The sequence below is a fragment of the Leptosomus discolor genome, chromosome 4 (genome assembly GCF_034619465.1).
Source record: "Leptosomus discolor isolate bLepDis1 chromosome 4, bLepDis1.hap2, whole genome shotgun sequence".
In the NCBI taxonomy this organism is placed as follows: domain Eukaryota; kingdom Metazoa; phylum Chordata; class Aves; order Leptosomiformes; family Leptosomidae; genus Leptosomus; species Leptosomus discolor.
The window spans coordinates 68,940,994-69,085,172 of NC_141394.1; the positions used below are offsets into that span (position 1 = coordinate 68,940,994).

Here is a 144,179-nt window from a genome sequence, read left to right on the forward strand (position 1 = left end):
GAAAATCACTGTCAAAGCTTAGTTCAGCTGCTGTTACGGTAAAGTAGATTATGCCGTGTTGACTGCAGAGAAGTTATTTTGCAGCCTGGAACGGAGAACACAATCATGGAGCCTGATAAATTATTTGTCTTGTAATCATGACTTTCAGAGCTACCAGGAAAAGGACGTTGACCAAAAAGGTTTTGATCTTAAAAGCTTTTCTGCTTTTCTCATCTCTCCTTCGGCAGAAGGATGCCTGCTGGGGCCTTAGGGCACCAAGAATCTTCACTACGTGCCCAGAAGGCCTTTGGAATCATCCAGTAACAAGTCAAACAGGAAGAAAAGTGCTTTTTGTTCTTCTGCCACTGGCTAGTAAGTGACTCTTCTGGTAATTCTAACATTTGTCAGGAACACAAGATTTTGAGCTCCGGATCCAAACGATTACATTGGCACAAGGGGAAAACAGGAATCCTGATTGTGCCTGGCTGGAAAGAACTTTCTCTTTCCACATAAAATGTGGCTTTTAAATGAAGTTAGTTATGATTTTTCCAAAGGCTAGAAATTATAACCCTAAAGGATGCTTTTGACTGAAGTCCTGACGCAAGTGTTACACAAACTGTATTTACAAGCCACATACTTCCACTTTGGGTTTGCATCTGGAATTTCTGCTTTTCTTTCTTGTTGCTTTGATGTCATATCCCTTTGTATTTTTTAAGTGCTTGGAAGACCCTTACTGTGACGAAATACTAAATAATAATCAAAGTCAAGGAGATAAAATGATATTGTGTAATGTATTTCTGATAAGGGGTGCTCTCACCTGTGGACTGCAATATGGATGAGCAGCTTGAGCGCTCTGACCATCCTGCATAGACCATTTGTCTTTGCCGGTAACCTGGCCGCAGTGGAATGATCAGAGTCAGCAATTCTGAAAGTTTTGTTTTGAACAGGGAAGCTTTGTCAACCGCCATTAGCATCGCCACTATCCAGCAGCTTAATGACAAGGTTTGTGCTATTTGCTGTTCTCAGAAGTTCTTCCCTCTGAAGACGCGATGAGGTAAAACCTACCCTCCAAAGGGGTTAGCCCTCGGTATTGCGAGAAAACCCTGGCAGAATATTCCAAGAGCCTAGAAATGAGAAGACAAAAAAACCTTCGCAGCCGTGATCTGTAAGTCACATTCCCGACGCTTTAGGCTGTACCCAGGTGATTTTTGAATGCGCGGTGTGGATGAAGCAGTAGGTTGCTTGACCTCTCCCTTACACACACACACACACACCCCCCCCCCCCCCCAGGGGTTTAGGACGGGTTACTATGGATTCCCCCCGCCCGGCTCGGGCGCGGGCGGTGGCGGCGCGGTGCCGTTCGCCCGCGGGGCGGCAGTGCCAGCCCGCCCTGCGCCGCGGCCGGGGCCGGGGCCGGGGCCGCTCGGCCGGCAGCGCCTGCCCCCGCCCAGGCCGGGCCGGCGGGCTGCGGCGTTCCCGGCGGCCATGAACCCCTCTCCTTTCTGCCGGGAGGCGGTGAGGGGCGCAGCGGGGCGCTGCCTGCGCCCCTCACGGACGGCAGGAGGCGGCTCCTCACCGCAGGCTCAGCTCCCGAGCGGCGCCGGGGGGGGGGGCGGGGAGCGCTGCCCCCGACGGCCGGCACACGCCTGGGCTCGGCCTGGGGGGGGGGGGGGGGGCTGCGGCGGCGGTCGGAGCATCAGTGGGCTTAGCACGGGCTGTACCGCCCGCTCCTGCCTGATGCCTGAACACAACCGCTCCTCTTGCTGCAGGCTGCCCCACGAAGCCGGCCAGCCCCCTGGCACCCACGGAGCGGTCCTTCGGGAAATGCTCCCACCCCACGGCAGAGCTGTGGGGACCTCTGACCGTTTCCTGACGCTGCTCTCTACAGAAACACTGCTTTCACTTAACCTGAAAGGATGCTCAGCGCACTAAGTGGTTTTAACACTATTTTGAACTTACTGGTAACCACCGTGTGCCAGCCTTCGACTGCCTGGTGCTCACCTGCTAACTCACCTACTGACTTGGGAAGCCATTCCCCACTAATTCTCCCTGCAAAGCACAAGTCTTGGCTTCTGCTTCTGGCGAGGACCTGAAAGTATTGCACAGCTGCAGGCATTCAAACGGAAAGGGCAGGGATCCGAGAAACCGGTCAAAGCATCAACAGTGAGAGGTTGTCTGTGTTCAGAATAATTACAGTGTGAGTGTTCGGAAATGGCAAGATTGAAGCTGCTTAGTTGTACCCTCCCCAGAATGGGAGGAAAATAGGTCAAAAATCAAGAAAAAAAAAAGAATCTGAAAGTGGTTCCTTTAAGAGTAAGCATAAAAAAATGTACAAAACCTAAAATCTAATATTAAAAAAAAATGGATTTTGGTCCTTGCATGTGATTTCCAAGGATGTCTTGATATGGAGTTGTAATATTTGGCTTTGTGATTTTGCCTGTACAGGTAGATGCAGATCAAACACTACAATTAGTTTTAAACCTCCTTCCAGGTCTGACAGCAATAAAGGCACCCGTGTTACGAGTCAAACAGTATGACTTTGTCAGTACTTTAGCTTTACTACCCAACCACATTTCATTGCGTTACCATTTGTGGAAAGGGCTGTTATTGCTGTAACTGGCACCACCACGTTGTTACTACCTGTGCCACTGCAGGAAAACCATCAGATTGCCTAAACCAGAACACCATGTGCACCTTCCTCTTGCTTCAACAGGAATTTTACTGCTACGGCATTTTCACCTCTGTTCCGTAGTATTTTTCCAAGTGAACCTTAACTAAATGTAAATGTGTTTATTTACTCCTCGAAAGCATATTGCTCTCTGTGCTTCCCAAGTGCGCAGCAGCTGATAACCACAACTACTACACTCAGTTATCATCAGTATTTCAAGCACACAGCTCTACCAGAACTGTCAATTGCTTTACTAAATAGGCCGTTTTGTAATAGAGATCTGTTACAATACTGCTCCCCAAAAACATTCTAAACCAACTTGAATCAGTTATTTTGTAGGAAAAAAAAATTACTTTCCAAATAGTTTTAAAATTTTGGTATGTCTTGGTAACTGGGTTTTCTTTAAGTAAGCTAAATGAGTTACGTGCATTGGACAAGGATATTCAGGCTCTTTGCTAGATTTCTAAAAGGACCTAAGTGTCCCAAAAAGACACCCTCCTGTACCTGCCTATATACAGGTGTCCATTGACATATGTAAAAATGTCTTTAAAAGTTGGCCTGTGGTTTCCAGCAGAGCTGGACATTGGTGTTCATTATAGTTCGTGTATACAATGTACGGTAGGTTGGTCACACTACTGAAGGAACACCTGAACCATATTTGCTATCCATTTGTAGTCAATATCATTATTTATCCTTGATATAAGCATAGTTTTTCCCAAATGAGAGGAAGAATAAGCTTGAAGAGGAAGAGATGTCTTTACACAAATGGAACTGCCACTGCACTATGATGTTCTGTGGGCATGATGATACTGGTTTTTAAAAGAACAACCATGTCCCAAACTGACATAGTTGCAGCCTGAGCAAAAATCGTGTTTCAAACAGGCTTAATCTTTCTCTGAAATTCCATGAGTTAGTGTGCTGATCCTCTAGAAAAATGCCTTGAGTAAGAAACTAATTAAAAGCCTCTAGAAATCAAGACAACTTTTCCCCAAAAGCAAGTATTAGAGACTTAGACTTGCAGAAGCTCAGTATGATCTAGTTTAAGAAAAAATGTCTACACAGATTAAAACTTACTCCCCTGCAGTAGGGAGAAGGCAACCAGTCCCTCCTGCTGCTACTTCTAGAATGTTTTATAATACCCATAGCTGCACAGCAGGACTAGATTGGCAGAACGGACAGGATAGCTCTTGAATGGCTGATGTCTTCCTTTAGTAGAAGTGATAGATACTTGTTTTCCCGAGTATTTCCTTACGCAGCACTCATTTTTGACATTCTAGAAGTCGACATCTATGTATGGTAACTGGAGATAGATGAAAACAAGAACAGACTTCTGGGAAATGACAAAAATATCCATCTCCTCCTTTCTGTGTCCAGTGAGCTGTTGCTTTATGATCTCATGACTATCTGCAAATTTTTTTTTTTGTTAAGAGCCAGTTGGATTGAGTTCAGCTGAGCAAAATGCAGTTAGGCCGTTGGGAAGGTATTAAAATACATCACTTTGGACTCTGTAGGGCTTGTAACCTGGAGATTGTCACTAAACCACTACTGTGAATTAGCTTGGCCATCCCAACACTCTTGAAAAATTGTTCTCTTCTGTCTCTCAAGCCTCAGGCCTGATTCGCTTTTCTTTTGGAATTCAGCTTTGTCTATAATGGGAAATGGAGTAGGGAATTGTTAGTTCATCTTTGTCCAGTGCTTTGAAGATGTAAAGTATTTTTGGAAGCCGCTTGGTACAGTTGCCCATATTCTCAGGCAAAGGAATCTAACATTTGTGCTCCACAGCCTGCCCTCAGCTGAGTATTCAAGGAGCTCTCACTCCCCTTCTGTTCCCACGAGGCAACTGGATGTCTTTACTGCCAGTTCTGATTGAAGACATTTATTCAAGAACCCAATTTATGGAGAATTCTGAATGTGTCTGGCAGATTTCCTCAGCTGCTGTACTTCAATGCTCAGTGGGAACTTTCTGGAATTGTTCCTTGCTTGTCATTTTTATTTTCTATTTTCACTGCAGTTTCATTTTGACTAATTCTTTGTCAAATGTGTACCACATTTAGACGTTTGATTGATTTAAAATTCCTAAGTACTGGGTTTAGATTTCTTAGCATCTAGAGTGCTTAATGCCCTCGGTTGCACTTTCCTGAAGTAATATAAAATAAGTAATTCAAATATAGTGATGTCTGTGCTGCATATTTTACAGAATACAAATAGGGCTTTTTAAGTTCTTAGATCTCTTGCTGTGAAGTACCAGTAATCCTGTGCTAGTCAACATCTGTGCTGTCTGGATGTAGCTGGTCTTGGTTTTCATTTTTTTTCAGCTAGCAGAGAAGGAATTATTCCTGTGGCACCCAGATCCTATAAGGTTAATACTATTTCTTTGAAATTACTACTGATATTGCTTGCTACATCTTTTTGTCATTGTTTTTCAAAGTATCTTCTCTTGTATGGATTGTCAGTTTAAAGGAATGCAAAATGGGTTACTAGGCTAGGAAAAACTCTGCTGTTTTAAAGCCATGATAAAGCTCTGATCTTACAAATGAGTATGATACGCAGTGCGCATAAGCTGTGAATGAGGTTTTGCTTTTATGGTTCTTAATAACAGGCAAGACTTGTGCATGTAAAACCTTTTCTATCCAGAATATAAAACTAATAACTTAATATGTTAATAGCAATACATTTTTAAGTCAAGAGTACTCTTCTGATATTAGTTAATTAGTTACACAGTTTTACTTCATTCACTGAGTTACTCTATTTTGTGTGGGAACGGTTCAAAGCTGCACCAGGGAAGGTTTAGACTAGACCTTAGGAAGCATTTCTTTATCGAGAGGGTGGTCGAACACTGGAACAGACTTCCCAGAGAGGTGGTCAATGCCCCAGGCCTGTCAGTGTTTAAGAGGCATTTGGATAATTCCCTTAACAACATGCTTTAGCTTTTGGTCAGCCCCAAATTGGTCAGGCAGCTGGACTACACGGTTGTCGTAGGTCCCTTCCAACCAAAATATCCTATCCTATCCTATCCTACGCTACCCTACCCTATCCTATCCTGTCCACTTCATTGCCCTGCTCCACCAACCCTGAAAAATATGAATATAATAGTAAGCACAGTACCCTGCTGTTTAGTAACATTTCTGTTTGCAGTTCTGTTTTTCAGTGTACCATATTTAAAGCTTTATTAAAACAAACAAAAAAAATTACTTACACTGGAGAACTGCTGCAGTCCTGGCACCTAATTCTAATAAATCATTACTTCCTAAAAGGAGTAAGTCATCCTTTCAGTAAAGGTGGCTGGCTCATTCATGACTTGTTTTGCAGACTCCCTCTTATTTTTCACTTGTTAGTCATGTGGTGTGAGATGTTTTGTACATCTCCCTCTGTCTTTCAGCATTTAGACATTTTTGTAAATAAGAAGTATATTTAAGAGACACGAAACTACATGTATGAAAACTGCCATAGTCAATAAATGAAACCCCTACAGATTCAGGCTCGTCTGTCCACTTCACTGTTTTGGAAAACTTTTCCCATTATGCTGCATCCGCTTCCATTCATTTCAGCATTTCTTCTCATCGTATATTTGGATATTGAACAACTTTTTAAAGTGCTGACTTACATTATCAAAAGTGGTCATTAATTTCCTATGCCTCAGATTTTAAGTGCTCAAATCAAAAGTGGATCTTGACTAGCTGGCTCCCTTCACTTTGCTTTCTTGAAGCCTTTCAGTTTCCCTGCTAAGGACTGAGAGAACCCAAAATCTCTTGGTGCTTTTGGCAATTTCAGTCAGTGGATATTGAAGAGAAAGTGAAATCTTAAAATTCTATCACAAGTACAAATTGAATGAAAAAGCACAGACACAAAGATACAGAGCTTTGAATTTACATGTGCATTAGAAAATGCCTGATTGCTTTTTTTTTTTTTCCCTCTGGACAAGTTCTATTTGCAAACTGAAATACAGCAAGATCAATGCTATGTGCAAAAATCTTAAATGGCAGCTTTTGAAAAATTGCCCCATTAACCTGATGAGTTTCTAATTACAATAAGATGTAAAAGCTTTTTTTCTCTATGCTATGTAGGCTTTTGTCCTAACGGTTATTTTAAAGCTACCCTGCTGTTAAAATAATTTAACTGCAGTGTTTGAGTATAATTTGTCCTACATTTCTTTTGCTTTCTCTGAGGAGTTACATAACTTTTTCATTTCTAATGAGTTTTCCTAAATATAAATTGTGATGTTATGTTACGCACCTCCTTTGGCTCCAAACCAATTAATCTGAAGTGGTTCAAGGCCAAAGAGAAGTCTAGGATCGCATCCCACCTTTCCCGGTGAAAGATTTGTTTATGCACTTTTTGGTTTAAATAAATGGTTCAGTGGTTAAGTCAATCGTCTGTTGAAATTGATCTTATCCTTTAAATTCATGTAATACTGTAATTAATAGAGGATCGTTGGGATATCTGCATGACCTTGTGTTACTTGGATGCTGTTTAAAATCCATTTGTATAATAGCCAAAACATTATTGTGCTTTCCTAAATCAGATAACTTCAGCCATTTAAATGACTGTTTAAATCATAAGCAGGATTAACCTGGGAAGAGATCAGTAAAAGATCAACCTCACTTTACCCCTAAAGCAGTGCATCCTTGCCTTTACGTATATCCCATCACTGCTGTCTCCCCAAATCCCTCTGCCACAGCTCTGCCTCCTCTTCGTCAGGACTGTCGCCTCTCTGCCCCAGCTTAGCAAAGCGGGGCTCTGGTAGCCAGGAACAGCAAGAGGCCTGGAGAACAACTCAGCTGTCAGGGCCGCCTCGCCCTTTCACCCCCACACCCAGAGCACTCATCTCCCCTGCTGTATTCCGGCTCCTTCTCTTCACTAGGAGATGAATCTGCCGGTCTACAGACAGTGTGAGGAGGTACGGTACATAATCTGCCTTGAAGCACAATTTCTCCCTCCTGCTGCATCTGCAAGCTCAGAGTACTGACTCTCAGAGCAATCCTGGCCTTTACTGCACTGTATTTTATGTGGGTGTATCACTGGTGTTTGCTTCACCGTCAGAGAAATGCTGCTCTTGAGGATCTGACTGCTTAGAACTTCCTGTGTCTCAGTGTTGTTCCAATGTGTGGACCATTTTCCTTCTGAAAAATCTTATTTACATGTCTACATAAGAATTCAGGATGATCAACATCAGGAAGCCAGGCTTGAAGAATTGATGTTGTAAAGAATTTCACAGCTTTCCAGAGACCATTTCTCAATTTTCCCCGAAGAATTCAATCTCTTCCTTTTCAGTGATTTTGTAAAGAACAGATATGCATTCTTCAATATCAATACCTATACTTCTATTCAGCAGTTCTGCAAATCTGACAGTACCTGGCAGTAACTGAAAATCACGATTTTTTCATATTGCTCATCAACAAAGTATTACTTTTGCTCACGCACGGGTTCGCTATTCATTTCTCCATTATCCCTATCAGCATGAATGTAACAATTCTAGATTTGTTCACACATAAGCCTATCACATATACAAATCAGAGAAAAAAATCCTAAAGGGGAAGTTCAGTTTTAGCTTTGGTGCTGTCCCAGTATGGACTTACTGGGGACTAAAGGGGCTTTATAAACCTTAGCACTGTCTGGTGAGGTGAACTCCTGTTGTACCATGTCCTAGCAGCCGTGCAACTGGCTCTACCTGTCAGGCTTTGCCATGCATTTCTTGCATCTCCTTTGGTACATCACTTAATCTGTTTCCCTATTGCTGACTCAGAGTTTAATACAATTTCTGAGGATTATTGGCTTGTTAAAACGACTAGTCATTCATGAGCATTTATATGAGAACAGCCTTTTTCCTTTGGTATTTGTAAGTAACCTCAGATACCGCAGGGATGGACCACTTGATGCTTTAGGGTAAATAAACTGCTGGGACACCTGACAAACAATAGGTAGTGCTGCTTTACTTCAGCAGAGTTTGTCCCTTTTCATGAATGCTTATGTTGCACAAGCAATTGCTGCATTGCACTGCATCAGCACTGTTCCTAATCCTGATTTGGAAACATCAACTGTTAACTTGACAAAGCGTGACACATGGTATGTTGAAGTGTTTTCAGCTGCACTAACACAACAAATTGTAATGGCTCCAGAAGAGCCATTTCAGTTGATTGTGTCAATAAACTACAACCCACAAAGAAAAAGACACGTGGCCAACCTGAATAAAGCATCATCAAATCGCAAATAATCAGTTAATGGTCACCATTTTTGTCCTCATTTTTAGACAAAGTATTTTGCGGCAAAAAAACCTGTAATTTCTAGAGTTTTTGTCTGTGATGAATCAGAAGTCCAGCCCTATGGCACTTACCCATTTACAGTATTTCCTTCATTTCCATATGTAAGGAGTGTGTGACTTTATTCTTCACACTTCTACAAAATGAGGACTTGGCACGTGTTCTTGGTTTAGGTCAAAACTCAGGCTTGTCCCATGCAACTGGACTTTCTCCAGCTTTTGTGCGACATAGGCCTACTGTTATTTAAGGAAGACTCCTGTATCATTTCCTGGACCAAGTGCCAGCAGACACAAGCTTGGCATTACTTCCTATTTTTTTTCTCCATTAGTTAGTTCATTAGGAAGAACTACATCTGCTTGATGGTAGTGCAGATTTTCTGCTTTCATAGTTAGGCTGATGGTACACACAGTGAATTCTAACCTCACTGAGACCATTAAGGTTCGAGAGTAAGTAAATCAGGGTACAAGCTGACTTAATGAGACTAGCCGCTAGGCCATCAATTCTCTGCATTGGCTGCTTTTTCTGTTGCCTACGTACCAGTCAAAACCCACGAGGAGCTATCATGTCTCCTCAGAGATCACTAACATTAGATAAAGATTGCCAGCTATGACACTTAAGTGCCTCAGCAAGGATGTGCATTATTTGTTAAGCACCTGGAACTTGCTGAGTTACTCTGTAGAAGGTACAGAGGAGGCCAGTCCTTTCCCAAGATTTACAACCCCTTGAATAACCACAGCAAAATGACCTACAGCAGGAGCTCTGGAGGAAAGAGGTGTGCTAGTTTTGAAGACACATTTCTTTTCAAATATTCCTTATGTTAATATATACCTTTTTGCATCCTTAAGGCAGCAACTTCTGACTAGGAAGCATGCCAGTTTTCTTAGTTACCTCATTCTTTCTTCTACAGCCATCAGGAGCAAACTGTGGTTGCTTATTTGATCTCAGAAATTAAATCCTCTTAGCTGCTCATTTCACATACCTGGCAAATAAAGACACTTTACTAGTCACAGATATTTGTGTGTGTGTGTATGTAGATGCACATGCACACATGAACACCTATCCTTTTTCTGTTACATCACAGCATATGGGGTGAAATGCACTTAAAATGGGGAACGGTAAGCCAAGTATTTGTAGGAGTACCAGGTGGCAACAGTGCAGTATCTAGTAGCTTAACAAAATGCTATGGAAGGATTTTTCTGTAAAACTAGAGAACTGAGTAAGACGATGCCTACTTAGCCTAAATCCATAAAAGGCAGATTACCATTGAAGAAATGCACAGTGCCAAAAGTAACAATAACTGACGCTGCAGACAGGCTATCCAAAAGTCTGCTTTTCTCTGCCAGGGACACTAAGCAGAATACCCAGTGAGTATGCTCAAATAACTGAAAAAAAAAAAAAATGCCCCACCAGTCAACTGGGGATTTTGCATCCATTTATCTTAACCTGCTATATCCTCAGGCACACACCTCGTACGCAATTGCCCATCGCTTTTGACCACCTTCAGCCCACAGAAGGGCTCACACATAAAATCACAGAGGCTGGAGATGAAAGGACCTAGTCAGTCATTTCATTAAACCACTTGCTGTGTTATTTTGGCTCCCCATAGTACACTGTCAGATATACTTCTGATCATCACTCGGACTTTTGAAGTCATTTGGATTCTGAATGACTTTGGCTTCTCACACAAATGAATGGATTACACTCATCCTTCCAGGGGTTATTCATCTGTTCTGTTCAAGAACACTTGCTTGTAAGACAAGGGTATTGCCAAAATTAAATAATTAAAGTGCTTCCCATTTTTTGAGAATCCCCTTCATTCCCACTTACATGTCCCATTTTCTCTATGAAATGAATAACATTTTTTTTCTACTTAACACATTCAAGTATGATTTATGAAATGCTACTCAAGTAAGACAAGCTTATTTTACACTTTATTTACTAAGAACAAAACACTGATGGGAGAAATAAATGAGACAGACAAGATGATCCATAGTCGGAGGCATGACTTGCGTTACGCCACAGCCAGGAAAGGAATCTGGGCCTCTGGCATTATAGACTGTCGACCTCGGAAAAGAGAGAGATCGAATGCATTTTGGACTGGACAACTGGAACAAACCACGTAAGAAATCGGTATGTATTGAGAGCTAACGACCGAATGCCAGCTGTACAGGTCAAGACACATGGGTCCAGATGCTCTGAACACGTAAGGCTGCAAAAACAAGGCATAGAGAGGTATATAAATGCTGCTGCCTTTATAATGCTCAGAGGTAAATTCACTATTTCAGAGTCCTCCTCTTCTCCATTTGGTACGAGCTTCAACAACAACAACAACAACATCAGAACTGCTTGCTTAGTAATTTAGAGGCACAACAATCAATTTCTACCTTGACAATGTTTTGTGTTGGTTTGGGCGTATTCTGTTCTATATTTGAAGTAACCTATTCCATTGACAATGTTTTAAAAATAAGCATTAGCCCACTGATCATTCTCACCTTCCAGTGTGTTTATTTGGCTGCTGCAAAGGTAGTTACCCAGACAGCAGTTTAACTAACTAAGCTGTACTTCCCAGAACTGTGCTGACGACAGTAGCATTATCAGTGATGTTTATGACAAAAAAAAACAAAGCCAATGAAGGAAAATCCATTGTTCTGTGCTCTCTGAGAAAGAACGGAGGAAAAAAATAAATCAATTATTTGCCAAAGAGAAAAAAAGGAAAAGAGATGACAGGAACCAGAGCATCTTTCTTTATCAGACCACCACCAACAACAAAATCATATTATCATTTTAAGCTGTGAGATTGAGATTTACTTTTGTAGCAGTAGGATGTTAAACAGTCTTGAGCACATTTTTTTCATTAACTCTGCACCGGATGCGCCGAGATTCTCCTATGTGAAGTGAGTGAAATCACGATGCCAATGAAGTCAACGAGACTTTCTTCAGTGACTGTAACTGGACCCAGGTTTTGTTTGCACTCTTAACACCCCCTTAAGAGCTTGCACAAGAGCGAAAAGAGGATATAGGTGGTTAATGTAATTTTCAGAAAACATATAATTCTTAAAAACAATACTCACAAAAATAAGTTTTTTTTTAAAGATTTGAAAATAAACCAAACCAACCCTTAGCTTTGCTATGCTCTGCACAGAAAAGCCTAAATTCCCATTAAAGACATGAAATTCTGACTTGTGGGTGGAAGGTCTCACTGCTGACATATCTCTGGTATTCTCTGTCCACACACACTACAACCTTGCCCATTTTAGAATTAGCCCAAATTCAGCCACCAACAACCAGCGCCTGGTGGTTTTGAACGCAAAGCAGGAAAGCCATCAGCTCCTAGGGTAAGAGCAGCTGCCATCAGCATGGTTTGACTTTTATCTGCAGTTCACATCTGCATCAGCACTGTTAAATATTTCTGGGGGCTGACAGCTGAATCTCAAGCCCAAGCAAACATTTAGTCCCTGCCCCTTGTGGTACCAAGAAAAATCTTGTCCAAATGGTAGAATAAACTAACACAGCAATGCTCTGAGAGCAAGAAAACTTGAACCGCAGTCGCTTTCAAGTTCTACAGTCTCATTTTTAATATTTTACAATGTTTTGCCTACAACTTGTGCTCGCTCAAAGCACAGAAGGGAAGAGAGGCTGCTCACGCTGCCATCCGCGGAAAGAGGCTGGCTGGTTTTGAAGCGTAAAACTGGCTCTAGGCTGAGAAGCCGTCCCTGCCTCTTCTCTCTCAAGAGCTGCCTGCCATCCAAGTCACTTGTTGCACGTTTGCCCAGGGGTTTTCCCTCCACACACTGGAAAGCAAGGCACCTGCAAGGCTACAAAAGGAGCACGCCGCTCGCCTTGGGTTAGAGGGGACAGCACAGTGCCTATGAATCGGCTTTTGTCTTTTCTTCCCCCTCAAGACAGACCAGATCATAAGATGTCCTCTCTCGCTCGGGCTGCACAGCTCTGCAGTACGCATTTACCTTCAAGGGACGCGAGCGCCGGTTCCCGTATTCGCATTTCCCCCCTTTGCAGGGAGGGAACTCGGTCTCGCCGTCCTGACCAGCACACCCGGCCTTTCCCGGCAGGAACGGCTGGAGGGAGAAGGCGGACGCGCCAGGGCGCAGCGAACCGACCGGTGATACACCCTTCCCGCCTCACCCGGCCGGCGGGGAAGGCGAGCCCGGGGCCCCCTCTCCGCCGCCGCCGCCGCCTTATTTAGCGCAGTTTCCCCGCCCGAGGTACCGAGGCTGCCGCCGCCGCGGCTCCCCTGGGGCGGGGGCAGGGCGGCCGGGAGGCCCCCACCTCAGGGACAAGGGGCTGCCGTGAGGGAGGGGCAGGGCGGCGGCCCCCAGGCACCGTTAGCGCAGGGCACGGGCAGCCGCCGCCGCCCCCCGTGCCGGGCCGGGACGTACGGCTCCGCCAGGGGAGGGGCGCGGAGGGCGGCGCGTCCCGTCCCGGCCCCCCGCCGCCGCCGCCGCCGCCTCCTCCTCCACCTGCTGCCGCTGCGCCAGTAGCCGGCTGGGGGGAGCCGCCCGCCTCATCCCCGCGGGGCCCCTTTGTGCTGCTGCTCCAGAGCTGCCCTCAGCCAGGCGGCGGCTGCGTCACGGCCCAGGCGCTGCGGCCGCCCAGAGTCACCCCGCGGAGGGAGAGCCGCCGCCTCGCCCCCCGCTCCGCCATTGCTGCGCGGGCCGCGGCGGAACGACGCCTCGCCGCCCCCCGAGGAAGGGCCGGGAGCCGCGGCGGTGAGTGGCGGGGCCGCTGCCTCACATCTCGCCGTCCCTTGCGGAAGGGCTGGAAGCCGCGGGGTGGCCCTTGCCTCTGCCCCTGTGAGGAGAGGCCGGGGAGCGCCATGGCGGGGCGCGGGGTGCCCGCCGGGCGCGGCCCCGGGGCGGGGGGCAGGCGGCGAGGGGAGCCGGGGCCGGGGCGGGGGCCAGCGCCGGAGCCCTCCCGACCCCGCGGGCAGAGGGGCGATGCCGCAGCGGGGCCGTGCCGGAGCTTATCGCTCGGATCAGGTTAACGTGTCGGGGATTTTGGGGTGCTTTTGGGATTTTCAGTGGGTTTTTTTGTTTGGTTTGTTTTTTTTTTTTTTTTTTTTTTTTTTACTTTGACAATGAAAATGGTGATCATCTTTCTTTGTTCCCAAAACGCCAAAATGTAACCGAGTCAGAGCCACCAATGTGTAATTTTTTTTTTTTTTTTTTTTTTTTTTTTTTTTTCCGTAGGATATTTCGGGTTCCCCGGGGGTTGGGGAAAGGTCTGCTGCATCCCGAGTATCTGACATTTTGCATTTCTGTGCGTGTGTGCCTGTGTGTACCAGCAGAAAATCCCTCTATCCTGGAAGAATGGTGAAACTGGGGAATAATTTCAGCGAGAAGAGCACAAAGCAACCCCTTTTGGAGGATGGATTTGACACCATCCCCCTGATCACACCCCTGGATGTCAATCAGCTCCAGTTCCCACCTCCTGATAAGGTACAGTAGGCTTTAGTTTCCACCCTGGAGAATCACACCCAGATCTCCAGCAAACAACAAAAGAAGAGGTTACGTGTAATGAGTGGCTTGGAAATGTCAAGAAATACGGGGTGTTCTAAGGCATGCTGGTTCCCTCTGGGGAAAAAACCTAATGGTTAAGCTGATGAAAATCAGTAGTAGTGATTTGCATTAAAAAGCAGTGGGAAATGTTAGCCATAAGCATATATAGATTTCAGTGCTGCCGTATGACATATATAAACAGATAAATGCAAGCTTCTCTATGCTGTATTGTCATAGCCCTTCCTGTTCTGTATCTTTCTTTTTTATATCTGGAAGGTACCATGTGAACACTATGAATTTTCTCTGTCCAGAAAAAGCCCCCCTAATGGGGGGATAAAGCACTGCTTTATTACTCTGCAAGATGTGCATGGGCAGACTGGCCACAGAGAGAAAGAATTTCCATGTTCTTTCTGTGCTTCAGTAGGAAATTAATGCCAGCCCCAGACAAGCTGAAATAACAAGATGAGAGTAGGCTGCTGAGTTTTTCTCTTGGCAACTTACTTGGTTCAGAACCCTCTGAATAGGTGATTCAGAAGCTTTGTAGCTGGAAGGGAGCAGTCCGACGTGCTGCTCACAGGTTGGAAGGGAAATGTGCCTCCTGGATTCCTCATTACATGGTTTGATTACAAAGGATTTAATTCTAAGGATTTAGGAAGGTGATGTGATAGCATGTAGATATGTTTATTCTCATCAAAATAAAGAGTTCAGTTAAGTGTTACTACAGGTAAGGCTTTTTTATCCTGAAAAGGATACTTTTTCAGATATTTTAGTATTCTCTTTTTCAGTACCCTGTTCTAGTAGGATACTTACTTGCACATTTCTCACATATGCCTATGGCAAAAAAGCTTTGTGGTCTTTGAAAAATACAAAATTTAACTAGGAAATGGTCAGTAATATCTTCGTGCTGATGTTTATTTTTGGCATTGTGTTTTCCACGAGCTTGATTCTACTTCTAGATAAACTGATAGCTACGCGTTCCTTATAGCTCAAAAAAATTGACATAATCTTACCTTGGGGTAAAGAATTTTAGCTTGCAAAACTTGCCTTGGTAGAGTGTTGCTTGTAGGCAATACAAATAAATTTGTGACCTCCATTTTAATTGCTATCAACATCATTCTGTGTCGTGTGTGGTGACCAGTTGGCAGGCATAAATGCAATAAGCCGTAGCAGCTGTTAGAGAGCCTGAGGGTCCATTTCCTGCCCTCGGTTATGTGGGTGTAAATCTTGTAACCGAGGACAAAATTGCACCCTCAGGCTTTAAAACAAGTTAAGTCTTACTGTGTCTGATACGCCTGCCAACTGGTGACTGGATATAGCGGATTACCAGGGACCAATGTCCAAAGGAATTTGTTATGTTACTGTGCTGCTAAGCAGAAGTCTGAACTGGGGACCTGTATGTTAATAGGTTTAACCTGAGCAAAGCCTCGGTCATGAACCCAGGAGGTTCTATACCAGCCTGATTGCTCCTACTAGAATGGGGCAGAACTCCTCCCACCTTCACGGCATTTGCCTTGAGCAAAGGCAAATGTACAGCTAGCCTGGAAGCTTAAATAAAGGAATATAGGGTTGGCTCTTCTACTCTTTCCACTGTATTATCTGTATGTTAGCTTTCCTTTCCTTTTGCAAGCACAGAGGGGAAAAAAATAAAGCCATGTATTTATTGGTCCTACTGGTTTCCTCCTGTAACTGCCTGGTTAGTCACGTCAGTGTGTCTTTACTGGTTGCTACAAGGCTCAAAGGCAATAGTAGAGCAAGTGATGTGAAAAAAAGAAGCTATTAAGATTGACACACAGATACTTCTGAAGTATGAAGACACTCATATATAATGAACAGGAGGACATACTTCATATATCTATGCTTATTACCCATTTACAAGGCTCCAGTATGGCAGTGAAGCATAACTTCTTGAACAGTAGTGACTACAGTGCTAAGAATTCAATGATTTTGACAGCTTCTAAATTAAAGGGATGAACTGATTTAAATTCATATTTAGGTATGTTAAACAAAAGACAGCATTACATAACCAAGCAGATAGACCCGTACGTTCAGTGTCAGCTGAATGTGATTTGAGTGGCCTGAGATTATGCAACATAAAGGAGGGAGGAAGGGAAGTACAATATTAAAAAGCATTCCAAAAATCTTCAGTTTACTTTCATTATGCTGTTGGACAGTTGTAAAGTGAAATAGTTAATAATTATTATCTTATTAATTATAGCTGAAAATAGGTAAAGGAATTTCTAAACCTGTGTCCTGTGCATATATGTGTAATGCTGTAAAAGTCTAATAAGCTTTGTGGTGCTGAGTCTAGGTACAGTTACACGTTCCAGATACCGTTTCAGGGAACTGAGGAGAGGGGAACCCAAGGCTTTAATTTCAGTGCCTGGCTACCTGTAAGTGTCACAAACTTAATTTCAGAATAGTGTAGCTGCTATTGATATACCATGGGCTGCTCTAAATAAAGAATCTGGTTCCAAAAATCTGAAAGAGTCTCGATATTTATTCTTTGGAACAACAGGGAAAATTGAGCAAACCTTAGTAGCACTGTCAGTATGATAAACTGCACCCTGTCTTGAGAGTGATACTTTAAAAAAGATCCTGAAAAACTGTAGAAGACAAAAATGAGGCAAATAGGTTAGGTATGTGAAAATTTTGTACAATTAGAATGCCTGGGAGAGCACTAGACATATGAGTGACGTAATGAGTATTTTAGGAATACAGGTGAGGTGCTAAATTGTGTAGCTTGGGGCAATAGCTCCTAGCAAGGAATAAGCTGAAGTTAAAGAGCCTTGGATTTCGAGAAATCTCATTAACACAAAAGTTTGTGTGCATCTTGCTGCTTGCAGATGATAATTTAAATGTTAAAAATAAGAGTGCTGAGAGCTATAGTCTAGCACATAGTGAATAGCAACTAGATGGGTCATTTCACTTCTTTTAAACTCAAAATCCTGCTGTCGGAGAACATGGCTACTGGCAGTATCACCATCCACTAGATTTCTATGGGCACTCTTCAGTAATTGTCTCATCCTACTTGTCTCCAGTTTGAAATCCCGGTAGTGGGATCTCCTGAAGCAAATGGAGGGGTCTATTTTCAAACTATAGAAAGCAGGAAGCCTCATGAGTTGGATTTGAACTAAGTAGATGCTTGCCTAGTATGGCAGCACAGTACCACCACACCTGAAAAAAATGAATGTTTGTGAAACTGTTGCATAACAAGTCTTCCTGTACGTTCGTCAAAACCACTTTGAGAGATAATTGTTGATAATTTGTTGATTGCTATGATGGGAAAAATAACTAACAACTTGGAGCTTCCAAAGACTTACACAAAGTGGAGGAAAAAAATTACTGTGCTAGATGCAGTTGTAAGCGGGTAAAAGAATAGTTAATGAATAAATAAGATTCCTGTGGCTAGTTTCATCTGACAACTTCTTTATTTATTTATTTATGTTAAAGGTTGTGGTCAAAACGAAAACAGAATATGAACCTGATCGCAAGAAGGGAAAGTTCCGTACTCCTAAAATAGCTGAATTCACAATCAGCATCACTGAAGGTGTTTCAGAAAGATTTAAGGTAAGCAGTGCTGTCTGGAGATGTTAATGACTTGGTTGTGCTCACAGAAGTGCTTAAAATCGGTTGCTGATCATAGTCAGAACTGGCTACAACAGAGCGGCTGCTGTGCGTGTAGCTGGACGCGAGAAAAAGAAATGTTACAATAGTTCAGTATTTAGTGATTAGAAGCAAAAGTGGATCTTGCAGCGTTGTCGCTTGTCGTCCCTCCCTGGCAGATGAATTGGGAAGGCACTTCTGTCAGCGTGTGTGTGAGAGCATGGCTGGCCAGGGTGTGGGAGGGCTGCACGCAGGTAGCTCTCATGGCATGGGTAAAGCTCCTGCTAGTGTTGAAGGACAAGAACCACAAGGAGATTTGGCTTGTTTTTCACTGTGGCCAAACCATTCTCTTAAATGCACTGTCATAGCCCATTATGTATTTATTTATAGTTAAATGTATGACTTGGCAGCTCAGGGAGGTATACCAGAGCTCTTCGCTATCCATTTTCCTGGTCCAGTTGTATCTTACAGCTTGGTGACAACTGTTACTGGCAGATGGCAGTTCAACAAGAATCTGACTCAGATTTGCCCTTTTGTGTCCACATCCTCATTACTCCTTCCAGTAGTCCCAGAGGAAAGGTGAGAGCTTAACTGGTGCAAGGATTGAATTACCATTACCCCTTCTCACTGGAGGATAGGTTTTCTTGCTCTATGTAAGTAAAGCAAAGCAGGAAAGTTGGCACTTCAGCTCGTGCTTTCCTACCCATTCTCTTAACAAAGGAAGACCACATCTTTTCAGTGCTGTTAATTTGGCATCTTACCCAAGGATGCTAAAGCCTTTTTAAACAGTAGGCAGCCACACTGTTCAATGTGCAAGTACAAATACATTTGGAAAGCCTGATGTTTAGTATGAGGGGAAAAATGCAGTTTCACTAAAGGTGTGGATTCTTTTTATGTTGCACACTTCTAACCTCTGTTTGCATGATAGGAGTTTTAGGGCACACCCAAAGATTCTAGTTCTGTTGTGCCTGACCAGTGGCTCTAAAAGCTGAACAGCCCAAGCCTACCTTCAGAAGGTACCTGCCGCGCTCTGCTGGAATTGGGGTGTGCCAGACAAACAAAGGGAAGGCTCAAGGAGGCGTTAGGCACTTCAGGCTACATTTGCAAAGGAATTTTGCAGTGTTACCAGGACAAGTGTTTTAAGTGCAGGTCACCTGGTGGAGTCTTCAGCCACACAGCGAAGCCTGTAGGTTCCCAGTAAGCTGTGTGGAGAACCCCCCCAGATAGCTAATGAGAGATGTTATGGGGTGTGGCAGGGATTTACTAGGGAGGTGAGAAACCTAGTTCCAGTTTTTCTACTCCCTGATTTGAAGCAAGGACATCCCATCCCTCAGGGAAGACACAACATTCTGACTAACATTCCCTCTTTCTCCTCCTGTACCAGTCCTTGAGAGTAATCCCCTTCCTCTCAGGTGCACACTGTGTTGTTAGGTAAGATGCAGGCAGCTCAGAAGGACAACTTGTGTCTGGCTGTCTTTGGTGCGTGTCCTCGTCACACTATGGTGATCTGAAACTGCTTACTGCATTGTAGGAGAGAAGCGGGAGAAAGTGTTTAGTTTGAGTGCCCTGCTAGGACTTCAGTTCCAAGCAACTGAGCAGAACCTGGACCTGAGGGATTTTGCACTTACCCACCAGCTGTAGGGACTAAGGGCTCTCATCGCTCGAACATGAAATTGTAGATGAGGAAGGGTTTTTAATATCTTAGTCGCATCTAAATGTTTTGTGCATCCCTCTGTAGATCTGGGTTCTTTCTGTCTTTGCTGGGAGAAGCTGAGTGAACGAGACCTCTCTGAACGACAAATAAATAGCTTGTCGTGCTGCTGGGTGGTCTTTTCAGATTTGTATAGCTGAACAGTTAGAAGCCTCAGCATTTCTGTGTTGCGTTTTTATATACCTTTGGATGGCATACTTAATAAAATATCTTTTAGATATCACTTTATGATGATCACTCTGGGATTAATCTCATACTACAGGGTTGCTAGGTTTTGCTGCTAGGTAACTACTGCATCAGAGAGGTTTCAGTAAGATTTAGTATCTCTTGGGAATTGCAGGGTGATTCACGCTGTGGCTGTGAGTCTGGGCTTCTAAAGAAGAGTGTGGGGGTTGATCAATTAGGAAAATTGTGGTTCAGTTAATTGAAAACAATAGTTTAATGCAGAACATTCGGGTCCTAAAAATGTCCCTTAATCTCTGTATGATGGTTTTAGCATTGAATTATGCTGCTTGCAACATTTTAAAGAGAACTGACTAGTTCTCCAGGAGGGATGAGTGTCATCTTCACCACTCCCAGTAGTAAATATTACATGAATAATTGATGAAATTTCATAAATATGTAGATGAAAAGTACTGATTGTGTGAGGTTTTCTCCTGGGTCCTTATTAATTGTGAACCATCATGTTAACTGCTGCTGTTGATTCTGAGAGAGCAAAAGGATATTTGTTGGAAAATTAAATATTTGCTATAATTATGAAATGCATTATTTAACTAGTGGGATATTGACTTTGGCTTGTGTTCATGAAAGAAGCTTCAGATGCCATTTTAGTGACTTAAAGGCTGTACATCACCGATGCATATGCTTGCCACAAGACAGAGCCTAAATGTGCTAAAAATAAATGTCAGTCAGTCATATTTACAAATAATTCGCATGTGAATTCTAGGATATACCTCTTAAATAAGAACAAAGCAGATTGCATTTTTGGGATTCAGCAGTGCAGATCATCTAAAGCTGTTCTTGAGAAATAACACGTTACAACAAATGAAGCAGCTCCAGCATGTGCATATGTCGGGTAGATCATTTGGTGTTTTAGCAGCTGGGTGAGTAAGAAATTATAAAACGTACTTTCTGCATTCAGTCCACATTACCACAGTTATTACAACAGAGCTGAGAATGTTTACAAAGAAAACTGCAACTATAATTTTCCTGTATGAAGCCACATTTTGAATTCAAATCAGAATTGTCACAAGAATGTGAAGACTTCCTGATTCTGAGAACCCTGTTGTCTTAATTCAGTTTTATGGCACTAATCATACCAAGGAAGACGGGATTTTTCACTGAAGGTTATTTTCCATTGAGAAATAGAAGTCTTGCTTTTGTTCTTTGAACAGTGTAGGCTGATGGAGGGGGTTGGCCCTTCACATCTGGAAAGCAACTTTGAATGAGGCAGATTCTTCTCTCCTGTAAACTGTCTGCTGTACAGAGTAACACAACAAGGCTGGAAATACCATTTCAAAGGAGTCTTATGAATCAGGACTTAGGGGGAAGCTATTGCAGGAGAAATTTTATGGTATCGGTTACCCAAGGCCAAACCTTTTCCTCCCCCATTGACAGAGCAACGTTTTCACAAACTCCAGTTGGGTTTTGTAGTGGGATGTCTGTTTTGACACCCGTTGAACTGGGCTGCAATTGACAGCTGTGCACAAACTCACCAATTTAAAAAAAATCTGTTGTATCAAAGCATGAGGTTTTTTTTTTTCTGTCTTTGGGGAAACCTCAATAAAGAACATTCAGAAGTATTTTGAAAGCAAACACTTATGTTTCCCAGTAAATTTCAAGCCCTTAAATAAACCCAAGCTGTGGTATGCCTTCAACCATTTGGTTCTATTCAAAGGCAATTCAATTCTTCAGCCTTTATCCTCGACATCTCTATGTACATCTAACTGCAGAGCCAAAGCCTCGAGCTTCTTTGGTAAGACCATATGGTGCAAGCCATGTACTGTCAAGTAGCAAGCAGTTGTTGAAATGTCTGTGTGAGGTTGTGGAAGAGGAATCAAGACTTCCTTTCAAAATCAGTTCTCACAGTCTTACCTGGTCACTTTAAGGCTGAAAAAATGTACGCAGCATATATTTAAATATTCAATTTTTGATTTGCATTAAAGGGGCAACCTTTAAAACATCTTTCTGCCTCAAGACTTTCTTACCTGTTCTTAGTAATACCAATGATTATTATTGCTGTAAAAATAATCAGAGACAAGGAAAACACTTCTCTCTTTGTTTCTGTGTGATTACTTGGTGTGTTGAGTAGCTCTTTGCTCCCACTTAAAAAGTCTGTTAGGTGCATGAGATGTCAGCTGGTTCCTGTACAGGATATCACTTCCTTAAGTATATGTGTCTGTCACTTAGTGTTGGAAGAGTGACAGGTACTTACTGCCATGAGTAGTTCTGTTTTCTTCAGTAGAACTACTCACAGGATTAAAGTTGCTCACAAGTACAAGCATTTGGCAGGTTTTGAATTTTTCCGTTATTACATCCAGCAAGAAAAATAAAGGAGCTTCTTCTTTCAATGTAACTGCTATTTTAGAACAATTGATGTAGTAAAAGCACTGCATGGCAACTGTCGGTCTTCCTTTCCCTTTTTTTTTTTTTTTTTTAGATGTTTGATAATTCTCTGATCTGACATTGACAATCCTCCTGCTCAGTTTGTGGCCAAAAGGAATTTTTTTTTACAGTCAGAGCTGGAAGATTTGAGTAAAGTGGATGCCTAACAGCAGCTCCCCTGCTCTAAGTCAGGTGTCCTCTGCCATTGTATCCATTAGAAATCCTTTTCTTGGAGCCGAACCAGTGACACTGGTGACGCAGAAGATGTTTTGGGTTTCTACAGATGTAACACGTAACATGTATTTCCTCTTCTGTAGTAACCTTTTCCAGCCTTTCTTCTGGCCTCAGGAGATATCTTCTGGGTTTGTATGGGAAGGTAACACAGTTCTTGCCTTGGGGCCATAGAGTTTCTGGAACTGCTTCCTCAGATCTCTGTAGTTATGAAAATAACGTGGTGCCATGTGATGGAAGATGATGGGAGCACTGCAGCTGTGTTAAGCCACAGTGCTGGACTCTCCAGGCCACTGCCTTGTTAACCTGTTTTTGTCTAAGAGTATCTCCCTTAGGTTTCATTAATCGACTCCCTTGCAGGCTGGTTCTCTTGTCTTGCAGTGTTGCTGTTAATAAGCACTGGGTCTGTAGCTTCTGTTCGTGAGTCTATCTGCCTTTCTTGCAGCTACTCCCAGTCATCTCCAGGTAAGCATCCCAGCCAGTCATCTCTGTTTGAGAAGGAAAGTCTTGGTTTCTCCTGCTTCTTCTGTACCGTCTACCCCAAAACTATAATCCTCTTTGAGCACAAAGGTTTGATGGGAATGTTCTGAAGTTGAGTTTAATAGATAGATGCTGGTCATGTAGCTAACATCATGACATGTGATGTTAGAAATACTTCTCTGAAATGAGGCACCTGGTTCTCTTTTGAGTCACTGGTCATCTTGTATATGTGTATATGGGAAGTTGTACCAAGTTGTTCTGTTAATGTAGACTGCTCTGTAAATGAATATGGGTCAAATGTTGCACGTATAGATGTGATGTTCCTTTTTCTCTTTCATGGTGCCAATTAAACATTCCTTAATCTTTAAGTGCATTGTTTAAGATGCATTTTTCACTTCTAGGGACAGGCCCAGGTAATAGCAAACAAGAATACAATTTTGGAAAAGCAGGAATGTTAGGGGAAGCAGAGAGCCGATTTCAGTGTTCTCTAACATGCTGGTAGAGGGCATTGTGCAGCTGGAGATGCAGGATTTCAGGGGGGAGAGGTGAAATGGAGGTCATGGCCATTTGCAGGGAAGTCAGCGTGGTGTGTTAGGAATTTTAGTCTGTGCAATGTAGCCAGACGCCATCTATTGTAATTACAGCCTGCCTGCCTAAAATTCTCTTGTAGTTTAAATTGGATAGCGATAATCCTAATTTCCTGTCCTAAATGGTTGTACAGAGTTGCTGTATTTCATCCCAGAGGACATTGCATTTTACTGGTGAGCAAAGCATAAATTGGTTGTAAATCACTTCATATGAAAGGTGCTCTATAAATATATGTCTTCATTCTTTTTGTTTGGTGCTAGCACCAAGTCTGTGCCTAGCACTTCACAGACAAATCAGAAATGAAAGTTGTGTTCCCAAGAGGATGCAGTTGAAATGGTTGATGCATTGATGTAGAGCAGAGATGAGATGTGACCAAGTGCCAGTGATTGAGCAGTGAAAATTACTGCATGTCTTGTTAGTTCCACTTTAGTTCCACTTCTCCTAGGTGGGATTGCGTGCTGAAAGGTGCACGACGGAAGGAAAAGCTCGAAGGAAGGCGATGCAAAGCAGCACAGTAAGAGTGGGTTAATGAAGGAATTTCAGGCAAGATGAGGAGGCATGGTGAGAAAGGTGGAGGCGAAGGCAGAGGAGAAACGGCACCGAGGCTTTAGTGGGGCAGTGGGATACAGGCAGAATGGAAGGAGGTAGAGCTAAGAGGAGCAAAAGGGGCAGACTTGTGCATGCCTTGAAACGTGACTTGTAATTTGTTCAGAAAGGGACAGGAGCCGGGAAAGGGTGTGAAGAGAAGCAGGCACAGTTGGTGCAATTGATTAATTTTGCTGTAATACTCCAGCTTGATGAAAAAGGGAGCATGAGAAATGTTAGCAGAGTGAGGAAGGAGGAGACTGCAGCAGCCAGGCAGAGAAAATACAGCTTCCAGTGCTTTGCAGCTGTAGCAAAGTTGGATGGACTGACTGGGAAGATCTGGCAGATCTTGCTGGTAAGGCCTTATCACGAGCTGTGTATGCATTAGTGTTGTTGTCAGATCTGGCGAGTTTCATCTGTTTGGCTAAATGCTTACAGAGCCTGAACACAGGTTTTTTTGCTATGGGTACACTTGGTTCATTCATTAGTCATCTCTCATTTTGATTACTGTAATGGCTTCTGGCTAGACGTTGTCCTTCTTCTGCTCTTACGATCTGTTCAAAAATCTGCTACATACATAATATCTTGTCATCTTTTCTGTTCGCTTAGTTGTGCTGCCAGATCCCCTTAAAACCAACTTTAAAGGACACTCTCAAGATGAAAACAAAACCACACTTTGAGTGCCTAGTTAAAAGAAATGGCTGTGTTTGCTGTCTTGTACTTATTTCATGAAAAGTATTTTAAAAGCCCATCTCTTGTGTGCTGTGACAGTCACCTTGGAGTTCTGCAGGATGTACATGGCAGGAAGTGATCATAGTAATTCAGAAGACTTCTGCTCCCACTGTGTGGGGTCCTGCACTTGACCAGCTGGCTGCCACAAGAAGAAATTCAGGATTTCCTTCCAGAGGAGAGGGAGTGGTGCTTGTGCATGCTTTGCATCCCCTCCTACCTTGAACAGGGGAGGAGGGCAAGTTGCTGCTAGTGCCTCGGTAGGAAGAAGAGAATAACTTTCCTTTAGTTTATAGTGAGTGTGCAAAGCTGCTGTTGAAGAAAGCAATAAAATGACAGCTTTGGTAGCACTTTTGGTCTTAAGAGCAGCTTGTCGCCTTCCCTCTTCCCATGCTTTTATTTCTGAAAGGCATCTGGGAGGAGAGGGTCAGGTGGTGAGGCAGAGAGGTAGGGTCACGCTGCGTTACTGGCAGAGAGAAGCTGACTGTTCAGACGTGAACCTGGGGATCTCACAGTTGTGGACCATCGGTGGGCGGTTATGAGTGAAGGAAAATGGCTATTAGAAGGAAGGGAAGGATTTTCAGCTTGTAAGGGAGAAGGGGATTGGTTTACAGGTGACTGCAGTCACCGTGGAATCCAGTGGTGGATTTCTTCCCATCTGTATCAGTTGCATGTGTGACTGTCCTTCACTGAAACAGAAGTTACTTCTATCCTGAAGAATGGTAAGAGAAGGGAGCTTCTGTTCTAACAGAAGGGAGACAGGAGCTTACTTGATTAGGGGTTTGCAAATGGAGTGTGATTGCAAATTATTGGAGATAATGAGAGTAAAAATTTACATATTAATACCAAAATTAATAACATTAGGAAATACAGTAAGAGAGAGGGAAAGATTCCATGAGAATTATGAACCAGGAGCCCCGAGAGCTCTTCCCAATGGCTTACTGTGTGGCAATGGAAGAACCATGCTGGACATGACTTGTACGGGCAGTGAGAACTCACAGCTCCACGTGGGTTGCTGAAACAGGGAAGTGCTCCACGTCTTGGCAATCGACACTGAGGTTGTGGCTCTGCAACTTGCCAGGCTCCAGTGATCTGCTTTGACCTCTTTGAAATAATATAATTACTTTCCAAAATGGTTTTAGAGCCTTGGAAAGAGTGATCCTGCAGCGATTGTGGAAATCCAAATATTTTGCTACTGTCTAATATTTAGTCTCAACTAGAAAACAGCTTGTTAGCTTTACAGTATGTTCCTGCAGCCACATCTGTGTCAGAGTGGTTACAACTGGGAAATAATGCTATAATTCTACTCTTCTGTGCTAGGATGTCTAGGGAATATGGTTAAAATGCTTTGAGATTTGAGAATATTTTTCAAAGCATTTTAAACTGTTTATTCCTATCTGCAGAGGAGACTGAGGGCTGAATCCATCTGTACCAGAGCAATTGTTCTGCTTGGTGTCCATGTCCCGTGTCCCAGGCCTGCGAATTTCTTGGATTCATGCAGGACATACTGAGATACGGGACATGCGAGCAGAAAATACGAGGTTGGCAAGACAGAGTGATCTGTCCATGTTAACCTTTGTGTATGCAAATGAGTAATAAACTTGGGGAAAGACTAATTGGATTTGAAAATTGATGTCAGTGTGAGGTTTTCAGAGGGTGATTAAGAATATGATTTTATTTTTTATTTTGTAATCCAGTGACTATTCTGAGAAACTGAAGATGTTGCTATTAACCAGAAAGGTCCTTTGCTCCACGTCTCATTTCGATTGGCATTGTTACATTAATATCTACATTTCTTCTGCAAAATTACTTTCTGATCTGCAGTTCTCCCTGTTGCCCCTCCGACCCTTCTTTTTTTGTGTACTTCTGCCAACAAAAACCCTTGTCAAGTCCTTGGCTTCAGCAGCACACGACACTCCCCAGCCTTGTTTTGGCCAGGAAATTTAGCACTCGCTGTTGTCTGCCCGTGGCGAAGTTTGCTTCCCCAGCAGGAGAAGTCCCTGAAAGTTCACTCCGTCCTTCAGCGTACTAGTCCCACCGCCACACACAGTTTGCAGTGTGGCAAATCCTGTTAGTTCTGGGGTTTATCATACAGGGAGTGTGTGGTGGTGGTTGTTTTTGTTGGTTTTTTTTTTTTTTTTTTTTTTTTTTTTTTTTTTACCAAGGGGCAAAGCTACGTTGTGGGTTTGTTTTTTTTTTTTTCCTCAGATACGAGAGTATTCTTGTTTGCATAAATTGATGTGCCTAAGTTATCTTTTTTTAGGTGTGTATAGCTGTCTTACTTGTCTTCCTTTAAAATTTAATCATATTATACTTTGTTCTAATTAATTAATCATATAATCTTGATTGTTTCTGTTCATTACCGTTTCTTACGCTGTAGCACATGCTGGCTTCTTTCTAACTTGCCAAAAAAAAAAAGCTCAACCACTCTTACTTCATAATCTCGTTTGAGTTACTTGTTTGTCTATCAGTAGAAGCTTTAGAATAATAAAACCACACATCTGGGACACTCGGTCTGATCTGCTCAGTTCACATGTTCCACAAACCCGGGTCTGAATTAGGGAGCTTTGCAGTGTCACTGCTAGGCCGAAATCCTGTGCTTCCTCTGGCCAATAGGTGAGGCAATTCTAGAGGTAGTTCTGTCTCCCGGGTCACCTAAAAGACTGCCGGTCTCCGGCTTCTTGGAATTTATGCCTGGGAAAGGTTAGCTTGGTACTGGCATTGATTTCAGATTCAGCTGAAGGTGTGTCTTGGATTTTCCTCCAGCTGAAATTCAGGACCAGAGAGGTACTTAAGGACATGGTGAAGAGTCAGTGCCATGTAATGCAGGCTGTAAAGGCGTCGCTGTGGCAGGAGCTGCAGCAGAACGTGTCGAGGCTAGCCCTGTGCTGAACAGGGTGCCTTCCCTTACGGATCTGGCAGTGAACTACTCCTGTGCAGTCTCTGTGTGATGAAGCAGCACTGTTTCAGCCTATAAATTAGGGAGCATTGAGCAACCAGCCGTGCAGACTACTGGTGTAACTATCCCTGCATTCACAGCAGGCACCCAAATTCTCATCCTGACGAGAGAGGGCAGGCATCACTTTCTCCTTGCCCTCCTAGAGTCACCTTTGTATTACCTGGATGATGCCTGTGCTAACTTACTGCCACCCGACTCCACTCCTGGACAGGCGTGGGGAGAACAAACACGCTTACCAGCTGGCAGGCACTAGACTTACATCATCCAAACACTGAAAAAGCCGCAGCCCCAAGCTGCCTCGACGTGTCCTTCTGGCCTCGTGCGTGCACTGAGCAGCAAGGCAGCCGAGAAAGCCTTGCAGTGCAGAGGCAATGGGCTGCTGACCAGAGCAGCCGCTTCCTTCTCTGGGAGGGGCGAGGTAGAAGCACTTAGATGCTGCTTCCCTGTTCTCCCTCAATAATTAAGAAGCTGTTTTTATCCTTTCCTAGATTTTACTGTGAAGCGCGTTCGTAGCTGACTGCTGCTGCCGACCGCAGCAAACAGCGATGTAACGGCAGTGCTTTACTAACATAAGCCTGTTTTATTTTTCTTCACAGGTGACCGTGCTGGTCCTTTTTGCCCTTGCGTTCTTAACGTGTGTTGTATTTCTGGTAGTCTACAAGGTTTACAAGTATGATCATACCTGTCCAGAAGGATTTGTTTTCAAGGTAAATTGTGTGCACGTTCTAGAAAAACAGGAGTGTGTTAATATTCTCTGTGTTGTTTTCTGCATAACCTTGATTAAGTCATACTGTATTGCATAGAAATTTGTGTTTGTTTTCATAGGTTAGTGTGCTTCCTGCTATGTTTCTTTCTGCTTAATTTATAATTGAAGTTGTACTATTGCACAATTTTCATGTTGTTATTTTGCTAATGCTTTAAACGTTGAAAATACAGCCAAAGGCCCAACACCTGTGTCCTTCAAACCTACTTGCATCTGCAATTGTCTGGACGAAGCCCTCATTTATTGGGTCATGCAGTTTAACGTTGCATGTTCCTCCAAATTCATGTGTCTTAGGAAAGAAGAGAATGGTAAAACTTGGAGAAAAAAAAATTACTGTGGAATATATGTCAAAGAAACAGTAGAGTGATGTTCTCATTAAGAGCAGCAGAGTTACTTTAGGGTTATTTTTGGAGAAAGAACTCCTTGTGCTAGAACAGTGACCTCTGAGCCCTACTGCTACAGGCCGAAAGCGATGCCAAAAAAAGGGAAAACACATTTATTGGAAAAAATATTGGCGCTAACTGAAAGGGAGGCTGGGGCCCACTTCATTTGTGCAAGATGCTAGTTCTGGCTCCTCAGCTGTGACCTGGGCTGGAAGTCAGAGAGGCAGCATTGCTTTCTCAGTTGTAAATTTAGCAGCATTGAACTGGGCTGTAATTAGGTGAGAAAAGTCGCAGTGATGATGGCGTGCTTCCCTCTTAGTTTTTAAAGAATATTTAGTCATGTAAGGAATCAAATGGGTACCTAGTATGATCTTCAAAAGGATTTAAGAAGGAATGGCTGCCTCAGCACTCCTTGATGATCCTGTTCAGGACTTTTGATTCTGTCACTTCAGGCACATAAATATCTTAGAAGAATCTAGTCCAAAGTTACAATCAGTGACGCCTTGCTGATTTAACTTGGCTCCAGGCGTGCCGTTTTAGGTTACTGCTTTCCCTTGGTTCAAGGGCAAAAGCTACCGTGGTTAGAATATGTGGCTCTAACTCGGGAGATCCAGCTTTTCCTTCTACTGTTGGTTTTTTGTGTTGCCTCAGACAAGCACTGAAACCCACTGTGCTCATGTCTCATGGGGCACTAGCCTTTTTCCCTAAGCTTTCTCTTGGCTATGGATATGGACTCCCTATTCCTACTGAGTCTATCCTGATGTCATCCTGACTTGTCAGGAAGGGCCGGTTACGTGCTCCTGTTGTAAGTCTAGTGAGTTGGCTGCAGGAGACACATTAGCAAATGACACAAGGCCTGAAAGTAGCAGCGTTGACCTGAATTTGTATGTGTTGCCTTTGCATCTTTTTTTTGGGAGAGTCCATGGCATGGCATGGCACGGCACAGATGACCTGAGGGAGATGAAGAAGTCTGTCATCTTGTGACCAAGGTCTCTGGACTGGCTTCGTGCTTCAGGTGGACTCAGCAACATTCTCTGGCCTGGATGTCCCCAGGCTTTGGGTGCTGATGGGATTTCCTGGATAAGGGTGAAGGTGTCCCCTGCCTCAGGAAGCCTGGTACCATGGGAATCTCTGCATAACGGCTGAGCTACCGCAGCTGTGAGTCAGACTCACTCTTCCCTGCTTTGATGCTCTCATACATGGAGCAGTGCCAAAGGTTTCAGTGTTTTCGGCCTTCCTGCTGTCCTACACATCCAGGGCTTGAAGGAGTGCTTCAAAAGGTGCTTATTTTCCTTTGTAGAGCAACCTTAAAACTGCTCGAGCCTCAGTTTTGTGTGAGCTCAAGCTTTCTGATGCAGCCCTAGTGCTGCTGTTGTGTGGGTCACTCCTCTGAAGCACTCTTTACTGGCTATTGGTGACACTCACCAGAGTTTTCCTCAACAATCTGAGTGCACTTACATCCTGGAGTGATTTCTCCAGGGCTTCACTACGCTCCATACCGCATCTGTTACCCTTTAGCTTTCACTGTCGGACTGGCAGACAGTACCACGGAGCAACTGCAGTGCATTAGAGACAACACCATCATCTGTGACGTTTGGAATCGCTGACCCCGTAAAGTCGACGTGACAGAAGATACTCTTTATAAGTGAATACCACTGGGGTCTTTATGTCAAGGGAACAAAAAGAGTCATCTTAATACAGCCAGATACAGACTGGCAACTGGGATTTTCTCTGGCATCACAGGCCTTAACCCATAAGTAATCTCTGAAGTAGAAGGGCTGTGAAAGAAACAGTAGACTGGCAACTCACTCTGGAGCATCCCAGTTTCTCCCCACATCTCTCCTTATTACTTCTCTCACCTGGGAACCACAGAAAATAAAAATATGGAGAGAAATGTTCTGCATAAGCTGAAGGTCGTGGGCAAGGAGCAGGATGAGAACTGGCACCAGTTCCCATTGCTCCGTCGCTGCTGAGCGCTGCATGGCTTGCCTTGGTTCGGAGCCAAGCGAGGGGGCTGTCCTTGGGCAGTACGCAGGGAGCGAGCAGTAACAGGGCAGGTTTTTCCTGACTTTTCTAGAAGCAAGAAATCCCAGGAGCAAAAATGCAGTTGAGATGGAAACTACTGTGTGTTTCTTTAGGCTTTTCTATCGGATCTTGTGCATGTTTGTGACTACAAAAAATAACATTACTGAGTCATTTTGCCCGTTACAAAGCAAATTACTTCTAAAAGCAACACAAGATTCTGTGGCATTTTTTTTTAGACTGGCAGTAATCCTGGCTTGTCTTCAGCGCTAATAATTGTATTTGCTTGAATTTCCTTGGCAGATTGCATTAGATCAATGGATTGTGTTCCTTCCCCCATTTTAAATATTTAGAATTGTGACTACCTTCCATGACTGTGTGAAAGCATCGCTACAAAGTTGTCTTTGTCTACATACTTCTTAGTCATTTTATCACATCAGAAGAAGTGTCAGTTATCTCAGATAAAGCATGGATAATACTTCCAGAAGATGGTACGGTTGATGTAGGTGAACATGCATATCAAAGAGCTGTAGTCCAGATTCCTGGATTACTGTATTTTTAAATTTACATCGCAGTCTTGCAGCTGACATACGATTACAGCCGTGGGGAAACCTCCGTTGACTTAAACAGTGTTGAACAGGCACAGGTGTCTGCTTAGCCGGGGTTAAATCCCGTCTGCTTTGTAGTGCTACTTCAGACAAAACCCGGAGGGAAGGTTTGCCCGGGCTGCCACTGAACAGACGATGCAGAGTAAAGTGAGCTGCCGGGGTGGATGCGGTAGCTGTGAGCAGTGCTGCGAGCCTGACACACACCGAGGCTTCTCTCGAGAGCAGGGGCAGGTTAGAATCGATGAGGTGTTAACGCCAGGGAGGGCTGTTGGTCGCCTGACAGCGAGTCTTCCTTCAGCAGCCAAATCTGCCACACGGTCGTGTTCGCCAGCGGCAGGCAGGTTTGTAGGACTGCCTGGAGGCTTGTTGTTCTGGCAAGTCTTCCTTTTTTCTTTGATATCTTCTGATGCTTTTTTTCTCCACTCTAACGTTATTAGGATGCAAAATTTATATTAAGCCAAGACTGTCTGCTGGATCTTCCCCTAGTCATTTTGGGCTTTATGATTCAGACCATCTGAAACTGTTGTTACTGGTGCTTATTTGTGACACTTCTCTTTCCTTTTTTCTGACAAGGACAAGAGTCAACTCAAAAGTAAACGTGGACACATCTGAGGTAGCACCTGGTCCTAAAACCCACGACACTTTTACATGTGGTTTTTGTGCTCAGAAGTTTCCAGTACTTGGTTTCATTTGCCAAATTCTGTGAGAACAGTAGCAGTTCAAAGTTGCCATGCTGCAGTATCATGAATTTTAGTCTTCTGGTGCTGGGAGCAGGAAAACCAAACGGCCTTTTTCTTTTTAAAACAGTCAGAGTAGAAATTAAACTTAATTTTCCTCAAGCTGCAGCTACTCATAGTTACTATTTCAGAGGGTCAGTTCAGTTGCCCAGATGGCTGCCCCAACACTCGGGTACCAGGCAACGCTGCCTGGACTGGTAGATGTGGTAGAGGACCTGCAGAGAGACCCAGGACCTTCTGGAGCAAAACCTGGGGGTCACAGGGCATCTCCAAGTCATTTTTTCCTTCAGCACAACTAGCTGCTTCGTAGGCTGTCGCTGCATCAGCACTGGAACGGTTGGTACCTGCTGACTAATGCACATTCACGTTGGTTTTTAAGATGACAGCAGAGTTTGGAGCCTACTTAGTATTTAACTCTCCAAGTCAGGTATTTCACTTTCAAAAGCTCTGAGCACCCAGCAGTTTCTATGTAGTGCTCTTACACATCTGGGGAAATTCAGTCATGCAGTCCTGCGGCTAAAGACAGGCTCTTTAAAAGCCCACTCTTGGCTATATCTTTCTGACAGTCAAGAGTGAAGTATTTTGTAGGCGGGTACACCCTTGCACATACACTTAGCCACCCACAGTGTCTTCCCTCTATGTCTTATTTACTGGGCTATAAAATGTTCATACCTTGGCACCAAGAGATCTGTGTTGATTTCTGCCCCTAGACTGAAAACACTGCGTTGAAGTGCCCGAAGCTGCTCTAAGGGGGGTGGGATACAGGCAGCTGTAGTTTAGACCAAACAGGTGGCACTAGGTGGGGAGGAAAAAGCAGCAAATGTGGCTGGAACTAGAGATTGAGTACTTTTAAAAATAATTTTAGGCAAGCATAAGCCCAGACTGGTCTTCCTGGCAGATGCAGGAGTAGTCTGAGGGTTGCTGGGAAGAACCTTCTGAGCACAGTAGGAGAACCCTGCAGCTCATTGCTGAATGTTGCGTCTTCACTCACAGAAAGTAGGCGTTGGCTTAGACTGGGAGGAAGAGGAAAAAAAAACCCCTAACCTACTTTTGGTGTGTGGGGCTGTATCTGTAATCTAAGTGATGGATTTTCTTTTCAGAATAATCAATGCATTCCCGCTGGGTTGGAAAACTACTACTCTGAACAAGACTCCAGTGCTCGAGGGAAATTTTACACAGTCATAAACCACTACAACCTGGCCAAACAAACCATCACGCGCTCAGTGTCCCCGTGGATGACGGTACTGTCAGAAGAGAAACTGTCTGAACAGGAGACTGAAGCCGCTGAGAAATCAGCTTAGTACGATACGCTAATCATTAACACTATGTCATTCGAAGGTAACTAAGGGACTTCCAGGAACTTTTCATGAAATATAATTATGGATAATTTAGAGGTTACTCATGTTTATGGTGCAATTGCTTCTGTTTGCTGATACTGCTTTGCAAAAAAAAAAAAAAAACCCAAACAAAAAAACTTGCTGCAGAACATTCATGGGCATAAACTGAGGTGAATATCACCGTTGCTTTAGAGCTTTGACACCATTTTCAATGTTAATACAAAATCCAACGTTAGAGATGTTCTTGCAGTTTATTGGATATACTGACAGATTTCTTCACTGGATTTTCGGGGCTTGGACCTTAGAGAAATCACATGTTCTGCTGTCTGAACTGATCCTTTATTTATTTCTTTTTGTTAATGTTTGTCATTTTGCAAACTGAAACACCCCAGCCATAACTAGAGTGATCTCTTGTTTCACTGAAAGCTATACTCCATATTCAGTTTTGGCTCAAGCAAGAATGGTAGTCAGCATCGATGTCAAGGGCGTAATGTAATGACTTGTGTGGAGAAAGAAACTGTCAGGTAGCATTATTTCTTACATTTTCTTTACTGTTGTTTATTTGTAAGTGATACTGAAGTTCTCTGCAACAAGGCATGCTCGATGTTTTATTATTGCTGTCAACAGGATTTAACTGCATTTCCACTGTGGCTTTAGCATCTTGGTAAGGATGTGCACTGAAACACAAACTAGGTAGACGTTATGGGAAAACACAGAGAGTTTTAGTGATGGATAAGTGTAAAAAATATGCAGTTCAGGATGTTCTAATGAGAAACGACATCTTTTGATCATACTTAGAGGCAGAAAGCCTGTTCACCGTAGATGTAATCCACTATGTAATTTGTTGGATACAAGGAGGGAGTAATATGTCTGAATTTTCTCTTACTACATTAACATTTTGCCTTTTTATTAATTAGAAAGAGCTTTCAGTTTATGTATGGTTTGCAGTTTGATACTTTTTAAAACACTGAGCCTCACAAGTGAATCAATAGTGTGTTAGATAACACAGCTGGCTGGTTTCAAGCTACATGTGAAAGAGTGAAGAGTAGAACTGTTCATGTACGGCTTGGGAGGGGAAAAGATGTAGAAGAACATAGTATTGTGGATGCACGTTAAAGTTCCATTGTAATTACAAACTTATCTCTTCTTTGTGTGAAACCATGTTTTCATTTTTATTATAAATCTTAAATATATGGTACAAAAAAGACATCTTACTAATTTAACAGACAAAGCGAGTGTGTGAAGCATCTGGGCGAGCAAGTCCCCTTTTTGTCCCTGTAACGGGAATGGGACAAGGCGCAGTGGACATGTCAAAAGTTCCTTTTTATTTTTTTTTCCTTTTAGTAGAGACTATACAAAAATGAAAGGAAAACATCACTATGGGCTGTTCCTCAAGACTGGTAGTAGAATAAACATGGTCAGCTCTACTTTTATTTTTCTCCAGAATTGCTTTATCAACAACCTTTCTTACCGATACAGTGGAATTAACCATTACTACTTAATTCTCTAGGTTTGATACAAAACGTGTATTACACAGTAGAGCTGTAAAAGGCTTTTTGTTAAGTCATTATGGTATGTGGAGTGCATCAAAAGCAATAAATTATGTGCCAAATTTTTCTTCGCAGTTAAAAATTTCAAACTTATATTAAGATAGTCAAAACATACCATGTTTGCGTTTTCTAGCAGGCGTGTGCTTTATTTGATGTAATTAATCCACACGTAACTTTTGACATTTTCACTCTGTGCAGAGTAGAGAACAAGGCTGCTGCTGCTCGGTGCGTGTGATGTATAGAAATGTACATTTCAGAGGACAGAGCAAACCACATTTCCTATCAACGTATTTACAGAGGACGCTCAGATTTTATGAGATGGAAAGGTCTGTTCCCCAGGACTTAGAAATGATTTGCGATACATCCCCTCCCCTTAAATTTAGGACAATAAAAACTTTAATGCACAAGTAAATACAGATGGGAAACAACTTATTTCTCTCTCTCGTACCAATACACATTAAAACCCCCTACGCCTTACCATCGAGGAGAAACACATTGCTTATGCTTCCTGAAGTCAAACCACCATTTTTCCCTCTGATGGAACAGGAGGGAGCGTATCTGTCCTTACATACAGTTGGTTTGGAGACTTTTTTTAGTTTACAAATTGCTCCCAATTTCAGTACTTTGAAGAGTTTGTCTTTGATGCTGCCTGAACTTTGGCTTTGTTCTGACATCCAGAACTTCTGTTTTACTGCACAATCTGTTGGTGGTGTATCCTCTCTTTTCACCTGGAAGTAAAGCTCTTCGGTTGGCTTCTGACCGTTATTATTACCGTTAAAGCAACCTGATCTCTGACTTGAGTAGTTTCAGAGGATTAGAAGTAGAGGTCATACGTGTGCAAACTGATCACTGTGTACTGAAGTGGTGTGATGAAATAAAAGCCTGAGACAGTGTAGATGCTTTTGCACAGGAACGGTTTTCTCTTGATCTGGTCTGCGCTTTGGGAGCTGGACGTTAAACATCACAGATCTGTGGGAGACTGGTAAAACCAGCATCGGGTTTTTCTTCTGTTGGCTGTGCTCCAGCTTGTAGCTGTCTTACCAGCTCTTTCAAAGGTTTCTATGTTCTTTGCAGGATTAAGTGTGGCTTTATGTTTGATAAAGGGATTTAAAACGAACGCTATCAGCTCCCCCTGCGCTAACGGATATGTACATGTGCTTATTTATTGGAAAATATTTCCATCAGAGCAGTATGAAAAATGCTTAAAATACGCAGGTATGCCCTGTACCCTGCTCCACTGAAAAACCTGTCAGAGGTTTTACAAACGACGCCTGTAGTCAGGATTGTATTTTGAATTAATTATCATACCAGTCCAGGAAAAGCAAGGAAAATGAACACATCACGAGGAAGAACAGGATCCATACTCTAAATCCAGCATTGTTTTTGATGGCCTGTGAGGAAAAGGTTATCTCTGTTACCATCCCCAGTAAGCAAACACCCAGCAGGATTCACCAAGTGCCAACCCAGGATGACTGTTAGTGGCTTCGCTCTTCCCTCCCCACAAGAGAAAGAAGAAAGCTTGCCATTAATTTCAGGTGACTAGAAGCCAGGTTGGCTATACCTCTTCAGATTTATCACACTAAAGCTTCTCTCAAAAATCTTAACAATTGGTCCTCTCAAAAAAACCAAACAACCCCACAAAAACAACCCCAAGATCCTCCACAGTGGAAATCTTCGCAAAACATTATGAACTACGTACGTACATGCTTAAAGGTTAGTTTTAAGTTCCAAAAGTGAATTTCTGTGATTAGAAATAAACAGGCCTCTATCATCCTAATAAACATCTGACTAAAAAAAGCCCCAAACCCGACAGTTCCTTTGAGAGGTTGTTTTAGCCCTGGCAGTTGTGTGTTTCGGCCTTGAAGCAAGGAGCAAGTATAGCAAGTATTTTTCTTGGATTCTCCTTCCCAAAATTGATACTGACATATAGCAGGGGATCTGTTTTTCTCTCTCCTTTTCCAGATTTAGCTGTGGAATAACTTTTTTTAATTAATGTGAGTGATGAAGTTTTGTGTATGTCACCTTTCTTTACTGGTTCTCAGTGTGGTTTAGAAAACTCTGTGTTCTACCTACAAATGTGGAAAAGGAAGCAAAAATAACTCTGTTCATGCCGTGTTTGCTGCCCTTTCCAGGAGAGCTGAGCAGTTGATAACTCATCGTTGAGTTACATATTCTGTGCGCTTTCAGGAAAAAAAAAAAACAACAACTGAGCCATTTACTCAGTTCCTAATTTAGGAACCTTGTGTTTACTGAAATCTCGGTTCCCAAAAGAAAACATCATTTCAGTCTAATTAGCAGGACAATGGGATAGATTTGTTTACTAGGAGCTGCGCTCAGCACGGTAAAGAGCCTCTTCTGCTAACGCTCAGCGTTTAACTCCAGCCTCAACAATTTCAGCGCTGTCTTCTATTCCTGGTCTGCAATTTCTCCCCACCCCCCGCCCTTTTTTTTTTTTTTAAACATACTTCATGGGTGCTGAACCTGCACGCCGGGTGGCCTGCATGTTTACGCCACAGGGGGGAGGTTAGTGGGGTTCTGCAGGCCCGAACAGCTACTCGGAGGGCGGTCAGCGAGCCGGGCAGCACCAGCCACCGAGAGCCTCGGCCACCTTGTGCCATTTCTCCAAAATCACGTCCTGACACCCTGACACACGCTGCGCCTGTGCCGTGGGGCAGCTCGTGCGTGCTGCTTCGAGCGACGCTTGGGCAAAACTGAAAAGTTAAGAGAAAGGAGTTTAAAACACAACGTGGAGACGTTACCTCTCTTATGTCTTCGTTGCCTTCTTTGATATTCTCTGTTGCACCCACAACTAATTGGTGGATGTTGTCAATATCTGTTTCCTGTTAAAAAAAAAAAATAAATAAATGGAGAAACAGTGATGAATGCTAAGAGAAAACCCCTTCCAAGGACTTGGGGAATAAGCAGAACTGAAAAATAAAATAAGATCTGGTACTGTTAACATCTTTGTTTCAATGATGCAAAGGTATAGAGGCAACTAAGTTGTGATTTCTTTACATGTGATTTTATGAGCTTGAATGGAGACCACCAGGATCGGTCAGAAGTCTCCCATTTATCTGGAATCCAATCTAACCGGTCTAATTTTTGCTATCCCTTTTGGAAGAGGTGCCCCCATTTCCAGAGGAGCTGCTAGCGCAGTTAACAGAATGCCAGTTCTGAGGCAGAGGGATTGTTCTAACACATGTTCCAGTTTCCATTCCCAGTACGCACTGAGCAGTAACAACTAAATGGCTTGATTTTGCATTTGAAAAACAAACAAAAACCTTTTCCTTCACATTTGCATCAAAGCTTCATTAATCTTAGGTTTACATCTTGCATGCAACCGAGGCCAACACACCCCCAGGAAAATCTTCAAGCTGTATTTGCTGCTGTAGTATTAAATTGTACTAACCTGCTGCAGGACTTTTTCCGTGAATATCTCTTGTAATCTGGAGATTTCCACCACTTTTCCTTCGATTTGTCTTGGCAAAGAACAGAAACACTCCATTAGAAAGCAGTGCAAACAGCTCTTGCTCCTGCAGGTTCAGATTCCCCAGCCCAGCAGGCTGTTGGAACGGCACGGCCGCTCAGCTGCCCGCCTGTCAGGCGGCAGCAGCCTGGGATCGGCGCTCTGACAGCTCGTGGCTGCACAATGCCCACAGTGAAGCTCCGGGAAAGGCTCCACCCGCGGAGCGCGGCCGTCGCTGCCAGAGCTTCACCTCATCTAATGCAGCAAAATCCACGGCGGGCCCTACCTAAGTAGTTAGTTTTCACATACCCTCTTTATATGCCCCCATGAGGCGTGGCGTCCACCTTGCCGAGTACGAGTAACCCCGAAGCTCAGCTCGAGTTGGCCATTGGGGTTTTCTGCACAGCCAGCGGCAGCGCCGCTCTGCCATAACGGCAAGTCTCTGCGCGGGGGTCTGGCGCTGCCCCCCCCCGCTGCCGTCTGCGCGCTCAGTGGACAGCGGGCTGGGAATGGAGAACTTGGCCTTCTACAACGTAGGCAGGTGGGGCACAACAAATCTAACTAGTACTGTTTTGGATAGTTTGAGTGTCGCTCAGAACCCTTCCATACACTGTGGGGCTGCGCAATGTGTAAACTCGTAGAGTTTGTTTCGTGGGTGCTCCTATGTCCTCCCTCCTGCTCCCACAGCTCCTGCAGCCGGGTGTCCTGCGGCACCTGCACCCTGGGAGGGTGTTGTCCGGGTTGTGGGACCAGTACGCACAGCAACCCATGTGGTAACAGACCACTGTACCTGACTTCATCGAAGAGATTATTCATTTCACCAACCAGTCTCTGGTTCTCCTGTTCAAACTGGAAGGGAAGAAGGAAATAACACACATGAGTTCACATGCTTGGACTCAGGGATCTTTCTTCAACCCCCCCACCCCTGATGAACCACCCCCCCCCCCCCCCCCTTCCCTGCAATCTATTTACAGTTTGTCTCAGCTAAATCAAGACTTACTAATATTGGTCTAAACAAACAATATGAACCAGCTTGTTTGTAACAGTCACTGTAACACTTGTCATTCTCGTCCTGTTAATGAAACAAACCCCAAAAGAACTGGAAGCTTTTGCTCAACTTACTTTGCAGTAAGGAAAAATAGCGTAGATGAGATCTGTCCCTTTTTAATTATGTTAGAAATTTGATTGGGGAAAGCTTGCACGCTTGTGAAAGGATGTGATTCTCTGCATGACATCTCTGCGCTGTCCTTCACATTGGTCATGTACTGCTCGTGGCATGAAGTTAAAGGCTTTTAGCTTTTAGCTACACTATGAAGTAGTTTGACATCTCTTACCTCATACTTCACAAATGCATTGGCGTTTGTTATTCCAGTAGACCACTTCCATTTAAAACTCATGAGTAATCAATGAAACATTTAAATACACTTTAGCACTACATTTTTCACATGCAAGCATAAATAGAAGACTTTTTATACAGGAAAATAAGCTTTGACTTTTCACAGGTACTTGACTGTCAGATCATTTGGGATTCATTACAGAACAAGTGATCATGCAGCAAGTATGATGACATGATTTGCTGAAACAAAATCCGCACAGCCGAAGTACAGCCGAGAGAGCCATCTATTCCACGTCGTAGTGGAGCTTGTTGGAAGCTGCACCGTAAGGATTGTGTTTTCAAAAGAGCCCCGTAGGACATACTGAGCTGGGATCTTCACAGAGCCTGAATGAGTTGGATGCTGCAGGCTGGCAGCTGGCTACCGCGGGCTAAAAGCCCGAGGGGGGCCTGCAGCGTGCTGCTCCCTGCCCCACAGCCACTCGCTCGGGCAGCACGCTCTGGGGCCTGCCCCAGCCGAAAGGCTCCTGCCATTTGGGCCAGCAGAGCACCTCGTATCAGAAGGGTCATGAGTCCCATTTTGGGGGGGGAAGGAGGGGAAGTGTATTCAAGGTGTTCTGCCAATTCTACATGGCCAAAGCCGTGGTAACAGCTGGACCTTTGTGGTAGGGACACAACTGAGTGGGTCTTGGCACTCTTCTCCCACAGCTGGGGAACGCCCGGTCTACACAGTTATACAGGAACAGCCGCGCCGGACACAGGTTTCTACTGCAAACATCACGTGCTGCGTGCCTCTGACAGAGCCGAGTGGCACAGGCAGCGGCACGAATGCCAGGAAACGGGATCCAGAATGCACAGAATTTGACGCCGGAGCTGCACAAGGCAGCAAGGCCTGTTCTAGCTCAGTTAATCGTGTTTTGAACTAGCCTACGTAACACACTGGAATTTTGGCGTAACTCAGTCGCATTACGATGTCATTAGTAAAAGTGCAGCAGTCGTCTCAGCCGCCTTGAAGGCAGGGCACCACGCTGTCAAAGACGAAAACGCCAACAGAGCGGCACTGCTCACAGGTCAGACTCGGTTTTCAGTCGGTGCAGTAGGAATTGCTCGCTGTCTGAGCACACGGCGAGAACAGGAGGTGCTGCCCAGAGCAGAAGGCAAGTATTTGAAAACATGTATCACCTTGTGCAAAAGGCAAAAGAAGGAAGGAGGGGGGAAAGGTCTGAATCACAGAGAATTTTAACAGCCAGGGTTGTGTTACATCAGTGAAAGGCAAATGGGTGTTTTGCTTTCCGAGCAGCGCTACTGAAATAGCTGAAAATGAAGCACTTGGTATTTCAAAGTAGTTTAACCAGCAATGCAGTTCATCGTTAAGATGCGACATGAAAATTAGTGGCTGTAATACGACATACAGTTCATCTGACCCATAGCTTCTTTCACAGACCAGTCTGGAGCAGTACGTAAATTTAACGTCGTTATTCTGCTGCATTTGGTGACGATCTTTGGCTCAGCACTGTGACCCCCACCCTGCCCCAGTCATGCCACCAGCGTCTCCAACCCAGGTCGTTCGAGTTCTTCCCCACACAGCTTGTGCAACTCCTCGCGCGCATTGCTTCAGACGCTGATGTGTGCATCCCTTGAAATGATCCAGAATGTTCCAGTGGAAACTTCTGCCATGCCAAGTACTTCCATAATACTGACACAGAGAAGAAATAACGTGTGTATACCACTTGGGGTGAAGTGAAAAAGATCTAGTGCAGCTGCTGAGGAATTGTCCTGCTCCTCTCGCCCCACATACATGGTCCTAACCAAGGACTGCTGCTCATCTGATTTCAGGGTATGACATTTTAGCTCACTGACCACTTGTTCCTCCTGAGTTTTCCAGCAGGTTAGTAAACTGAATCCCACCCTGGGACCAGATGCTAGGGCTGGATTAAGGGAGAGTGGATAGCCGGAGCTAAGCAAGGCCTCTGCACTGCCTCAAGTCAATGCAGAAAGGCGAGAAAACAAGAAAAGGCAAGCCAGCTTTCACCCGCGTTCTCTCCTTCTGATGCCCCACACCATTGCCACTGTCCCCCATACTGTGCTGTAACATGTTTCATCTTGCTTCAGGCCCATCAGGACCTCAGAGAAACAGTACTTGACTCTGCCACCAGCAAATTAAATGTCAACCTGCATGACATGGGGGCAAATGGTATTGTGTTAAAAATCAGAAGTTTGTAGGTTTAATTTGGCAGAAGTGAGTGTGAAATGACAGGTATGTTTAAAGAAGGGTAACAGTAAATCTCATAGAAATATAAGGTTAGTCTTCTGACATAGGCAATTTATGTCACGAAGAATAATAAAAAATGCTTTTATATTTCTTTTAAAATACAAATTTGTTTCTGCATTAGAGGTTCCTTATTCGGCAAGAACAGCTTTCTCTCCTTGGTTAAAGGACTCGAAGGAGTCCAAGCTCACAGATGAGGAGGAGGGATGTTGGGCACTGCCACCTTCACTGTGGGGCAGAGGCCTCGGGGAAGGAGCCCAGCTCCGTCGGTCAAGGGGGAACTGAGAGGAACACACTGCACAGCTCCCCGAAGCCCCACTGATTTCCACCCTAAAGATCCATGGTTTTGTTAATAAAACCTGTCGGTGTTGCAATACATTCGAAGGTCATCACTGTCTGTAGTGTCTCCTTCTACAAGGCAAAGCATTTGTTAAAATAAAATTGACCAATACAGTGACACTTACTTCACAGCAGTGGATGGTTAAAGGTGTTTCACCACGGCACTGCTTTACGTTCTCACCACTGTTTGTCTCTGGTTTTAGTGAAGTCACCTCAGAACAAAGCCGAGGAGCAGAGCAATGAAATAGAGCCACGAGATTTAGCACCGAGTCCTTAAGTGGCTAAATGGGGCCAGCAAGCTGTAATTGTTTTCTTGACTTCTGTAAGGATAAGTATTTCTGCACAAATATTCAACATCAGAAACTCCCTATTTTGCTGCCTTGGTAAGACTGAGATGATAACTAATTTAGAAGGCCAATTTTCAATAAAGAAACAGTGAATGATTTTAATCCCTTACAAATACCACAAATCCACTTGAGAAAGTATTCTTGAAAAAGTCCCTTTGATATTTAAACGCCTCCACTGGCACGGATTGCCTTTCAAACTGCTAAATGATCTTTGCAATTTGAAATCATGGCTGACGGACCGCTCGGCGCAGACAGTGGTAAGATATGCTGGAACAGTCAATTGGACAAAAGGATAGAGCGCAGAACACATCATATACCAGGGTGTCACAAAGGGATTTACATGATGAGAACATAAACCAAACTCTAATGATCAGCGTAGCTCAATGATTTATGGCTTATTAAACTGGCCTCTTTTATGACAGTGAAATATTCTGTTACCAAAGGAAGGCATAAAGTGACAAACCGTGCAAGATGTCTAAAAATCTAATACATAGAAGAAATAATCACAGTTCTTTTTTGTTATCCCATGAGATAAGTCATTATATGAGATAAGTCATATATACAAACAAAAAGACAGGGAAAATAGGTATTTTCACAACTCACACAGCAAAGCCAGATTTTTTCCCACTCAATGCAACCACAAGACATCTGCTCACAATAACTACAAAAGCCATTAATATACCTGTACTCAGGGTTATAAACTGAAATTTATTGTGCAAATCGTACAATAGTCTGCAACCGTTTTGAACAATGTAAAATGCTCTCCTGTGGGTAAAATACTGATAGAAATTGCTGTAGCAATACGATAGGGCTTCAGTTCATTATTTTACCCACAGGAAGGATCACAGAACCATGACTGAGAATTGTTAAGTATGATTTGACACAATATGTTCCAACTTAAAACCAACACAGTGGTTTCTACACTGTAACCTACCCTCTTCTCACAGCTGCTGGATTTTCTGGGTAACTTAAATGCAGTTGGTCCACGCTTCACAAATCAAATGTTCAAAAAGCAGAAATTAACTTCTCTTAACAGCAAACATAATGCAGAGGAGAAAATTAACTGTCCTTTGAGTGAATCAATTAACCAAAGCTGTGAGAGTTTGTTAAGTGGTTGTAAAGACCCTTTGATTCCTGCATTAAAAGCACAATGAAGTCATTAAATATTGCCAAGTTAGTATGAAGGATTTACGTGAGCAACGAAAAACGCAATGCACATTCAAATATTCAAATTATTTCCTAGTTACACCTACATCCAGTGACTTTGAAGTCTGTTAGGAGTGAAATTATACAGTATCCAACTCATAAGGGCCAACTCTTAGCTATACGTTTCCTCAAAAATGCACTGAAAGAGCAGCTTCACTGGGGAACAGTCACCGCATGCACCCCTAGCTTGTGTGAATTAGCTAGTTACAGCGCTCAAACTGAAACAAAAAACCCCGAACCATCACGTCAGGTCCACAGAACAGAGCAATGCTCTGAGCATCAACAGATTAGGGGCAACATTTGCACCTGAAACCCTGCTGTGCACATACACGTGTTACACAAACATACAACTCTCAGTTTACAGTCTGACAACTCCAACACTACGCAATCCAATCCAACGGTGAAAAAACTACCTGACCCTCACTGGGGGGCATTAGCTATAACCAGAAGAAATCAGCTCGATTTCTACTTGACAACTGCCACGAATACTGACTCACTTTTCTTTGAAATCCTAATAAATGGAGACTCCTTCCAAGGCAGAACGTGGAGGTAACTGATGCTTGTTAATTTTAATCGTAGTCAGCGTGGGAAGCAGCAGAGCTACAGACAGCCCTGACTACGGGTGGTCATACTGTCAGCCTGCAGCGAGGTACAACAGGAGAGAACAGCTCTGGGTGAGATCAGAACCACAGCAAGATTCAACAGGAGATTCAGACATCCAGCTCAGAACCAGCTTTCTGCAAAACTCAGAATGAATCATAAGCAGCAAGGAGGCTGTTCTGTGGTAACTTCCCTTTTTTCAATTCTGGTTTCCTAGTGTTAGTACTGAAACACAAGTACCGAGAGTGCATAAAAATAAATTTAAAATGTAAATTCACACATGGAAATTTAAGAATAAACTATGGCACAAGAGCAGTAATAATATTTCAGTGTACTAATATATGTAGGACTTCAAAGTATGTTATTTTTACTTTGTTAGCATTTTGATCTACTTCTGTAAGCAGGCTAGTAAATTTGTCTCTGTCTTCCTACTGAGCAGACTTGAGATCTAAAGTTTCCAGCACAAGTCATTTTTGTAGGCTTAATCATGGCATTGACATCAAGACGCTGTTATATACTATAAATTTTCTTGCAAACTATAGGCAGAACTGTGTAAGCTAAGAATAAGGTCAGGAAGTGCAGCTCCTGAAAGCACAACAGAAGTAAATCAGCATAAAACAAGTAGCAAAAATTTAAAAAATATACAATAATAATAATAATAAAAAAAGCATAGCACAGGAGAGCTCTGAATGGGTAAAGAATAATAATGGATTTTTAAAAAATGTCTGTCGGTTCTGCCCTAGGAAGAGCTCTCCAAATGCCTCATGAGCAGCAGTTTGGGATTGGGGATTTAGGAGTCTAGAAATTCTTCAAAGCATTGAACTACGAACATAGATCTCTCACTTAGGTCTGGAATCACTCCCCCTCACAAGTGAATAAAGAGAACTTATTCCAGGGAAAAACTCAAATCCTAGGTGAGCAAAAATCAGCATTTTAAGATGTTTCTCTTTCTTCAGTCTTGCAGAAATAGAACAAAACTCTCAGACCGCGGCAACTCATCGAAGTTGTGCAGTATCTGGGGACTTACTCTAAGTGTAAAAGGATTTCATGAAAGTGAAATTTATTTATTCACAAAGTACCATGGCAAAGGATGTAACATGTTTAAAACTTAATTACAGTGTGAGGCCTACAAAAAGTGGTCAGTTATTAGTAAGCCCTGTCAGAGCCGTCACCTCTGAGGCTTGTTTCCTCCTGATCCCCTGGAAGCTTACAGCAAGAGGGCTAATAATATTGTGCCTAAACACAGAAGAAGGAAAAGATGTGAAGAAGTCTTTTTAAAAAGAAAACAGAAAGCAGGAATAAGCCTTTAGATTTCAGACTGGTGCTCAAGAACCATATGAGAGCATCAAGAGCAGCCTCCGAAGAGCCTTTTCTCTGTGACAAACCATACCATAATTACGTACGACTTACTCATCTCTGACGGGAAAAGTGATGCGTGTCGTGTTTGGGAACATCTCTAATCACTGCCAAGGAAGCTTCACATATGTCATACTGCAGCAGCCCTCCCCCTTAGTAAAGCTCACCATTTTGAAAACTGCGCATCTACTGGCTAGTTATAATCAGGTTTTTTTCTTTATATAAAATAAGGGAATGTGTGCTAATGTAGAGAGATGTTCTACAGAATTTTGAACCATGTTCAAAGCGATACATTTTAGGAATATCAAAAAGTCTAACAGATAGGTTGCCAGAAATCATGCCTATGTCCGAAGTTTTGTATTATATCTGTTCAGCTGTAAGCAGAATTGGATCAAATAATACATAAACGTGCTGGTAATGGAAATGCAGAAAAGGTAAAATTCATGAGACTCTGTTGTGACAGAAAGCTTGTAGCTATTCCTTCTAGTAAACCAGTCTGATTTTGATAATCCAAAAAAATTAAAAAAGAATAAAATGAAGTATAACTTCATAGTTATACTTAAATACTCTATTTAAGATGTGTTCTAGAAATAGTCCAAATAAAAATGTCCAAGTAAAGCCAACGCTTTATTCTTTCAGAAATTTCATAATGCTTTTTGATGTTGCCTTGACTTCTGTTTCCTGACTAAAAAAGCAATACATAATTGTAATTTTAAAAACAATTTTAATTTCAATTGTTGAAAAACAGTTGTTACTAATTTCAAGGCTCCATGTAAGTATTTTGTACCAATTTTAAATATTGGCTGCTACCAGAAGAACCAGGAAGCCATGTGCAAAAGATGTACTTTGTTATGGCATTATTCTATATAAAATGAAAGTTGAACGTTAATTTGAGTGAATCTGTACTTTCTTAACACGTATGAATACAGCAGAAAACATGATAAAATGGACAAGACGACACAAGATATACTTACCATTTGTATTTCTTCAGGGGACAGCTCATCTTCACCTTTGCTGTCCCCCCACAATCCAGGATTACTCTGGGCATCAGGCAGATTCCTGTCTGTAAAAGAAACACTGAACACTTGAGACAGTGCAGGACACTGAATAGTAAAGTGAAAATAATTTTTCATCCATTTCAGAATGCTGATGAAATTGTTATATGTCAGTTGCCAATAACTGAGATTCATCCTATATTTACAGCAAAAATTATACCAATAACCTTTAACTTCTAAACTGGGACAAAAGTCTACGCCCATGTTTAATTTTGTGAACTACGAGGAGCTGCACTAAAATATTGACAGCGAAGGATGTAAAACAACTTGCAATGCACTAAGACTTGTTGGGGCACAACAGACTGTAGCGTTTGTCTTTTAAAAGAAGAAAACACACAATTTTCAAAGCGACAGTCTGTATGCTATTACCTTCCAATGACACTTGAGAGAACTACCAGCTCCTCATTCCAAAAAGTAAAACCATAATCTCAAAGACATTTTGAGCAAAGTTCACAGGACAAACTCCATTCCCTCATGCTGTTCAAGCTGCACATACAGTGCAAATCCTACAGCTTGCTGTGCAAGGGGTCTTCCTGCATATAACAGGAATCAGATACTTCCCTTTGAGATACTTCCCTTTGATTAAAGCAAATATATCTGCATAAATCTTAGCAGGAGTTGGGCATAAAAGATCTTGAATGGCTATTTCTGGGATGCTCCCTTCTGGAAGATTTATTTTTAGGCTTAATTATACACTTCTGATTATAGACGAAGAAGATAGAATGGGAAAGAAAAGAAACTGCTACAGGAACCTACTGTTTCTGAAGCTGTTCTGGCATCAGTGTTTAAAATCCTAACGATAAGGCTGCGCTCTGGAGAAGGCCTCTCTTCTCCCCACTGGCTGTGACATTTTTACAAAACCCCAAAGAGAGATTTGCACCACCCCACAATGGATCAAAGCTGAACCTGCTTTGGCTTACAGATGCAGGCTGCAAATTAAACTACAGAAAGATTTAGTTTTTATTTTTGCATAGATTTCAGACTTCCTATTTATCCCAGTCAATTTTTTTTCAGGCGTTTATAAGTATTTTCATTTGTTTTGTTATAACCTAAACCTATTTTTTTCCAACTGCATAAGCAGCACTGATGCATCATTATTCAGATACTGACTTGTCTTGGGAAGCCTCTCAAAGGAGTAGTCCTATTTATAAACAAATATATGAAAAGGATTATAAGGAGAAATTTTCCCTTTTATGCTTCACTGTAATGTTTTGTGAAAACTCTTGAAAAATAAATATTACACAAGACTATTGTTGTGTATGTCTCCTTTATAAATGTGTATTTTGCTTCCCAACAACCAAACCAGGATGTAAAAACAACGAGAACATTACAAACAAGGGATGTGGATAAGGAATATTGTAAAATTAAAAAACCAAACCAAACCAAAAATAGATCTGTTCTTTCTTAGAAGAAATAAAAACACGAGTATCCTTAAAGATTGTTTAGAAAGGATTCAACTCTTTTTTTCCATGGGGTATCATCAGTATTTTAAGTCTATTTCACAGAAACACAAAACTTAGTTGTTTAGATAATCAATGTATTTATATTATATCAAAACTGTAATGATTTATTTACTGGATTCAAAGAAAATAAGATAATTAGTTTATGGAGCCACAAAAAAAAGACATATTCCTATTTCATCCCAGAGGAACCAATTATTTCAGGCACTGTCAGCACTGTTAAAAAAACAGCACCTGTATCCAATGTGATTGCTAATAAGCAAATGTGCTTATGGTAAGAGGTAAGCGAGAAACACGTATCTCCCCAGGGTTCCTCCTGTCACTGCGGTACGTTTCTGGCTACCAGGAAAGTTGTTCTGCAGCTTTAACGGAGCTGACATTAATGCTTTCCTGCAATTCTTACAGCAAAAGCCAAACTACATTTCTTTTGCAGAAAGAGAACTAGTTAACGCATGGTGGAGGTACAAAGTAATGATCAAATCCTCAGAAGTCTTTTCCATGCTGAAAGGAGACAGCTGCCGAGCTTGTGGACCAGTTCAAAAGCTACTCATTATTTACATTTATTTCCATAAACTAAATGTCAAATTTGTAATATGCAAATAAATACTGTCGACATGTAAAGGCAATCTCCAGAGAGACTATTTTCCTACCACGAGGCATGTCCAGCATGATCCTAATGTAAACAGGTGCTTTGCCTCAGAACAAAAAAACCCCAGACAAAACCCCAAGGTGTGCTTCAACACACCAAGAAGGACATTCAGCTGTTCATCGTAACATCCAAATTAAAGACAGGACCACAAGCTGCTCTCAGAAGAACTATCTTCACAGCTGAGATATTTAACACAAGGGACCCAGGCACGCTGATGATGGCTGATTCATAAACACAAATGACCACCATTCTTTAAACACCAACATCCTGAGGATGAAACAGTTGATTTCTAAATGCGATAATTTCTCCAGTTTCTTAAAAATTTGAAAAGTTACTTGAAAAAAAAAATAAAATCAAAGGCTGTAAGATTTAAACAGAGCTTCTTGTTTCCTAGTCATCTCGTTCATGCTATTTCCATGCTTCGGCAACCACCTACCAGTGGAGTCACAAGGCTGATTGCTATAAGCAGCAGCAACCAACACTTACCCTTAGGTGAGGAATCGCAGGCTGTGTGCATTTACAAACTGTTTCGGACAGATTTATTTTGATATACAAGTTTCATAGTTTTCTCAAAGACTAGTCAGCACTCGCTCATAAGGACTGCATCAGCATCACTTACGTGACAGGACTTTCTTATTAAAAAAAAAATCAAAGCATAAACTAATAAAAGTGAAAACTGGAATAATCAAAATTCACATGCAACAAAGATTAATTTCTGTTTATCGCAGTGGTTTGCTGTGTCCAAGGCAACCAAAGCACAGCATTTTCCACAGCACGGCATAGATTTTTGGAGCTAAAAATTGTAACGACACTATGTGGTGGGAGTGCACCTTCGGAGACCGCGGAGACGTTCAGGAAAGAGCACAGGGCAATGAAGATGCTACTACACGGCCGCTCCTCTGCTGGCACTAGCTCACAGCTGCGAAGCACTGATAATGTGCTAAGGTGAAACTCATCGACGTGCCTGTGTGCTGCATTGCTGAAGGCATACTACAAAAATGTAGTAAGCACTAGAAACGACACACAATCAAAACCTTTACTTCTTACAATGAATTCGGCGTCAGGGCGGGGGTGGCGGGGGGAAGCATACTGATAGGGCTGCAGAAAGATAAGCAATGCCATATCAGAAAACGAAACCATTCACACACTGCGAGGTAATTCAGTATTAAAGTCTTCATCCACAAATGGAGTACCCACTTCACAGAAATCCACTCTTTGTAGGGCCCTGAAATCACCAGCCAGAGCAACTTTACTCTTAAGAAAAAAATCACCAAAGAAACAGTAACTGATTATCAGAATAATATGGCCATCCAGTGCACTACTACTATCTTGATGAAGCATTATCCTAACATAATGTCACATTTCATACAGTTTCTGTTTCTCTCAAAAAAAAAAAAAAAAAAAAAATTCTTGCAGTAAATCACAGGGTACCTTGGACTCCTTTAGACAGCACGAGCAGGAGAACTCAAGCCAGGGAAAGCAAGTCCAGAATCACAGAAACAAGACTTCTTTTAAGTTATGAAACCTGAAATTATCTGCATAGCGGTAGTACTCCAAAAGGCACTCTGTAACAAAGTTCTGACAGCGCACACACCCCTGGACAGACCAAAATGGCTCCCTGAAGGGACTTGCACCCCGGCCTTAGAAACAGGCCACCAAGGAATCAGAAGCAATGTTCACAAGTCCTGTCAAGAGTAGATCAGCTGAAATGGCCCTGGGGTCAGAGATACTGCTTTGGACTTCTGGTTATCTCCTGCCCACTGAAAAGATGACATGCAATCCTTCCAGCAGGGAAACTCTATGCTGTGGAGAAGAACGTCTGGCCAGCCAGTAACCTCCCCTCTATGAGCATATTCTACCTTCAAGTTCCTACTGTGGAAGTGTCCCACTCGAGGTCTCTGTGCTTAAAAACTAGAAAGTGTTCCCAGAAAGTCATTGAGCTTCTTTCTAATTCCTTGCCCTCAGTGAAAGGAATGTGGAAACATCAGACAGATCTCAGAAGATATGTAAGCAGATGGATATTGATGAAAAAATAATAAAATGGAAAGAGTTCACACAGTGGTAATTGAGACGATGAGGAATCCAGTAAGGCATAAGACTTTTTTAGACAGTTGGAAAAAGCATGTCAAAAAGTTTAAGATTTTGCTTCCTCAGTCTCAGAATGTGCTTCACAAGAGCCTGATCAGCTCAGGGAAGATAAAAATAGAAAAGGTGCAAGTCACAGGAACAGGCCCTTGTAATGTGAAGAAAGTACTATTGAACAGACAGGCCCTGCCACAACAAGTGAAATATAACTACATTTTATTCTTACCTTTGCTCTCCTCAGCAGAAACTTTTTCTTCAGAATCATCTAAAGGATTCTGTGAAGATTTTTCAGTGGAAAGAGGCGATTTGGACACGTCGCTCTGCTCAGGTTCAAGTCTGGACCTAGAAGCACCAGAGCCTATAATTTAACTGATACTACACAGCTGAATTTCTCTAAAATGAGGACAACCACAGATTATTAAATTCGACACTAACTCTTGCAAACTTCACATTAAAGATTTTCCAGTCAAGAACACCTTTCACTGAAATGTTACTACAAAAGCAAAGAAAGCATTAATAGTATTCCTGAACAAAACGTATCACTTGTTCAGAGTTGAGAATTTTAAAGGCTATAGCATAAAACCCACAGACTTTTTATTAAACTTCCTTTCAAAAACCCAGTGTATTAAAATACACATATTTTAAAAAAACCCAAACAAACATCATTCTGGTCATACTGAAAATTCTTTTCAGTAGCAATAGCCAACACCACTATTTTTTTCAAGTAATAATTACAATTTTACTTTATATTGTCAATTATCATAAAGGAAAAGTAAGAAAATACAACAGAAAGAGCTTTGTCCTGAAACAAGTTATTTTATTTAACTGTCTTTAAAGAATAGTTTACCCAGGATGAAAGTGATCCTCACCTTGTCTGCCAAAGACACAACAGACCATTTACAAGCAAGGAAAAGAACAAATATATGCAGTGGACAGATATATACTACTTCTAAGTCCCTGCTATGTAATTTAATACAAAGGCAATGCAAAAAATGAGAAGCCAATTCAGTGATAATATATTAAGTATTTGTCAACTATGTTTCACTGGCACCAAAAAAAAAAAAAATTAAAATTAGTGGCAACATATTTTTTCCAGTAAACTTCTGTGGTTTATTGTTGTCAACAATGAATTCTGTAACTGCTACGCAGTAGACAGTTACATGCTTAACAATTATGCTGTTAGAGAAGCTAAAGAACAAAAAGCCAAAAAGCAAGGGGCTGAATCATCTGCTGTGGCACCTTCATCACCTCCTCCCCTCTCAATATAATCAACAGTTAATCTCATGATCTGCCATCTTCCCCTACTACTTAACAGAAGGTGTTGCATTTTGTGCTACTTTCCATCCTTATATTGTGTCTAAATTCTAATCCATAATTAGAAAACTCCAAGGAAAACACAGAATATAATGCATTAGTCATCACTGAATGATTATGTTTTTTAAACAAGAAAAAACAGTAACAGGGAACCTTTCTTAGTTCTAAAAAGTCCACAAGTACTGGGCTTTCAGTAATTTTACAAAAAAGAACTCTTCTTCTCTCATCTCCTCCCTCTCAAGTCCCAAATTTGTCTAATAATGAGGGAAAAAATACTTACCTGGATGTCCATGCAGTTCAAATAATAGTTCTGATATTAATAAAAGACCAGTTCCCCAGATAATAAAAATATCATCTTGATTTGCATAATTGTATACATAATTCACAAGGTATTTTAATGGGGAAAAAAAAGTTTAAAATTGAAATTAAATATTATTTTGAATACCAATAACAACCAAGTACCTTTACAGAAAGAACTACTTGTGTTTCTATTTCTCAGCTTTTCATTCTGGGGACCTAGTCCTATGCAATTGGCAGAACTTTTTAATCAAAAAATATTAAAGGCAACTTATGTAAGAAAATTATCACTCAGGCAATTTGTTGAAGAGCTTAGGATGTTTATAAAAGGAAAGATGATGAAGTATACTTTACTGCAAACCTTTCAGTATTGTCTGACATGCACATATTTTAAGTTGATTAAATTGCAGGAAAGATCTGCACTGGGATTAATTTACTTTTAAAGAAATGTATGCTAATGTATGAAGTTTTCAATTAAAAATGAACAAAATGCCTGGGATACACTATTTAAAGAATGCCTAGTTCTTTTAGGTGATGAAACATTCTTCTTATCACATAAAGCATCTGCTGAAATCCTGGGGGAAATTACAAATCTACTAGTTGAAGGCATGTGAAAAAAGACAATTTTTCTTCAAGTCATCATAAAAATTGGTTTATGCCCTGTGATTTACTTAAATTGAATTTTAATTTAAATGACAATTTAGCCATCACATCACATCTACAATGCATACAGATTCCACCTGGTCAACACCTGTTTTCTAGTTCTTACATCTGTAAAAAGAGGCTAAGAGGTATCTTCCAGTATCACATAAAAGGCCTGCACCTTCTGGGTTATTTCTTAATGCCTTATTGCTCTTTATTTACGTGGCATTCTAACTTCTGAAATAGCACTTTCATTGCTCCATGTTTAGCATCCATCAAATTGAGTTGTTTTCTCTGTCTAGTTATCCAAGAAACCTTGAACCTGGGATTTCACATAGAAACACTAATATAAAAGTACAACAAACAGCAGAGCGGGTATTTGTTAGTCAATTCTATAACTGCAGGAACCATGCTACCTTTCTCTGAAGTTCTTCAGTGTGAAGAATACTGATAAGGTTATGTATTTTCGCACATGAAAACTATCACACTGTTTCTCTATGTTTTTTGGGAAAGGTTATGGGAGCTAGAAAAATACCAATGCCTTACTTTTCTCTCATTACTTCTTACCAAATTTCAGAACTGGTTTGTGGTATTTTATTTACTTGGTTTTGCCTTGAATTACTATTTATGTCTCTGGAGGATATATTTGAGTGAATCTAATTGTGCTCAATTATGCTGCATCACTCTGAATAAAACGTGCTTACGCACTTTTGAAAGTACCTTAGTTTCAATGTAAACAGCTGACTGAGCCAAACACCAAACTGATAAAGCAGCATCAAGTCTTGGAAAAACACTCAAGAACTTATTTACCGATGTGTATCTTCTAGAATTTGTTATTTTTAAATAAAAATATACATAACAGAACTTAAGGTTAGAATTCAAATAATGCAGATTGAAAAGACATGGAAAGCCTTTCTCGTATTAAATTGCAAACCTGCTCATCCTCCTTGTCATTCTTACACCTGGGAGTGTGCAGAAAAATAAACTGAAAAAGTATGTTTTTCGAAACTTGACTGAAGCAAAAAGAAATCCCAACAAAAACCAGAACAAAAAGCCAGCAAGCACATCATCTTTAACTTCTCCGAGACATTTTCACCTCTATGCTAGCAGCCTGAACGAAGTAGAAACTCTTTTGTTCAGTTAAGAAGTTACTTTCAAGGTTTTTAATCATGTTTCTGCTTGCCACGAAGGCCTGTCATCTCAAGCAGCATTTATTCACAACACAATCTCTTGCTCTAGCAGAAAGATAGTGGCTTAAAAAAAAAATTTTAAAAAAGGGCAAAAAAGAAAGAAGAGAGAAGGGAACATCTCTTGTACCTAAACAGACAGTATGCTAAATAGCATCTTTGAGACACATTACCCATGTGCATGATTTCATTCTAAATTATTTAACACAGAATATTACTTAATGGGACACACAAATATATTTTGTTGCATTTGTAGAAGTCCAATAGGTTTATTAACCCACATTTGGCTCAGAAAGCCAATGGCATCCTGGGCTTCATCAAGAGAAGTGTGGCCAGCAGGTCGAGGGAGGGGATTCTCCCCCTCTACTCTGCTCTGCTGAGACCCCACCTGCAGTGCTGTGTTCAGCTCTGGAGCCTCCAGCACAAGAAAGACACGGACCTGCTCAAGCAGGTCCAGAGGAGGGCCATGAAGATGATGAGGGGGCTGGAGCACCTCCCCTGTGAGGACAGGCTAAGAGAGTTGGGGTTGTTCAGCCTGGACAAGAGAAGGTTCCGGGGAGACCTTATAGCGGCCTTCCAGAACTTAAAGGGGGCCACAGGAAAGGTGGGAGGGACTCCTGATCAGGGGATGTAGTGACAGGACAAGGGGTGACAGCTATAAATAGAGAGTAGATTTAGATTAGGTATTAGGAAGCAGTTCTTTCCTGTGAGGGTGGTGAGACACTGGCACAGGTTGCCCAGAGCAGCTGTGGCTGCCCCCTCCCTGGCAGTGTTCAAGGCCAGGTTGGATGGGGCTTGGAGCAACCTGGTCTGGTGGAAAGCGTCCCTGCCCATGGCAGGGGGTTGGAACTAGATGGTCTTTAAGGTCCCTTCCAACCCAAACCATTCTAGGATTCCATGATTTTACTGATTTGGTGCTTTAATAATTTACATAAATGAGAAGTACAACACTATTGTCACTCTGCCACTTACAGACTTAAATTCACATGCCAGAAGTGTAAAAGAGCCCTGGATTGCACATCCTGACAGCAGAATTTGCTTATCCAACCACAGATTTCCACTAAAACAATCTCCTTAGAATCTAAACATGAGTAATAGTTTGTTGAATGCCTATAAATGAAAGGCACAGTTAAACTCTTTTTTGACACTACTCACAGTCTCTTCTTATCTATCACTCGCTTAACTCGGATGGCTCTTTGTTCAGAATACAGTTTACACACTCCTGTTCAAGACAGCAGAAAACAAAACCTCAGGTTAGAAAAGCATGACTTCTTTTTTGGAAAATGCAATCATTAATTTTTAACCATTCAATAATTACTAAGTACTTTTTAAGTAATCTTCAATGAAGTCCAAGACAGCTGTTCTGTGCTCCTTTACCTGAGCAGACTGGACACCCTTGTGTGCTGAAATACAGAAGAAAGATATAACACAATCTTTTAAGTTTTTACTGAATTGCACAAAAGTTTGCACTTTCAGGTGACATAAAACTTATATTCAAGAGCCCATTAACATTTTATATATGTTATATATTTAGTATTTATTTTAAACATAGCTAAATTTATATATAGGTTCTGTAAAACAGCAAATCATTACAACAACCCAAAAGGTGAAAACAACTAGCATCTTACAATTTTTATGTTATTGATTTGTTATATATGCCACTAAGTCATATTAAGTCAATTAAATGTCTAAACAAGAATAGATGTCACCAAGCTAAGCACAACAAAACAGATCTAGAGATTTAACTTGCTTAAAATATTGAACTTCTAACATTTTAAATTCTCCAGTGTATAGACTATGTGGAAATCTTTGGGATTTATTGTGCCAAGCATCCTTTTAATTCACATATACTAATATTTCTTATTTTGATACTATGTAGTTCCCATGCATGACTGACTTTCCATGATGCTGAATAATGCTACAACTATGTTTAGATTTCAAAGCTGATGAAAATCTTCGGTATATCAACAAAACACATAAACAGCAAGTCAACTCGAAAATGGCAAAACAGAAGTTCTCTCTACAACTTTTGTAAGACAGTGTTGTAACGGTATGATCCCATACTCAAGCTGTCAAAAATGCTGTTACTTTACCAGGACTCTGTTAACATTATTTAATTATCTCAAAGTTGGAAAGATTATACTGTAATACCCTACAGGTGGAGAAGCCAGAAAGACACAACTGTTGAATTTAGTGAGCTTTGGTTCAGGCCTCTATCCCACAGTGCTAAATTACTATTCAAGTAGTAAATATTTAAGACTACCATTTTTACATTTGCTAATTAGTGTATTTAAACAAATAAATAAAGTTCTATGCTCTGGCTTTTCCTTCCACTAACATTAGAGAAAATTCAGAACTACTCAGTCAATGGGGTTACACAGATGCAAACAAAAAGGCAATGAGACTTCACCAATCTCTTTCCAAAAGCATTTCAGATTCACCATCCAATATTCAGCATTATATTAGCCTTTTCAATAACTAAGGTAAAAACATTTAAGACTTGCTCAGAGTTGCTCAGTTTACCTTCTGTTCTCAGCTGATGAATGGCATCGGCACACGTCCTCATAAATATCTGAGCATCTTGATCTATCTGATCACGCTCTGTATCTGTCATCCTCACATACTCAGACATAATATGGCTGAGAAACAAGACAAACTGTCACTTAAGAAAACCCCAACATAAAATCTACAAGTACACATCTTAAACCTTCTTCCCACTCACCATCCCCACAGAAGTTTTTCTGCAACACTGATTTTCACAGAAAAAAACAGACAAAGTACAATAACTATCACTGATAAAAATGCCCCTTCTATAAAGCTCAGAGGTTTTTTAAAACGTTCGACTAGTAAAAAATGTAGAAAAAGCAATACATCCTATTATCTCATACATAATCAATTACTGAGCCGATAAAGAGACAATATAACTAGAAAATATATCATTACCCTCAGTACTTATTCCAATGAAGCGTATTTCAGTTTTAAAAACAGGAAAACAAGTAGGATAAAGGAATAGCTCAAATGTTGAAAGAAGTACAAAAAACTGGAACCTATTTTACTTAAATGTATGTTTTCATTATCCTAAGTACTGAGCTTCACTTTTAAAGTAGCTGTACTATGAAATCTGTGAATTCAAACCATAGCAAACAATATTGGAAAATAATGCACACTTTTAATATCAAGTCGATCATAAGATTTATTAAAACCTGTTCCTGTTGTTTATTTCTATTTCAAATGATACATTATGTATTTAATATTTTGTAATAGGATTAATATATACCTTTTGGTACTAAATTAATACAAATGGAGGCCTGTCAATAAAATATTAACACAATGTAGCTAACCACCAGAAAAGCACACTATATAAAGGTATTGAGCAGCCATAGATGACAGGATGGTAAAACTTTGCTACAGCAGCTTATCCTATGTTCATCTTGGATTTCCTGATGATACAGTCATCACAGCCTATTATATTTGTTTTTAAAAAAAGGAAAGAAAATGGTCACTCATACCCTAATTTAGATTTTTATTTATATGTGAAAATTTCTCCCCTTGTTCAAGTATGTATAATGCAACTACATTGATGCAGTAATACAAGTAAAAAGAAGGGATCTCCATGTGCAAAGCTAGCCTGACACCCTCAGCGCTCTCTTACGCACTTCACTGCAATAATGTCAAATCCTCCCTGGGCCTGCTGCAATGCCTGCCTCAGGAATGCCTACAACCAATTCACATCACCCCATCGCATCATCTCTTATCACATACACCAGCTCCTTCCTGCATCTTCAACGTACTGTCAGTGTGGGTCTCCCAAATCTCCTCCACCAAGTTTTAACCTTACTCAAACGTCTCTGAGTATTACACCAGAATCTCTTCATTTCCATCCCATGTGACCGGTTGCACATGAAAAAAGCAGCACATGGTTTGTTTGGCTTGAAAACCAGTTTCTGCTTACTGGCCAGCTAGTACACAAGCACACATTAGCCAGGAAACAGTAAGGCAAAGTAATTAGAAATAATATTCTGTATTTTATTTGTTTGTTTCCAACACTGTCATGTATTTGACATCTAAACACTAGGATTTTTTCCCCTCTCATTAAAACTATTCTAAAAATTATAAAGTTATTTTCTATAAGTTACAGAAAACTTACATAAAAGCAGCCATATATAGTACTTCTGTTTGTACTTTACTAGCTGAATTGCTCTCCTTTGGTCAGGACAGATGGGTTTCATAAGTCTGTGGCAAAATCCCTATCGCAACTGTAATCAGCAGTCTAAGCTGTAACTAATTTGCACTCTCTGAGAAAGTAGCTTCTGAACAATCAAAGATTTGAAATAGTCTGATTTCAGAGACATCTGGGAGAAAGGCTTTCCACAGCCTGGTTAACATGACATATTGATAGTTACATATGCAGTATAAGATAACTCATATTGTTAAATATATTAGGACAGATCTCTTCCCCACTCCCTTTGCACAGCTTATATAGACGGGGCTTTTTACTACTAGTCTGCAACATAAGCAAATTCTCAGCACGTATAAAGCAAGCAAATCCATTCTTACATCCATCTCTTCACTGGCCCAGACAGAAGGGCACCATTAAGATCATCTGGTATAGGATAAGGCATAACCTCGTTCAGCAATCCATGCCTAGAGAGTTACTTGAGCATGCTAGGGCACACAGATTCATACAGAAAATAAGTATGGAGCAACAGCTTCATGATGGCTCCTTGATGAAGCAAAAAATCTCCACTCTTCTATTTCAGACTACAATTAAGTTCTGGCTGGTCTGATACTGAACAGAGCATAAAGTTCTTCTCTTTATATGTCTAGGTTCTTGTGCCCTGGCCAGCTTCGTGGTATTTGCAGGGTTCTATGCTTTCAATGAACATTACAGGGCAAAATAAAGACTACAAAATGCAAACCAGAATTTTCTTTTAAATCAGACTTAGAAGTACACATGAAAAAACCTGCCTTAGGTACGCTTTATTTTGTACTAACAGTGTAACTAGTAGTAACACAGTGATACACTGAGGATAATTGTAACAGCTTTAACATTGGGAAACAAGTTGTTTGGTTACTTTTCATGGTTGCTAATACAAAAATATGGTAGATCACATTCTTAAATAGGAGTTTCACAGCTTCGAAGGTAGCAAAATGCAGTAAAGAAGAAATAGAATACTTTTCCTTGTATAAGAGCTTACAACTGTGTGTCTGGTACCAGCACTTTTGAAGAAGAGCTGGTCAAGCCACTTGAAGGCAAGGATACCCGAAACCCAGCCTCCTTGGGAAGGCAAGAATGGAGTCATACAATCACATCCCATTATGTCAAAACACATATGGCATCCACTAGTATTAACAGCATATTGAAATCCCCATTGCACTCCCCAGTAAATCTGCAAACGGAGGTTATACTGAAAATCCATCTAATCACCATCCTCTAGGCCTTACTGTAAAAAGAACCATTCATTTAAAAAGAACAGGCCAAGGAAAAACAAAAACACGAACAAAAGCAACTGAAACCCCCCCCGCCCCCCAGCTGTGTGCTGCATGTCACATACAAATACTTGCTCAGAAGTGCAGTGGCAGTATCATAGCAATGGACTGATACATCACTAAATCAAGAAAGCTCAAACAAACCAGGTTCTTCAGAAGCAATCAGAAGAATTAGTCAAGACACACATTGGCTAATGCATGCAGATAATGAAGGAAGAAAGGGGGAAAAGAAATTCTCTTAGACTTTTATCCTCATCAATAGGAGAAAGCTTCACAAGAAACTTGGGCTGGAAGGCAACTTGGGTTATTTGTGATTATCAGGAAGGTGGGTAAAGAGTAAGCAAGATAAAGGCCAATAAGTAGGCAGACTTCAATAGTCCAGAAAAACTAGTAGGTTAAATTGCATAGAAAAGGGAAACCTAAAAAGGAACAGAAAAGAATTCAGCTGAACTAGCAGTTTTCATATAGAAATTACATTACGTTAATTTGCAATTCTGCCCTTGATGAAAGGGAAGAATAGGCAATACAGTAAGAGATCAACTTAGCTACTTCAGGAGCTCTTCATTGAGCTCAGACACAAAAAGCAGAATACAGAAAGTGCAAATTAGGTCTGATTGCTACTGACAAGTCTAAAGGAACGCAGCATGTAGGGGCACAATCAGAAAAGGGTCAAGTGCAGGATGAGACAACTGGCAAGGGATGCCAACGATAACAAGAAATTGCTCTGCAAATATTACTACGAAAAACACTTAAGAATGTCAGGATGGCTTGCTACTCAGTAGAGAAATAAAATTATACACAGAGTATGAATAAATTCTAGATGTTTATTGCTTTTTATTTTTTTTTCATTAACTTTCATCACTAGGGTCACTTGTAAGCTGCAGTTACTATTCCCTTTAGCTTACTGCTTCTAAATCAACTGGGCTCAATTTAGTACCTCTGCCATTAAAAGAAAATCATAATTATTTGTTGATATTTTCATCAGTAATAACAAGTGTCAGATGATATATTAAGAAGAAGCAGCTGAGCGAATGTATGCATGAGAAAGAGCGCTGTGCAAATCAGGTCATGGCACGAGTGTACCTGAAGGTGCAGTGCCTACAGGGATAATGCTGAAGGTAAACTTGAGGTATATATCCCTCCTATCTGTGTGCCAAAGGTGTGCTCCTGAAGGGAACTGGCTGACTTCTAAAAAAAGCCCAGGGTGTATGCACATCCATAGAGTGTGCAGGAACAGGAGACCAGGCCCTGGAATAAAATAGGAAATGCATCAAATGAAAGGATGTCTCCTCACTCCCCTCATTCTTGGCAGAATAAGTGAGTGCTAGGTTGACAAAAAGATGAAGTGAGCAACTATCTTTAAAAAAACAGGGTTAAGAGGGCTTCCTTTTTCTCTAAGGAGAAGAAAAAACCAAAGGACTTATAGACCACTCAGTGTAGGAGAATATAGGAACACTCAAACAATTTTTAAGTGCTTAGAACAAGAACATAACCAGTAGCCAAGATATATCAAGAATAACCCATATGCAGTGTAATTTCCTTCTGGGAAAAGGAAAAGAGCAGTAACAGCTCTTATGGATGGATGAAAAGTAACCATTGCTATATAACTTCTCTTTAGTGTGGCATTTGTTACCATCTCACATGACATTCTCATAAGCTACCAGCAAATAAGTTGAGTTAGAAGAAACAAGCACCACATGGATGTGAAACTGTTTGAAAAGCTGAACTTGGAGTTATATACCAAAACAGAAGAACACACCAGCATTGTGTTCCACAGGGGTTTGTCCTGAATCTGACGCTTGTTAATACTTTCATTAACAACTCAAACAGAAGAATGGAGTATACGCTTATTAAATTTGCAGAGGCATAAAGCTAAGCAAATTAAAACTGCATCAAGAGAACAAGACTTCAATTCCAAACAATACTGCCAACTTGGCAAAGTGACACGAAGAATTTGAGTAAGGAATGGTCAGAGGCTCTTTGTTGCAGCAGGAACAATTATGTGAGCCCACAGAGAATGGGGAACGACTGATTAGGGAACAGTTCTTTAGAAAGTCATCTGGGATTGTTCTGGATCATAAACTGAACATAACAACAACATGTTGTTGCATAAAAAGTCATCATTACAATGGGAGGCATAAATGCAGTATAATCCATTATGAATGCAAGGTAATCCTTCTGCTATCGGCGCTGGGCAAGGCTTCAGCTGGAGTTTTGTTTCATTTCAGCACCTCATTGCAACACCTACTGGGACAGGGAGGAAAAGTATGATCAAATTTCAGAGAAAACATGTATGAAAACCCAAATATACTGTAATTGTTGACTCCAGAAGAGACTGAGGAAAACCAAAGTAAGTTAGTGTAAAAAAATTTTTTTAAAAAATTATATTTGCGTGGATAAGGAAACAGGAAAAAGCAGAGGGAGGATTGAAAGAGATATTTAAAAGCAAGCAAAACACAGTGGTAGAATGACCTAGTCATTCTCTTTTTGAATGTGTCAGCCATGCTTCTTCCAGCCTATCATTTCTATGATCCTATTTTGCTGGCAAAGCAGGAGGAACCAGAGATGATGGAGGTGTTACACCAGCTTTTGGAACTGGTAACTCTTTCTGCTGGTGTATAAAGTATTTTCTGCTTACTGATTCAATAAAGACACCAAATCAAGCAGAAAAACTTGATCTTCCTCCAACAACGTTACAAAAGAGAAAGAAGCAATAGGCTGAAATAAATGAGCTCTAAAATACTGATACGTACCGTTTTAGCAGAGACATGCCCAACTTAACACCTGCAGATATTGCCTTACAAACATACACATAAATGCTCCTACATGCACACCTAAGTGTGTAGGTATAGGCATACATGTACATGTATGTATAACCTGAGTTGTAAATACAGCAGACATTTTAAAACTTCATCCCTTTGGGCATCTAGTATGTTTTAAAGTATTTTATTTCTTATTTAACTACTAAATTCAAACATTATGTTTTTTGCCTTTTAATTTACCGCGGTTTTCGATCCAAATGCTGTCTGACATAAATCCAAGGTAAAAACTTGTCTACTGAAATGACCAAGCATTCCACAATGACACATTTAAAACACTTTTTTTTATGTCTGTGGGGAAGGTTCAGCTACTAGAACAGGCAGTACAGGCATACCTGAATTAGTATTTTCAGTTTTGTAAAATATTGCTGAGAAAATCCAGAATGCTGCCAGGGAGAATCACTGTTTCTAAAATGTGATATATGAACTTAGTACAACCAAAAAAAAGAGAAATAATTTGAAAATAACTCTCTGGAGAACAGGAAAATACTACATAGTCCTCCGTGAAGAAAGTCCTTATGGATCATCTACATGTTTTACTATCTTAGTATAACAAAGCCTTGCTTCTTGTAAAAATGTGATTAAGTCAGGACAAGAAAGCAGTCTGGCATTGTGCAGGAGCCAGTAAGACACTATTTTTAGAGTCTTTTAGTGGCTACTTCTTCTCTTTTATTGGTTAAGCCAAGGGAACACTCTCCACAAAACACAGGGTGAGCATTGAGCATTCAACAATTTTCTGTTAGGTGGCAAACATGTAATTGATTTATTGCCTTTTTTTTCCCCCAGCTTTACTAGGGAGATAAACGCTAGTGCAAAAGGCATAATTACTGGGCATCAACATTATCTGTTAAGACAGAAAGATAATTTGTTAAGAATTTTTTTCAAAGTATATTATTTGCAATAAATGACATATGAAACATTCAAACCCTTAACTGCAAAGAAGGACCACAGAAGCCCGTAATGAAGATGCATCAGAAGCCACCCACCCAGCCTTTCCCGTGGCAAAAACATCATTTCTACCCAGAACCAATCTACGGTACACTGATGGCTACATAAGTATCTCTGCACTTATAAAAGACAATAAATTTGATGACTAATAATCCCAGATGGAAAACTCTTCTTTCAAAGATTTTCCTATTAAGTATGAGGTTTTCTGTGGTCATATTCTAGAATTCTCCCAATTCCTTTCCAGTGTCTGAAAAAAACAGTAGGAAAAACTACTGGTCTTTAAACTGACTAAACCGTGAAAGGTCCTTCAAAGAAACTGGAGGCTGTGGAGGAGTCCCAAGAGAACCATTTCAAATTCCCAAGTGTTAGGGCACTACAGTTAGTTTCTCAAACTGTATTTAACACAAATATACAAACTGTCTTGGCGGTTCAATGATCAAAAACATGAAGGAGCTGATGACGAAAAGCAAAGGCACAGACAAAGCATCAGACAATTTATCAAAGACTGAAGGTAGGATCTCACAGAGCACAGCATAGAAAGCAATGTAGGAATGCTTTACAGCAAATGGATCAAGAGGAAGAGTATATAGAATGCATAGCAGTCATACACTAAAAACGGGAAGGTAAGTAACAATCCTCTGCTGAAAGGAACGATTACAGTTTGCTTAATAAGTAAATATAAAAAAGCATCCGCATCTTGTTAACATCTTCAGGAACTACGAGTCCCTGCCTTTTTTCCATGAAGACTGATCAATTTGTTCTGCTGGAAACAGTTTATGACCAAAGGGAGACAAAAGAAATGGTCACCTACCCTTACAGCTAATTCTCTACAGAACTAAAAAAAGGAAAGGTACTATTCAGTTTTCTGTTACAGCAACATAAATGAGAAATTATTCCACTAAAGTCAATAAAGTCTCATCAGCATATCACAAGAGAAGAATGTGATAGTCAGACTTTATTACAGAGTTGGGAAGGGTCTTTTTAGGTTTCTTTAAGGTATTGTTCATCACTAACTCACTAAAGACATGCATTAGCCAAATGCAACATTGCTAGGAAAGTCCTTAAAGATTACAGTTTAGCAGGGATAATTTCCTAACACATAGATGTTCGGTGTTTACTAAAATTATTTAAGTTATTTTTCTTTAAGACAAGGCTCTAATGTTAAATAAAAGCAATGGTACATACAAAGATATTAATCCTTCCCTTAGTAGGTGTAACCAATAACATGAGTCACTCACAGTCTTTGCTATTCATTCAGTGTTTTCGTTATTTACTGTTTTTCCTTACAACGTGTGTTGAAGCGAAAGTCCAAGTTTTCACTGCTATTGCCAATACAGCACCCAATTTTAAGCCATATGGCAAGAAATAACCATACATTTGGAGAGAAGTTTGAAGGAGGAGCTTTTGTATGTGCCCCTCTGTAAATCAGAGTCTTCCAACAGACCTGTTTCAGGTTTCTGTCCATCATAACTCATGCTGTCAGCGGGAGATGATACGGCATGTCTGGTACAGCTAAAGCTCTCAGAAGTTCTACCCAGAGGAGATAATCAGAGTAGACAGGATAAAACAAGCAAGACGACAGAACAGAGAAGTTCCTTATGACAGGCAGCTGCAAACCAACATCTAAGAGAAAGCAAATGAATCCTGATAAACAGGAGAGGACAAAGGTACAATGGCCTGTAAGTCAGCAAGCTTAGATCACTGCATTATCAGTTTCATGTGTTTTGCCATTCATGTATTTTACAGCTAACAGTCAAATCAAGAAGAAAGAAGGTGAATAAGCAACTACTAATTCTTGAGGTTTTTTGGACTGAATTTAGGTATGTTAGTTAAACATTTAGTTTGATAAAATGAGTCAGGGCCTTAGTTTCAATTAACCCTTCTTCCAGTTGTCTTTCTCATTGCTAAAAATTTTCCTCTAAACATCCCCTCTGTAGCAGGATATTTTATGTATGCCAAAAATAAAACCCCTATTATTAAAGTATTTATAGTCTGCAAAAGTAAGGTCAAAGAAGCAGTCAAGAACCTCGATGTAACAGATTATGAAGAAGTTTTAAAAGGCAAACAACAATTCAACCTGGTAACTCAAAAACCGAATTTCACCAACATATTGTGCTTTAGTTGGAAAAACAAATATCAGGACTGACAAAATACAGAGTAGTCGAATTCCATGAACAAAATTAAACCTCCTACATCAATTCCAGCACAGGCTCTTAGTATTAAATTGTTTAAAAATTTTCCCCATAGCTTAAGTATTGAAAAGTTATTAAAACTGCTGTCTTGAATGAGTGAGGCATTTGCTAAGACTGTAAGACTGACGCATGGATGCTATGATCCTCTTTGCATCCACAAAGTAGAGCAGCATAAGCAATCTAGTATGGAATTTGACAGTACTGTCTGTTCTATGTTTGACCATTAAGGACAGGATCAACTGCAAGCACAGATATGATTTGGAGGATTAATTTATGGTTTAATAAAGGAAATCACACTTCTTTTTTCCTCTCCTTAGTTAACACCTGAGGTGGTGGTGGTGGGTGAAAATCACCAAGAATTACTATGAGAACTGGTTAAAAGAGAGTTTACAAAAAGAACATTAAAAACTTTTAGAAACCAAAATAGCTTGGACAAATTTTTACTCCTCTTATCACTTCGATTTTATGCACACTACTGTTAATAAAACACAAATAGTACCCAAAATTTAACCGCTACTGACTGCTCTTACTGCAATTATTTGCAGTTTCTCAGCCTATGCATTCACGTGAAGTTTTCACGCAGTAAGAAGTTATTTCAGTATTAAATTGGTAGCTCCACCTAGCGTTGCTCATGACCTATGCCAAGAGGAACTGAAAAGCCGAGCTAGCCGTAACACGTAGCTGTACACTCCTCCTGCTTGCTGCTTGGAGAAGCCGTTCCTCATACACCTTGCAGACAGAACGGACACTCACACCCTCGAGCTTCATTTTCACCAGCACTGACTACGAACAGTCTTTAACCCAAGGATATTTTAGAGAAAATGCAGTCTACACGGATTGCAGCAGCGGCTTCGGCTTTGGTCCGGGTTGTGGCAGAATCAGCACGCAGCCAGGGCTGACTCACCCCATGCAATACTGCAGTTACGCTCAGGGACTGGAGAAACACAACGCAGGAAATTGTGACGTTTCAGAAGATCCTTTAAAAGGGAAAGTTTACCTACACTGTTTCAGTTGGATATACACACCTCCCCCCCCCCCAACCCCTAACCAAGTGGGTTGTGTGCTTCTCAGATGACTGTGGAAAAAAAAGACACCGTTGTTTTAAATAACTGCCTCCTCAAGAAGGGCATTGCCACAATGATCCACCGTTGTCACCTCAAGAACAACTTGCTGACATTCTCTTTAAAGTGGAAACTTCACTTGGTAGAAATTCATTGGCATCTTTATAAAGAGTGCATCCCAGTTCTTTAACGAATCCCAGTTGGGATGCATTCGGTATTGCACACACTGTACACCCTTCCAATTTTACACCTGGTTGGAATTTTAAAAGTTTCGGTTTTGAGCCATGAATCTCAAAACAAAATGGTGTCCCAGAACCCTGGAGAACACCTCTTGCCCTATGCATAACCAGGGTGGCAGATCGACTTGCTTTAAATGACTGTGCTGAAGGCCAGGCAGTTTGGTGAGCATTTTTCCCCACACAAACATATTTCCCTGAAAGACAGCATTCACTCTAAGTTATGTTACGCTGCCATTTTTTTATCTTAGACATACCAATAGAGTGAGATGGAAGGAAAGGAATGATTAGTTAGATGTGTGGTGTCTGCACTATGAAGACATGCAGAGGATATCTACTTTTTTCAAATAAATATTCATAGCAGTCATAAGTGTGCCACAAACCCACTTCTACAATATGAAACAAAATAAACCAGTGATTAGTTCAGCTGGAACTTTTGAACTTCTATTCACAACAGAAAAGTTAGTTAAGTGGAGATCCCTATGAAGTATTGTCTATTTCTGGAATTAAATATTATGCACTCTATAATATGACTACTGAGTTTGCACATAACAACGGTTTCATTAAAAAAGCAAATTTTCCATTTCTCAAATGGCATGACTACTTGTACTCAGTTCGCCAAAATAGAAGTTGCAGTGACATTTAGATTTTAGGATAACTTGATTTAGTAATTCATTGTGAATGCTAAATGGGCAGATCACAAGATACTCTTTATTTTTTCTTACTAATACGAACCTGCAAACTTGTGTTTTAATCTTCCAAAAATCCTCCTACTAAAGCTATCAGCAAGCAAGCAGATACAGCAGTTTTGAATGTTTCCTAATGGCTGAAAAGAATAAAAACTTTCTCCATACAACAATAACTACCAGAACTGAGTCTACACTTTTTGTCACAGAAAAGCAAGTCCTGTGCTGCTGTCCCCTGACACCATGTTCTCAGTGGTGTCCTTCACCTGGAATTCACATTCCTGAGTCTGAAGAGCTTGCATCATTCTCCTCCAGGACCTAATGATGCTACTGACTGTATACTTAGTGATTACAGGCAGGTTTAGTGTCACAGAGTGAAAGGGAAAACCTGGATCATTGAATCTAGTACTCTGCTGTCTCAGGAACCACTTCAGAAACCTACTAGGCAGGTCCTTAAAAGGTGTTGGACTCAGTCTGCCAGGTTGTTTGCCTAAGAGCTGGAAATTTACAAATTCTGAGTCTCATTTTATTTAGGACCGTTTTCTTCTTGTGACAGCACTATTCTTCATCTTAAGTAGCTTACAGTAAGCCAATGAGCAATCTACATTTTGGTTTTAGTCATTCTGCCTACAGATTTTTAAGCAGTTCACTTTACAAATCTAAAACTAACTAACTAACTAAATCTAAACACAACGCACACTTACCTGTAAGCATTAATGTAATCCTTTCTGTGTTGCAGAAGAAAATCTTTCAGCTTTCCAATATGAGAAATCTAAAAGAATAGAAATCATAAATTTCAGTCAGATAACTGATTACTTTTATGTTTAAGGCTCAGTATTCCACACTTCAAACATTAATTTGTAAAATTATTTATTCTGTAATTAAATAGAATAATAAAATTTACTCTTTTGTATTATAATCTTCACATTTTGCAAGCAGTCAATACATAAAAATAATCTAAAAAAGGTCTGTTGTATGAAAGCACAACTCAGAGAAAACTAGTAAAAATACTTGCCTTCTATCCAAAAAGCATAAACTTAAACACTAAATATAACTATAATATTAAATATTAAAAATATTAAACATTATAATAACAACACAAAACATTATCTAAACTGGCAATCCAGAACCTAATGTACATTTTGGAAAATAAATTCATTTTAGAAGACCACATAGGAAAGTTTTAAACATTTTACTGATGAGAGATGACATAAATATTCAAGTTCAGTTATTAGAACTTGTAGAGCATGGTGCTGTCCCTCTCCTTTCTATTTTTGTCCTAAGAGTGACCTGTTTGCGCCCAAACTGAAGTAGCATCTCTATCATCTGATAATTGTTACTAAGTTTTACCAGAGCACACATCCCTATCAAGCTTGTATTTCTGGATTTCCACTTCATTGTGGATATGTTTTGCTATAAATCCACTTGATTTTCTTCATTGAAAGTCTTTACAAAGATCCTCTGAAAAGATTGAAAAAACTCCTAAAAATCTGAAAGAGCTTTTGCAAAATTTAGTCTGATTTGAAAGATCACATCAAGATGATTTGATGCAGCACAAAACACTGCCTATTTTAGAGAAATGGAGGAACTACAATCTAGTTTAATTGGCCACAGAAATGAGGTGACTACCAACATGACTTCCTTGGCAGGTCTTGAAGGAGACGTGATGTGGGAAAGGAAGAGGGGGGGAGAATTATATACATTAGTGCTATATATTTTCAAGGGGTAGACAGGGGGAACCTTTCTAAAGTGTGTTCTCAAATATTCACTAATAATTCAGCATAAAAAAGCATGCAAGGAATTTTACAAAACAATAGTTGTTTTAGTTTACAAATACAATAAATGCGGTTTACTCCATGTATCTGGGAAAAAGCATCAGAAGCTGTTCAAGTCCTAAAATCCTATTTTAATGCAAATGTTCCTTGTAATTAAACAAACAAACAAAAAAAAAGCACAGAGAAAGAACACAGAATAGTTTGGATAAATAGAAGATTAATTCCCTCAATTATTTTTTTCAAAAGATCAGCAGCTCTTTGAAAAAAAGTAAGAGGAAAAAAATGTACTTACTAAGACCGCAGTGACTTGTACAACTAAAAAAATAAGTGTTTTCCTTGTGCAAACAAATACGCATACACTTCCCTATTATTATTTGCTCTGTTTCATTTTTACTGCAACTCATCATACTGGATAAGATTTTTCACAGTCTTCGTGTTTAAAGTCTTCTGTGAGACTAACAGCATGGGAGATTTCACCCCATTCATAGCAAACCGAGTTCTCTTAGTACCTCCAGTAGATCTGAAGTTTCCTAAAGTGCGTTAGCACCGTCATGCGCAATAAGGGAAATATTGAAATTGCTACAAGATCAATGAGGCACAAAGACTAAGCTAAGCCATTCTACAGATGTTCCTTCTCACTCCTACTGGAACGTATTTTTTGTATAGTAATCTCTTTCTCAGCTCAGACTTAGTACGTCATGAAACTTGCTGAATAGGTAAATTAACCTTGCCTAGGAAAGCGAAACATTTTAAACAGTCATACAGTGTTTCAGTGGAACAATAATACTTGGTAGGCAGAAAAAAAGTACCACAGAGGACAAAGTAGAAATGTAAAATAAGAAACATGCTTCAAAACATTTACATTAATATATGAACGAACACTAAACTAGAAAACAGATTACCAAAATTCTGTAAGCAATAAATGTTAATATTAGTGCAATAGCTCCAATTTAGGAGTGATTAACAAGCAGAAAGAATCAGAATGACAACCAAGAACACTGTCTTACAGTAATTAATTCATCTAGTCACAAAGAGCATTCTATTTAGGCTAAAATTGTCATCGTGTGTTTGAATTGCACTGACCCCACTTTGCCTCTCCTCCATTTGTAAAGCTATTTTCATGAATTTAGAATGACACTATTATGCCCATACTCACATCAAGCTCTTAGTTCCCAAGATTTGCATCAGAAGTGAGACTTCTTGTTCACTTTCCCTCAAATTCTAACAGCATCTTCTGTGATCCTGCACTGCTGCTATTTCTCTTTTGCCTTTTCTTATCGTGTACTATTGGCATAATTTTGAATTCAATTTCTCATAACCATATCAACAAAATTAAACATTTTCTATGAAAAAGAAGGTCTCACTAGCATTAAAGGGAATGTGAATTTTATATTTTTAAAAAAATGGGTATTTTTTTGTTTTGGTACAATGCTTAAACTTCTGCAGACACAAAACATCCCTGATTATACAAATATAAATCTTAAAGCTACCTCCAGGGTCATCAACCTGCAACTATTCTGGGGTTACCAAAGACACACCATACACCCTTTACAAGCTCCAGCCCAAAGGCAATAAAGCATCTCCCTATTCCAACTGAATGGCTCTATCAGAATCCCACTGCTCTTACTATGAATAAGAGCCATCAAATTTCCAGGTTCACTGATTACCAACTTCCAGCTTCAGAACAGACCTTTCCCTTAAAAGCTCTGCTTCCCTGCATGTGTGTTTGAGTTTACCATCAATAATCCTATCTTCTGTAGCCCCAGACAAACAACCCCAAACTTTCAGTTTCTTCTCACAAGACAGTTCTGAAGTTGCCTAACCGACAGCCTTCCCTGGAATTTGCTCCAGTTTGTATCCACACTTTTCCAGTGACTAGAAGGGCATTCACTGGTCTTAGTCACTTTGTAACTCAGCTGGAAACATCTTTTTCCCCCCCATTTTCATTGATTAGTTTCAAGCTTACTCTTTGCTTCAGTCTCTAAACACATATTCTACTGCTGAATTTCTTTCTTCTCTCCACCACTCCAGACCCCAGCCATTCAGCACTTGCTGTAATGTATCATGCTCCTCCCTCTCCTTCCTTCAGCATTCCCTCATCAGTAAATTTTACCAATCCATCTCACTCTGGGATTGATTTTAAAACTCATCTTGTTTAGTACTGTTCTTATTTTAGGGAATGCAAAAAGTAATTCCACTACTAACCTCTCTTCAGCCCAAACTTCATTAAACACAGAAGCATTGTTTCTGCTTATTCATCTTACTCAGTTAATACTTTCTCTGCCAATCTCCTCTAGACTTCCTATGAGCACTTTACCATCAGCACCAGGTCATCAAAACAAAGGAAAACCAGATTTTCTTAAAGCATCACATTAGTTGGGCACATCCTATTTTTAGTAAGATTGCTAATTATTCTGCATTGTATCTTGCTTTCTATTCGCCTTTTTCCCCTTAAAAACTTTTCTGAATCCTAGATCACTTCTGGGTCAGGCCCTGCTGATGTCATTACCAGTTTCCTTCTGCTGACTTAGTTATAGGCATTAAATTTGCTTCTCTCTGATCAAATGGTACTATCTTCAATTCAACATATTTTTATTAAAAATAGCTGCCTTCAGAATTTGGGATTTTTCAAATCCACTGTGTCTGAACTCAACCCAGAGACTATCTGATAAACACAATTTGACTGCATTGAAGTTCTGAGGTTTTGTACAAATTTCCAATTCTGTGCTCTAGTTCCCAGTCCATATCTTGCTTTCACCCTGCTGGTCCATGGCTTTTTCCTTATTAAATTAGTTTGGAGACCATGCCTAAACTATTCTTAGTCTATACCACAGCTGCATGACACATTCACTTTTTTGCTTGATTCCCCTTTTATTTACATAGCTGAAGAATATTTTAACTTTGGGGGGTTTTCATACCATTAGTTAACTCATTGTAAATTTTGCCAAACCCAACTTTTACAAAGTCTTCCTTTCTGCCACAGTCTTCTTGGCCAGTCTCTCTCTCTCTCTCTCTCTCTCTCCCCCCCTGCTTTTTACTGCCTCTGGGCTAATTTTTTCAAGTATAATCTCTACTAATCTTTCAAGTAGAGCTAGAACAATTTTAAATCCCACTTGCATTTCAGCATATCATTTTTTTCCACTCCATTTACCCATCCATCATAACTGCAACTTCCTATTTGCTGTATATGTCTGTTTTCAAAACAATTATACCACCAGTTGACACAGCCGTCAAAAGGACAGATGAAAGCAATTTGAAAACGAAGCACAAACACATCTGAGTATTGGCCTCTTGTCACAGTTCCCATTCTCTGCCTCTGGAAATTAGCCACTGCCTTCTCTGAAAGTCTGGAGCAGAGAACTAAGCCTCTCCTTCGAATAATGAAATTATTTCCTTTTTTCCCTGAAGGAATAGGACAGCTCAGAGAAACGCCCTTCATAGTTGCAGCACTCATGCACTACATTAAGACCAAACTTATCTATGGGGAAAGAACACTATCGAATTTCCAGATATAACTGACATTTTTATGAGAATCGTGGGAAAAAAAATACCTTTCCTCCCAACATTGCCAACATCAGTTATATCATTATCTAATGGCATGTTCTTGAGCTTGTGTTCACTAACAGAGTACGGAGGGTTACGTTCTTTCTGACAATGAAGGCGGCTTACAAAACTCCAGGCTCTCTTCCCTCTTCTCTTCCCATTCCTGCTGGCACTCCCTTGAGGGTCAATACCACACACCAAAACACGTGAAATTACTTTTTTTAAATTACTCTTCTGGAAATGGGGGTTAATAATGCTTAAGACCAAATATAAAGAATCAGTTTCTCCACGAGCACCTGTATCCGCACAAGAGAGAGAGCAGAAGCTGGGTAGCACCAGCAGGCAACTTCCTAAAAGATGCCTCTGCCATGAAAGGAGGCAGATTTAGTTACAAGTTAAGAAACTTAACGTAATAACCTCTTAAGCTCAGGTACCGAAGCTGGTGGTGTTTAAAAACTCCGAAGTGTAGTTCTGATCGTGAAAAAACAATTGATTCTCTACAATGAAGCAGCAGCAGTTTTCCACTGGGTGGCAACAAAAGCATCAGCATCATGCAAGTAAAAACCACTATAAATTCACATTAAAGCCTGTAACAAAACTTTTAAGTTACTTCAGGTTCCAGTTTGCACTTAAAGTTTATCTTCATTGTAAACTACCTCTTTAATACATATATCTGTGTTTTGTTGCCATTGTAGGTTTTTTAAACATCTCTTATTAAAACATAAAAGCAAATATTGCATATAATGCAGGTCCAACACAAAAGGAAGCTGTGAAAGGCTGCCATCTGCTACCACAGGTGGCATGCACAGCTCTATTTATACTTGGGGCCTTCACTAGAAATGGTAGATGTTCCTCTATTTAGAGATTTTTCTTATGATTTTAGAGCAGGCTATATTTTTACATAAGAAGAGAACCAGGAAAGCATTCCCTCCAAGGCAGCATCTTCAAAAGACGCACGTATTTTAGAACGAAGACGCTGACTACGCTTCCTTCAGTATCTTAGCAATACATACAACATTTCTTTCCACTCCCAACAAAGAATTGATCATTCATGAAACAGTAGGTTCCAATTTGCATACGTTTAACCCACTGCAAGAAGCAGCAGCATTGTTTACGATTAAAATGATTGGAGTAGGTTCCCGTGACATATTGTAGGAGAATTCGACAGTGCTGAATAGTCATTTTCATTGAACAAACATAGCGTTTTATCAAGATTACTTTTCCATCAGAACAATAAGCAGCTATTTACTACCATATAAAATTGACTGTTACACTTCGCACTCTATTGCCACTCTGAATTTTTAAAAGCTGTACTTTGTTAAACGAAACTTTAAAAATACTTAAAACTGGAACATAATACAAAATCTCTTGCAAAAGTCTTTTAAGAGAGACGGCATTTACTGTTGATTCAGCAGCACTGACAAGCACTGCTGATGGAAGTGTCTTATTAATCATAAAAAAAAAAGTTTTACATTTAATTTTTCAATACATCCCAAAAGCCTGATCTTCAAATGTCTTACCTCACAGACTCCATGTACAGATTCATGAAAAAGCGACTACATTCTACAATCACCTCTGCAAAGAGCAGAAAATTTAACACTGGTGTAATATTAATATCTAAACACCTATCATGTTTTTGATTTGAAACATACAGTCAACCCAAACATACACACTGCCTGTTACAGCCCTGTTACAGAAGAAACTAAGCATTTCTGTAAGATTTTAGGTGATGTACAGGGACTGCATGTTTTGGACCCAAAAAAGCATGGTCTCAGTACAGGAGGAGACACAGTAATTGGTGTAAGAACAAAAACTTGTTTTCATTTAAAAAAATGTTTACAATGTCTAAACCATTCTTTAAAAAAGGAAATTTTCCATGGCTACTGCATGTAATAAAGGCAAGCACTTTCAGAAATCTGGAATAAAACCTAAGCAGAATAGATACTACAAACAGAAACTAGTAACTCTTAAAATTAAGAGTTTTGATGCAGAAATTACTCCTGTGGAGAAGTTTCCCACTACAAACTACCTTTGATTAAATACAGCTATGAACTTTTCAAAAATGCAACACACGAAAGGCCAGATCCCACACACTTTCCTTCTAGGTTACATTTTGAGCACTGTCAGTCCATTGAATTCACACAGGCACCTGCAGGATGTTGCTCAAGTACAGACAAGACTCTGTTTTTAAAATACCTGGATTCTGCATTTCAGAAACTGGAACCTTCAAAAGACAAAATTATATAATACCCTGACGCAGTAACATGCAACAAAGATTAAACCAATTAAATTAAACCAAAGATTAAATTCAGAGCTAAAGCTTCAGCTCTGAATTTAATAGGGTGATAACTGTTATTTAAAGGGGCTTGGACGGTGACTTATTAGTCGGCCATGAGGTGGTGCTGTTCTACCAGAATTCATTGCAGAGAAGCACTGGCTGCCTCCAAACGTCAACCGGCTAGTTTTCAGCTGATTTGTCTCTTGAGGGGATACATTTGGTTTAGGTTTCCCCAGAAAATGTGAAAGTTTCTAAAACAGGTCACGCAGATCAATTGCTCTCGTAATCTGAAACCCAAAAGAGCAAATAATATCTAAACCGTGGCGTGGGGGTGGCCTGATGCTGGAAGCGGGTAGCAAGGAGACAGCCAGCCTGGCTACCTCTAATCTCAGGAAAATTGTGACTTTGTTGAGTTTCTGCTTTGCATCAGCATATATGTTACAGCAGCAGCAACGGGCAGGGAAACATTTTAACTGCATTTTATTAGTAGTCTTGCATGCAGAGCAAAGGAATTAACATAACCGAGACTGGGAGTGTCATAGCAATAAAATGTGCGGAACATGGGATAAGAATATTCAAAACTGAATTAACTGAATTAAAAGCCATGAAAATGAAGACTGAGGCATTTTGACTCTTCAAAGTAAAGATGGGATAAAACTTTAAAGAGATGTAAAGAATTAAATATGTATTATCAGTATTTTTCTAATTTAAAATAACACAGTACTTTTTTTTCTAAAACCAAAGTAAAATTTTACAGAATCACTGCAAAAACTTGCATTACCCATTGTAGGATATTGGAAGATAAAACCTGTTTGCAGAATATCACAGGCAATATCTGGTGATCATTAACAAACCAATTAAGAAACCTCTGAACTGCACTAAGAAGCAAAGCCAATTTCCTAACACTTGGTCTGGAGTAGAAAATGCTTCCTTTTGCTTAATACCAAACTGGCAAAAAGGAAAAAGTAAAAAAGCACTGTCTTGCACAGTAAAGAAAAAAACAGCTTGCTTTTAAAGGAAATGTTTGTTTTCTAGTTCCTGCTTTACTTAGCATATATTTATAAATACTGCCTATGGTTCAAAAATTGTCTCTCACTGATTTTAGCTACTGTCAGTTCACATTTGAACTACTTAGCCTCTAAAGTGCACTTCGGATGTGCATTTGGTTATTTTTATTTTTTTATTCACTGTTTATTATAAAAAGTGGAAAAACTGGTAGTAAATAACTCACTATCAGCCTAAAAGCCTCACATTTCATCTTACCATGCTTCCCTTAAAAATAATCCAGAGTTGGCATAAGATTTGGTCAAGTGTATGATGAAGAGATTATTTTTGGAATTTTGTGACACAACTGCAAACCATTTTTCACTCAAGACTTTTATTCTAATAAGAGTAAAGCAAAATTAAGACCCAAGAGCTTGAAAGCTCCAGTTCCCCACCGACCGCAGTAAAGACCGAAAGTACCCAGTATTATCACTGGATTAAGGTTTTACTGGGGTGTTATTTGGGGGTGGGGTTGCTCTATGTTTTAAAAATGTGTATGGCACCTACAGCAAACTCCGACTGTACAGAAAAACTATTTTGAAGCCAGCAGATTTTTTTTAAGATTGAAATTATCCTAAAGTATATTGTGTATTCTTAAAACAATTTTAATGCTTTGTATTTCAGGCGTTTATAAATACAGGGGGGGATATTATTTTATAGGATAATTACTTATAAACACTGAATTTCAATTCTGAACCAGAAAACTGCAACACAGAAAGAATTTAAGATAGAGGCCTGTGTTAATTTTGTTACTGCTTTCTTAGGTCTTGTGGGAACACACTGGTTTGATAGCTGCATGTACAGAAGCACATCTAAATATTCTGAAAACGGTCTGTAGAGAGTCAAGAGGAACACAAGGTGAGCTCCAGAAAAAATTAACAGTAGGCTTTCTGCAATGCAATGTCATGCTAAATGTTTTTAGTAACCAGTCTTCACTTATTCTCTGTGGCAACAAATACTTTCAATTAAAAAAAAAAGCAAGCAACATCTGATTTTAATAAAACTTACTATTTCCCTTTTTCTTGTTTATTGTCCAACTCTAATCATAACTTTCTTTAACATTTATACTTTTACGCAATCATCCAAAACCTCATTGACTAAAATATAAACCCCCAAAACCTCATTGACTAAAATATAAACCCCCACAACAATTGTGGGGAGTGTTTTGGTTGAAAGATAAAAGTAATTTGGTCAAAATACATATTTGCAATAATTGTCCTTTACCATTGCTGTTCAAAACGCTCCATTTACAACCTTTCAGTAACTGCATTCAACTTTGCTTGTGTCTTTCTGTAAGAGATATTTTTCTTGTCTCTTGTTCTCACAGTCTGAACTCATTTAGCACTATGTTTTCTTGACTCAAAGATGGTTTACAATATAAAGAGATTTCCAGTCTCATTTAACAGATACACAATAATGGAGGGTTGCTCTGTCTGACCATCATTAGGAAATTCAGAATCCAAGTTTTTGCAGTGCAATTCAGAGAGAGTGCATGTGCTTCACTCTGGGACTAAACTGCATCTGCTTCAGCAGAAGCCATCGCAGGGCACCAGCGCAGCTCAGCCTGTGGTGACGAGCTCTCTGCTGAAGCCGCGGCTGGACTGGAGCCTCCTTCGTGCACGCCGCAGTCCCATGCTCTTCTGCCAGGCCCTTTTCATTCAGAGTTCGACATTTTCGGTGTATTTACACTAATATACCACAAACTGACAAAGCACTTTGTCTCAAAATCCTACCACCCTGTCAAATACCATTCAGAGGAACAAGCACCATTCTGTTTCAGTGTCCAAGTATTTTTCTGGATTTTCATCATCGGTATAATAGTGTTCCTAGTGCAAAAATCCTTTCATTATGTTTCAACACCTTCATTTGTATTATGCAGATGAAACAATATTTTAGTGATTGCTCCAGCATTTATGCCAAATAAGTTTCTCCCCTATTAAAACACTGGACTGGACCAACAAAACACCCAGCTGGAAACGAGTCTGTAATTCCTTATCAAAAGAACACTTACAGATCAGGCACAAAAGCAAATAAATACTGGAAAGAAGTTAATTCTATACACATTAAGTTTTTCACCCAAATGCTTTATGGTATTGGCAGAAAAATTAAGACAAAGGGCCCTTTTTACTTCCCCCCTCTCCTCATGTAAGAGAAAATCCCAAGACCTGGATCATCTGCTCTAAATCTTAGGAACTCAGTGGGCCCTGGCCACTGTAAGTCCTTACGTGGCTGATACGGAGTGACGCACTGGTCAGAGGCTATCTACGTCTTCAGTAACCCTAAACAGTTTCTCAATCAGGCAGGCAGATCCCTTCTGTGCCGCCCCACTTCAAACGGACTGCTTTGCTGCATTTCCTGAGCAAGCTACTATTCCTGCTACAGCACCTGGGAAGTAGAACCAAACAAAACACTCCCTCCTCTATCCCTGGGGAAAATAACTCTTCTCCACTAGTCCTTGTAACAGCAAACATTTTGGCTAAACTGAGGTGAGGAAAACAAGAAAGTAGCAAAAAAAAAAAAAAAAAATCCTTTTAATAACTCTTGGACTGGACAGTGATACTAATAGAAGTCAGTCTGAAATCCAGTCTGCTAGTATTATCCTGTTCCCTCCACCCTGCCCCTTTCTAAGAAACATGAGTGTCTTATAAAATGGTAAGTAAGGCAAACCATGACAGGTTCTCAACTCTACAGCAAGGGCTACAAGTTTATCAGAGCACATGCTGGCCTAAAAGCATCACTGAGAACAACGGCATCTTACTTTGTCCTCACACTCAAGAATCCCCTGACATGACTGAAGTTCAGCTGTAATGTCTGAGAAAAATACCTTCCTGTAGAGTACATCTCTCTGTCATATTTCTGTTAACTAACTGACCATTAGCTTCCCAAGGTAATGCATGATGTGGCACAAAAAAGTGTCTCTAGACCCCTGCATTTGTTCACCACAAAATGCCATTAATGTTGGTTTTGGTCTACCTAGGGGTATTTGCTGATGAAACAAATGGTTTGGCCTATGAAAAAAATGGTCTCCCCTAACCTAAGGGTTACTTATTCTAAGTAGAATAATTTCTACTTGAAAAATTCTCGTAGATAGTCATGCAGAAATTTCTCCCAAGAAAGTGCTTGCAGAATTTAGGAGCAGTAAGCTTTAGCTGTAATTAAAAGGGAAATCAATGCTATTCTTTCACATCTGAGTAATGCTGACAATTCAAAAGTATATTTTTAATCACTGAAAGCAGAAACTCCTGACAAGAATTGAAGTTGTGAAGTAAGGCACTTTTCCTTTCTCACTTTTTCTCAGCCATGAATCTCAGTAAGAGTTTTTAAATGTCCATTTCCTGCAATTTTGGTAATTTTAGAGTATAATTATTTTTACATTTTTATGATGCCTTTGGGGTATCATTACAATTTTTTTTTATGCATTTAAACTTAGAAAAATAAAATTAAGTAATAGCGTCTCTTAAGGAGAGACTGTCAGCCCTGTTCTGAATAAACAATAGCTTTAATAGCAATCTAAAGATTTATATCTGCTGCAACCATAGACATTAATCTTGAGCTTAAACAAAAATAGCATAAAACATAATTTATCTAATAAAAGTCAGAAAAATGAAAGTTTGGTTTCTGTTTTTTTAATTCAACAGACAGCTTTGTACGCAGTCGTAAGATTTTACTTGATCATACTCATGTAACCAATTTGAACAAAGCATTCAGATTTCTGAGCATTTTTATTTTACTCGAGATAGATGTCAATCAGTAAGAAAAAAGTTAAAGACTTTTTAGATTAAAGAAGCTGAAGCTAAATGTAAGAAACATTTTTAAAGATAAGAGCCATCATGAGAAACTGCTATGACATTGTGAGGCCAACAAGAAAACAGGACAAAAATTTTTATGAGTTTTTCATATTAAAAGTTTGGGAATAACAGAACAAATAAAGCACAAACTGGGAAACATTTTTATATGTCAGCATAGCTAAAAAAATGACATAATGTTCAGAAAACAAGTGTGTTCTATAGACAGAGTATTTACAAGGTTGTATGAAACATTCCAGCATGCAGACCCTCAAAAACAATGATAATGCATAAAGAACTTCAGGGTTAAAATAATTAAATATTTATAGCTCAGTTAAGTAAGATCTAAAAGACCATCAGCATTTGCTGTATTTTCAAAAAGCAAGGAAAAGAACTTGAAGTGCACATGAGGAAACACTGATATGCTTGATATACTTCACAATAGAACATCAAAGCAAGAAATCCTAGTCCAAAACATAGAAAATGTTTCCCATCACAACAGGCTGCAATAGCTTCCTGTGGGAACACCCATAACAGCCACATAAAATTAAAATTTTCACAACAAGAAGTTGTGAAAAATATACAAGTATTTTTGTATACAGTAGAAGGAATCTTTATCAAAAGTAATACAACCTAACTGATTGCTCCTCTAATTCCCGTATATATTATACAAACTGTGATGTGGCACTTCTAGCCAAGGAGAAAAAAAAAAAAAAAAAAAAAAAAGAGAGGAAATTAAGCTGATTAAAAGCCAGAAGTTTCTAAAAAGACAGTAACTGCTCATAAGCCAGAGTACCAACTCTGGAGGCTTCAGGAAGCCCCTCTACGAGGGGTGACCCACTGCCTAGCTTTGCAATTCAAAAACCAGCAAGCTGCTACAATGCTTGCAGCTGAAAAACATAGTGTCTCCCATAACTTAAATCTTTGCTCCAACTTTAATTTTTTTCTCACTGCCTGTGATGAAGAGATGAGTTTCCAGTATGGCATTGCCCTTACCTCCTTGACGGAGGGTCTTTTAAAGAAGGAAGTGAACAGCTGAACATAAAAGGGCAACCATTACAAAAGCACTGGTTTCAAAGAGTAGGTTTTTGTTGTCAATACATAAAATAACATTCTCTACCCCAGTGTATGACCAGTTCTAGGATGCCCCTGTCAATCCAGCCAGACTACAATTTGCAGTGCTACTGGTTTACTCTAAACACTTTCGTCCATAGATACCCCTGTAAAACTTCATTTGAGCAGCCAGAAATTGAAGTGTTACTTACAGCAGCTTTAACTTTCACCATCAAGAAAACAAAGGTAACGCAATGGCACTCCGACATTTGAGCATGAGCTCCCTCCAAAGTCATCTCTCTCAAACACAGAATGTAAGTGACTTTTCCCAGCAAAGTAACTTTCTCCTCTCTTGCAGAAAAGGTAAATCATGTGCTCCCATTACTCCCCCCACTCCCTCCTTCACACACATGCACCCTCCCAGGAAAAATTTCTATTTCTTCCAGCTGCATCCAAAGTCTGATGACATTGAACATACTATATATTCCTCTTACCAGCACCTCAAAGAGAGATTTCTGAAAACCCCTCTACCTAGCAATGCTCCTTACCAGCAGTGGCAAAAATACACCAAAATAGCATACACTTAGGGCCTGGAGCATACTGGCCCAAATCAATGCTTGCTCTTGCAACGTCACTACTGTTAGAGGGCAGAAACGAAACTTGGATGTGGTTGGGGTGAGCTAAGCAACTGTGTAATGAAACATATGGATATGCATCATCCTAACCAACATTAACATGGGAGATACAAGCTTCTGGTCTCCTCTTACCCCAGTTGTAAAGGAGAATGATCTAGGAGACTCAGCCAAAGGCAAGGCTCACACGGACATAAGAAAGCTTGGCGTGTAATACAAACGGGAAAGGAGAGACTCAGTGACGGGAACTTTGCAAGGCCATACAAGACACCTGAAAATACACCAGTCATTCCAGTCTCCTAGCTAACTCACCAGTTTACTGTAGTAGTCTACCTCTCCCTGCAACGTTTTACTCAATTCTGAAAGCATTATGTCCATCTCTACAAAGCTTCAAATTCATAGGAACCCACAACTTAATGTAGTACGTAGCTTTTTGATGGTATGAATCCGCAGAAAATACACAATGTGCAAATAGGGAGAGAACATGGGAACAAATCAAAAAACCTAAGGCAAAAACTCAGCAGACACAAAAAGAGGAGAGCAAAGGGTTGGCTGAAATAAAAGGAAACAGCATCTGCACTGAGACATACCACCACTGTATACAGCTGCATTGAGTCTGAGGTTCCAGCCAGCAGTCAACTCCAAAGGGCTTCCAAGAAGAAAGGGCAGTAAACTACAGTTATCTTCATGGCTGCTCAGGAAAGCAACACAGTCCCCATTCTGAAATTAATAACTGACTAAAACCACAGCTGAGCACCCAGCCAGCTGTGAGACAATCTTAGGAAGCAAGATGGTGAAACACACACTGACACACCTTGTATTTATCAACAGATTTATGTTCACAAGCACTTTGCAGTGACAGCACACTTCAGTCATCCAGTACCTAAGTACACCGAGATAAGATCATGTTAACTACCAGGAGGAGGAAAGAGATTGTGCTGCTTCTGTAAACTCTGATGAATCAGAAGAGCTTCAGAAGAAAAAAAACCTATTAAAACACTATTTTGCAAAATTAATTTGCACTTTGATTTTACTTGAAACAATCTGCGAGAAAGAATAGAACTGGAACTGCTTCCCTTCCACCCCATTTTTTTCAGACACATTTTACATCATAGTTTTTCAACAGCTTGTGGCACATGAACATTTCAAAGATGTTACAGTTTCCATGGAGACCTTACTTTTCACAACTTTTTGCTAATCTACATATGGGCATTGCTGTAGCATGCAGGCCAAGAAGGAAGCACCAAGTAACTAAAACACCACCATGTCAACAAGTAAACACGTACAAACTGACTGTGGGTTTATAGATTAAGCCCTACAAGTTGCTAAGAAGCTTTGTGTTAAGATTCAGCATGCCATCAGGCACACTTTCATTGTGCCTTACTAACCTGTACACAGTGAAGAAATCCATGTTGCCTCTGTGTCTTTTGCCATAACAACTAGAGTTCCCACGCTGGGTTACAGTAGCTAAATGTTACTGCATGGCGGGGGGAAATAACAGAGCGACTGGATAGAAAATCCTCGCGCTTCACCAGGTATGTGTATGTAGAAATAGGAGTATCTCTTGTAAGATGGATACTGGTTTGTACATAATTTTCACACAGGGTTAGAGTAAAAAGCTACTGCAATTTGCCACACCAAGGTTTCACAGCTCTTCCATGAATTCTGTGAAGTTTCTCATGTCAAGGGCAGAGGTGATACCACATTTTCCATCTTTTATTTCGGTTACAAACACCTGATTTACAGATGTTATACCACTGCTGTCCAGTTCTGCTCTGCATTACAGATGAGTCAGTATTACTGAAATAAATTGAATTGGTATTTCAGTATTCTGCCCATGCACTGCATGCTGTATGTAGGAATAGAAAAGTAAACATGAGGTACCTCCCCACTGGGGAGCTATCTCACTAGCAGCTTTAAGATGAAAATAGTAAGGCTATGAATTAGAATTAAAATATGAAAGCTTAATACTGGGAAGAGAATTTATCAGAAGGAAATTGGTCATGATTTAAGTGGTAAATGTCAAGCAGATATCTGACTGTATGAGTAGATGGAACAGGAGCTGGTAAAGCTCACTGTGGCGTAGAGGTGAAAAAATAAGACCAACATGGAAAAGTGAAGGAAGGGAAGAATTGAAAACGGAAGAGAGAATAAAAATGGCAGCAGAAGGGCATGGTCTGAGGTAAAGAATGAAAAAAATCCAAAACATCGTAAGATACATCCTGGCTAAAGCAATAATCGCATTTTCAGTGCAAAGTTAGATAGCAGAGAGACAAGAGGTAGCATCTATTTGGAAGACTGAGACCTTTATTTAGGGTGATAAAACAAACAAAAAAACCACCCACAACAGGGGAAGAAACACCACCCCACCCCACCCCCCCCCCCCCCCCCAAAGCAATAATTAAATCTGTTAGGATGTAAAATATTCTCCTTGGAAGTGTTTGAAATAGCCTAAACAAAACACTGTACGCTATATACATGCTAGCAAAGAGAGAGTTAACATGACCTCATTTTTTAATAACATGTTTGACCCCTTGTCACATTAGCATTAGAACCAGAGCACCCTAAAATTATATTTTTTTCCCCCACAGAAACACACAACAATTTCAAATGCTTGCAGCTCTAATAATACCAATGGAAAAGCATATTGTTGAACGCGCTGTATAGCTGTGTAACTGCAGCAGCAGCGCAGATCCTGAAAGTCATGGCATCAGAAGCAGTTTGAAGGTATCTTTTTTCTTTTTTGTCCTGAATGTTCTTCAGTCCCCTTCATAACAATCTAAATATTGTTTCTGCAATAAGCAACTCAAGTGTCTGTCTGCCATGACTATGGCATCAGTAAGCATGGAAGAGACTGACAAAAATGACTAATGGTAGAAAAACAGAGAAGGAAAATAAAAACCATTATCTAAGTAGAAAGTTTTACTAATGTAACTTTAGTTACATTTAGTTGCACTATATCAAATGAGCAGAAGTGTGACTTTTTATGAAGTTTTAGTAACTCAACGCAACTCTTCTTTTATTAAACTGATTTGAGAAATTTGCACTTTAGAAAGTAAAAAAGAACAGCTTTAAAGACTGCATGCATCTTTTTACTGCTTAATTAGTAGCCATTATTAATACTAATTAATGATATGAATGGAGTCAACAAAAGGAAAGAGTCCAAAAAGCTAGAGCTGGACAAGAGAAAGAAAAGAAAGACAAAGGCAAAATTAATTATCTAGATTAGAGCTTCACATGGACTGCCCTTTTCCTTTTAATTTCTTTGTCAAATTAGAAAGCAACAAAGAGAATAAGCCTGCCTTCTGCTGCAGAAAGAAAGTAAACCAACTACCTGAATATTTGTGAGCAACCAATTTATCCTTCCTGCAGTTAAACTTCTCTTCCCATTTAAATAAACAAGCAACTATTAATTCTGTAATATGTGCTGGTAGGAAATCAGAAAACAAATACAGTAACGAATCAAATGGAGTGCAAGCACAGAGGAAAATACCAACCATAAGAAATCACTGACACTAAAATTGTCAGAAAGAGATTTCAACAGAGAGCTATGATAAAATACGACACACAGAGGCAGAAATAAAAGCACACGTTGTCAAAAAAAGTAAGAGTTGGAAGTAACAAACAAAGGCAAAAGAAAGCTTCTCTTTTTAAGTGAGCGAAACGGGAGAAAATGGGGCGACTCCTGAAGAGCCATTAATTTTTGCTAAAGTCAAGTCCAGGGATTATAACATAGTTACTATTCCCTTTAGATTTAAAAATGATCCTACATGGAAGATTAAATGCATGTATTTGAACAGAGGCAGTTAAAAGAAGCGTGCTCTCTGCCTGCTTCAGAGCGCATGTTCCGAGACAGAGGACATACGTACAACTGTAAGAGCTGACTTAAGTAATCTGGTTTGAAAACAGTCCACACAAAAATATCCACTGAAGCACAAAGGACAAATGCTTTCATTTTTAAAATTTTCCTTTTTTTTTTTCTTTTTTTTTGTTTTTGTTTTTTTTAAAAAACAATAGTAGTGACTGTTTTTCTCTTACATTACAAATGAAATGGAGCACAAGCAACAAATGCAGCATCCTGGATGTAGTAGCCTTTTCCAACGAAGCTATAACATAATTTTATTACGTAAATTAAAAATCCAGAAATTTATATCAACCATCCTTACTTTCAATTGCAAAGCCTGGTGGTATGTTGAATGGCAGCATAAACTTCACCAGAATTTCCAGGTGAAATGTTTAATTCTTCTGGCCATTATGGCAAAGAGGCGGGGGCTTACTGGAAGTGCTCAGTGTTTTTAGACAGTGGATGGTCCTATCTTCTATGATAAATCTACTACTACAAATATGATTGTACAACAGGTTATGACATTTGCCATTAACAGCAGCCAAAAGGTCTTCTTAGCTCCTGATGTGGAGTTAAGGCAGGAAGGAAACAAGAAGTTCTCAGTGCTTTTGTAAATAGGATTTTGATGAAGGACTGAAATTGAAGACTGGATTTCCTGACTTGTGAGTGCATGACAGTCCTTCTTTTTTGAAAGAAAAAAAAAAAAAAAAGACTGACATTATATCCAAACCCCACTGTTTCCTCATCATACACTATTACAAATTTTGCTTTAAAATTATGATTATGAAAATAATTTTATATATTTCCATATTACCCTCTCAGAACGCTGTCATTCATCCAGAAAACTACTATACACTACCAAAAAAAAGACAAATATCAGAGAACGTTTCCCATAATTTTAAAATATAGAGACAAAATACATTTGGAATAATCAATGCCATCTCTTGGGCCTCTCAGCTTTACAGTTATGCAACATTTCATTAGGTCGTTTTTTTCTCAAGTGTTACAAGGAAAACCAATTAAACATCAAAAGATTCCTGCTTGTCACATCAAATTTACTACTCATTGGAACAGTATTATGCCTTATTCACTAAATACGTGTTGACTTGGAAGTCATCATGAACCACATTCTTAACTAATTACAGCAACTGCTCCAATATACTGATTACTACAAAGAATCAGTAAGTTAAACTAAACGCACTAATTATCATAGCCCTCACTTGCCAAGAGACACTATTCCATCAAAAGCACACCGCACAACTAAAAGTAAAAAATCCTGTGTTTATTCTGTCCTTAATCATTGCTCCTCCACTGATACCCAAGAGGTACGCAATGTACTGTTGTAACAACCAAAGCCTCGCACCCTGCAAACTACGCACATCTCTATTGCAAAGAACGCTTTTCATGTGCAGGTTGCACGTAAACCATCATACGAGGAATGAGAACATCATGTTGGCCATGTTGTACGTCAGCCAGTGAACGCGGCGCAAGGTACTTCTCAACAAGATGTATATTATGTGGGATAATATCAACAGATGCCCAGGCTTCAACTTGGTGGTCAAAGGGACAACCTATACTAGCTGCTACAACTTGTAGCTGCGTATGCATTCTTTAACATTGTGTGGCTGAACTGACAGTCTGTTTGCTCTACCTGAAATAAATCAATAAAATAGTAAAAAAATATATTTTCAGCATAGTTTCTAATCTGTGTCAACTACTGGCAATATTGCAGTCAGGTAGGTTTGGGGTTCATTTTTCTAAAACAGAAAAAAAAATCAGAATTGGGGTTTTTTTAATCTTAACTTCACATACACAGATACAAGCACAGAGAACAAATGACATGTTTTTGTTCAGATTCTTTCCTAATTTCATTGTAGCAATATTAAAGACTCAAAAGAGCTGGTTAACCCACTTTTGTTACATTTAAAATTATTTCTCCAGTAAACTCTTAGGACTTGGTGTCATTTTAACCTCACTGAGATAAAAATGTAGTCGTAAACACTAAGTCAAGAAGTAAAAACTTTCATGATCTAGCAACTAGGTAGCAAAATAAATCCTTTAAAAACTATCAACCGAAGCTAAAAATAAAATTAGATATAAATTCAAGTTTTAGACTGTGGTCAATTGAGGTCTAGACAAAACTCTATGTTTGTTCACTGCCTAGTCTCCAGTCTGCTCCAAGTTTGAAAAGGTAATTGAACTCAGTCTATAATTACTGGATTAGATACAGATGGGCTCTATACATTTCAGGGGAGGAAAGAACTGTTTTGATTCATTTTATGATTGCCTGTAAGGTCAAACTTTTCAAAATGTACTTTCATCTGTTAAATGGTTTCTCAAAGTCCCAGGGGGACATCTTCAATAACTGATGTTTTAAGCAATTTGGGTCTATCAGATCCAGTCTTTGAATGTAATACGCTGTCCATTTTCTAGAATTATAAATGTGCATGTAGGTTAATTGCTACAACTCGTACATATTTTCAAAACTGCACTTTTTTTAAAAATTGCAAGTTTTACCCTACAACAGTTATGCACAAATATTTGTAGAATTAATTTGGTTTAGGCTACAGAATATCTTTGGAAATATGAATAAATAACACAAATTAGAAGTTGCCTTACTAATTATTCCTTCCCATTTATCAAAAGTTTCTGAGATTGCTCTCTTAGGACAATTCAACAATGTATGAATAGTCCCAACAAATCCAGTTCACTTCTTGCAAACAGGGAAAAAAAAGAAAGAAAAAAAAAAAAAAAAGAGGAATGCACCTTAATAAAAATCCTAAAAAGCACTTGAGAAGATTTCTCTTTTAGTACTCTCTTATTTGAGCCTTTGACCTCACTCTCAATCACAAGCTAAAACGTGAAACGCACAATGAGTGTTAAACTTTCATTCTTCTAAGATTTTTCTGCAAAATCTTTTCTTCAAATAAATCAACCATAACTCTGCAGCCTGCTTCAGCACAACAAGCATTTCATCGTGCACCTTTAAATGTCTTGCTTAGGTAAAAGTTCCAATGCTCCACAAAGGATATCTAGCTCTGCTCTCAGTTAGGGACTCTCAGAGCCACCGTAATAGCAATTTAAAGCAGAAAACACACCACGCAATCAGAAGGCAATATAATAGTTTGGTTCAGAGTCTTAAAAGAGGTCAGAAACTGAATTCCAAACAACCTACTATTCAAGAGTTTCAGTTTATTTGCATTACAACAACCTTCTTGCTTACCAAATTCCAATAAGAAAGTATTTTTTGTTACAACATACATTTGTGTTTAATCAACAACAATATCTCACTGGCAACAGCCTCAGTCAAACAGTTATCTTTGTAGGATCAGACACCTATTACGTTCTGCCAGAGATTTAGTATTTAAGCATCGGTAATAAAGATAATAGGAAATACGTTAATATAATCTCCTTCTGTCTCGAAGTGTTCCTTCTGTCTCGAAGTGTTCTAACGGAAGAGGCTTCAGAGCATAGCAAGTTATCTCATGTCATTTCCATGGTTAACAGTTTATTCATATTATTTGAAAGTCCTCCACGTAAGGGACAAAACCTGAAGTCAGGACCAACCACCACAAAGCCCCAGCAGAACGATGCATGATAACAACAGTTATTCGTATGCCTGCTCTGACACAAGGTCATGCCTATCATCAGCCTGTGCAGAATTCCCACTACAACTTAGAAGTCTCACTGAAAGAAGAAACTTCTTCCACTCTATTTTAAGAACTGATTGATACAAATCAGTTTGTTCAAAACAGCTCAGTTCATAAAACGCCTGCAAACAAACGATGGGTTGTTGTAATAGCAGCGCTTTTTTAAACATAAAAGCATCAGTAACAACCACGTACAAACAAACAAAAAAAGTCTTTGAAGTACACTTCTGATTCTTATTAGCGTCAAAAACAAGCACACAAATCTACTCAAAAGATAAAATCCATGTAGTATTTGCATTATCTTCCTTCCCACATCTCTAATGGATGCTTTTAAATGTATTTCTTTAAAATTGGAATAATACTCAGATTAGAACTTACATAGGGTGCATATGCTTAGTTCAATAAAATAAGAATAAATCTTTCTTTAAAAGCTATATAGAAACGGTTTCTTTTCATTCATTGTAAGGCAAAAAAACCCCGTTTCCTTCAAAAATGTACATGCCTTATTTTCCCTACAAAATAAAATTATAGTAAGTATAAAAGTTATAACTATAAAATTATACTAAGTATTTCAAGTGTATTTGTGAAGAAATGGTAAAGTAATAGCCAGACCACAGAACTGTATATTCTGTATGTCACAACACAGAAGAAAATAGATACAATATAAGAAGCTATACTAGGTTGCATTTTAGACCAACTAATTAACTCTTTGATTTTTTTTCCTTTTTTCTTCTCCTTTACATTTTGAATATCTCTAAGAAGTATTTGCCTGTATTTGCTGTACACTCCTTTACATCATATTCAAAAACATAAGAAATCGTATCTGAGCTCTCAGAAGTATTTCACATCTATACTTTAACGGGTTCCACAGTGAGCTAAAAATCTTAGGAACTGGAAACAATATCACTAAGAGAAATACAGTATTCTTACAATAAGCTAGTCTTGCTCATATTATGTGTCTTCACACAAATCTTTAAAAAACAGAGAACGGAGGTATCTACCTAACTCATACACATGAAACTGAGTCAGTATGCAGACTGCAGCAATGTAGTATTATTCAGCCAAATAATACCTCACATTGGTTAATGACTCCTTCAGTCTTGGGAAAAAAAAAAAAAAAAAAAAAAAAAAAATCATTTAACTGTCTCTGAAATTTGTAAGGAAGAAACCAGTAAAAAACTCCCCACAAAACCCATTAAAAAGTGGTTGCTTACTTCGCAGTGAGTATCTTCTATGGTAGAAAACTAGATCAAGCATTCCGTTAAGTCTAATATGGTTATTTTATTTTAGAAATACTTTAACACGTTGTTTCCTGCAAGTTCATTATTATTAAAAATGAAGACAGAACATTCATACACTCGCACAGTCTAAGGTCAGACTGATCAGAGTCACAGGTCACTGGAGCAGGAGCCTGGGATTTGGAAAACCAGTATCCAGTTCTTTGCTTTGGTACAAAGCAGTGTCCCATATGTAAAAAGGAATTCCTGAGCCATCCCTATGCATTAACTCCTGCATTACCTGTTGAGTACCACATGTATTTTGGAATATATGCACTTGACTCGGAGATTTTAAGTGATGCAGAATCTACCAAATCAAGGACCAGTTAAATCACACTATAAATAGTGTGTACTTTTTTCAGCACTGTATCTTATTTTTGCTCTTTCATAAGATCCAGGAACAAATCTGAGACTTTTTTCCTTGTGATCATGTCCCCTAACAACAGAATGAAAAAGTTTCTCACCGCAAAGTAAATTTTTCAGACTTTAGATCATTTTTCTAGCTCCTTCCTATAAAACAAAAACAAAACCCAAAACAACCTACCACCGCCACCATATTTCTGAGAAAGTTTCACATCAGAACTGGACACAACATTTTGTCATTTTAGCAATGCTATACACTTTTCCTTTAATGGATAATTCCCTCTATGTTCCATCTTTTAAAAACTGAAGTTTCTTTATTTTGGTATTGCCTCATATGTGCAGTATTTACTAGGAGCCAATTTCAACCATAATCACAACCAGAATCGATAAATGCCCTACTTACACATGCAAAGGTAATATCACATCCAAGAATATTTGCTTATATGTAATAATTTTTCTATATAGTTGAATGAGCAATGCTTCAATTTAAGCCTACATAAAGGAACACTTTCCTTTGAATGTCACAGCAGAAAGTACAGTATGCATCACACTGTCCAGTTGAATCAACCTGAAGAAAATAATATATAACAAAGACAACTGAAGAAAGGAGAATTTTAAATTAATCAAAAATTTGTAGTTGTCACTTGAAAACAGGTATACAACAAGGTTCTCAAACAAGAATATCCCAGGAACACACACATCTGTTTAATATTACAAGCCAACTGTCAACATCCTAAGTGAAGTTTTAATTTAATATTTTTTCTTTCTTGATGTTTTACCTTTAGTCAATGCCTCGTGAGAGTATCAGCTTTCTATAAGAAACTGTTAAATATAAAGAAATGTTATTGCAGCATGTTTATAAAATCATAGTTCGAGAACTTTTTATTTTTCTAAAGCCTGACCACAACTTAATTATCTGCAGGACATTCCAAGCTCACAATTGCAAGCTCCAGTTCCCAAGCAATTTTAAACAATATCTACTGTACAGGACATACAGTATTGCAAATACCACAACATGGTAGTGTTTCCAAAAGTCAGCATTAGAGCCTTTAGACATGGTTTTTATTTTCAATAAATATTTGTTTCCCTACTAATCATTAAATGGTTTTCATCACCATTACATGTTTGTCTTTTACATGTCAGTTTGCTATCATCATTTATTTTTCATATAAATGAACTAGTTATAAAAAAGACAGATATAATGTATAACATGCCCTAAGTTATACATAAAGTGTCATAAGAGTAAGCATTATGTCCCTCTGCAGCTCACACAATGTTTTGCTTCTTTTCCAGGAAAGAGCAAGAGTAAAAGCAAGGGAAAAAAAAAAAACCACAACTTTGTTAAACCAGAGATAAGGCAGAGCGAAAAAAAATGAGACCATTAGCTCAGCCAAAAACTCTCAAAGGAAAGCTGGAATTTCTTTAAGAAAGAGAAATCTCAAAAAGCCTGGGAAATCAAAATTGTTTCTACTTTGTAAGAACACCCAAACCACCTGAAAATAGGCAAGCAAAAAAATCCACGATGCAATTACATCCATATTTTACACATGTCAATCTGGAAACGAGCAGATGATACAACACTTCTAGAACAACTCAGAACTCCAAAAGTATGTCTTCCTGCCCAAAATACCAATAATCCGTAGAACACCCTGACTGCAACACATTGCTGACAAACTCCCCTGTCCTCCTGCCCCTTTAATCAACTTTTCTCTGGAGACTGCTTGAGGACTCCAGCTGCTTCGCACTCCCTGGCACGCTGCCGCCACGGAGCCAGCGTGAGGAGGCTCCACCGCACTGGCGCTGGGCTGCTGTACGACCTGGTGCTCCGGTCTCAGCTCCTCTTCTACCTGCCAGGCCTCAGGTGTGTATTTTATTCCAGAAACTCCCGTAAGTCCTGCGGCAAGATTATTTCTGATCTTCTAAATGTAATAACGTTTTTCTTTCACCTGTACTAACCATTCAAGGACTTACTTTATTTTCCCCATTAAAATTAAACAAAAAAAAATTTAAACAATTAAAAAAAAATGACTGAATGACCTTATCAGAATTCTAATTAGAATATTACTCCATATTAGAGCCCTAATAAACTTATGAGACCCTTTCTCTTATTCTCTACCATAGACCAACATAATATTTAAGAGCTGCTGGATATCCTCAGAGAACCTCCACCAACACTCACTTAAACCCCATGTCACACTTGCTATCCAACTGAGATGTGGAGAGGTGGGAAACACCAGCCAGTGGAATCTTGTACTACAGAAATGAAATATTCAGTTTAGAATTAGTAGTTTACATCCACATTCAAAACCATTTAAAAGTCAACCAAAAAAGGAAACATCCAGCGGGAAACGTCAAGCAATTTACTAATACTGGAAAAGCAAAGAGTGAAAGGAAGCTGGATTATATTTAACTGTATCTGGTTTTTGTTTTGTTTGTTTGCTTTTCAAATGCCGGACAATGTCTATGGAAATGGAATAGATTTAAACTCAAGCAGATGCAGTACATCCGCTTTTCTATTGCTCTCACCACCCTCCATCAAAAGGGAAGGCAGAATCGGAATGAAAGGGTAAAAAGGGACAACAAACACCTCAAGGCTGGTACTTGATGACTATAAAGTGTCATTTTTCAGCAGACAGAAAGGGTTGCACACCACCCTGAAGACAGGAAACTTAGGTTTTCAAGAAAGTATACATCATTTAAAATTCTATGCAATTATATCACACTGTAGTATTTTCAACACTAAAGAACATTTTCCTAAAATTGCTGGAAACTATTCATACCTCAAATTTTCACCCTTTAACTGCTTTCACTGCTGAAGCTATTGTATCAGTTTTAACATTTGCCAGTCTGAAAAATATTTTCAGGCACAGCAGCCTGAAGTTTCAAAGACAGAGCATAGTTACACAATCTTTCACTGAAAAATTATATCCTTTTGTCTATGGTGAAACACACAAAAACTTAATCCACTCATTACCAAAAATCACCAGGAATCAGCTCAGCATTACAGCAATAACTAATCCTAATGACCAAAACCAGCCCCAACTAGCAAAAACACAAGTGTCGGTACTACTCGATGAAAGCAATGATTTGTAACCAATTTTGTGAGAAGTTGCAAAATGCTTATGCTTTGAAATAGCTGTTCCCTGAGATTAATTAAAACTTTTTTTGCTGACCACATGTCTGAAGCATAGCCAGCATCCTAAATATCTCCCCATTTTATTAATATTTCAATACACTTCAGAGTTCAAAGCAATTAACATGCGTGATGACTCAGAAATTCAGTTCATTAATTTGTCACAGAGAAGAAAACTCCTTAGTCCAAGTCTAGATTTAGCAGAAGCTAAGAAAAGTAGTACTTTTCAAAAGTCCAAGAAAACCCTCTCTGCCTTACTCAACAAGCAGGATACACCATGCACACAGAAAAGGAGAACTGCAGGACAGTGGGAAGAGTCATGGGTAAGTTCCTCTCTGGGCTACTATCCACCAAACTTGTCCCATTTTCAAAAAAAAAAAAGGAGGAAGAGGAGAATCAGAACCCTAAAGTTACTAACTTCCAGAGAAATTAGCTTTATTTTGGCCTCACTGCTAATACCAGGAAAAATAAATCCCAACAGTTAAATCTCTAACAAATCACACTGATACTCTTTTGAGTCTGCTTATGTTTAAGTTCATTTCTGTCCTAAACAGGAGGTTATATTTAAAAAAAAATATATATAAAAATACAGAGCCCAAAGCAATGCCAGTGTATCAAAGTACTCAAAACAATGAGCTGTTCTTGCTCCAAAATCTCTGATAAAGAGCCCAGAGAAACAACAAAAGTATAAATGCATCAATTAAATTCACAAATCTGTAAGTATTACGTTTCATTCTCACTTTTCCTTCTTCCATCTCCCTTCCTTTCTTTCCTATTTAGATGTATTCTATCATAACCTCCCTATCATTTCCTAGTATTCATTCTTTTTCGTTACCCATATTTCTACCTCTCCTGTTAGACTGTCTCATGTCCAACCTACCTCATTCTATTTTCTTCCAGCTAAGCCTGCTCACCTTCTGTTGTTTTTCTCTTCCATTGTGTCTCTCCTGCTTTTCAAAAGCTACAGGACCCACCACCCTGCCTCTAGGCCACCTTTCGCCTTCAGATGTCATGCGAATGTAACCTATGTTTGAGAAAAGACAGAGGCTACACGTGATAAACAGCAGCCTTCTTCCAATTTCATATGCACTACAAACATCCACAAATTTTATCCTTATTTGTGGCAAGATGACCAATCAAGAACTCATAAGAGGTGTCAGTTTAATGGACAAGCATAGTTGGGAAAGAGTTCATAGTGACCAGCTACATGATATAACAACTCCTCCAACAACTAAATCAGGAGAGAACCTCCCACAACCAACCTGGAAGAAGGTGAGGTGAGGACGAAGACAACATCCTCAAAATGGGAACTGCAGCCTTAGACACTTTTAGACTCCTCAGCATCACATGAGGTCCAGTTAGTCAAAACAAAACCAATAGGCGACTAAGGAAAGTTGTCTCCCAAGCCAACTTTCAATCCTGCTGTTCATTTATATTCAGAAAATAATTCCCATGGAGTTAAGTATGTACTCAAAAACAAACAAACAAAGCAGGGGGGGACAGCAACAGACATTTTCAGATATTTCCCAAAATATAAGAGTTCATAAGTCTTTCCCCAAGGCCAACCTATACCCTCACCACTGTTAGCGATGTGAGTTTTGCTAAAATCAGAAGCATCACACGGGGAACATTAGTGATGTGGCATTTAATCCTCTTGCACTAAACAAGGTCAGCATTTCATTCCTCTCCAAAAATATTAAAAAAAACCCCAACAAACCCACTTTCCTCTGCTATTTCCTTAACCAGCTTTTTATATGTTTCTCCTCTACTAATTAAAATCATCAACTTCTTTCCCTTCCATCTCTCAGGCTAAATTTCTTCCCTAACAGGGCTGAAGGAAATGAAAAGCAAAAACAATAAAGGCTCATAATAAAAAACTAACACTAACCATAATTTGCAGAGGGGAAGAGATAAATCTGAAATATTAGAAAGCGGTACACTAACTCCCCATTTGAAAAAGTGTAATTTAGAATCGTTTTTCTGCCTAGAGAATGGGGAAGGGAAACCCCTGTACATGTAAACGAGCACAAAATGCAGCACCATCAGTGAACTTTGAGGAAAAAAGTGACTGTTCATGTACGTGAGAGAAGTCAGAGTAAATTCCAATGACTTCAGCTATGAGCCCAATTTATCAGAACTTACCTCACATTAAAAGTTAAGAAGTGAACTGAAATATCACTTGCTGTCCAAAATTTGTCACAGTCATTAATTTCTAATAAAGACTATAAATTGGCTATACCATAAGCAATATATATTTCCCTTGCATCCAAATACTCTCTCATGGGAGCTACTCTTATGTAATCATCAGAGTCAAAATGATTGTATAAACTAATCTTAGTAAATCAGGTCAGAATTATTTAGTTTGAGTATAAAACAAAAAACATTAAAGCACACCATTTTAACCATTTTTGGCCATTTCCCTTATAGCACTGGTTAGTATCAGCTATTCAACTACAACAGAAGTCGTTCCCTACGTGGCCATAAAGTCTTTGATGCGTTACCTGTGTTCTGCCATGGAATTTAATGGTATGTCTTGCATATGTAAGTTTTCAGGATCAAGCCCCATTCAGGTCTATTCTAGACCTGGCAAATACATGTCCCATCCTATAAAAAGATAATACAGCAAGCTGGCTATTTCATTATCTTGGATATTTCTTGGTCTTTTAATAAGCTTAGATACACTTTGATATGTTCTGGAGACACCAACCTGAACTTGACACAGAACCAGTAGCATAATAATTATTGTCATATTCCAATAAAATGCTTAATACTTGGCATGTTTATTTTCACATACGTTTTACTTTTAGAGCACAATGGTGTTACTCCCTGCATCAGCAGATTGGTACCAGCCTACCACTAAAGCTACCATATATCCGAAAGTAGGCAGTGGAAAAGCCTGTGGACCTCCCAGTCTGCAAACCAACTCTTTTTTCTTATTAACCACACTGAATCCTTCATTTGAAATCCAGATCTAATAATCTACTAATGTTTTTCAAACTTTTTTTGATTTGTAAACACCTAGAAATTTTCCAGTGAGGGTGCAGACTTGTCTTTATGAGCACCATGTTCTGGTTACTGATTACACACTGTAACCAGACCCATTACACAATTTTGATGGCTGAATTTTATTCTTGGTACCTCTTCAAACAATCCTGAATAGTCTGAAAGAGATCAGAAATATATCAGGATATATGTTTAAAAACAGGCGCTTTTATTTGTGCTATGTGAATAATTATGTCATGCTATTCAAGGTGGTACTTACACAGTCAATTTTGGGGACCAGCTACTGGTTTGGGCATTCCCCATGCTTTTTTAATGCAGTGACACTAGCAAAGATTAAGCCATTGCAAACACCATATACAAATACCCCTACACCTTTCTTCTCCTACAAGAATGCTCTAAATACCAAACTGTGCAAAGATACGCAGAAAGATCCCATGTTTGGACAAAACATCAGCTCTCCACCTCTTCTAATAGCAACGCTATTTTGAACTATCCCATGGGCTACGTTGGGCTTACGCACGTATGCATGAAAAGCTGGTTTACTCAGAGTATGTAAAATTAAAAAACAAAACAAACCAAAATAGCCACCACTAACCTATGTGCAGCCAGAGAAGTATACTGTGAAAGTCAGGTGGCCTTGATATTGAAAGGTTTGCCTAAAATTTATATTCAATGTCATTTGTTCTGGCTTTCACAAGAACTAGTTTTGGAGACGAGTTTTATGTGGGGATTTTTCCTCCTCATTACATATTTGTACAGAGCAGCTGAACATATTTTTGATGTGAATATTGGCCTATCATACCAATTTTTTTGAAGAATCAGTTAATCATCCTACAGAATCCATACACAGAAGTTATATGAATAACAGATGTTGTAGTCTTATGAATCTGGCATCCTTATGCGTTCAACAGCTTCAAACACAGACATTTGATCATTCTGAAATTTTACATTTAAAGACTTAGAAACATTTAACCTTTCAAATTTTCCATTCTCAAGGATATGTATTCAGACATGTCTGGTATTGCTTTTGAAGAATTCATGCTCCAGCACTTCATTTTTTAGCTTTTCACAAAACCTTAAGGAAGAAGAGAATCTCCCTAGCAAAACACAAAATTTCATTCATGGCTGCAATCAAGCCCACCATGAAATTCTGCTTGACCATTAATTTATTTTTATTTCTGTTAATAGACTGTATCAGCCCCAATTCCATTTCTCCAATACATATTGCACAGTCAGCAGTGATAAAAAACTCCTCTTTCCTTCAGTGTTTTCAAAAAACTAAGAAAGAAGCATATTTGACAGATGATATTCCAAATAGTTCATACTTGCCATAAAAAAGTAACAGGAAAGGCTTAAATAGTCAGATTTCCTAAGATTGCCCTAAGACAGAAGTTCAAGTGCCAAAAACCTTCCAAATCTGACAATCTTTTAAAATATCCCAAACTGCAGGTTTAAGGCCATGGTAAAGCTGTGAACAAACATCACATAAACCAGGCTTATGCTCTATCTGAACTGCTTATGTTGTCACGGAGCACTTGCTTCAAGCCCATTTTTTTTTATTTAAATACTTCTCCTCTAATCCTTAAAATTCTTCAATCAATCCCTTAGCACATTAACTCAGCTTAATCTCAAATCTGATGCCATACCAAGGAACTAACGCACTGGGTTTGTGTGGCAAGGTTTTGGTAGTGGGGGGGGTTACAGGGATGGCTTCTGTGAGAAGCTGCTGGCAGCTTCCCCTGTGTCCAATAGAACCACTGCCAGCTGGCTCCAAAATGGACCCACCGCTGGCCAAGGCTGAGCCCATCAATGACAGTGGTAGCGCCTCTGTGATAACATGTTTAAGAAAGGGGAAAAGGTGCTGTGCAAGAGCAACTGCAGCCAGAGAGAGGAGTGAGAATAAGTGAGAGAAACAACTCTGCAGACACCAAGGTTAGTGAAGGAGGTGCTCCAGGTGCCAGAGCAGAGATTCCCCTGCAGCCCATGGTGAAGATCATGGTGTGGCAGGCTGTCCCCCTGCAGCCCATGGAGGTTACACCCTATGGAAGGCCCCACACTAGAGCAGGTGGATGCCCAAAGGAGGCTGTGACCCCGTGAGAAGCCTGCGCTGGAGCAGGCTCCTGGCAGGACCTGTGGAGAGAGAAGGGCCCACGCTGGAGCAGGTTTGCTGGCAGGACTTGTGATCCCATGGGGGAGCAGTTCGTGAAGAACTGAAGCCCGTGGGAAGGACTCACATTGGAGAAGTTCATGGAGAACTGTCTCCTGTGGGAGGGACCCCATGCTGGAGCAGGGAAAGAGTGTGAGAAGTCCTCCCCTGAGGAGGAAGGAGCAGCAGAAATGATGTGTGATGAACTGACCACAACCCCCATTCCCCATCCCCCTGCTGGTTGGGAGGAGGTGGACAAAATTGGGAGTGAAGTTAAGCCCAGGAAGAAGTGAGGGGTGGGGGGGAAGGTGTTTTTAAGATTTGGGTTTATTTCTCATTATCCTACTCTGATTTGATTGGTAATAAACTAATTTCCCCAAGTCGAGTCTGTTTGCCCTTGACCATAATTGCTGAGTGATCTCCTTGTCCTTACCTTGAACCATGAGCCTTTCGTTGTATTTTCTCTCCCCTGTCCAGCTGAGGAGGGGGAGTGACAGAGCAGCTTTGGTGGGCAGCTGGCATCCAGCCAGGGTCAACCCACCACAACTACATAAGCCTGAAACAGTATGATGAAATGCAAACTTTAATATCCCTGTATACTACATTTTAAACTGCCATGCCACTTTAAAAGTCTAAGGGAAAAAAAAACATTTAATTGACCAAAAAGCACTAACATATACGTAACGAATTCTAAAAGTCTTTTATAAATTGCAAGCAATGGAAAGTCTGTCACTTTGTAGCTTTCTTGTAGGGAATCCCTCAACAGTCGTTTCTTACCTGGTCCTAGCCAATATGTAACTGGTGAACAGGTGGAGAGATGCCAAAACCATTCATCATACATACAGCATTAGTCATCTTTCATTACATATCAGACAACCCAATGGTTGCACAATGCAGCTGACAGACCAAAACCACCCAAAGCAAATAAGTAGTGATGGGTCAATGCTGGGGCATAGAAAATCCTTTTCAAAGTTCATGGCTATAACACCTGTCTGATTTAGAAGAGCATCCATACGCAAGCAGACCAGTTTTGTCACAGGTTAACAATAACATCAGCAACAGCAGTCTCTGCAACCAACACTACAATGGTTTTAGATAACCTCATGACATCCTGGTGTTATCAACTTTAGTCTCAAATACAAAAAACACAGACTGCAGCAATACAATATATCTGAGAATAAAACAGCCAGCTCTGAAAAAATACAAATTAATATAGAGTTGAAGTATTTTTTGTGACAAATGCAAAATACCAAGTGCGCAAAAAATGTATCCTCCCATCTCTGAACTGGTTTCCCCACACAGTATTGATTCAAGTCAAAGCTCATATTCCACATCCTCTGTGCCTACTTCAATCCACGTAAAAAATCATGTTAAGCCTGAGAATGTAAAACAGGATTTTGTAACTCTATCTCCCAGGTGCAATGAAACTTTACTGTAAACACAGAAGCCCACTGTGCAGACACAGAGCTTTCTCAGGAAAGAAAAACTATAAATTCAACAGAAAATAAGGAACTATTACAACTTTGCCAGCTGCTTCTCCAAATACTAAGCACTTTCAATCTTCCTTCTTAAACACCACTTAGAACCTACGAAGAACATACACATTAAAAAAAAAAAAAAAAAAAAAACAGCAAAAAAACCCCCAAAAGTAAACATTTCCACAGTCCTCAGATCCTAAGCAAAACTCATAGTCCTCTGGGCAGAAAAAGGAGGATGAAAATACACTATGTACAATAGAGAGACTTACATCACTTAATAAAGTTCAGCCAAGCGCTCAAACACATCAGCAATGTGATACAAAACCTCCGTGGGACGGGCTAGACGAGAGAACTGGGATCCTACAGCTGTGCGGCCGCCTCAGGCTGGGCCAAGCGCCTGCCCAGCCCCGCGCTCCCGCTGGGCTCCCGCACGCTCGGACCAGGGCCGGCTGCTGCTCCCACAGCTTGGAGCACAAGCAGCACCAGCACAGCTCTACCTGCAAGAAGGCAGGCAAGCCCACCCTGAATGTCGTGGTGAAAGGAGCAGGTCTGCGTGTAGATCAGCGTAAGTATGTCAATATTTCCATATTTGCAGGTCAAACAGAGATCTTCAACTAAGGACTTTGTGCTTGTCCAGTTTGGAGAAAAGGAGGCTGGGGGGCGACCTCATTGCTCTCTACAGCTTCCTGAGGAGGGGACGTGGAGAGGGACGTGCTCAGCTCTTCTCCCTGGGATCCAGTGACAGGACATGTGGCAACGGTTCAAAGCTGCACCAGGGGAGGTTTAGACTAGAACTTAGGAAGCATTTCTTTACCGAGGGTGGTCAAACACTGGAACAGGCTTCCCAGAGAGGTGGTCAATGCCCCAGGCCTGTCAGTGTTTAAGAGGCATTTGGACAATGCCCTTAACAACATGCTTTAGCTTCTCCTGAACCCTTTATTGGTCAGGCAGTTGGAGTAGATGGTTGTCATAGGTCCCTTCCAACTGAAACTATTCTATTCTATTCTGCAACCAAATAAGGCAGGATGAAAGTGGTGACTTGGTGTGTAGGTTATTCAGGGTCTCCACTGTTATCCTATATGGATTCTGACCAGTCTCTTTCATTACAAGGTTTAAATACAATACTAGTTAACCATGTGATATGTTCCTCAGATTAAACAATAAACAAAAAACCCTGTATATAGACATGGAATTCACTAGTTTTTGAAGAGCTTTAAAAGAGAAATCCATTAAAGAATTAATGCATTTATCAAAGACTACATTTTCAAGCTAAGTTGCATAGTCTTGGCAGAAGCACCTAAATTTTTAATTGCGGGGCTATTGCAAAGTATTTGAAAGAGGATTTGACACACACATAATCAAACCAAACTGTATTTGGTTGGAAAAAAAAAAGCAATTAAAATAATAATTTATTTTACTACAAAGCTTATTCCTCTAGCTGCAGTTTCAATGTTTTATTCATACACCAATATAGTGGTCTCTGGTCTGGCAGGTTGTTGGCTCACTGTCACAAATTAGTTACAGGAGCAAAGCAAGGCCAGTCCATCTCACCCCTAACTCACAGATCAGCATGTTGATAGAAATCATGTTCAGATGTGCTTCAGCAACACATTTTTAGCCGCCTTCTCCAAAGTCATTGTTTATCTAAGTATCATTAATTAAATGGTAAAAAATTAAATTCTCCCCCTCAGACAGACCATGCAGCTTATCCACGTTGGCATTAGCTGTTTCCTTCACTTGAAGCACTTGCAATTAAACAAGACACTACCACCCATATCTCTGTCCTTTCTGTTGCCTGGACAATGCCCTGAGGAAACTCAGAAAGTATGAGGAGCCCCGAGAGAAGTCTGGGGCCAGCAGGAAATAGCAGCTGTGAACAGGGGAAACAGAGGACTAAGGCGAGAGGAAAAAGATGTAGCTCTAGCACGCCATCACTGCACAGGACTACGGCTGGACAATGAGGAGAAGATGAAGGTGAGGCCAGGCTTGAGTATGAACAGAAATCAAGAAAGAAAACCAAAACTGGGAGGAAGCAAAAGTAACGGAGTCTTGGTGGTAGGAAGGGAGGCAAGAGAAATGACTAGGAGGGGAGAGTGGGTGTGAGCCTAGTCTGAGGCTATAAATTATTTGGAATACAGACACTGAACTGAGAAGGAGGAACCAACGTGCAGACAGAGACAGTACTAGAGGCAACGGGGCAGAAGGTAAAAATGGAATGAACGGAAGTCTGTGGCTATAAGAGTCTGGAACCTAGAGCAGAATTTCCTCTAGATTGGAACCTGAAAACCTCAGGTTTCCTCTTGCTTCCTCTGCTACTGCAAATAACTGTGAAACACTTTGGCAAAGCCTCCAAACACTGTCTAGTGCTAAGCTGTTAAGAGAGTAACAACCTGCCCTTGGCATCAGCCCAAGTGCTGGAGTTCTGAATGGCAGATTTAAAAGTTGCAGCTGTGTTGATGACGCAGATAAACGTCAACATGACACCTTGTGATAAAATTTCAATCCTTTTTAGAATTCTATGAATTTACATGCATAAAAATTGTGTCAAAAATTAAAAAGGCCGCCCTGTTCTGGGGTAAGACTGAAGGAGCCTGTTCTCCCTAACACTGCAAAATGTGCAATATCTTTAGTTAAGATCAGGAGATGCAGTGGGGCAAAAAAGGTAGATCTCACAGACAAAGATCTTGAATGTAGTTTTATGGACTGGTCTGATCACTGCAGATAGATCCCTACCATAGAACTCGGCTGACAAGTCACTTAAATCAACTTGTAATGGTTAATAATTATATGTTCATTTAACGGACACCCAACTTGACACCCTCTGCTTAGGCCTCAAAGCAATCACTGAGCTACTGAATGAACATCAAACATCAAGTTTTATAAAACACATTAGTTTTTAAGCACTCTCTCTCAGAGCTGGGAAAAGAACAACGAGCACAGAACTGTGACATCAATATCTGTGCTTGAAAACTAAATTGTTCATGTTAGAAAGTGACAGAATAAGGTTACTTGTACATTCTTTGTTTAGCCCTAAACTTGCATATGCATTCTTGTCCTGGTTTGGCTCGAATGGAATCCCAGGCCAGCCATGCTAGGCAGGCCATTAGCAATTTGGAGTCAGCCAGGGCAGCTGACCTGAGTTAGCTACAGGTGTAGCCCATCCCATAATGTCATGGTCATTATAAAGGAGAAAGGTTTGCTAAGGAAGGGGAGCTCCTGTGGGGTTTCTACTGTTTCTCCTCTGGTGTCTTCCTGCTCCTGAGGCCTGCTCTCCTGTCAATTATAAATTCTGTATATTAGTTTGGCTGAGTATAACTCTGTATACCTTTGTTGGTGCTATTTCATTAAATCTGTTTTCACTTCAACCCCCAGGTCTCCTCTCCTTTTCCTGATTCCCCTTCCTGGCTGGTGAGGGGTTGTCAGGCGATAGAGCAACTGTTACAGTTTAGCCCCAGATACAGGCCAAATGTAGACAGTTCTGTAAGCCTGTCTCCTCTGAGTGTTCTGAGCAGTCTTTTCCTCTCAGTTCTTCAAAATACGGCCCAGTACCTTATTAAACATGTGCTATTCAAACCCTGTTCTGGTGTCAGATTTTCTTCTCCTGCCTTTTAATCAGTATGAAGGAAAATAATCTGCAACAAATTAGTTTTTACAGCATGACTGAGGACTATTCTTAATGCTAGTCAGCCTTCAGCTCTGTAATTCCTTAACTTCTCAGTGCTTGCCTCTTCAAGTCTTACAATGTTCCTATTACTTTTGTACAAGTACTTTGCATAGAACTGGCACTTTACAGCCATACCGTGAGACGGGAGAAAACAAAACTAAAGACAATGTACGCGGTGCGACGTTACAAACGCTTATTCTCACGTTTGCTCTGGAAGCGTTCTCTTACGTGGCGACTGGCAGGAGGAAATGCTCGCGTGAACGCAGGCACGACCGCGGCACGGACTGAAGGCAAGTCTGTTCTGCACGGTTAGAAGCGCCAGCCCTCGCAGGAAGGGGAGGCAGCCAGCGGAGCCCCCCGGGACAGCCCTGCGGGCCCCGCCGCGGAGCGGGCCCCCGCCGGGGAGGAGCCGCGCCGGGGGGAACGCGGGTGACAGGCAGGCCCGGAGCCTTCCCCAGCCGACACATCAGCCGCCGGGCTCCCGGCTCTCACGCTGCGCTCCCGCCCTTCCAGCCCACATCCATGTGGGAAAGAGCTGCCCCGGGCTTGTTTGCGGGCGACGCCGGGGCCCGCTCGCCCGCCCCGGGCCCCCGGGGAGAGCTGGACGGGGCGGCCCGCTCGGGGGGGGCAGGGGGGCGGGCTGCCCGCCGCGGCGCCCTGGCGGAGCCACTGCCGGGGCCCCGTCAAGCGCAGGCCGCCGGCGGGCCCGGCTCCCGCTCGTCCTCCCCCCGGGGCCTGCGTGCCCGCCGCCGCACTCACCACCTCCCGGGCCCGGCTGGTGAAGTCGCTCTTGGCGCGGGCGGCGCTCCGCTTGAGCAGCTCGTCCCTGGCGCTGTCCCCCACCGCCACCCCCAGCGCCTTGTTGCGAGTCTTCACCGTCTTCACGCTGGCCTTGAAGAGCAGGGTGATGTCCACCGCCATGGCGGCCCGCCCCTCAGCCGCCGGCCGGTGCCGCCGTCACTCCTCCCCGCGCAACGCGGCCCCGCGCGGCGCGTTCCGCCCTGCGTGGGGGTGTGGGAGGGCGGCGGGGGAGGCCTCGGCCCCGAGCTCCGGCTTTCATTCGCGGCCGGCGGCGGGGCCGAGCTGCTCGCCAGCCTCCACGGAGCCCGCCTGGGCCGCGGCGAGGTGGGCAAGGCCGAGGCCGGGCAGCTGCAGGCGGCCGGCGCTGCGGTTTGGGAGGCGCGTTCGCCCGCTGCCGCGGCGCCTCGTCCGGCGGCGGCTGCACCCAGCGCCGGCCTGCAGGAGCGCTGCGGCGGGGCTGTGCGCGGCCCCCCGGCACCCGGCGGCTGCCGCCTCCTACCCAACAGCAACTTGGCGGCACAAAAAGTTGTGTTCCAGCAAAACTTTGACGTCTAGGCCACCCCGCTGTGGCGCCGTGGCAGGTGTCGCCAGGTGGTGCTGTATACGCAGTCTCCCAGGTTTTCAGCTTGGCAGCTTAGTCATGGACAGGCAGGTTCGCTAGGGCTGATTAACACCTGTCGGCAGCTCTGCGCTGGGGTGCGGGGCTGGCGCCAGTGTGAGACCCCCCAAGGAAACGGCCACCCGTGCGTGACCCCTGGTTACGTATCCCCGGGCTGTAGGCGGAGGGACCTTGTTACACCTGGAAGGCGCCGCGAGGATTTCTTCTCCAGCAGGACCCTCCAGGGTCCTCCAATCTGCTGCCATCCAACGCTGGGACAGTGTCACACCTGTACCTGGAAGATGTGTCACACAGTTAGTCACAGGACAGCGCTGCTTGTAACCTACCTGATTCTGAAGAAAGCTTTGTGGAACGACCCTTGTTACTGAGGCAATTTCATTACCATGGTCTGTGTGGTAGACTGGCTCCATGAAATTGTGTGGTACAGAGGGGAAAACTTTTGACCAAACAACCAGAGATGGTGCTATATACATATATATACATATATATGCCATTTAATGTGCTGGGATCTAGCAGATACCATGTACTTTTAAACCATGCTCTTACTGACCAGAAGCACATTCCCTGAGACAGTCTCCAAAGAACACAGTTTCAAAATCCTGCCTCAGAGGACTGGAACGTAATCAACCACAACTATTTTTCCTATCTACTCCAGTGCATCAGGCTTTCTTCCCTTGTTGATTACTACTCTGCTTTCAGTTCAATTCTCATCGATTCAGCCTTAGCTATAGATTAGCGGTTCCCTCATAGTTATATTGTTATTAGATTCATTCAGACTTTGTTATTATTGTTCTATTTTAAGTTGTATTTGTATTGTGGTATGGGTATGTAGTTCTGATTGAAGGAACAGACTGTTTTCAGTCCCTGTCCTCGGTGCTGGATTTACCAGGAGAATATATTTAAGGTATTAAAAAAGTGGTCAACGAAGGAGATTAAACATCTCATTCCAGGAATGCCAGCAGTATGTGATTGAACCTCAAGCCAAATGCCTTTGCTCTTTCAGGAAATTCGGTATAACGATACTTTAGCAAAGGACACACTTAATAAAACTCTGTGGAATTTACACATAGTGAATCAGATACTTTCAGGTACGTTTCCTAAAATTGGTTGTTTTCCTTTTCTTTGCATTACCCAACCCAGAGTAAGCACACTTAATAAAATTCCAGGAATGTCATGATCACACTGACACCCTCAGTCTGAAACTCCCTGAAGACACTTCTGAGACACGTTCATCAACACTACGTGTTAGGGTAGTTTTCACACGCTGTGGCGCTGCCATCCTTATACAGTAACTAATGCCTTGCTCCGCAAACACATTATTTCACAGGCACTTGTGCAGGTAACTTCGTGCCAATAGAAATAAGAAATTCACAGCTTGGCCTGCGGTAGTATGCTCCTGAAAATGTAGGTGATAGGATTAATCTCTGGTTTTGTGCATATTCAGCTATAGACCTTGTTCCAACATTTAATGAGTCTAGCATCTACGCTCCCTTGAAGTATTCCCATTTAAGTGGGTATTGGGTAATAGTCTATAGATTTTTACTCTTAGAGTGTTGTTTATTTACATTTAAACTATAGAAATACAAAAGTTATTTTGAAATTTTGAACTTCACCTTCCCTTCCCGCTTTTAGAAAAAACACTGGTGCTTATGTGATGTTATATTTACTCATTTTCTAGTGAAATTTAAGTACTCGAAAATAACTGGAACACTATACATTTTTGGATGAAAAAAAAAAGAAACTACGGTTCATTAAAGCAGAATAAATTTTAACATACTATAGTTTACCTCCTAGATGTGCAAAGATTTATACACATACTAAACTACTGTGAATACTCCCATTGAGGTCAACAGAACCACACATGACACATACAGTGGCACATAACCCTTTTACTGGATCAGGATCTTAGCTGGAAATCCTTTGGGAACAAGATCATGTCTTTATTTCTACATTTACTTATTTATTTGTGCTTTATGTGTGTGACTAGCAGTTACTGAAAAACACCTCCAAACAGTAATAGTAATATTATACAACCAATATGGAGCCTCAACAGTCTTGAAACTTCCATTTGGGCACAAGGAAATAAAATGCATCTCTAAAAGAAACACAGTATTAAAATTCCATATAGCTGGTCTCATCTGTCAGAAATGGACTGAACAGTCAATCTGGCAAAGGAAAAAGTTCAACTACCTTTTTAACGTGAAAGAAGGTTGCTCAAATGGTCTAACTCATTAGGTATATAATACCCAGGGCCTCTGCTTTAGAGATAAATAGATAGCTTTGAAGATTACAGCTGCTTTAAAATCAGTTGCTAAGAACTGGTGCCCAGAGCTTTTATTTGAACTTGATCCTAGCTTCCTGTGTACAGTAACTGCATCTGCTCAGTAGTTATTTGCACTTCCACGGCCACCTTGTTTTGAAAGTTTAAAGCTTACTTTGGAGCAGATAGGTTTCAACAGGGTATGTTGGAGCTTCCTGTAATTGCTACAAAGACTAACCTTGAAACTTAAGATTTTAAGGTTGGAATAAAATTCCAAAACACACACAAAGGACTACAGTCCCACCACAAGCAATGCAGGTAAACCCATAAGAACACGTGCACTATGCACTCAGTCACGCCTCACCAGGAGCATGTCTGGAAGAGGAGGAATTAGGAGTTTGCAAACTATAATGGTTTTGTGTGCAGTGTGAGGACAGCATGCTGATCATCGGGTCTTGGCGTACCTGCTTAACAGCCATGTCCAGTAAAATGTCCCAAGCAAACCTGTCAGTGTTTCACTGCGGTTGTCTATCAATGTGCCCATTAAAGAGGGACTGGTGGGGTTCATCTCTGCTCAGAGACAGGTAACTCCTCAAATTGTGATTTCCTTTTGTGTGAGAAGTAAACAAAAGGGCTAAAGCTCCTGAACATCTTCCCTTCCAATGCACTCCAGCTACAAAGGTCCTAATTTGGTACAGACAATAGAAAACTACATGTGGTTCATTTTCTAGATTTTATTTTTTTTCTGGCATAAAACCAGTAACTTTCTTTATGCAATGGCAGTGTTGCAAACTGAACAAAGTATCGAAAGGAAGGCGATTTGCTTACAGTGCATGTTTGTAATCAAGAAAAATCAAAAGGGGAGAAGCTGTATTTGAGGTCTGTTTAAACTTTTATAGCATGCATGCTTGTTGGCTTAAACACAAAGTAAATAAAACAACTTTGTGGAAGTGTAAAGAAATCTTCGGCATTTAAAAGCAGGATAGGAAGAGAGTGCAACCTGGGCAAAGGAAGTATGGTCACTGTGTACAATGAAACAGAGTTTTATGGAAAGAATGGACATGAACTACATAGCTCTAAGCAACTTTAATTGTTTGTGGCAACAAATATTGACTGCTAGAAACCAGTTCAATTGACAGTAACATCAAGGTTCTGTTATTCCTCTTGAAATTAGACTATCACACCAAAATTTACACCAAAAATAATTTAAAAAAAGAAACCCTCATGTAGAAGATATTTTTGCCTTAAAATATATCTGTATGTATGATGTCTAACAATAGAAAATCAGGGAAAAAGTGATAACTTGATTTTCCGATTGTTCAGAAGCGTGTTTAATTCTTAGTGACGTTACATGTAAAACAGTCTTTAGTTGTAATATAAATCGTAACATGTTATATGCTATCCAAACTACATCATCAAAGAAGGGTGTGTATGTGTGCATTCAATGCAATTCAGCTTGAACTATGGAAATGTTAATTCTCAGGAGTGCTGATTCTTACACACATAAACAGAAACACTTTCCCTGCCTTTGGCCATTCTGTGTAAAAAGCAGATGAAATTCCAAGTGAGAAAGAAAATTGTGGGTCTTAATCAGAAAAAAAAATTACTTTATAGTCAAGGTTTTATAAAAAAAGAATGACTTAGTATACTTAACGTAGGCACTGAAATAAACATTGTTTTCCAAAGCAGCAGACTTCAGAGGGTGAAATCTTCAGTTCTTTTCTTGCAACTCAAATTGTAAACCTGCAGATCTGTGTTTATCCTATAAAGCTCTAAATCTTGGAGTACAGTGTATATTAGGGGTTTTTTGGCCTTATTATCACTACTGCTTTTTGACTGATTCAACAGCAGCAGTAGTTACTGCAAAATATTTGTGCAACTAACAACTCTGTTTGCTGCTAGTGTTTTAAGGAGATTATCACCTAGCTTGGATAGCACCTGACTAGTGGATCCAAAGCAGTGGTAGCTAAGAGGAAGCCTAGAATCAAAGCCTGAGGTTGGATTCCCCAAAGGTCATTAGGAGCCTAACTCCTAACGAGATCTGAATCCCATTCAAAGTGTTTATGTATCACTGGATTTCAGTGAGTTTTGGGTGTCAGAGCTCACCAACAGCCTTGGCTGTCCCCGACCAGCCTTCTCTGGGGCCTTCTTCATGACCTTCCTGTGGGCTGATGTCATGGAGGTGCCCGATGCCCTGGGCTGGGGGTGCCCCTGGCTGCCCAGCTCCCCTCACTCTGGGGCAGCAGGACAGGATCCACTGGCAAGGTCTTGGTCTGCTGGCTGTGGTGTTGCAACCAGCTCCTTATCTCTGAGTGAGCAGCTGGTCCTCACTCTGCCCTTGGGGACATTGGGCATCTAAGTATCATCATTATGACTGTCAGAACAAATAAGGCCAGTGATACCTGTGGCAGTAATTTCCCACAATCAGCATATACACCCAGAAAATATCAATAGGGACAGTGTTCTTAGTCTTAAATTTTGCTGAAGAAATTTTAGCTTATTCAAAGTCTCTCTCCTTTGAGAACTTCCCATACCCTCCTAGAGTCTTGCAGATTGATGGTTTCTTCTATGAAGCTCTGCAGGAAAACAATACAACTGGCACTTACTCAAAGAAGTTCAGTCTACTGAATTCTGCAATGACACTACCGCAGAGACCCATGAAGTCAAACTGCTCGTTCTCAGTTCTTCAATAGTATCAGTCAACATGTGTCTAAGAAGTTGAAAAAGAAGCTTGACCTCTACATATACGAACAAGGCCGTGCATTGTCTACTGGGCAAAAAGAAAGAGCAATAAAAATGGAGATTTTTTCCAACAACAAAAAATATACACACAATAACAACGGTCATTGTTTCCCATATGCTTGGATAATCTTAGTAGGTAGTTGATCAAATAGCTGGATTACCTTCCAATTTTCGTCAGTGAAGTTGTTTTTGAGAGCAACCACTAAAAGATTAGCAAGATACTACAAGAAGGCTTGCACTGTCACTGCCCCAAGCTGTTATTTTTCATGTGCCTTGAAAATGTCGTATTTTGGTCTCAGGGGTAGCATGCACATTACATGTATTTTTTTAAAAAACTAAACATTTCATTAATGAAAAATATATTCAGACCTTCCAAAACCACTGATTTTTGAAATCCTGAAAAAAAAATAGTTGAGCATATACTCAGAGCAGTTCTATGTTGCATATACAATAATCCCACTGTCTCTGCTGCTAGACCTCCAACATTTGCAGACTTACATATTCTATATCATACTGCTACCTGAAGAGCTTCTTCATTGGACAAATGATGGCAGTTAGAAGAATCTGAATTTAAGAATGAGAAAAGAAATATAATGAGCTTAAAGTAAAGTGGAAGAAGAGATGCAGATAAGGTCTATACCAATGCAGATCTTGCAATAAATTCAAGCTAGGAGCAAAATGTAATGCAAAAAAAAAATTTAAGAGCTCATAAAATAAATACATGCCTGGAAGGTCTCTATGTAGCTGAATTTGGAGAGCTGTGAAAATATACATGGCAATAACCCATTCAAGACAAAGTGAGCCCTTTGAACACACTCTAAATGGCACTGATGAATGCTAAGAGGCAGCTTTGGTTAAGCACAGGAACGTCCAGATGTTTTAGGTAGGGCTTGGTTTAGTGCCTAGTACATTCAGAACCTGGTGTGCTGCTCACAAGCTTCCCTGAGTAGATGAACCCTTATAAACTGAGCAGCAGTCAGCACAAAGGAATCTCAACACAGAGTTCTTATAAGTATAATTTTATATAGGTAGAGAAGAGAATGAATATCCCTAACAACTATATATGTGGCTGTCAGCCTATGGGATCTTAGAAATGGAATACAATGAGCACAAACCAGACAAGAGTGGAATTTGCACACCACTGCCCACCTCATTGGATGCAAGAAGATTTGGCTTGAGAATATTTATGCAATAAATATTGTGTATGTGGGATGCTCACATTGTCCCACAGGCTCTGAGTTACTGACAGTGAACACAGCTAAAAGTATACATGGAAGAGATAGTTTAGAAATTCCCCAAGAAAAGTAACATTGATATGCCCACAGTGAGAAGAGTAGGAGAAAGGTTGAAAAGAAACACTTTTAAGGCACCATCCTACTATGAAGACTGAAAAGCAGCGCAGGCACAGCGGTTCCTCATAACATAGTCCAGATTCAATTTATTTCCCAAGATTTAGGAGTTTAGGAGTGAAACCAACCTTGTTACTCTCTAAAATTCCAACCCCTTAATAAAAATGGAGAAGAAAAAAATCTGTTACATGAAGACGAACTTCAGTCATGGAACAGAGTACAGAGCATAGTAATGCCTTGCCTTAGAGAGGAAGTGTATTTACATGTGACGATCCATTGATTGCATGTTAACAACACACAGAACTGATGGTGGGGTGGCCCTTACAAGAGGGTGGTTAGAATAAAAATGCAAAAAGGGTAGAATAATTAAAAAGTAAAAGGAACCTATTAAAAAAAATATTTTAAAAGAGAAGAGAGGAAAAGGAAAAAGCTTCTCTGAAGTTATTTACAGACAATGACATAAGAAAGGAAATTGTGAAATATGGACTATCTTTGTTCAATTTTCTCATAAGAAACTCAAATCCTGGTGTGTGCATAACAAACCATGATGGTTGGACGGACACTGAATTTATGTTATTATGGGTGCTTTAAAAGTAAAAGAGGAAAAATCAAGCTGAGATTTTCGTTCTGTTTCATTTGATGTTAACTGCAATGACCAACTGATGCCAGGGAAACAATACCTTTCTTAATGCCTGAGTGCTCCTCACATTTATAGGGTCAGAAATAACAATAAGCCAAATCAAAGACATTTCCGTTGTTGGAATTTGAATCAGGCCCAGCAAACGTCACTAGAGATCCTACAAAGTCTTTGCCAAACCCACTAAGGACTGGAGTAATTCCATGGCTCCATTCTGACATTTCTGAGGTTAGGCAATGGCTCACTATCTGCTGGATATCATGCAGATTAGCAATACAGCAGCTTGTCATAGTGGCTTTCACACTAAATAAAGCACCAGTAAAGACACCAAACTAATTAATGTTGCAGTACTCAAAATTAAGTTCTCTTTAGTTCTATTGCTTATGGCTTTTAGCTTGTGTATGTTCTTACAATATTTGCCTAGTTTTATTACAGCTAAGGTCCCTGAATTATTCATGGCCAAGTTGCACAGAGCACTAGTGTGGCTACATGGGAAGGGACAGGAACAAACAGCTTGGCGAAGAAAGGGACTGCAACAGTGCCAGCTTATATTCGTTTATTGTCAGTGAACAGACCCAAAAACCAAACCAGCAGAAATAAACCAGGCACACTAGCCTTAAAGAGAATAATTTTATTCTTATTTGTATCAGTTTAATTTAGTAACTCCACAAAGCCCGTGGAAGAGACATAGAAAATATGGTGTCTGACTCTGTTCTTGCTTATTTTGGTAGAAGCAGGAGTTAAACTTGATGTAAATAGGTGTTAGAGCACATACAGCATGTTTACATCCTGCACAGCAGCACTGTACAGAGATCCCTGAGCTGGCTCCAAGCAGGCTAGCATGTCCACAGCATACTGGATTCAGTGCCCTGAATGCTTTCTGCCAGGGTGTAATCGTATCCCCTTAGCCTTTCAGCTCAGGCTTGTACAAAGACATTATTATTGCTATACAGAATGTACCTTACCTGATAGGGTCTTGGAGCCAACTTGCTCTTTTCATGTTAATGACTGAGAGTCTGCGTCCAGGCTTTCCTCTTCGTCAGTCTTTTCCAACTGCTGAACCTCCAGTTTAGAGTAGAAATTCTTCTTGTTAGTCCCTAAGGGAAAAAGAAGAAAATAATTGATACTCCTTAACTCTAAATAATCTCAATATTGGTACACAGTCAACTCATTCTCTAGCCACCTCTACAGCCAGTAGTCCTTTTGGCAAAGTGTGCCATTCATTCTAAGGGACATCTGTGGTGGGTGAGTTGCATCTTCTTCTTGCGGTGCCTATTTTCACAATCTAGTTTAGACTAGACTTTCAGCTTAGACTGGGCATCTAGTTTCGCAGCAGATGATTTTAGGTTAGATGAATGCAATCTTTCTTATCATGGTACTTCCTGTAATAAAAATGGAATATACCAAAATGAAATGATTCAATACTTCATTGAGAACACTGGAGGGAGCTCACAGAAAGAGACAGGAAGAAGAGTGAAAAGGTGGCAAGAAAGAGAAGTTGTTCCAATTGTGTGAAAAGTTACGTAAATATTTACACCTATAGATTGCATTTCATTTCAATCCATGTACAAATGTAGGAAAGAGGTATTTTTGTTTATATTAAATGCTGGTAATTCTTCTTTGTATTCTGGCATCATTGTAACTTTCTATTTTGAACACGTAGACTTAGAAAACATACTTAACAGGCCTTTTCTTTTTCATTTAAATTGATGTTTATTTGAGTTCTCTTGTTTCTGTTCACTTGGCTTCATGCTCTGCAGTATGATATTTAATCTAAAATGAGGGAGAGGGACTTTGGCAAACTGTAGTTATACATCCCCTAGGAAAATACCATCATCTTCAGTGAACACAATGTAATGAGGAGGTGTCCTGTTACATAATTGAGGGGGCATTGTCTTTTATATGCATTCTGGTTCACTTTTCACACTAAATTAATCTTAATAAGCATCTGCTTTGAGTAAAGAGAGTTTTGTGATATTTCAACCATGACCTCTCTAGAAGTCTAAATGATTTCACTTTATGTTTCAGACTGGAGTATTCTTTTGAAACATTTCTCTTTACTGTATGATAATCAGTGTGTTAACATGAGCTGATTAATCCCATCAGTCTAACACTGATACCATGGCTCTTGTGCCCTTTCCCCAACAACTTCATGGCTGCAAAATCACTGGCTTCTTAAATGAATTCAGGGCAATCCTACAGATTATGTTATAGAGGAGGTCAAACTTGATGATCACAGCAGTCCCCTCTGGCGTATAATCTATGAATCTGTAACTCAAACTGGAAGAAATACAAATAACTGTACAATAGCAGTAACTTAAGAAATAAAACTAGCTGCTTTTAAGACAGAGCTTGATATATTTATGAAAAAGATTATATGAGCTGGTTGCCTGCAATAGCTGGAGCATGGACTTGGTGGCCCTGCAGTCACTTCCAGATCTATTTTACTGTGTTTCAATTGCTCATCAGCTTGCCCTCAGCTTTAATATTTATTTTAAAACAGCTTTTGATACAGTTACTAGGATAACAAATTAAAGACGGATTTTAGCTTTTTAAAGAAAGGCTCTCTTTCATTTCAGATGACAGCCTGAATTGAGGCCTATGAATAATGCTTGTGTTGACCTGCCAGAATATGTCTTAGCAGCGATGAATTCTCAAACACCCAGGCTGAGCTTATTCATTTTGAAGTCAATGGGAGGGAAGGCAATACAGCCCAGTGCTGAATCAGGTTGCATTTTAACATATGAGTGATCATATACTGTGCTTTCTTTAAAAAGTAAGAAAAGACTTTGCAAAAGGCACGTTGGATTTTGTGAGTATGGCTTTTGCTATATAGTTTATCTGCTTAATATTATGCTACCATACGGCATGTGTTAAAGAAAATGTCCAAAATTTGCTGCAGAGTTCCGCAGTTACAGTTCTTTCCTGCCCTTGTAGTTTGTAAGACTTAGAGTTACAGTTCAGGGAAGAGCTGGACTGGACGAATAGGGGAAATGGAGACCTTTCCAGGAAAAGCAGGAAGTGGATTTGGTAATTTCTTCAGTAACACACTAAAGATCTGGTCCAGTTAAAATCATGGGTAAAATTTATGCTGGCTCAGAGGGAATAAATACAGGGCTAACCATTTGAAAAGCAAGCTACTTTCTTACTCTGGAGATACATCTCAGATGAGACAAAAGGAGATTCCCATTCCTGTTTGTTGTTACCGGTTTCATGGCACTTTTTAATAGCATTGAGATTGGGAAAAGGATTGTACACCATTATGTCTTGGCCAAATTTCATCTCCAGTAACTATTTTTAACCATCTTAATTTCTTCCTGTGGTTTCCATTATTTATAGTGTTGCTAGGTTTTACTACTCCTGCTCTGTTTTCCTCAAGATGTACTTGGCTTCCACTGGCAGGTGACTAGCTCCTGGTATGCTTTGCTGCCTCATGGAAAGATTTATGGAGTTTTGTAGGTATTTGAGAAATACTTAGAGCTACTTGTTTGAAAAAGATCTTGGAGATGCTGGTTTAAACTCATAATGTTGTAAATCTCAATATATAAACCAAAAGCAAGGGCATACTTAATTTACATCCTTTTGTAAGCTTTCCAGTCTTTTTCTCTTCTGCTCTTCTCTCACTCTAACAGGAAGTTAAAGTATTTCTTTTATTAAAGGTTAATATTTATTGTATTTTTTGTATTTCTTTGTCTGCTTAGTAGCAAAGCACCAGCAGGTTGCTTACATAGTACAAGGAGCAAATGCACACAGACTCAGGGTGCAGTCACATCGTCTCTTAAGGTAATGTAAGTTCAGGCTGGTGCTGAAAGACCCATCCTGCCTTTTGCCAGCCCTGGCAGCCTGTGCCCATGTGCTGTCATTACCACTTGTGTGGCTGCCCAGTCAACCAGATCACCTTGCATTTTCTGTGGGCTTATATTTCCATCAAATTGGCTTGCTCATGACCATGAATGTCAGCATGTTTAATGCAGTGAGAGTGCATAACCAGAGGCAGCTGGGAGGTTAGGATTCCCTTTTTCAGCAATGACTCCATGTAAGAGTGACATAAACTGATGGAGAAACCACACTTGCGATTTTTAAAGATCACTAGTGATTATGACTGCCTCTATTTCTGGGTATATAATGCAAGATATTTTTAGAACACATGAAATTCAAAATCCTTTAATAACCAGATCCCTTTAACGTGCTCAGATTGAGCTCATCCAAAAAGTTAAACCATTTCTGACAGTGATAGCTATAGTTCTCTTTCTTAGGGCTTTACATCTAGGGAAATCCTTCAGACACGGATTATTTTGTTGTTACCTGTACAGAGCTGAGCATCAAAACCCCCTTCTTTATGACTATGAAATGCAATAATACAAATAGGAGATACCAAAATAATAGTAATCATCTCATATCCTAAGGTTAGTATCAACTGAGTGGATTTCAAAGATACATTAAAAGTCAAGTTCAAAGTTTTGTTTATAAAAAAAAATTAGTAAATTTCTTGCAGTATATCAGGCCATGTGGATTTTAACATCTGTACCTACAATCCAAGTTTTGAATCAAGGTTACTTGAGTGGGTATCAACTATCATGCACCACCAAACCCATTTATTTGATTCATTGTCCTCTTTCATTTCCAATCCATAGTTGCCTGCAACATACATGCTTAAACTTGCAACCGTAATTCATATGTCAACACATTTCCATTAACTAATCACAAATTATCAACTTCATTTCTATAGGTCTGACCACAGGTGAGTTTTCCCTTTGTCCAACACACTTTAGAGCTCAGATGGGGATTTTGAATGTGATTATAAGTGATAAGATATGTAATGACAGCAATATTTTGTGCTTGAAAGGGCAGTTTTAGACTTGCATGCTTGTGAATACATTTGTGTTTAACTAAATTAGCATGAAACGATGGTGTGCGTATAGTCCAATGCAATGCATATGGGGTTGTTCAGTGATTTAAAAAAAATGTTTAGTAACTTTGTTACTTAAAAATTAACTTGAATCATATGAACTATGAATGTGTAAGTTAAGAGGATTTTAAAGAAATATTATCTGTAGGAGAAATATAACTGTGGGCTAGAATTTGCCTTGGAGAAGAATATTACTTCAGTATGGCTGGAGTTGTCTTTGCCAGCTGATTCCCCAGGTAAGAAGGAAGGTGAAGTGCCTCTACAGCTTGAAACCACTTCCCAAAAGTTCTGTGGTGGCATTGTCAGAGAAGTCCGGTTCTCTGCAACGCTTTGTGGGCAGAGATGAAAGGGCAGTCGGCCTGTAGGGAACAAGCCCACAGCCTCAACGCATGGAAAACTCCTGTGTCATTCGCAGCTGCCACTAAGGGAACTCAGCAGAGCTGAGTTAGCCTGGCTACCACCAGACTGAGAGCACAGGGCTGGCAGACAGTCATATGTTTTTTCAGCTTTGTGAATTCAAGAACCTTAGGTATCCAGTGTGATTACTGGCAGCCTGTGACCACTGGTGGACACGTGTCTCTGGACCTCACTTATGAATTCAGTAAAGTATTTTCTTTCCTGTGCTCTTTACCAAAATAATTAAACTGACTCCTTATTGTGAATTCAGTTTCAGATAGTGTTAGGTTGGCCTGATTACTGATATTAATTTCAGCAGAGATCTTGAAGATGTAGGTTTCCATATGAACATACAGCAAGTATTACTAGACTTCACTTATTAGAGAACGCTGCCTCACAATGAGAACTCCAATAAAAACAGACAGCTCTAAACCCTTTCCACTGGCACTTCTGTTATATTCATACATGAACTACAGAAAATAAAAAGCTATCTTTTCTGTCCGTTCATATCCTGGAGATCGCACTTTTCTCACTGAATTTGCAATAGGAAGGCAGGCAGATGTAAAGCTGGTAACAATGTGTAAATGTGATTGGTTTTATCTGAAAGAGGCCTCATTCTGTAATTTTTTTAAAGGCGGCAATAATCTTGCTTTTCATTTCAAAGAGTTAGTTTGCTTTTATGACAATTTCTCTTTCTCGTTTTGTTTATCGTAATAGTTCCTTATTTGCATGACAGGTTTTATAAGCAAAATAGTCAACTACAAAATATTAAAACCTCTGACAGCTTCTTACTAAAACAGTTTCAAATCCTGAACCCACTTCTTCAGCTTTTTCACCACCTTTCTCTCCCTGGCTCACAGTGAATCACTGAAAACTAGTGCTAAGACAGTGAACACAGATTTTAGCATTTGTCCCAAAAATAGTTTTACATTATCAGTTCCATATTGATAAACATGTTAACCAGTCCATTTATACACATTCATATAATTAATTTATACTTTGAAATTGAATTGGTGTAATCCTACAGATTCTCAGTCTTTGTGTGAGGTGATTTTGAAGCCATGTCCACAGTCAGCTTTTGTCAAAATTTAGCTAAATTGGTAAAGGATTGTTAAATCGAAACAACCCTTTTATATCGAGACAGTCATATTAGCACAAACATGGTCATAGGCTATTTGTTCGCACTTGACTGAATTTATGACAGCTTAACTATTTTGAAAAGAAAATGTCTTTATGATAATATAACTGCATCCAGACAAAGGGATTATATAACAATTTAATTTGTCTTTTTTGTTTGTTTGTTTGTTTGTTGCTGGTTTTTTCAAATTATTGATCTGGTCAAATTGTTGGGTGCAAAAATTGAGTGTAGATCAAGCCTCAGATCATGCTCTTATTAGCAAACCAAACACTGGTTTTGTTTTTGTTGCTGACGTTGTTTGTTTTCATTGCTGTCTGAATGAGCCTTTTATGGTCTCTGCCTTTGCCTGGCTGACTGCACCCGATTGTATTTAATTACATTTACTCAGTAGTTTTAGCCGGGATCCCCGGCCATTACCTATCAAGTCCAATCACTATTATTCAAATCCAATGACTCAGAATCAGAGAATTTATCTTTTACACAGTTATTGCCTAAACATCCAGCATAAACATGCAGAGATCTGGAGGACTTGTTCTGACTGTGCTGATTAAAGGCAGGGAGCAAGATGGATGGAGTCAGTTGTGATCAGCAGGCTACAGCGTCCTGCTGTGCTCCAGTCTCTGCCATTGTGCTGGGCTCTGGGTACCAGACTTGCCATGGTCCTCTCAGGTCTAAAAGGAAAGCTGGCTTTGTTTGCCTGTAAGCATCTGCAAACTGTTCTGACACATGATCTACCCTCTCAGCAAGGCCACTCATTAGGCTGATTATCACTTCAAAGTTTGTATTATCATCCATCTCTAAAGGCAATTAGGAATGGGTGGCTTTGAGTATCAGACACTGGGTGACACTAAGTGACTCATCTTTATTGATTCTTTTGTGAGCAGAGACAGTGATTGAGATGATAGGATTGCAGCCTACCTGCCCCTTTGACTGGTAAATACTGAAGAAAAACGGTGTGTAATTAACTGACAGTTAATATAGGTTCTGTTTAGTGTTCAGAAAGCACAATAGTGGAAGCTGCCCAAAAGGAACAAAGTAATGAAACTCCTTTGACAAGTTAAACTCTAAAGCCAACTGTGTAATTATCTGACAGTTAACGGGGGGAGGGGAGCACTTGGGTTAGTATTTATGAGACCAAAGGCATTCCTGCGCCTGAACAATGGGGACAGTTACTGACAATAATCATAACAGCTACACAAAATATTTGTTTGTGCAAGTCTGGCTTTCAAGTGACTAATGATTGGTTTCAGGGTCAGAGGAAGCCCTGCAGTTCAGCACCGCCGTGCTGGTCCCGCGGCTCCCCCGCCTGCCCCTGCGCGGGGCGCGCAGCCGGACGGGGGCTGCGCTCCGCGGGGCCGGGGGCTGCCGCCCGTAAATCAGATTAACTGAGCGGTGTTGAGACAGACAGACTCGCATGAAAGGGCTACAGCCTGATCTGCCCAGACAAATGTGTTGGCAAAAACGCGATCCACCGTGGCTAGCACTCCCAGGTACTGTTGTCCTACTAACAAACTCTGCACTTTTCCAGCACAGTCATAAATATCCCTTTTTATGTAGGGACGCAAGCCTTCTGCCAGAACAAGTTGATCAACACCGAGGCAGTTCAGAGGCACACTTACTGGTCCTCCGCTGCAACACGATAAGCTCTTCTCCACGTACACACTCTCCCACGCTGCAGTATTCCCTGTAGGAATAGCCTGCCTGGCAGCTTTTTGAAATCTTCTGAAATGAGGGTCACACTAAAGAAGGAAGAAAAAGTCAAATTCATGTTCAAATGTGGACCATACTATTTTGGAAAAGGGTATAATCTGTCGTTTTCCCCTGGAAGGTGCTAAGGAGAGAGTTACTGACTTTTAAAGTTCACGAAGAAGGAGTCTCACTAGTGAAACGAGCCTTCTGGTAGGTACTGAAGCCAAAAGAGATGATCAGGGTGTGCTGTTGGAAATGTCAGGCTACTGACTACCATGGAGTTTCAGACGCTGTCCTTTCAAAGTCTTTAGGGCAGCATTTTGTGGACTGAGGGCTGTTTAATATTGCTTGTGATTTTGTCACCCTGGGAGTGTGGGGGCTTCTTTTTTCATTTTGAATCAATCGTCAATGAGTAAGTAATGATTTAAGTTTCTTCGTGAATTGAGGATCTCAAAGTGTGTGGCAAACTAAATAGGCCTGAGAATTTCTTCATGAGATGGGCAAAGAAAGGGAAGCAAGTCAGCACTGCAAATTTTAAGAAGTATGTGCATATACAGCATATAAATGTAGACTAAGTGGCTTGTTGAAAGAACACTGCTACATGTTCTTCGTATTCTCTCCTGTTGACTTCCCATTGAGCCTTTCTATACAACAGAGGAAGGCTTCGGGGACACGTAAAAATGGTGGCTAGGACTTTTCATTTTGAGCTGTCTCTGATGTAAATAACTGCCTTACTCCTACCACTGATCACATCTTGTTGGACATGATCACAAGGATGAAAAATGGTCTGTGGAGTTTGTGGTGTTCAGTGAAGGCCCAAGCAAGAATTAGGATGATGTAGGGAGGTGTGAGGTTACGTATGGGAGGGAAGGTAACTCAATGGAAGAGGGGATTCAGTTAAATGAGGTGGCTGAATCATCAAGCAATATCAGTATCTTGTGACAGTGGGAGACCAGCAAGACTGTGTGGACAGAGGTCCAAGGCATGTACGGGTTACCTACTTTTAGTCATCATGGCAAACAGTGAACTGAATATGGTATGCCTGGAAGATCTCTGGATGTGTCAGCAGAGGACTAGCCAAACACAAGGAAAATATTGCAAGTGTACATGGTCTTTCTGAAACTACTGTAGAAGTGCTGAGTTTGGATACTCATTGTCCAAAAAGAAAATGCTGGCAAAGTAGAATAAATACAGAAAACAGATGTAAAGATCTATGTGAAACACTAAAAATCCTAACCTATTTAATTTATCTAGAAGAATCTTAAAACCATTCAAATCCACCCATTTAGTTGGGAGATTTTAATCTATCAGACAAATACTTAACAAGGATCAACATCTGGAAACTAAAACCTGACAAATTCAAATAAAAATAAATCATACATTTTAGAAAATATACCATTGGAAGAGGTTGTGAGGTACATAGGCATGTTGTGACTTGCTTTCTGGTTTTAAATCAACAAGTCTGTCTCAAAAAATAGTCCAGCAGGAATGGAAGAAGGACGTCATAATAAAATTATCCCGCTTGTAGAACGAAGAGGCATTGACTAAATAACTGTATTTTTTCCACTGCATTTGTATCTATGAAAGGGTGAAGTAAAGAGGAGCTGAGAAGAGAGTGAGAAGTGTGAAAGATGCATATACTAGCAGCTTGGGGATGCTGCTTAAGCACAACAGACCTCCAGAATCCTGGCCCCGCTGCTGTTGGCCTGCTGTGCCTTTGGCAAGTCATGATGTCCTGCAAGGTTTTTCGTTCCTCAGACATCCTTTGATGACCTTACCTACTGGACATAAAGTCATAAGATAGTGCTGCTTCTGAACAAAATAGAGTCCAAATCTCAGATACAGGTATTATTGCAATACAAAACAAGAACAACAACAAAGGCTTTAACATGGTTAGCTTCTCCCTTCCAAATCACATCCCAGTTGGGCTTCTGAGTCTTCTTGCGAGAAATGTAGGATCAATTTCAAAGGCTTGCACTGATGCTAGAGTTAAAATGAATCAGTATGAGAAATGCATAGTGGAACAGAAGGTAATAGCAGCCAGTGGAAAAATTGTCAGCAGGCAACAGTGTGACAAAGGTAGCTAACTATGTTAACACCAATTGTGCTAGATTCTTTTATTCTTCCCAAGACACTTTCTTATGCTATAGTAATAAAAGACATTTCAGATTCACATGATCTAAAGAATTTCCTTTGGACATACTGTTATAGCTACCCTTTTCCAGAAAGTACACAGAAAAGTCTGACAAGAGGGACAGAAAACTTCAAGCATAATGTTTGCTAATTCATTTTGACCTCCACTACTCATTTGTAAGGTGGATTCTACTTTCTCTGTCTCTCACTTTTACCTTGTTTCCAATTTAATCTGATCCAAACAAATTATACGTGAACAATCATTTTCATTTGGGTCTTGTTCTCTGAGATACTTAGCAAACAATCAACTGACGAACAAGATAAGGACAGCAAAAGAAAGATAAGCTTTTGTTTAGACAGTGGAATCATAGATAAAGATCTAAGCAGGCCTGCACAAACTCAAGTACCAGAGGCATCTTTTAAGCTATGGCACTGTGGTTGCTTCCATTGTATTTATTTGCTATACATACTCATAAAGCCTAATTTACAAATAATTTTAAATGTACACAATCCAAGCTTTTTGGGTTTTGTTGGGTTTTTTCTCTCCTTTTGGTGGCAATTGAGAGAGGTAGTCTGAAAAGTGTGCTATTTGCTTTTCAACCTTTGTGACCTCAGTCTGGAAAAAGCAAAGCAAAAAAAAAAAAAAAATCACCTGAACTGACACAAAAGAGGAAACAGAAAAGAAAAAACGTGAAAGTTACAATATGGGAGCTACTCTTCTCTTTAGGACTTAGTTTATTAGTGGTGTTGGAGAGCTGGTACCATGACTACAAATGTAGTACCAGTTCTATGGATAAAAACACCACCACAAGAGATATACTTTGCTTTCAAGTCAAATATTTCAAAGCACTTTATGAATATTAGCAAAATAAGCCTCATAGCTTTCCCGCAGAGTAGGCAGGAAAGATTAAGCCCTGCTCAGGGATGGGCAAACTGAGTTACAAAGTGATCAGGTGACTGGCCTGAGGTGAAGCAGCAGGTCCAGCAGGGTGGGGAATGGAAACCTGACCTCTTGACACATGCCTCTATTCCCTAACCACAGGACCTGTACTTCTTCTACAATAGTGGTTGTAAGGTAATAGTCTCTAGATGAAACCCAGAAAATTGCAGTCTCTGAAGATATTTATTTGGCACCTTTCACTAGCACTGCAGCCACACCGTTATTTTTGAAAAGCACGCAGCCATTTAAAACACACTGAAAACTATAGTAATTCATTTATTCAGTGAGAAAATACATGTGCACACTTAGAATACAACCAAATATTTAACTTGATGAATGAACCAAATATTTAATTTGATGAATGTGAACTTTACTAGAAAGTTTTGCTGAGAAGATATATTTAAATGTTGTTCTCTTGAACATATATACAATATATATTTGCATAAAATGTTGCTGGAATATGTGTATTGTTATAAATATAGCCTCAAACGATATTTAAATATGGACCTAAGGATCTTTTTAAATGTAAGGGACTTAGAACTTGAGCCTACAGTTTCTCCATGTCAGAGAAATAGGCATTTTGTGAATTTTTGTTGGGATGGCTTTGTGTGTCTGAGGAGATGTTTCTTTTCTTTAGTTTGTGTCATACAGAAGCCTTAAACCACCACTTACACAATCATCGCTGTGCAATGAGAAAAATGAAATTTCCCACAGACAATCTAAAGAGTGGATATAGATGCCAAGAACTGTACTGAGTGAAGCCTTATGCTGACTGCAAGCACCTCACAATTACTGGGACACTCCCAGCCAAGACACTGTCTGAGAACACAGGTGTTCTCATGCTTTTTAAAGAACTATGAAAAGCGATGTTGTGCTTGTCTGCTCTTATACCTGTTAAGAAGATCAAAAAAGAAGCAGACATAAAAATTTTCCAATGTTTTGTGCAAGAATACTCAAGGACAGTAATGTAAAATTTGGCTGCTGGGGAGCAGCTGATCAATATAACACAAAAACAGAGAAGCAACGGAAAGGAGAAGTTCAAGGCATCCTGAGAGGAATAAGGTGTGAATTTGATGCAATGGAATGAGAGTAATTAATTAAAGGATTCAAGGTGCCTCTAATGGATACTGTGGTCAATACTGTGGATAACGACTGTAGCAGAATTGTTTTGAACAGGCAGATGGTATGTAGAACAGACTGGCGTAGCAGGGGGCAGGAAACGAGGAGAAGAAGCAACTAAGTGTTAGAAAAGCCAAACATCAAGCAAGGAGGTGAAGTGGAGTGTGAGCCACCAGAAAAAGTCATGCTGCGGAAACATTAGGGAGAAAGCAGTGGCACATTTTAGCTGCAGTTTGGATGTTTGGAATGAAGAACAAGCATGAGCGGAGGAAGGAATGAAATTTCAAAGGAAAGAAAATAATTCTTAAATCAGATCTAGATCTGGCTCCAGGTTTCAGACATCCTCTACTCTGGAGTTTTGGCTCAGCTCACAAAGGGAGGAGCCATTCAAGACTGGGTTCAGATTTCAGTCACACTGAAGAGGCAAGGTTTTGATTTGACACCATCTTAAAAGAAAACCCCATTTAAAACAGCTTGGAGTTAGGTCTATATAGAGGCCAAAATATAGAGTATTATGGTGATTGATATTTGTTTGGGAGTCAAATTTGTTCTGCATGAAAAAGCCAGGGAAAGGGTTCCTCTTCTCTGATTCACTGAACAGAAGGTAATTGAAAGATCTCTTTATGGCAGGATTTATGACCCCTGAGCCTCAGTCGTTTTGAGCTAAATAATAATGCATTTGCATCGTAAGTGTATCTAATTTGAATTTCGCTTCCTGCCTAAACACTTTGAAAAGATGCATGCCTTGAGGTGTCTGCCTGAATAAAATTCCTGTGGAATTGAGGCTAACAAATAAAGTATGTCGTGGTGGGTTAGAATCTGCTCTGCCCTGGAGAATAGCTGCCCTGATAAACTGTCTGATTTATAATGACAACTGCTCCCACTGTTGTATACAAGTATACCTTACAGTAATGGGGAATTAAAGAGGCTTTCATGTGAACCAAATATTTAGCTTTGAAGTCAGTGGGAGCTGAGAGAGCCCAGCACCTCACAGGATTAGTCCCTTGGGAATTAACCTTTTCACCTTATTATAGAGGAAGGATGAAATTTTAAGAAGGGATTTTAATGATGTGAGTGTACTGAGTAATAGGAAGGATGAGAATTCATAGTAGTGAGTTACCTTCTACTTCAGTGAACACTGGGGTCTTTCTAAAAGGCTACAGGATTTTCTCAGCACCTTATCCCCACTAAGACATACACAGAACTAGTTTTCATAGAGAATGTAGCTGTGGTCCTTGGTCAGAATCTTGGTCATGTAAGAGCCTCAGGAAGGGACTTTATGTTTTAAGTTGCCGTGTTAACTTACCCATCAGCACCACATCAGTTGTGCAAAAGCAACAACACTTTTTGTATTTTCCGGTGAGAGACTTTCCATCTGCTTTTTACCTCCTGTTCACTGTTTGACTCAACAAAAGTGACCATGGAATTCCAAGTCATTCTGCAGTTTCTCAAAAAGTGAGCACATTTTTTCCAGGTATTCTTTTGTTGATGATGATATTAAAAGTCACTTTTAAATTGGCTTTTGTGAAACAAACAGAATCTGCCATTGAGGGAAAGACAAACTGCTTATAATTAGTTCTGGCAGCTGGAGGATGGCACTCCTGCTGCTTCTGCTGCTGGCACTGTAAAGTACATCATGTCACAATAAATGAATTATCCGAGGTCAGGTCTTCAAGACACCCAAATTGCTACCAATTATTAATTAATTAGTATCATCACTGTCTTAACGGCCCTATCAGTCCCCTTGAAACAAATAAAGTGAAAGAAAGAAAGAAAAGGAGGTAGAAGTGGTTAGTGATGAGTAAAAAAGGTAATTTTAAGGACAACTCCTATGTGTCTGATCTTGCAAGATATCTAATGCTTCCCAACTGATCTCAAATGCTGTCCTCATGATCTTCAAATGCATTTGAGCTGCACTGGAATATAAATCACCTGTTGCATGTTAATGTTTTTTTTTCATGGCTGAAATTTTGCTATTCAAACACTACTGTCAAATTTTATTTGGTTTATTATATCTTTCTTCATCTGCTCTTCCTCTGAAGGCTTCATCTGCAATACTTTAGGAGCTGTATATAAGAAGATGTGTAGTTACCATGCTAAATAGTCCTATAGCTAACATTTTGTCATCTGTCCTCTGAAATGAACTGAAGAACTTAATATTGCAAAGCTTCCCAAGCAATTCAAAAGTTAGAATGGGGTTTAAAAGAACAAATGCAATGAGAGGGGAAGAAAGACGCAGTTTATTAACTGGTGTTTACAGGTTAAGAATAAGTGAGACAGAAAGTCTCTAATTCTACTTAACTACCACCTGAGGAGCCTAAGTCCTTATTTATTGAAAAACACTGCCTCAGCATATACTGCATTCATTGTAAATGTACATACATCAATACATGTTTAATGGACTTGCCTACTGCAATGACATCTGGTTGTGCAGAATAAAGGATGTGCAATGTTTGACAGATTGTGATAGCTTCGTATCATCCAAATTTTCCAGAAATCTGCAGTCATTGTAAAGTGCTAATTATAAAATGTCTAAAAATGTAGTGAGTAAGGTAATACGGGACCAGAGAAAAAAGCAGAGACTCTGTGCCTATATGCTGATTGTATGCTCCCTCTCTACAGAAGAGTATGTATGATAAAAGTGTCCACCAACTGATGTAGAATTAAGAAGAGGAAAACATCCTTGATTGATAGACATTTATAAGGAACTAGTAGATAGTTCTTTAGCTCAAATAAGAGGAAAATGTATTTTTAGGGGATAAACACCTGGATTTTGTCCTGAAAGTATTTCACAGTCTAAGCCACAAGAAAAAGACATTTGTAACTCTTAACATTTTTCTAGATCATTCATCACTGGGGTATCTGAGGATCAGAGTTTCAGGAAAGCTCAGCACCCACCCAAACAGCTAAGTGAGAATTACGTTTCAGAAGTGCTTGGCACACAGCAGATCCCAGGGTAGAACTTATGGGGAGGGATTTTCTTCTATCAAGTGGTGTTGAAGTCTTGAAGATCAACCACTTATTTTGACACAAAAGGAGTTCATATCTCCCCAAAACACTTCCTAAGGACCTCAATTCTACATGTGGGAATAAGTAATTCAAAAATTAGAGCAATGCAGTAGGTGACTGTAATCTCTGTTTTTAAGTCTGCTTCTTGCGTGTTTTGCCACAAATCTTCAATGGCAAGTCTATGCTGTTCTGCCTTAAGTATTTTCCAAAAAGGTTTCTCAGAAATAGGGGCACATAAATAAGACAAAAGAGATAATCTCAGTAATAAGTGATTTAAACCATGGATGTTCACTATTGTTTCAAAACAGCTGTCTCAGGGTGGCTTTTAAAAATGCATTGCCACTATTATATGTAATTGCTGTAATTGTATTTTGGGTCCATAACCAAATGAGTAGGTTTATCGACACATTCTCTTTCTCCAAACATATTGGAAACATGGTGGGTATAGTCATAAGCAAAGATGGTTGAAAGAAGAGAGAAGGAGGGAGTTCTGGAGAGAATAAGCAAAAAGCCTGAATTTTCCAAGTAAGAAAAGAGCCTTCCCTGTGTGGATTCTACTTCTCTGAAAACTGGGTTGCTTTGTTAGGTACTTACAAAATGTGGCTCTTCTCATGCATACAATACCAAAAATTTCAACCTTAGCACAATTTATCCCACCCATCCCCAAATCTGCCTCCTATGTTGATTTATCATTTCATTATTACTTTTTAACTTTAACAATGTTTTTGCTTAGAAAGGGTAGTAAGAATTGAATAAGGACTTCAGCATATGGCCTGCTGACGACAGCAAATGAAAGGGCCTAATATATAATTTTGCCATTCTTCTATCCTTTAGGAGTGGTTTTGCTTTTCCAGTTTTCAATTTAATTGCTATTCAGTTATGGTTGTGCTCTAGGATGCCTTTCCAGGGAGCAGTTAGACTTGCAAATGTGTCATTTAACCTGACTATTAAGAATTATATCACCTGAGACGTTTCAGTACAAAGAAATGTGCCAGTGGTTGTAGCTACAGCCTTAAGGAACAACATCTTTTTTAACAAATTAATTAATTGCTGTAAAAAACATATATTTTCTGTGCTGGATTTTGACTTCTTCTGAAACACATGTGTGAGCAGTTCAGAAGCAGTATCCTTCATCAGCAAAATTGCACTGGCATTGGTTCATATGCACATACTGGACAAAAAAAAGAGTAGATGTCTCCGATGAATGGTGACATCAGGCTTAAAACTGCAATGTCAGCACAGTCTTCCCAAATAACCCCCACAAACAGGCAAGATATTCCACCCATGAGCTGTATCTGATCTCCAGTATGCTGATGTGAATCCAAAGCTACTTTTTCCAATACTTTCTAAATTAAATGGAAGAATATATTCTGTGATGTTACTCACAAGAAAAAGTGATTTTCTACAAGCATCTGTTGTCCAAAACGGTTTGAAAGAGAGCTTCATTAGGTTGTGACAAACACCACTAGGGAATGGGGATTTTTTTGTGATTTTTGTAGAATTTAGTCATTCAGAATAAACTGTTCTGAATAGGATTGTCATCTGTGCCTTATATTCTAATGTCTTGTACTTAGAGTGCAAACAACTCCACTAGTCATTCCTGTGGATTATGGTTCCTTTAGCTGAGGTCCCAATTGTCCAGCTCTCTGAAGAAACCATCTAACCTTTATGCCTACTTTTGGGAGATGTTTCCAGTGTGATGCAGTGGCTGCCAAACTGCACCTCACAGTGATCATGTTTGGATAGGCACACTCAAGGCACTGGGATTTATGGCCAATTCCTTCAGACAAATGTAGACTAAGGAAAAAGCCTTATGACATTCCTGCGGTTTTGATGTGGCACGTCAGGCATGCTTTGTCTTCTCAAGCACTGTGTACATTGTACCACAAGTAACAGATCCAGACATGAGAGGTAACCTGCTACTGATAAGAGCAATTTTAGACTACTTTCAGAGGAGACAAAGGAAGAGCCACAGAAGGAAACATACTTCAAGTCCTGATTTTTTTTCTGCATCAGATGCAGTGAAGTTAACGAATCAGAACTTAACAGAATTAATATAAGGTCTGCCTTTTTCCTCGAGAAAAGAACTTTCTCCACAACCACCTTCAACTGAGTGGAAATTAAAAATATGTGACACTTTTCAGAAATAGTAACTAAGAAGGTGAAAGAACATTTTGTCTCAGATTTTTTTTTTTTACCATTACAAGGGCTGTGCCATGTGGTTTAAGGCCTCAGATTAGGTTTCATGAGGTTGGTTTTTCAAAGACAGTAGGAATGGAAATGTTGCTATGATCTATGCTCATTATAAAGCAAAATGTTTTGCATTTGAACATTCCCTTCCAGTGTTGTGAGCCCAGCTAACACTGTAGGAGTGCTTGAGAACCAGAACTGGACCTAGACAGAAAACAGCTATAAGACCAAGTAACATGGACTACTCTGTTTTCCATTTGCATTTAACTCAAGTGGAAGGTAATAATAAGAAAACTGGATTAAAAAATGTTTTGAGGCATTTCTGCCTCCTTGTACTCCATATATTAACCCAAAATCTTCAGAAAGACCACAGTCACTCCACAGAAGCTCATGAAACAATTTTCATGCTGCAGACCATGGGTCGGAAATAAACACTTCAGGGTGTGTATGGTCTTGTTTGTCACAGCTCTGTGTAGTCTTTTTACATCAGAGTGGCTTGTGCTCCCAGAGAAGGAGCCTGCGCACGGCTCTGCAGCTGCTCTTGTCAGCTGTGCCTGATGAGCTCGGTGCTCTGACAGAGACGGCCTAAAATGGCACCACCACGTTGGGAGCTGCGGCTTCACTTCCTCAAAGATTTTTGTACTCTTTTCGGGTGTTTAGGGACAAAGAGGTTAATAAAAAGGGTTGCAACTGTGCCCCAACTATTGCACAGAAACTAAAACATCTGTGTTCTTTTCTTCCCTTCACGTTAACAAGGTTAATTTGGAAGGAAAACCGTGGAGTACAGAAATATCTCCCAGTAATTATGAAGATCCAAGGAGTTGTTAATAGAACTGGCTCATTTTCTTATCACAAAGTTTCTTCCTATCAGAAAGTACAATTTTTAAAATCAGAATCTGTTTCTTTCATGAGAAAATTGTTGATTGAAACTTTTTTACAAGAAAAATATGAGGAAAATATTCCAACATAAAATCCATTGTTTACTTTTCAATTAGAAAAGTTTTACATTTTCTGTCAGAAAAAAACCTAAAACTTAATGTTGTTCCCTGAAAGAAATATATTTCTAGTTACTAGAAATTTAGAGATTTTTTTTATCCCTGTAAATACATGAATGGTATGTTGACAACCTTCTCATAATCATATATCCTTTTCTTATTTACACTGTCCCACAAAAGTATTGGGACTGACAGCTCTTAAAACTGTAAAGGGCTCAACAACACAGTCTCAGATAGGTTTCTGAAATGCTAAGAAGATGAAATGCAATCACATCCTTTTGAATATCTCTGGATTGTAATGACACTGTGCAAAACTTCGAGGATGTGTCCCAATTAATTAACCTCTTTGACTAGCTTCCTTTTGTTTGGTGCCAGTTGCCATATGGAACCTTTAAACTCTTCCCTGACCATGGGTGGAGAATTTGCTATGTATGCTGCCATTTTAACACAAAGGTAAATCTGAATATTTCTTCAAAAAGATTCTTCCAGGTCCTACTTATTAACAAAATGGTCTTTCGGACATCAAGTTCAAAATAATTATTTATTGACAATGAAATGTAATGTAATACATTTTACTGACGCAGATGAACCAGAATGGTCAAAATAACAATAAATCTGATATTTTTTCCACAAAGCCCAAACTGATTTAACTGTTTTGTTAGGTAATTAAATACATAATAATAGTGTGCCACCAGAGGTTTTCTTAGAGGATTTTTAAAGACCTTGACATTTTCACTTGTCCCGTTTCTCCCAGACTGGAGATTTATCTTTAGACTAGTGTTCTGTTATTCTTGTCTCCATCTCAGCCAAAATGCAAAAAAATCTGTAAGTCACACATGAACAAACCTGTTTGAGCCCTAGGGCCTGATGTCCTCCCTGCTGAAGTCAGTGAGAGTCTGTTAATTGATTTCAAAGGGAGCTGGATGAAGTCCCATTATCAGATATGACTGTTTGGAGACTTTTTGGGGGATAGGGTCTGGATAAGCAGCTAAACATTTGATTCATTACCTGAGCCCAATTGAATTGCCAATGAAGAACATTCATCCATCATTTCTTTCTGCTTTCCAAGTTCAGAGCTCAGGGATTTATCTGCTCCTCTTTCATCAGTGAAACACATTACTAACATGATTATTTAAAGCAATGCAGAAGCAGAGCTCTTCCCAGCGCTTTCAGTGAAGTCGTTTGCAATACGCTAGATAGAGGATACTGTTGAAGGAGCACTGAGCACATCTGACATAAAAGGATCCACTGACTCTTTTCCTCTGGTTTAGCTGAACAGAGTCTGTGCTGTCTAATATCACCCTGGCAGTCTTGGCTGAGTATTTAAGCAAGGGACTTCAGACAATCCCTAGCCCAAATCCCTTGGAGTCTGGAAAAGTTCAGACCAGTAACTCATAAGTTTTTACTCCAGGTTTCAGCATTTATACACAAGAGCTTTTCTAAAGAGGAAATTCTGAACTCTATTGCCCTATTTTTAGCAGTTAGATGAAGGAAAGACTGTGTTTAAATAACACACCTTAAATTGCATTTTCAGTGAAGTAGTTGTAATTTCTGGTTGTACTTGCGTATTCTGCTGGTAATCCAATATTTTATGGAGCTCTATGTGTTTAAAATGTGTTAGGTCACCTTAAACCACAACTGGTTAAGATTGTTCAGGGTGCTCTTTCAACTTCAGAGCTCAAAGGTCTTCAGGGATGGGGGACCGTGGAGTCTTTCGGGTCGGACAAACCAACAGTCAAGTGAGGCCATAGTCACCAGCCCCTGCTACCCTACCTTCAAAGCATCTGTGGGTGCTCTCACACTGCGATTTCGTCCTCCGTAGTCTGACAATGACAGTGTAGCCACAGCACTTTTCATTTTCTCTCTTTTCTTTCCCTGTTCTTGATGCCTCTTTCAGCTTTAAGGCTGCTACACAGTTGTCAGAAGTCTGGCTTCAATGGTCTGAAGGGAGACAGATACTGATAAATTTCCTTTTGATCTTTGCTCTGCAAAACCACTCAGTCAGAAAAAATAGAGGGGTCTGTGTGCATAGGGGTTGGACAATGTGAAAGGCAAAAAGCACCCTCTCATGCCAGAATAACTCCCACTTCACGTTAGATCTGAAAGATGAATATAAAGAGTTTTGTATACATTTTGCAAATCAAGACAATGCACTGTAAGAAAATGAAGCCAATGAATAAAATGGGGGTAATGATACTGATCTCCTTTCTAAAGTGCTCTGAGATCAGTTGATGAAAAGGACTGCACAAGAGCTAGGTATTATTATAGTTAGATCATTGCAATTGCTTTTCTCAAAAACCTTATCTTTTTGTTGCATATTCATCAGGATCTGTGTTGAAAGGTTACAGTTTGTAACAACTACTTTGTTATACTATAAATGAGACTGAAAAAGAACTTTTGTTTCCATGGGGCTACAGAAGTTTGCACGTATCATTTGAGGATGCATATATACAGCTGTAGCAGGTGTCTTACACTCAACTTTCTGTATCTGCCCTGATCTAAGGCTGAACGAAGACAGTGTGCCAGTGATCTCAACACTGTCAGGTGAAGAACTCAATATTTACAACAAAAAATTTTAACCTTGATTATACATAGACAAACAGTCATGAGCTTGGTAGGCACAAGTGAACAATCCAGGAGCCATACAACTGCATTAGGAAGCACTAGTCCCAAAACACTCTACCTGCCTCTCAGCAAATTTGACTAGCTGAGACACCACATAGCACTAACACAGCTAACCCGCTTTCTAACTAGAGCAGGCTCATAAGTAGCCATCTCAAAAGCAGGGCAGGGCACATTCATGTCTGTTGTGTCTGTGAAGGCATATTCATATGTTCTTTTACTCAATTAATCTCAATGTTGGTAGAACTGACTCTAATTTTTCAGAACTAGCAAAGGTGGAAAACTTATGGCGGAATAAAAAAGCTGAAATGATAGCAGTAAAGGGCACCTCAACATGAACTGAGATCCAAGGAAAATGACCCAAAGTATTTATATAAAATCCCAAATTAGCTTTTTCCCCCACAGTAGCACTGCCACTGGGAGACATGTTATTGCATATAGGGTGTGTGCAGCAGAATATGCAAACAAATTTAGAATTGGAAGTGCAAAGAACAAAATAAGGCAAGTGAAAAGTATTTTTCCTGACAGAAATACATTATGCATTCTTTAATATATCATCATATATTACACTTATAAAATAACTGGTAGTTATAATATGCTAATAAAAAATGACAGCAAAATAGTAGCTGTGGAATGTGTGGGTAAAAATAACACAGCTCTTACCTATGGTTTAACAAGGCCTGTACTACATTATTTACAGTTTATAATAAAGTCTGTGATGTGACTTTTGTTCATTTCACCACAAGATCACGAGAAGTAACCATATAGCCACAAGTGAGTCTTCCAAACGCACACAAGAAGGAAAGTGTACAGGTACATATAAAAGTTCTGGCTGGGTTTCTGACAGGTTCTGGAACAGAGCACAGTGAGTGTTAGTAAAGGACTTCCTACAAAAGTTCTCTATCTCTATGAAAAAAAAAATTCTTACAGCTTTAAAATTGATGTGTCTCAGTGCCTCAATATAAATGTTACATTTTCAGTGATCCATGAAAAATCCATTATGTTTTTGTGTGCAACGGTTTTTCCAGAGGTTTAAAAAGCCAAAATACAAAAGTAATTTTAGTATCTGTTAAGATTTTGCAGATCATGCCACAAAATTCATAGTAAATGCATCTACATACAGTTCTTAAAAGAAATTTCAGTTTAATAGATGCATTACTGGGACAGGGATGAATTTGCTGTTCGTTTATAAGAATTGTAAGAAGTCTTTCAGTCCCTCCATGGAGGCAGGCAGCAGTCTCCAGACTCAAAACACAAATCCAAATAAAAATAGTGAAGCAGTTTGGCTTAGTTTGCACATGCATGGGTTTATGTGTGTGCAGCAGAGACTTCAAATTGTGAAGTGGAGCAAAGCTCTGAAATAGATTGAAGAGCTAAAAAGAACCAATGCTAGTATATGCCCGAAGTGAAGTCAACAAAACGTGTTATTGTTTGGATACTGTCTGGAGGATGTAATATTTCTGGTAGCTTGAATCCTCATGGTTTCAAGAAAGCAGGAATTTCTTTCTTGGAAATAAACCTTCTCAGAAATAAACAGAAATAAACATCAAAGAAAATTTACCCCATCAATTTCACCATCCAATGGGAACAACCTATGAGATCTCAAAATATGGCTAGTTGCTCAGATCAAAAAGAGTAACCATATGTTTCTTACTATTGTTAATCACAAAGAAGAGCAAATTACTGAAAAAGGACTTAAATTTAAACAATTCCAATAAAAATAAGAGTCTGGTTTATTAACAGTTATGTGCATTTAGATACAGATGAAATTCAGTTAAGCCTTTAAGGTATGGCTGTTACTATCGAAACAAAGTGATGCCTCAGTCATGGACCAAGACCCCACTGTGGGATGAGTTCTGTGAAGAATGGATAAAAACCACAGTCTTGCCTCAAAATTCATCTAAAGATAAGACAAAGGAACAGATTCAGACAAATGAATACAAGGAAACTGGGCAATATTGAATTAATTTAGTAAAAGCAGTGATAAGTAAAGGTCTCTGCAGGCCAGTAAGTTAGCAGTTGTCTGATTGTCTACAGACATCAAGGAAAGAGAAGACTGTGAAGAAGCCATGTCCTTTTGACATTTGTGGATAGTCCCTCCCAAGCATAATGGTCCAAGCAGGCAAAGGAATGAAGACACTTGTTTTAAAATTTATTATGTGAGTATAAACTGCCAAGAGCACCATTATGTTCCTGTTAATATCTATGAGCTAATATTTGAAAATTAATGAGAAATACTAAGCAGGATAAGGATATGTGGTCTAAAGGTTCGAAAAGACTTTGGCAATAATTTTTTGGTAGAATAGAAAAAGTGTTGGCTAGAACATATTCTATGATGGAATCAGAGGAGAGAAACTCAGGTTTTTGTTCAAGGAATTTGTAAAGTAAAAAAGTAAATAGGGCAAGTGCTGGAGACACAAGGGTGAGGAGGTGACTGTGGAATAGATTGAAGCAGGGTTGTACTGAAAGGGAAAAGTGACAAAAGCTATAGGAAGAGTAACGGATAAAATGGAAAAGGGTGATCAAGTGATGGGGTGGGGCTGGTGGAGAAAGCAGAGCCCTGAGAGGAAGAGAGCCTTTATAGAATCTCTGCCTCAAGGGAAAAGGAGAGAAAGTTGGGGAGGAAAAGAGAAAGCAAAGACAAAGCAGAAGTCTGCTGATTTCCTCTCCAAAGATGTCAGTGAGATTCTGTTTGAGGAGAGAGAGAAGTGGATACAGAAGGATGGAAAGCTTAAGGATTGAGTCAGAGATGTGGAAAAAGTTACTGGGATTAAGTAGATTTACTCTGAAGAATGTTACTTAAGGAAATGTCAAAACTGGAGGAGAAAACACATCTATGGTGCAGGAAGACATCTAGGTGCACATAGATCCTGTGCTGTGCAAGGTCAGGAAGAGAGGAAGGGAGTAATTGAGTGAGTTAGAGTTCTGCTGTCAGAGAAGGGGTAAAAACAAAATGAAGAGCAGAGGACAGGGAATCACAGAGGCAGGAATTATCAGATCAGCAGGAGAAGGGAACAGGTTGTGAGGCAGAGAGTCAATTTCCTGTGAGTTTGCCAGTCAGGCTTGCAGATTGTTCTGGCCTCAGCTCAAGAAGTGCTTCAGCTCTGTGAAGCTAACCACATAGTCCTATCATGCAATCAGTCAGACTTTTAATTATTTTTCCCAGAACACCAGCTCTCAGGCATGATATCTCTAACACCTTTAAGAGATCAAAGTTAAAGAACAATAGTTTGGTACATGGCCGTTTGTTGCTGTTCGCCTGGTCCAAACATGTCTCAAGTAATACAGTTAAACTTGGAAGCAAAAAAATTTCTTACATCAAAACTTTATAGAAACACAGCAGAGAAAACATGTTTTAATAATAAACAGATAATTAAAACCACTTGAAACACATGTATGTGTTTTATTAGTGACTAAAATCAATGGTATGTTGCAATTTAGTTATGCAGGCTGATTTAGTATCATGTTATGTACCAGTTACATAGACATGTGCTACGGGCTTAGTCATAGAAGTGTGGAATGCACCACTAACAAATTCAATTTTTTTGCCCTTAACTACTCACAAAACTCCTCTTCTTCTAAAGGGAAACTCCACATCATCTCTTATAAAAGGCTCAGTCAAAAGGAAAACCTAAATAAAGACAGTCTTTAACGGCCCATTGAACCCTCGGTAAAACTATGTATTCTGGGGGAAAAACAAAGAAAAGGAAAAACAGTTAGGAAGGTTTGACCCCATTCTTAGAAGAAACTGCTGTTCTTAATGGAGTTCAAATATTGCAATGAGGGATCCATGTCACTTGGAAAAGCTGACTGTGTAAGTGTGTAAGAAAATGCTGACAGATACTTTTTCTGTCATTCTGGTTAAAGAAGCACATGGTTGGCTCAATAGTACATTAAGGGTTCTCTCTTTAGCTTTGTATTGAAAATTATATTGTCAAGTAACTTACTTATTAGGGCAGACATCTGAAGAAATAGGCCTTCTTTTGGAATGTAATGTCACTAATACCAAGAAAATTAAAACATAGACATTTTCACAGATACGTGCCCAAATGTCTAGCCCTGGCCTGAGCCATGTGCATTTTTCAGCTGCCACACTGCCTCATGGGAATTGTGGCTTGAGTGAATCAAGCCTGATTCACCTTCACTGGCTGAACTTCCAATATAAATATCCTTGAATGCCCTGTGTCAGATGGCTCCTATGGTACCTTGTCCAGTGAGCCAGAAGGGTGATGTGACCTTGCTATATCAGTGAACTCTGACCTCAGAGGAGAATAAGACCTCTGAATTTTAACTCTAATGAAGTGTTATGGCAAATGTACGCTAAAACATCAAATTGATCCCAGAACAAAATGTATGCCTAGAAGAGACCTGAATACTGTACCCCCAACATTTCATATAAAGGCACTGATTAGCTTATCATACTTCAGGTATGATCAAATACTTGGATTAAAACAGACTCTTAATTCAATAGTGATTGAACACTGGTCACAGGCCCTATCTTTCTATGTAGACCACCCTTCTCCAAGCTGTAAGTTTATGACCAGTGTGTGAAAGAAGAATGGCTTTTATTTTGCTTTAAAACATATTTGTAAGTTAGAAATCTAACGGCTATGAAAAATAAATTGCACAGGAAGGGATCACCATGGAAACTAATCATCTAACTGCTGTTGACTTTTGTGGAAACTGAGCAATACAGAGCTACCCATGCATTTGAAAATCTATGATGTCATCAGTTATTACAAGTTTACACTGAGATTGGCCTACATTTTTCAGTTAATTCAGACTGTCACTGTGGAAAAATCTATGTTGACCTGAGAAATGTCAGACCTGCTCTCAGAACTTATTTATGAAAACTAAACTTATTTTAGCAAAGTTTTGTGCCAATGTAACTATACAAATTTGTAATATTTTAAATACATTTAGTAGATTTCTTATATAGGTAAGGTGTTACACTTACTCAACTCACATTCAGATTTCCTCAAATATATATAGGTGGTATGTCTGAAGTTGTTTATAAGTCATGCTTGCTCTGATGTGGGTACTATGGATGCCTTTCCTGTGAGTTTAACTTCTGTTGAGGCACAGTAGCATGAATTGGAGGACAAGGAGAGTCAATATTTAGATTCAGTGTGTACTAATGTGTGAGATGTGCTAACAAGATGGAGTGTAAATAAAGGATATTTAGCTTTTCCCTAGGCAAAATGTCTGAACTTGATCTCACAGGAAGGTTGTGAGCATCCATGGGGAAAATGACACAGGTTGTTAAAGCTGCATTATAAACTTTGTATTGCTGGTTTATTGCTTACTTAGGTGAAGGAAGGAATCCCCCTAAACCCTAAAAGTATTTGGCTGTCCCTTGTGAAGAACTTGGGGTGTAACCTGTGTGGTGTTGGCTCTTTTCAAAATGCCAGTATTCTGACTCTTTTTGATGGCCTATGTTTTGTTTTGGTTTTTGTCCTTGAAATAATCATATTTCAGAGAATGCCAGCAGTAATATAACAACAATAACAACAAAATCCTGATCAGTCTTTTTTTTAAAGGCTGAAGTAAATGTGTTACAGTGAAAGTTACTTTCATGCGCTTCAGAAGTTTGTTGAGCTTAGGGGACTGGTCAAGTTAGGCTTGTCATTTAACATGGTTTTTGGGTGCTGAAATCATGGAATCCACTTACAAGTTTTGCTTAGGCAGCTTTTAGCCAAACTTTGACTAATAAGCATTTTGCATGGCAGCAGCGGAGTTGAATCCTGGAATATCTTGACTTTCTGCTCCTCAGTGCTTTCACTGTCAGTTTCTGTGGCATAATTTTTACCAGTAAGAGTGATAAGGAAAGACATTTCCTATCTCACAGCAGAAAAGATGAGACAGTAGTTAGGATTTAAACCTGTGTTATGAGAAAACCCACATCAAGCACTGCTTGAGATGCAAAGGACTTGAATCTAAAGCAATGGAGACAGTGTCCTCCAGCTCAAGAAACACCTATTGTGCACAATCTCCTTTCTCTCTGCTGATGGGAAGACGGAGGAAGAATTACAATAGCATTCTTTAGCATGTATCAGACAATATCAAAACACCTACACTAACAATTTAATTTAACTTAACTGGCTTTTTCTGAGCATGGACATGATTCTTTCCTCCAGCAGAGCTCTGGGGCAATAGTCTGCAGCCAAAAAGGAGTACTAGCATTTTCAGCTTGTTCTACTATATCCGTGCCCTGCCTCAGGCTTCAAAATCCCTCATGAGTGACTCTACCATCTGCTTCTTTTGATCTTCTCAGTCTTTTTATAGGAGCTGTTTAAATCTGTTCAGACAAATAAAAAAAATAATACTATATCTAAATCTTGAACCTTATTCTCTCGTATCCCAGATAGTGACTAGTCTAATGTGGGTTACTCTCCTCTTGTTTTGGACAAGAATTGCACATTAATTAAAACTAGTGCAAATATCCCACTGAGAAGTTTTGACTGACATTGATTGAAAATGACATGATAGGAAATCCCTGATGAACTCTAGGTGTCACATTTACTTCACAGACATTGAGGATTCAGAATGATTCAAAAGTAGACGAGCTCACACGCTGCCTCCAGGAATTGCCGGACAGTCATTTTTCAAATTACTTTTCTAACAACAAAAGGAACTGAACCCCACACTCATTCTGAGGTGGGTTATCTTTTATTAAATGAACCCAGTGGTAAACAAGTTAGAATGAATTAATAAGATAAACTCCCAAATTATCTTAAATGTGGTTTTTACTGCCAGAATGAGGTGCACTAGGGATCCTATAAAATCCACACAATAATTAGGGTTTACTTTTATGTAAAGAACCTTACGAACCTAAGGCAATGAACAACACTATGAACCAGAGAGTGAGTTTGGGAATCAGAACACTGGTGCTGGAAAAGCTTTACACTAGCAATGTCAGAGAAGAATCAAGCACTGCAAAGCTTTTCTAAAGCTAAAACTATCTTTTCTGGACCTTGAACTAATTTATATTGTTGCTGGATTACATATAGTGAAGGAATATTAACAGCAGTTTTCACTCTGCAGGCTGGAGTAATACGCTCCCAAATCAGGGTGTTAATGCACCTGTGCAGACAGGAGGCTAATATATCACACAACCTGGCACACATATGTGAATTATCTTGCCAAAAATGGGCCAGCTAGATTATGTCCTTACTCTTCCCTATAAGCTCTTTTTTAAAGTTTTAATCTATCTACTGTTTAGTATGACTTGGAAAGAAATTTGTAGTGTTAGCTCAAGTGTTAAAAGTTGGATTAATTTGGAAAAGACTCTTTATAATCACAATGTCTACTAGTACTTTTTGAAAAAGCAGTAATTCCCCCAATACTTGTGGAATAGAAATGATAATACAAAAATCCCTTCAAAAGAAAAAAGATAGTATCAAATTAAAAAAAAAATTTAAATATTTTAAAAGACAGTATCAATTTAAAGTGAAATTGACTTCATAACTTACGGTTACTATTCTGGGAAAATTTCAAACATTCAACACAGTAGTTAGACTAGTATCTTCTAGTAGTTGAACAAAAGTACATTTTAGTAATAATGTACACGTAAATAACCATCATAGTAAAATCAGTCTTTATTTTAAAACACTGATTAACAGTTTGACATTTGAAGTGCTACAGTGGTTGATACGGTTTTGTTTATGTTTCACGCCAAAGAAAATTTGTTAGACTAAGTTACCACGTTTTTTGCATCTGGATTTTATGATATTTGCCTTTGGAATGGCAGTATGTAGAATTAATTCCAGTACTTGAGATTCTGGCTAAATGTAATTAGCTTAAGTGCCTAGAAGATGAAAGTTTATTTGCTTTATACTGGATTAAAATGCAAGTAGCAAAGGTAGCATGAACAGACTATGTAAGTTAGCTCCAGCTATTCAAGTTCCAAAGATCTACATACCAGTAAAGGACAGCGGTGGCCAGGAAGTCTAGGGATGTTTGAATTTATTAAATTTGCTGTAAGAAAATATCAAATATGTTCACAGCCTGAAAAGGTTAAGTGAAACCACAACTTGCATAATGATTTGTCTGATCATATTTCTTCTCAGAAATTTTATCACATATGCATATCATACATTGGTGCTTGCAGCTTGAACAACATTATAGCTACATAAACTTGCTGCCAGGTTTTTCTCACCTTCTGTACTGAAGAAGACAGCGCTAATTCTCACTGTCATAAGTGCTGACAGATAAGAGGGAAATGTACAGGTGATTACTGGCATTAAATTCCACTGATTTATATGAACCATTGGTACTGGAAAGCAGACGTCACAAACCTGATTGTTAAGACCCAGACACTGGCAACCTAGTTTTGTTTTTTATGCATTGTGTGTTAAAGTGCGATTGTAGCTAACTAAAAATAAGATTAAAATGAAATCAGAATGCCAAAGCAGTTCCACATGGGAAAGATCACTGTTGATTGCTAGATGTGGAAGATATATGATAAGATAAAAACCCAGTCTTGTAGGCAGAGGCTACTGGCAGATGCAGCACTTATCTTTTCGAGAGATAAACGTGCATGCTTGGATGTTATCCTTTATTTACAAAAGCAAATTACATGAGTTTTAGTGTGACTGAGTTCATGTAAAACACATGTTATCTGCTAATTGCTTTGATTAGCAATTCTTTAATGCTATTATACCTTGGCTTATTTGTAACTTCTGGATTTTTTCACCACACTTCGATATTGGAATAACCTGCAACTTTTGCACTATACCCAATGATAAGTGATGCAACTGCCAGAACCCTCTAGTTTGTTCTCTCTCTGAACCTCTACAGAGACTTCTTTTTTTCCATTGAGGTAGGAAGCTGATACTGCCCAAGACCAAGACTTTGCTTCATTTGTGTCAGTTCTGCTGTTCTTTTAATCTGGAATTGAAGGCATGTAAAAATGCATGAAGACAGATACAGAAGCTGTTTTAAGGTCGAGCTTTCCTGATCACAAAATTTTTTACATATTCCACATTTTGATTTTTGAGGAATGTGGTGGAAAAAACCTAGGCAAGATCAAGATTATATTTATGATGCAAGTCAGAAGACAAACTTTTTAACTTTCAAATCAGAATAAATTACTCAAATACAGGTTTCCCAAACCCAATGATATTTTGAGTAAGATTCTAACAAAGGAAATAATCCAAACAAAAATGTAAACATTACCTTAAGATACATCACGGTGTATTTTTATGCAACTTAATTTTTACGGAATTTTGTGTGTGTCTGTAATTGTAGCTGCCATGCTTAAGAATGTGAAAGCATCAGTCCTTTTGGCTTCTTATGCTGCATCAGAAAATAAATTTCCTCTTCTTTTTGACTCACTCTAGAATATTATCTATACTAGTAAATAAAACAGGCCACAAACTATGTTCTGGCCCCATGGTTAAGTGGTATGGCACAGCCCATACCTTTATGGTTCAATTCTCCTGTTGGCATCAGGAGGCCAAATCCAAACTGTCTATTGATGATGGTCATTGCCCCATTGACTTTTTTGTTACAGGCCAAAACTGTCTCAGGGATTATGCTAATAATTTAAGATCATAGTTGATCATATGTCTGCAGCCTGGGCCTGTGTTTGATTCACAAACACAGGCACAGTTCT

The 144,179-nt window shown here is 40.0% G+C and overlaps 2 protein-coding genes across 3 annotated transcripts; one reads left to right on the plus strand and one right to left on the minus strand.

Moving 5' to 3' along the window:
* Window positions 1-14,231: 14,231 nt before the first annotated feature.
* On the plus strand, window positions 14,232-33,724 carry NSG1 (neuronal vesicle trafficking associated 1). Of its 2 annotated transcripts, XM_009947927.2 has the most exons (4): window positions 14,232-14,360; window positions 17,871-17,987; window positions 28,507-28,617; window positions 33,524-33,724. In XM_009947927.2, exons 1-4 carry the CDS (start codon window positions 14,232-14,234, stop codon window positions 33,722-33,724), a joined length of 558 nt encoding a protein of 185 aa, XP_009946229.1. The 2 variants fall into 2 exon arrangements, with proteins under 2 accessions (XP_009946229.1, XP_086320472.1); XM_086464346.1 differs by lacking the exon at window positions 17,871-17,987.
* Window positions 33,725-35,429: 1,705 nt separating this feature from the next.
* STX18 (syntaxin 18) lies at window positions 35,430-105,936 on the minus strand. Its single transcript, XM_086464276.1, has 11 exons — window positions 105,775-105,936; window positions 69,052-69,119; window positions 57,439-57,554; window positions 56,241-56,318; window positions 56,071-56,137; window positions 51,702-51,817; window positions 47,201-47,289; window positions 39,567-39,625; window positions 38,720-38,789; window positions 38,070-38,150; window positions 35,430-36,701 (listed from the first exon to the last, which is right to left on the minus strand). Exons 1-11 carry the CDS (start codon window positions 105,934-105,936, stop codon window positions 36,606-36,608), a joined length of 1,002 nt encoding a protein of 333 aa, XP_086320402.1. The 3' UTR covers window positions 35,430-36,605.
* Window positions 105,937-144,179: the final 38,243 nt, after the last annotated feature.

Coding starts and splice junctions, on each gene's coding strand:
- STX18 (XM_086464276.1), bottom strand. CDS start 105,936: ATGGCGGTGGACATCACCCTGCTCTTCAAGGCCAGCGTGAAGACGGTG. Junction 56,138..56,240: donor CATTGAAGATTACTTAAAAA/GTACTTAGTAAT, acceptor TGTCTTGAACAG/GAGTGTGTAAACTGTATTCT. Junction 51,818..56,070: donor GTGATAGATAAGAAGAGACT/GTGAGTAGTGTC, acceptor TGGTGCTTCTAG/GTCCAGACTTGAACCTGAGC.
- NSG1 (XM_009947927.2), top strand. CDS start 14,232: ATGGTGAAACTGGGGAATAATTTCAGCGAGAAGAGCACAAAGCAACCC. Junction 14,361..17,870: donor AGTTCCCACCTCCTGATAAG/GTACAGTAGGCT, acceptor TTTATGTTAAAG/GTTGTGGTCAAAACGAAAAC. Junction 28,618..33,523: donor CAGAAGGATTTGTTTTCAAG/GTAAATTGTGTG, acceptor TTTTCTTTTCAG/AATAATCAATGCATTCCCGC.